Source organism: Carcharodon carcharias, chromosome 19, assembly GCF_017639515.1.
Source record: "Carcharodon carcharias isolate sCarCar2 chromosome 19, sCarCar2.pri, whole genome shotgun sequence".
NCBI classification, from domain to species: domain Eukaryota; kingdom Metazoa; phylum Chordata; class Chondrichthyes; order Lamniformes; family Lamnidae; genus Carcharodon; species Carcharodon carcharias.
The window spans coordinates 94,759,667-94,903,845 of record NC_054485.1 but is presented as its reverse complement, the minus strand read 5'-3'; the positions used below and the strand labels follow the sequence as shown (position 1 = coordinate 94,903,845).

Genomic DNA, 144,179 nt, shown 5'->3' with positions numbered 1-144,179 from the left:
ATAAAGGAATGTCCATAATATTATTGGAATTTATAGTAACATGGACTCTGTGTCTTTGTGTCGACATGGGCAGGGTTTTTAGCTCGGTGGGTGGGCGTGCGCCCGACCAGACTGAGCGTGAAATGACGTGTGATGATGTCGGCCAAGTGTGCCGACGTCAACACGCATAATAACTTATAAACAAATCCTCAAATTAATCACTCCCTGGTAAATCTTCACCAAGGCAACAATAACCCATAGGGCAGAATTTTCTGCCGGTCGGGCGGGCGGACTCGACCCAATCTCCGGCGGGCAGGTAGCCAATCCCTGCTGGAGAAGCGGGTCCTGCCGCCATTTTACGTGGGCGGGCCTTAATCGGCCCGCCCAGCGTGATGTCTGGTGGGAAGCGCTATGCGCTCCCTGTGCGGGTGGAGGGGGGGATTCCCCAAAAGCGAGAGTGTGCACTTTCGTGCATGCGCACAAGAGTGCCCATCTCCCTGAGGCGAAGTGCTGTTTCATTAGTTTTTTCTGTTCTTTAATAATTTTATCAATGTATTCTTCATCTCCCTGAGGCAGCAGTGCGCTGTCGATCGCGGGCAATGGTCAGCTTCCTGACCGCCTCCTCTTGCCCTCGCCAATCCCTCACGCCAAGGGCAAAATTCTTCCCTATGTGTCTGTGTATGTGTGTGTGTGAGAGAGAGAGAGAGAGAGAGAGAGAGAGAGACTTAATTGAATTAGAGGAAGCTAGCCTGGGTGCTGTGATATAAGTAAAGAAGTTCAGTTTGAAATGTTAATTAGGTAAACATGGGGAAGTTTTAGAATGCAAAGTGTAAAGGGGGCAATTAGCATTTTTAAATAAACCAAGCTAGATTGCTTTCAAAAGAGGGAGTGAAATGTGTCACCCATTCAGGTGAAGTTTAGAAAGAGTGTGTTTATTTTTCCCAAGGATAATTGGTAAAACTTAATGCTATGAGAGATTTTTATTATCACAAAGATAAAGTCCAAAGACAAATGGGAATTTGCATTCAAAGGGACAATTGTGTATAAAGGAGTGAAGGTTGTGTGTGAGGGGAGGCAGTCTAAGATTCAACAAGTATGAAATGCCTTCAGCCTGTATGTACCAAACTGCTGCCTTCAGGGACTGAAGTTAATAGAACTCACTGTGAAGTTGACTATTCAGGGTATTGTTTACTTTGCCTGGGTCTTTTAAAATTTGTACTTTTACTGCTGCCTTAACAAAGCTTTAAAATCTGATTAACTAGGGGATTTAAAAATTATTATCATAGTAATTTGTCAATCTATGTGTGTATTTAAAGTCATTTCTTCTGTTAATAAATGTTTAATCTAGTTTTGTAAAAACTTATAAGACTTGGTATGTTTGAAATGCATCTCTGAATTCAGGAATAAGACCACTGAGCCTCAAAAGGCTTTTTTTATATAAAACTAAATTAAATATTTATTAACTTAACATATTAAACACATTCCCATGTCTACAAATTAGTATCATAATAACTTTTAAACAAATCCCCAAACGAATCACTCCCAGGTAAATCTTCACCTAGGTAACAATAACCCATAGACTTTAAACAGACACCAGGCAAAGCACATTTGACCTTACAAATTCAAAATGAGGTTCCTTTGCAATTTGGTTCCTTTGCAGACACACTTGTAGGCTTACAGGCTGGTTAGATCGTAAATGCCTCTACCTCACACACAAACTCATTTCCCTCTTTATACCTAGCTTTTCCTTTGAATTATTAGGTTTTTTAATTGTACCTCTCCAAACAATAATCCTTTCATTCCACCAATTTTGTTAGTAATATTAACACATTGCTTGGCATCTCCCAGCTACTTGCAAGATTTTACCCATTCTACCCATTCTTTTGAATGGTTCATTCAACAAATGCAAATTGCACTTTACCTTTTAACTTCCTTACTTTATTCAATTAACATCTCAAAACTACTATACATCAAATCACCCAGATGAGCTGGCTTTAATCCAATTAAGATACACACACATTAACACAGACCCTGCTACAAATCCAATTTAAAAATAATTTCCAATAACATTACAGGCATTAATTTCTCTTCGTGACAATGTCAGCTTATGCATTGATGCAGATATGGGCAGGATTCTCAATGGGTACTTTGCCCCGGTGTAGAATCATCCCAGATGTGCAGTGAATGGTAACGGGCGTGAAAAGAGTTGTTTTAGCCGCCGGCCGCAATGGGGGTTTTTCTTGCCATATTGTCCCCTTTCTGGTGAGTCCTGCCTCATTAGCGTGTTCAAGAGAAACATTCCCGATTGCTGGTGGGGTGTCCTCTGATTCGCCCACCCTACTGTCACCTCAGGTCTTCAGTAATCCAGGCTCCATATTTAAAGGGCGCCCTTGCACAGAGCTAATACTCCCTAAGGGATTAAAAGCTGCTGGGAAGTCATGGCTGCCAAAGGATAGAAACACGCTGCCCCCCAGATTTTGTGATGCCTCCCTCGAGCATCTACTGGATGCAGTGGAGGCCTGCAGTGTGGTCCTCTACCTGCGCTCTGGGTGAAGACCAGCAAGCAAGGTCACTAACCCAGAATGGGAGATGGTGGCCATGGTGGTCAGTGCCAACTCCCTGCAAAAGAGGGCAGCCACCCAGTGCAGAAAGAGGATGAATGATCTCCTCCATTCCACCAGGGCAAGTCACTCTTATCACTCTTAACTCACGCACTCACAAACTCATTCACTGCAGTTCAAAGGGATATCACCATTCCCTCTCTCACACACACCTTTACCTGCCCAGGGGATTGTCTCCTCATTCCATCCATGGCACCACTCACCATCCTCACATGCCAGGCATCCTTCTCATCTGGCCTGCCAGGCATCCAGCTTACACTCGCTCCATCTCTATTCATGCAGGTCAAGCTGGCACACAACAAAAGGGGGAGGTCACAGACTGATGGAGGAATGCCCGACATCAAGGTCCTCACAGACTTTGAAAACAGAGCCATCCAGCTGGCTGACGATGATCTGGATCGCTCCTGTGCTAACGGTGAGGGCGGCGATGCTCTACCAAGTGAAGATCCATCAGTGTAACATCCATCAGACAACCATGCTGTGAGTGAGTTCCCCTGTTCCACAGTCCCCTGCCATGCACTAATTATTTCTCCTTGCTTTCGCAGGTACACCTGGGAAGTAGCCAAGGGGTCCACTACCCAGGTCCTCGAATCAAACCTCAAAGACACCCTCAGAAGAGTCTGATGACACCATCATTGAAGACCCATCAAGGCACTCACCCACACACTCCACCAGCGCAGACATACACACACACACACACACACACACACACACACACACACACACACACACCTCGGTAGGATCTAGTTCTCGAGTAGCCTCAGGATCACAATCTGGTGAGCACATCGCACTGTCTGATCCACAGCAGTTGGTGGCAGGTACTTTCCAAGTTTCCAGAACTACAAGGGCTGCTGGAGGTCAGAAATCTGCTGAGTCCAAGTCAGATGAGGAGCCTTTGGACTTGGTCATACCTCAGTTGCTGGAGCTGCAAAGGCAAGCTTGGGAACAACAGGAAGGTATGTCTGCTGCACTCTTCAGATTGCAAGGCATGATAGAGGCATCCATCTGCCTTCAGGTGATAGCGCTGGCATGCCAATGCACCAAGGTCAACATTGGTAGGGTGGTTGCTGCCATGAAGACCTCAGTCCAGGACATTGGTCTTGCACTGCTTCAAGGAGCTGCACTCCATCACTGATGCACTTGCATGCATCCATCAGTGTCAATGCGAGAGGGGCCGGGGCATCTCGAGCTCATTCTAGCTGCCCCTTCCTCTCAAATGGTCAGCCGGGGTCCCTAAGCACCAATTAGGAGGAGGATCAGCAGGTGCACACCCTGGGCCATCCATTCCGGGAGTGTCCAGCCCGTCCCCTCTTCCTGTGACCCCAGCATCTCCAGCTCGACAGGCTGAGGATGGTGCCACTGCCAATCAGCAGGATCCCAAAAGTAGGCCGGGGCCCTCCAGGTTTTGGCCCTCCAGAGAACACTCGCCAAGGTCATCACAGACAAGGTGTTGCAGTCAGCAGGCTGCCTCTGCCTCCACTGTCCAGGGAGAACCAACACGTAGTGGCAGGGTTAGCAATGTTAAGGAGAAGTAGTTATATAGCCTGGATGCAGGTGTTATTTCATTTGTACATACTGTTCACTATTGTCAATAAACTCCCAAGAATGCCTCCCTGCCTATGGCTCTTTACCCTGCTTATCCTTAGCAGTGTTTGTGTCAATCAGATGTGAAACCTTGGCTCCTGCACAAGATAAAGGCAGGTGTCTCAGTCCGGGGCCTCTTCCCTGTGTGGCGTGTAACCTTCAGACCAAAGTGATGGTCCAGCTTCACACTCACTGGACACTTTACTGATGCCTGCACCTCGATGGTGCTTGTCATTGCTGCCAGAATGTTGTGGGCAGGCGGCACAGAGTTCCATCATTCTCTCTGTGTGCTCTCAGCTGCTTTGAGGTGGGGCTGGCCCCGTCTCTTCAGCATCTGTGACCAGTGTCGCTGTGCTCCTGAAGGGCTCAGGTGCTGAAGGCTAACAAAGGATCAGGCGCATTTAAAGTTTCACAACTGCATATCCATGATACGACCCTGATCACCGAGCACAAGTGAGCTGCCCTCAGCTCAACAGGAGTCAGACATCCACAGAGGCTATGTGAAAATCAATGGAGTGTCCTCACTGCGTGTTGTCATCATCCTCCTGGAATCTAGCAACTATTAGGGCCTCCACTGTATCTCCATGACATGAGCCTGAGCACTGAGGGTATGTGCGCTGCCATCAGCCACACAGGAGTCAGACATTCACTGATGCAAGGTGAGGATGTCAGGACTGTCCTCACTGCATCTCGTCATCATCCTGCATGAACCTTGCAGCTATGAGGGCTTCCCGAGTGTGCCTGCCTTGGTTGACCTCAGATGGCCTCAGCACCAGCACCAGCACCCTCACCTTCAAGAAGCTCATCACCCTCAGCCTCTTCGACATGCTCCTCATTGGAGGAGATGTGCTGCTCTTCCATCTCTTCCTCAGCCAGGTCCTCCCCAGTTGCAGCGCTAGGATGTGTAGTGTGCAGCAAGTTATGATGATACGTGATGGCCTCAGTGACTGTATTGGAGGGCTCCACTGGACCTGTTGAGGCACCAGAGCCTCATTTTCAAAATGCCTATCGTTTGCTCCACCAAAGTCCAGGTCGCAGCATGCGCCTCCTTATACCATCACTCTGCTGCAGTCTGAGGCTGCCGCATGGGTGTCATCAGCTACGGCCTCTGTGGGTAGCCCTTGTCCCTGAGGAGCCAGCCCTGTAGACCTGTGACCTGCTGAAGATGTAGGAGTCATTGACACTCCCTGGGAATTGTGCGCAGACCCGTAGGATGCACTTATGGTGGTTTCACACCAAATGAACATTCATCGAATGCCTTGTGGTTGACCTAGTTGACTACTTGTTGCCATGGGGATCAAGGCGCCACGTGAGTGTGGTCAATGGCACCCTGCACCCTGAGGAAAAACAGAGATCTGCACAAATCCTAGCATTCTTGCTTCTTGGCTAGCCTGATCCCGGTCGGAATTCACAGAGTTCCCTGCCTTCACCAGGATGGCCTCCATGACCTCCTAGTGCACGGAGGCTTGCGAGATCCAACGCAGGTCACCTGTGGAGTCCTGGAAGGAGCCACTGGCAAAAAAATTGAGCGTCACGGTTACTGGCAATGGATGCCCTCCATGTCCCCTGCAGCAAGTGGCATATTTGACCGGCCAGTTCCCTCAACATGCGCAGTCTTCAGCAACACTGGTTCTCAGTCATCTGAAGGAATGACAGGCATCATCGATAGACCCTGGGTCCAGTAAGGTGTCTATCAGCAACAGCTCTCAGAGGATCTTCAGCTGCATGTGCAGCAGGCTCTGCCACCCCTTCATCTTAAGGGAGGTGTCTCTACCAGCTCCCCATTTGGATAAAGGAGTAAGCTCCAGGAGTTGAAAAGAGCCCAATTGTTAGAGTTCCTTGACTCGATGGATTTACGTGGCATCACATGACCTAGGTGCCAACAAATGTTGGAATAGTACACACACTATTAGACCAGATTGTAAATTATTGGACAGATTTATTGAAAAGTAAACTTAAATCGACAATACTCAGTACAAATAGCAGACTTTATGTAGTTATACCTATGTCAGGAAAATGTCAGACACTTATGTTACACTAACCCAATCCAGAAACTGATCCCATTTTACAGGCTCACCTAATTTACTCTCGATTCATTTTTATATTGAAACATTATCACAAGAACAAATTGGTTCTTTAACTATTTATATGTTTCATGTCAATTATACAAAAGGCACCGATGTAACTTTAAAGTGATTTCTAACAGTGTAAAAATGAACTTTTACATTATATGAGAAGTGATACCGATCGGGATGGATTGTCCTCAAAAGGAGCCACTTTTTCTGTTCCCTTTGCTCAGTTGAAAGGCACAGATTTATTCTAAAACCATATTATCATTTTTACATAATTTCTTAAAATATACCAAAATACTATCACTTCACATGTGGAAAAATCAATATTTTGAACAAATAAAACATATATTAATCTTTAGCTAAAGTAAGGAAAGCTTTTACATACACTGTAAATCACATAAGGAATTGCTAATACTACCTTATAATTGTTTTTTTACCATTTCTTTCACACCACTACCTGCAAGTTCCCCTCCAAGCCACACTCCATCCTGACATGGAACTACATCCCCACTCCTTCACTGTCACGGGGTCAAAATCCTGGAACTCCCTCCTTAACAGCATTGTGAGTATGCCTACAACACATGGACTGCAGCCTTTCAAGAAAGTGGCTCACTATTGCCCACTTGAGGGCAATTATAGGTGTGCAACAAATACTAGCCTTGCCAATAATGCTCACATCGAAAAACAACTAAAAAAACTAAAAATTAGCACTCATATAAAAGGTGAGAGACAATGTTACAGCTATTGATCATCTTTTAAAGTATTTCCCAGGTGAACCTTGACAGTGGTGCTGGTCAGACATTCTTTAATAGCCTGCATCACAATCAAGTGCAACCCTGAACAGGTCAGACAACTGAAAAGGGATTGAGCTCTGGGATCTTTCTAGTCATTTTGGCGAGATTATTCAGTGGATATATTAAATGAACTTTTACATTTTTATTTACAAATGTGAGAATGGACTTTTAAAAAATATATTGGGGAATATTGTGTTATTCTGTAAAGAAGGCTGTGTGAGTATGTGTGTGTGTGTGTGTGATTTCATTAAACTGGGTAGAGTTTGATAGGAGTCAGGTTGGCTAGGGGTTTGGAAACATGAAAAAGAATAGAGGTGTTAAGTTTAAGGTACAAGTAAATAGGTTAGTTCTGACACTTGCATTTTTAGACAATTTGAGAGTTTGCTTGAATATCAAAGGGGAGTCAGAGGTCAGAAGAAAATGTCTGCATATTGCAGGAGTCCATAGGTAAACAGTAGTGGGGATATTACACTGACATAACAAATTTTGGGGCTCTTTGCAGGATTATTAAAATTTCTTGATTGGGTTGGAATTTGTCAATCCAAAGGATATGAGTACAAGAAAAACATTGAACTCGGGAGTTTTGTGTTTTGAGGGGTTTTAAAGTGATTAGACTGCAACATGGCTTTGTCAATTGCTACGACTATTCTGGGAGTGGAAAATGTTAACTGTGGAGTATTTGACATCTCTGACTAAATCCCAGTTGAAAGAATTAGCAGAGAAAGGGCAGGTGAAGATAAAAGTGGAATTTCATAAGGTTGATATGGTTAAAATGCTTACCCAGCATTTAAAGTTGCAGGAAGGGGTACTGAAACTAGTAGGTCACAGCTGGAGGTAGTGAGACTTCAGCTGCAAATGAAGCAGCTTGAGAAAGAAAGAGATAAAGGCAAAAGCTTGAATTGGAAGAAAGAGAAATGAGAAAACTCAAATTACAAAGAAAGGAGAAAGAAAGGGAAATGACAAGACTGGAAAAATAGAAATAAAAAAGCTTCATTGGGAAAGAGGAACAGGAATAGGAAAAGAAAAGATTACAAGAGGTAGGAATGTGAAGGCTTGAACTTGAACTTCAGAGAGAGAAGTTAGCAATTGAGGGGCAATGAGAGACGGAAAGAGATAGGGAGCTTCAGGAAGATAAAGAAGCCAGACAGTATGAATTGTCTAAAGTAAAACTTAGAAAGAAGGGAGAAAGGAGAGATAGTGATTCAGATGGTGATTTTGATTCCTTTAAGGAATTTGATTTAAATAAAAATCTTCGGTTCGTGCCTAAATTTACAGAGGGTGGGGTTGAAAGATATTTTACCTTATTTGAAAAGATAGCTATGAAATTGAATTGGCCAAGTCATGCTTGAGTTATTATGTTACACAATGTTTTTTCAGGTATAGCAATGAATGTGTATGCAAGCTTATGAGAGCAGCAGTCTGCAGATTATGAAACAATAAAGAAGCAATATTAAATGCTTCTGAGCTTGTCCTTGAAGCTTATCAGTAGAAGTTTAGGGCTTTAAAGGAAAGGCTTAATCAGACATATGTAGAGTTTGCAAGAGAAAAATAAATGATCCAGGATCAATGGTTCAGGGCATTAAAGTTAGTTAAGACCTTTGAAAATGTAAGAGAATGTATGGCTATGGAATAGTTTAAAAATAGTATTCCAGTAAACATTAAGACATATTTAGATGAAAGACAAAGCAAAAAGATCAGGGAAGATGCTGTTTTAGCCGATACGTACGAAATCTCACACAAACAGTTAAGTGTAGGAAAAGGGTCATAGGGAAATTAGTGGGGAAGCTGGAAATTTAGAAAACCTAGTGATGGTAAAAATGTTAGTAATAAAGATCAAGCAGAAGGACGCCAGTCTATTAAAGATGTAACAGGATTGAAGGAAAAGAACTGATATTTTATCTTTGTAACAAGGCTGGTACACGAGATCAAGTTCTTGGGGGTTAAACAGGAAACTGATTGCAGTAATTGGAACTCAGAAAAGTTGTGGAAGTAAGAGTGCTGTGGGCTCTGAGATCCAGAGGCAAGAGAACCCAATGGTTTTTGTACCAGTGGAGCAGGAAGAATCAGTGGTAGCTAGAGAAGTGGTAATGTGTTCACAACTTACCCAAGGGAGTTCTGAAGGGCGGGTTGCAGAGATGTTTAAAGACTTTATATGCAAAGGAAAAATATATCCATGTGTACAGGGAAGAACAGGAAAGGATGTCAAAATTTTAAGAGACACTGAGGCTAGCCAGTCCTTAATGTTATGGGATAGTGTCATCTGTTGTCCAGAAGGGTTATTGCAGGCCAAACTATTAATTAAGAGGATCCATGGTGAAGTCAAACCAATTTCATTGCGTAAGATACATTTAAAAAGTGATTTCAAAACAGGAGAGATGATTGTTGGGGTAGTAGAGAAATTGCCCATTGCAGGGGTTCAATTTATTCTAGGGAATGGTATAGCTGGATCACAGATATTGACTGTGCCTTCTGTAGTTGAGCAGCCTGTTGAGACACAAGCAACAGAAGAGTTACAGAAAGAGCATCCTGGATTGTTTCCAGATTGTGCGGTAGCGAGATCACAAACACACAAGTTTAAACAGGAAGAGGGGGAATCTAAAGGACAGGGGGAGGATACTGAAGTTCAGTTGGCTGGAACAATCTTTGAAAGTTTGCTCAGGAGGTGAAGAGTAAAGAGGATGGGTTTCAGATTTTTTTAGTTCAGTGCAGTTAGTGGAATTGCAGCAGCAGGATTCCAGTTTGGATAAATTATATCAGACAGCTTATTCTGAAACAGAAGCAGAAAGGATTCCAGAGTGTTATTACATTGAGGACAATGTGTTAATGAGGAAATAGAGACCATCTCATATTCCGGCAGATGAAAAGTGGGCAGCAATGCACCAAGTAGTGATCCCATCTGAGTACTGGAACGAGGTTTTGAGAGTGCTTCATGAAATTCTAATGCTGTTTATTTGGGAATTAGGAAAACTCAAGCTAAGATATAAAAACATTTCTATAGCCTGGGCAACATAAAGATGTAGTCAAGTTCTTTCAAACATGTCACACGTCAGGTGATAGGAAAGCCTCAGGCAGTGATTACTTTCTCCCTAAGACTAAAAGTGGAATTCACTACTTACTGATGATCATGGATGTGTCCACAAGATAAGGGTAGCTACGTAGGGATGAAGCTGAGCTAGCTGAAGTGAACTTGGAAACTAGGCTAGAGGATAGATCAATAGAGAAGCAGTGGCAGACACTTAAAGGGACACTTCAGAGTATTCAGAATAAGCACATTCCCACTAAAAAGAAAATTTTCTGAAGGGGGGACCTGCTAACTGTGGTTAACTAAAGATGTTAAGCAAAGCATCAAACTTAAGGAAAAAGCATAAAACTCCGCAAAGATCAGTGGCAGGATAAATGATTGGACAGAATATAAATAACAGCAGAGAATGACTAAAAGGTTAATCAAGGGAAAGAAATTGGAGAATGAGAGGAAGCTACCTAGAAACGTAAAAACAGAAAGCAAGAGTTTCTACAGGTACTTAAAAAGGAAAAGAGAAAGTAAAGTGAATGTTGGTCCCCTAAAGAATGACAGTGGGTAGTTAATGGTTGATAATAAGGAAATAGCGGAAGAAATGAACAAATATTTTGCCTCTGTGTTCACTAAAGAGGATACAAAAAACATCCCAGTAATAGCTGCAAATCAGGAGGTGAACGGGAGAAAGGAACTTGGTGAAATTGAAATCACTGGGGAATTCACTGAGCAAACTGATCAAGCTGCAGGCTGGCAAGTCTCAGGGTCCTGCTGGTCTACAGCCTAGGGTTTTAAAAGAGGTGGCTAATGAGTTAGTTGATGCACTGGTGTTAATTTTCCAAAATTCGCTAGATTCTGGAAAGGTTCCATCAGACTGGAAAGTGGCAGATATAACCCCTCTATTCAAGAAGGGAGGGACACAGATAACAGGAAACTATAGACCAGTTAGCTTGACGACTGCCATGGGGAAGGTGTGAGAGTTGATCCTTAAGAAGATTATAGCTGGGCACTTAGAAGAGCTCGAGGCAATAGGGAAGAGTCAGCATGGTTTTGTGAAGGAAAATCATGTTTATTGGAGTTTTTTTGAAGGTGTAACATGCACAGTGGATAAAGGGGAGCCTGTAGATGTACTGTACTTGGATTTCCAGAAGGCATTTGGTAAGGTGCCACATCAAAGATTACTATGGAAAATAAAAGCGCATGGTGTAGTGGGGAACACATCAGCATGGATAGAAGATTGGCTGGCTGGCAGAAAGCAGAGAGTATGCATAAATGGGTCTTTTTCTGATTGGCAGGATGTGACAAATTGAGTCCCACAGGGGTCTGTACTGGCGCCTCAACTTTTTATGATTTATATCAGTGACTTAGATGAGGGGAATGAAGACATGGTAACTAAATTTGCTAATGACACAAAGATAGGTAGGAAAGTATAATGTGAAGAGGACCTGAGGTTGCAGACAGATATGGATAGGTCGAGTGAGTGGGCAAAGATCTGGCAAATGGAATTTAATGTGGGAAAATGTGAAGTTGTTCACTTTGACAGGAAGAACAAAAAAACAGAGTATTACTTAGGTGGAGAATAGCTGCAGAATTCTGAGGTGCAGAGGGATCTAGATGTTCTAGTACATGAGTCACAAAAAGTTACAGGTACAGCAAGTAATTAAGAAGGCTAATGGAATGTTATCCTTTATTCTGAGAGGAATTGAACATAAAAGTAAGGATGTTATGCTTCAGTTATACAGGACATTGGTGAGACCGCAAACTTACTGATATTCATGGATGTGTCCACTGATGAGGGTAACTATGTGGGGATGATAGCTGAGCTAGCTGAAATGAACTGGGAAACTAGGCTAGAGGATAGATCAATAGAGAAGCAGTGGCAGACATTTAAGGTTTTAAAGTTTTGGTCTCCTTATTTAAGGAAGGATGTAAATGCATTGGAAGTGGTTCAAAGGAGGTTTACAAGACTGATACCTGGAATGAATGGGTTGTCTTATAAGGAAAGGCTGGACAGGCTGGGCTTGTGTTTAGAAGAGTGAGGGGTGATTTGATTGAAGTATACAAGATCCTGAATGGCCTTGACAAGGTGGATGTTTCCTTTTGTAGGTGAGTCCAGGTCTAGGGGGCACTGTTTTAAAATTAGGGGACGCCCTTTTAGGACAGAGATGAGGAGAAATTTTTTTCTCTCAGAGGATTGTGTGACTTTGGAACTCTCTGCCTCAAAAGGCGGTGGAGGCGGGGTCATTGAATATTTTTAAGGCAGAGGTAGGTAGATTCTTGTTAGGCAAAGGGATCAAAGGTTATCAGGGTTAGATGGGAATGTGGAAATTGAAACACAAGATCAGCCATGATCTTATCGAATGGCAGAGCAGGCTTGAGAGACCGATTGGTCCACTCCTGTTCCTATTTCTTATGTAACTTCAGCAGTGTAGTTGCTCCGCTGCCTGGATTATTAAAAAGGAACAGAAAATTCCAATGGACACACAAATATCAGAACGCATTTGATAGCTTGAAAGCTGTACCAACAACTACAGCTCTTGTAGCAGCACCAGGTTATACAAAGCAGTTTAAGTTGGATATTGATGCCAGCGATGTTGGTATTGGTGCCATAATGCTACAAGAAGATGGCTTAGGATTGAGGAACTGGCAGGATATTTCTCACAGAAGTTAAATGTACACCAGAAGAAATATTCAACTATAGAGAAAGAGACTTTAAGTTAGGTGTTAGCTTTGTAGCATTTTGAAGTGTACGCTGCAAACAATTCTTCACAGGCAGTTATATATACTGACCACAATCCTTTGAAGATTCTCGAAAAGCTTTAGAACAGAAATGCAGAACTGTTTCAGTCGAGTTTATTATTCAATTTACAAATTATACGTGGCCGAATGAGAAAATTTGATTTCAGATGCATTGTCAAGAGTTTAAAATGTCGAAGAACTTGGATATTGGCAAATGGAGAACGGACTAGAGTTAACTCTATTTTTACAAAAGCTCATGGGGCAGAATTTTCCCCTCGTCCGGCGGGCACGGGGGCAGCCACGAGATGGAGCACAGCCCACGATTGGGCTCTAACCGCGATTTCACACTGGCCAGCCAATTAACAGCCGGCCAGTGCAAAACGCACACTAAGGGCCTCAGCGCTGTCAGGGTTGGGAGTGGGAGGAGCGCGAGCGCTGAAGTCTGCGCGTGCACTGGGGAGCACGCACTGAAAGCCCCCTGTATTTATTGTAAAGTAAAGCTTTTACAAATGATGTAAACACGTGCCCACATGCGACTCAGTCACATGAAGAGGGACATGTCAAAACTGATGTTAAAAAAATTATTTTTTTTTCACCCGCCCACCAACCAAACAGTTGAGCGGACCGCAAAAAATGCAACTTAATTAATTGCTTAAGGGCCTTAACAGGTCTCTCAATGGTCGGCGGGCACCTCTTGCGCACATCCAGTGACCGAAGGATCTGGAGAGTGCGCGATGAGGTTGAGACACTTACTCAATGTCATCGTGCGCTCTTTCACTCCTGTTCAGGTCTGGCACGTTCCCACCTGAGGGACGAAAGATTCTGCCCCAGAGGTAAATAGCAATGGGGATATTATATTTTTATTGACCCAAAAGCAAAGACAAAATGGAAAATTGAAAGATCTTGTATTTGGCAGAGTTTGAGTTTCAAAGGAGCATGAGAATGATGGAAATGAGGTGAGGGGTGCGGGAGGCTGTGGAGGTAGAGATGGCTGTCTCACTGTTAAGCTGGAGGTGGCTGGACCTGTTCAAGCTGTTGAGATAGCTGGAGCTCTGGGCTGAGTTTGAATCACCCATCCAATGAAGCCAGAAAAGTCTTGGGCTGCAGCAAGCAGTTTTATTCTGAAGTGGATTCCACCACAGAATGGAAGAGGATAACACTCATGTGGTAAACTTTTATTGAAGCTACAGCAGTTTACCTTGTGTAATATTACTGGATTTCATATTTAAACATCTATAAGGGAGTATTGCCTGGAAGCTGTTTGCTTGTGGGTTTGACCATGTAGAGAGTTTTTGGCACAATGTTTTGTAAGACTAACCTTAATTATGGGCAGAATCGTTGGCTCCGTGGGCGGGGGTGGGGGGCGGGGCCTGCTCGCCGAGGTGTAAAATGATGCCCAGTGACATTGGGCGTGCATCCTGACATCACCGCGCGTCACTCAGATTTTCAGTTCGGCAGACGCCAGTTAATTTTCAATTAAACCAATAAACTGAGCTGCCCGTCCAACCTAATCTCCCTAAGGCAGCTCTGTGTTGCCCTCAGGGGGGTTTCTACACTCTTTGGCACGCACACGTGAAAGAGCACAGGCCCTGACTCAGGCAACACATACCCCCTTCCGCCTCCTGCCCACACAGGGCGCTTCCGGGCCCACATCGCACCGGGCGGGCCTTAATCGTCCCACCCACATAAAATGGCGGCGCTCAGCCAATCACGGGCGGCGATCAGCTGCTCACATGGCCGCTCCCACACAACCCCCCACCCTCCCCCTATGTAACTGTAATCTTATATACTTATGCTCTCTTTTATATTTTTGTTAATAAAACTTTTGCTTTTAACTTTTACAAAACCAAAAGCATTACCGGACCTCTTACTCCTGAGATCGGTATGTTGTCTTCTCGTCATCAGAGTACTTCTTTGTTAAGGAGCTTTTCCCTCCACCACCTCCCCAACCACCCCCACCACCCCACAGCACAGCAGATCCTTTCTCCCATCGTCACAATTCTCATTCTACCTGAATGACTCTCAGAGGCCTCTTACCTTCTCTAGATTTTTTTCATTGGAAAATTGCATGTAGCCATTACAGGTTCTCCACTCCCTCACTCAGTCAAAACTACTGCCCTGAACTTGCAGAACTCAATTGTCTCATGTCCAACCCTGACATTATCATTAAACCTACTGACTTGGGCGGATGCTGCTGTTCATCCCACACGTCTGCTTTCACCCCCTTTCCAGATCATAACTCAGTTCCCATCGTCCTCACCTTCCTCTTCCTCTTTACACTAAACATTATTACAGCATGGCATTTTCACTGGATCGTCCCTGATGTATGAAAGTAGTTGAATGAAAAATTCTACAAACATAGCTATATGTTTTCGTGACTAAAATTCACAAGCTATTAGAGTACAGAATTTGGCACTATCTGGATCATCAAAATAAAAATTGTTACAGTTATTTCAAAGTGGGCAATTTAATATTTGGCTATTTTGTTGAAGCAGAGTGAGGGATTGAAAGGAATGAACCTGTTTGACTATAAAACTGCTGAAATGCATTCAGATATCCTTTGAAGCTGTGAATTTCCTCTCTGTTCCAGGCATTCTGGCCAATTGGATCATGTTTCTCAAAAACAAATATTGTATCACAGCACTTGCTTGTCGTTGGATGTTCTGCTTCAATTTCTTCCCTTGCTTCTTTATCATTTCCCTCATCATCAATAATAAAGATTGGGGACGGTTTTCCTGAGAATAAATCCATCATCAGAAATATTAAGGACAGAATTTCCTGAAACTCCATGGTCACCAACAAGATTTGACACAGAACTGACAGCTTATTGGAAAAGTGTGCCTAGTATCTATGCATTGATTTGAATGACTGAAGCAACGAAGAATTCTGTGCAATGCACCAGTGGTTTTCCAATGAACTATTTGTGTGACCTACTGGTGCTATGTGACCATAGCACATGCAGTTCAACACTCATACAGTAATTTCCACTTATATAGCATTTTGAACAAAACATTCCAATGTACTATGCAGAGAGATATCCGACACCAAGCCAAAGAAGGAGACATTGAGGACATTTGACCAAAAGCTTGGTCAAAGAGATGAGTTTTATGCCGTGTCCTTAAGTGATAGACAGGTAGAGAGGTTTACAATTTATATTAATGACTTTGATGAGGAGAAAGAGAGTGATGTATCTATCTACCTAGGTTTGCTGGTAGTGCAAAGCTATGTGGGAATGCAAGCTGTGAGGAAGGTACAAAGAAGCTGCAAAAAGATTGAGACAGGTTACATTTGTGAGCATCAAGGTGGCAGATCGAGGATAATGTGGAGACGTGTGAAGCTACTCACTTTGGTTATAAGAATAGAAAAGCAAAATATCTTTTAAAAGGTGAGAAACTTGTAAATGCTGATGTCTAGACGGTCCTGGGTTTACTTGTACAAGGAACTCAGAAAGTTAGCATACAGCTTCAGCAAGCAATGAGAAAGGCAAATGGTATGTTGGCTTTTATTGCAAGGGGATTAGAGTGCTTGAATAAAAAATTCTTGCTACAATTATACAGAGCTTTGATGAGACCACACCTGGAATATGCAGTTTTGGTATCCATATTTAAGGAATGATATACTTGCATTGGTGGCAGTACAGCGAAGGTTCACTAATTTGGTCCATGGGATGAGACGGTTATCCTAAAATGACAGGTTGTGAAAATTGGACCTATATTCTCTGTAGTTTAGAAGAATAAGATATGATCTCATTGAAACATAAAAGATTCTGAAGGGGCTGCACAGGGTAGGCACAGAGAGGTCTGGTGGGACTGGAAAATCCTGCTGGCGGGAAGGATCATAACATTTCACCTCCCGGTCTATCAGGGAATCAAGGGATATGGGAAGGAGGGGAAGCCAAAGATCAGCCATGATCCTTTTGAATGGCAAAGCAGGTTCAATGGGCCCTCTGGTCTACTCCTGCTCATTTCTTTTAATGATCTTATGGGAGGGAATTTCAGAACTCAGAACCAAGTTGGGTGAAGACAGGACAGACCAGATTGAAGGTTTGTAGTGGCATTCCACAGGGGTTGATATTGTTTTTCCTGATATATTAATGATCTAGATCTTGGTGTACAGGGGGCAATTTCACTGTTTGCAGATGGTATGAAGCTTGGGAGTGTTGTAAACTGCGAGGAGGACAGTCCAGAACTTCAAGAGGACATAGGCAAGTTGGTGGAGTGGGCAGATAGGTGGCAGATGAAGTTCAGTGTGGAGAAGTGTGAGGTGATGCATTTCAGTAGGAAGCACGTGGACAGACGATATAAAATAAGGGGTACAACTCTAAAGGGGGTGCAGAAGCAAAGGGACCTGGGTGTGTATGTGCATAGATCATTGAGGGTGGTAGGACAGGCGGAGAGAGCAGTTAATAAAGCATAGAGTATCCTGGCTTTTATTAATAGGGGCATAGAATACAAGAGCAGGAGGTATGCTGAATTTATGTAAGACACTCATTAAACTTCAACTGGAATATTCTGTACAGTTCTGGGCACCATATTACAGGAAAGATGTGAACACAGTGGAAAGAGTGCAGAAGAGGTTTACAACAATGGTTTCAGGGATGAGAAACTTCAGCTATTAGGATAGATTGGAGAGGTTGGGACTGTTCTCCTTGGAGAGAAGGCTGAGAGGAGATTTGATGGAAATGTTCAAAATCACGAGGGGGCTGGACAGAGTAGATAGAGAGGAGCCGCTCCTAAAAGGATCAAGAACGAGAGGGCACAGATTTAAAGTGATTTGCAAAAGAAGCAAGTGTGACTTGAGGAAGAAAACCTTTTCACACAGTGAGTGTTTCGGGTTTGGAATGCGCTGCCTGGAAGTGTGGTGGAAGCAGGTTCAATCGAGGCATTCAAAAGGACATTAGATGGTTATTTGAATAGAAACAACTTATGCAAGGCTCTGGGGGAAAAGGCAGGGCAATGGCACCAGATCCAAATGCTCATTGGGAGAGCTGGTGCAGACACGATGGGCCAAATGGCCTCCTTCTGTGCCCTTGGTGATTCTGTGATGTAGAGTTCTGGATCTGGATCTGGGAGCCAGGTGGGGGCTGGAAGCGGTCACAGGGATAAGCACCAGGGAATCGGTGAGGTTCACATTGAGGGCATTAAAGCTGAAGCTCCCCAATCATCACCACCACCACCGCCATGAAAAACAATCCTGTCACTTTATAACTTTCAGTGATGCAGCGCTTCAAAAAGTTGTCGTGCAAAGAATGGCGGGCGCGGCTGTAAAGGTTCCCTCTCCCCTAACGATTCGCGGGGGGAGACAACCGAGCAGATTCTGCCGCCCCGGAGACCGACCACATAGCGGGGGTGGGGGGGACACACACACGGTGTGTCCGGAAGAAGGGGCAGAGGCTACAGCACCCCAGGCAGGAATTGGCCATAGGGGTGGAGGAGTCAGGGGGAGAGGGGGAGGGGCCAGCAGGGAGGGCAGGGGCCAGAGGGGAGGGGAGGGGCCAGCTGGGAGGGGAGGGGCCAGCAGGGAGGGGAGGGGCCAGAGGGGAGGGGAGGGGCCAGAGGGGAGGGGAAGCTGCATGAGGAGCAGCAGAGGGTGCAGCAGGAGAGCTCAGTTCCCCCCTATCCTTCCTCCTTCCTCCCCCTCCCATTCGCCCTTCCCCACCCCTCCCTCCCCCTCCCCCACCCTCACCTCCTCACTCACCCATCCCACCCTCACCCCTCCCACCCTCACGCCTCCTACCCCCTCCCACCATCACCCCCTCCCGCACCCCTCCCACCCCCTCCCACCTTCACCCCCTCCCATTCTCCCGCCCCCTCCCATTTCCCCTCCCATTCCCCCTCCCCCCAGCCCCTCCCTCACCCCCACCTTCACCCTTCCTCAGCCCCTCCCTCACCCCCCACCCTCACCGCCTCCCATTCTCCCTCCCCTTCACCCCCTCCCATTCTCCCTCGCCCTCTCCCACCCTCGCCCTCTCCCATTCCCCCTTCCCACCCTCATATTCCCCCTCCACCCTCGCCCCATCCCATTCCATTCCCCCTCCCATTTCTTCTCCCATTCCCCTCCCCCTCCCATTCCCCCTCCCCCTCCCCCTCCCCCTCCCATTCCCATTCCCCCTCCCCCTCCCATCCTCACCCCCTCCCATTCCCCCTCACCTCCTCCCATTCCCCCTCACCTCCTCCTATTCCCCCCTCTCCTGTCCTCACCCCCTCCCATTCCCCCGCCCTCACCCCTTCGCATCCCCCCCTCTCCAAACTTCACCCTTTCCCATTCCCCCCTCTCCCAATTTCACCCCTTCCCATTCCCTCCTCTCCCAACTTCAGCCCCTCCCATTCCCCCTCCCCCTCCCATTCCTCCCTTTACCCCCTCCCATTCCTCCGTCTCTGCTTCCCATTCCCCCCTCCCATTCCCCTCCCACCCTCATCCCTCCCATTCCCCTCCCACTCTCACCTCCTCCCATTCCCCCCTCACCCTCACTCCCTCCCATTCCCCCTCCCCCTCTCCCAACCTCAACCCTGCCCATTCCCCTCTCCCAACCTCATACCCTCCCATTCCCCTCCCCCTCTCCCTTATTAGACCACCCCTCAAGCTTGCACACTCAAAGAACTATGAGCCAAGTTTCTGCAATTTGTCCTTAAAATTTATAATTGTGGTGAATCATGCGAGGGAAGAATGTCCTCTCTGGAGTACAGTGCCAAAATATAAATGCAGGTGGAGGGTCTCATCAAACACAAAGGTGTAAAATGGTGATATCAGATTGGCTGCCATTTTACACAGTACCTGAAATGTAATTCTACTGACTGCAATGGAAATGAATATGGGAAATAAAATAGAAAATGCTGGAAAACCTCAGCAGGTCAGGGGGAAAGAGAAACAGAGATAACATTTCGAGTTCGTATGACCTCTTCAGAATGAAACTGAATATTGGGTTGTGTGAATAATAGGGGACCACTGCAATACTGCCCATTTTTGCCATTGCCCAAGGTACATTTTTAACCCTATTTGACTACAACATTGCTTATTCTCTTTAATATTTTGCCCAATTTCAGGTAAAGGCCAAAATTCCATAAGCCCTTTTGGCTACTTTTTGTTCCTATGTGATTATCTGTGTACATTGAAACCCAAATCGTCCACAGGTTAGTCAATAATTTACCTCACCAGGTTTGGCTTTATGAGATTAAAAGTGAATGACCTCACATGCCCCAGGAGAGTTAAAGGGAAATATTCTGTAATTATGTAAACCCTGTGATAAGGAATGTCATTAGCAACAGTTCACCATGGAAAGGTGAACTTAAAGCATTCCATTTATCACTGCAGGAAAAAAGATATACTAGTAGGTGCTGTGTAGAACAAATAGCTGATTCGCTATTCCCTGATTTCAGTGACCACCCAAGTCGTATTTCTATTCCATTTCTTTGCCAACAATTCTATCATCCTCTGTAGTTATTGACAAAATTGTAAGAATCTCAGTATCCAATTAATCCTACCAATGGCAGTAAATGCATGGGAAAACCAGCACCTGCAAGTTCCCCTCCAAGACACACACCATCCTGACTTGGAACCACATTGCCATTCCTTCACTGTTGCTGGGCCAAAATTCTGTAACTTCCTCCCTAACAGCATCATGGGTTTAATGCGTGGACCGCAGTATATGTGTAAACCCACGATGCTGTTAAGGTGATTCACCGCCATCTTCTCAAGTTCGATTAGCAATGGCCAACAAATGCTGGTCTTGCCAGTGACACTCACGTCAGATGAAAGAACATACATTAAAAAGCTGAGCTTCAGATCCGTATCCTCTCCAGTAGCAGCAGCATCTAAGGTGACTCTGGCTGGTAAATTGTAGGTTTAGTGCTGTTACCAAAGCTGAACTTGTGATGGGAAGGCCATTGTGGTAAATCCATTTATCAGATAAAATTCTGCTTCTACATTCTTGGCATGTGCTTTGAGTATGTATCAGAAAATTAGCTCCCTCCAACTCTTGATTTTACTTCCAATAGTTTTAATGACCAGAAAATCAAGGGCTGTGGATATGCAATTTTGCAGTCAGCAATCCCAGCAGGTGCCAGGATGCTGGGAATGGCAATGCACAAGCTTTAATTACCAACAGGATTTTTAATATGTATTAATATTCATATAACTACCTAATAGTGTAGCATGTAGAGAAATCTTATCAATGACTAATAGTGCTATACTGTCAGACCTTAAGAAGCACTCACTTCTAATGGAGCCTGCATATGAGCCAATGGTCCTTCCTTTATCAAGTTTGAAATAAATCAGAGAAGCTCCCATAAATCTTCCTGTTACTGGGTGGCCTGGAATCATAACCTTTCCTTCCACTATATATCAATTTCCTTTAGCCTCCATATACCCAAGTGTCATTAAAGATCATTTTCATTGATTCTTACTGGACGGGAATGAAGTCATATTTCAGTCAAGTGTGAGTGCCAGAGCTTCAGTTAGACTGAATGTAGCGTAAGGAAAGGGCTCAAGCTAATTTAACCGTGAAAGGCATAGCAAAAATTCCTTAGCAGGAGTAAAAGAGGAATCATCAAGAAAATGAAGTGGCATAAAGATGCCCAGCTGTAACCACTCACAGACACTGTTTTAGCAAGAACCTGAGAAGCTAGGATGTAAGTGAGTGACCTAGGGCAGAATTTTAGGCCCTGTTTCAGCGGGGACAGGGCTGTAAAATGCGGCGAGTCATTATAAACCCCATTGGCTTCAGCGGGAATGTAAAATCCCGCTGCCATAAAATTCTGCCCCTAGTGTGTCCTGGTGCTCCATTGATTTGGAGGTCAGTGGGCTATCAGTGTAGTTATGCAAAGTGCTTGATGCTGGAGTTGGGTTGAACTCTTTTTGACTGGGGGCGGCCACTGTGGCAGAGAGGCCGAACAATCCACTGTTACATTTCCCTGCTAACTCGGACAGTGACTCGGCCTTACAAACAATGGCAATGGCAGTGCCAGTGCTCCTATCCTTGAAAAGGGAACGTTAGTAGTGGAGGAGGAGGAGAAGGACGAGGAAGAGGTCCAGGCCAGCGGCTGCTTTATTCAAACGAGACAAGCTGTTCCCAACTTCCTGGCCAACCCCTGAAAGGCCACCTTGACAGGGAGCCAGCAGCTGGTGCTGACTCCAAAGGAGCCACCAGAAGAGTTCAAAGCCTGAAAAATGACTGCTGTTTCCCTACTGTGTTGTATGCAGTGGGTGTCATCATGGCAGTTCATACAAACATATATACAAATTAGGAGCAGGAGTAGGCTATTCGGACCCTCAAGTCTCCTCTCCCATTTGATAAACTCATGGTTTATCTGATTGTGTCCTCAACTCTACTTTCCTGCCCGCCCCATATCCTTTGACCCCTTTGTCAATCAAGAATCTATCCAACTCGGCCTTAAAAATATTCAATGATCCTGCCTCCACTGCTCTCTGGGGAAGCGAATTCTACAGACTAATGACCCTGAGAAAAAAAAGTCTCATTTTTAAACTGTGTCCGCCTAGTTCTAGTCTCGCCCAGAAGGGGGAAGCATCCTCCCTGTCAAGTCCCCTCAGGATCTTGTGTTTCAATAAGATCACCTCACAGCTGTGCAAATACCAGTCTGATTGTTACACAAGCCAAACTGGAACACTGACACAGGTTTTATTTGACACTTCAGGCTATTTAGCAGTGGCTGCACCACATCAAAGTGAAAGCTTTGAGGCTCTCGGTTTTAAAAATAAACCAGCCCACACTCAAATCTCAGCACATTAAATAGATTCTCACTAGTTTATTTTGGTACACGGTGAAAGAAAGTCTCACTTGTGAACATTTGTAAAAAACCAGTAAGAATATGTACAACTAAATTCTCAAGAGCTTCCCTCCCACTGCATGTTCCACACAGCCATTCACAGGCAGCCTTATCCTTGTCTCTGTAACCAAGCGTGAGGTTTGAGCGTCCACAGCTGTGGGAAGCAAGTAACTCACATGCAGGATGAGTAGGTTAAACGTGGTTGGGCTTTTATCCAGTTTACAATTTCTTCAATCTTTCATTCAAAACTCCTGCCTGAGAATTTGCTTCTCTTCTTTAGTAAGACATTTCTCACTGTTGACTTGTTCTGTGACTTTTCTCATTCTGTCGTAATGTTTCAATCTTGTATTTTTTTTTGCAGAAGAGTCCTCTGTACCTTCTCCATCTGAGACTTCTGGCTCTTCTGGAAGTAAGGCAGCCCCATCTTCATCATCGTTCCTCTTTATGCTGGACTGATTCGCCGCTTATAAAAAAAAAAGCTACTGCAATAATCGTGGATGATTTTAATCTACATATAGATTCGGATGAATCAGATCATCAAAGGTAGCCCAGAAGATGAATTTATAGGCTGTTCTCAGGAAGATTTCTTTGAGCAGTACATTCTGGAGCCCACCAGGGAGCAGACTATTCTAGATCTGGTATTGTGCAATGTGGCAGGATTAATTAATGACCTCATAGTAAAGGAGCCTTTAGCTAGCAGTGATCATAACATGATTGAATTTCTCTTTCAGTTTGAGGGAGAGAAAGGTGGATCTTAGACTAGTGACTTAAACTTAAATAAAGGCAATTACAAGGTTATGAAGACAGAGCTGGCTAAAGTGAACTGAGAAATTTGGTTAGGGGACAGGTCAGTAGAAATGCAGTGGCAGACATTTAAAGAGATACTTTATAACACTCAGCAAAGATAAATTCCAGTGAGACAGAAAGACTCTAGGAAAAGATGCACAATCCATGGCTAGCTAAGGAAGTTAGAGACTGCATTAAATTGAACAGAAAAGCATACAATTCTGCGACGATTAGCGGTAGGTCAGAAAGCTGGACAGAATTTTAAAAACCAGCAAAAAATGACTAAAAATGTTAAAAGGATCAAGAAATTAGAGTGTGAGAAAAAGCTAGCTAGAAATATAAAAACTGTAAGAGTTCCTACAAGGATTTAAAAAGGAAAAGAGTAACTAAAGGGAGCGCGGGCTCTCCAAAGACAGTCTGGGGAATCAATAATGTGAAATAAGGAAACGGCGGATGAATTGGATAGATATTTTTTGTCTGTCTTCACTGTAGAAGACACAAATAACATCCCAGAAATAATTGTTGTTCAGGCCATATATTCTATGATTCAGTTGACTTCTTTTAATTGTTCCATCGAATTTGACACCGACAGTAACAAGATTACTATTGCATATAATTCTCATTCTAAATAAGATAATGTGGGAAACGTGTACAAAATGATCAAAAAATTTGTTAGAATGAATGTTGCTTGAGGGATAAACTTTGGCCAGGATTTTGTTGTACAGTGTTGTTAATGGGTGAATTGTAATACCATGTACATCATCACAGGTAGTGAAACAACAGCATGTGATCTAGTCCCTTGTAACCTCATGGAAGATGTAAGCCAGAGTACTAAGATGTGTTCCATAATGGTCCTGTTCATACATCTCTGCAGACTCATTAAGTATTTGTGTCAGTTTAATGATGCCAAGAATATTATAGATTTTAGGGTGCACTTCCCAGTTCCTACTTGAATAATATCAGGCAATCTTTTAAATTCAGCAAGAAGGAGCAGAATGGCCTCTATTTAACATCTCATCTGAAAGACTGTACCTTTGGACAGTGCGACATCGCCTCAGTATTGGCCTGAAGTAGTCAGCATGTCTTACGTGTGCAAGTCTCTGGAGTGAGCCTTCTGAAAAAATGGAAATTTCTACCAACTGACAGTAAATTTAGAATAATCTTTGAACTGCTGACCTTTGCCCTCTCAGTGAAACCAAATAGTCCGAATGGACCGGTGACTTCTCACCAAACTAGTGACAGTTCATAGCACTCCCCTGATACTCGTATTCTAATTTTCTGTAACACCTCATGGTGGTGCTCGAAGAACAGTGGAGCATATCTGAACTCTCCCAGGGGCATTGAGTGATTTCCAAAATACAATTAAACCACATTACTCATAAATTGGAAGGATGAGTGGGTGCAATTACTAACTCACGCAGATTTATCAGAAAACCACAGAGTTTAACTTTTACTCAGTGTCTATGCTGGCTTTAGATTTATGGTTTTCACCAATGGTCATTTTTTTTATCTCCTGTTTTCTAATACAAGTCAAGTATCCTTTATCCATATGTTCAAAAACCAAACACATCCAAAAGCTGCATTGTTTTGGAAGTGTGGGAAGTCTCTGACCTGAGCTGACATAACCTGAGCTAACATGAACCTTGCCAACCGCACCTGACCTTTAGCATGGGAAGTTTAGTTGTTTATCTGCACAGTTTACCTTGTGATATTTGTCTGCACAGTTTACCCTGGGAAACCTCTCCTACAAGCAGAATCACAGATAGTGTCACGGGTGGGAACATATTACAGGTACCCATATGTATATATAAATGTATACACATTTTTTTCACACACTGTAAAGCAAAACTGGACAGTGCACTTCCAAGGTTGAATTTTATGGCAACTGCAGCAGTGGGCTGATAGGTGAGGGAGGGAGCCTAAAAGTTGTGATGGGGGTCAGGGGGTGGGGGGAGTGGGAGAGGTGGAGTGTCTGTTGCCTTCCCACTGCCATGGCGTTATGTGAGTGGCGGGGAAGGTGGAGGACATCCTTCTGCCCCAGAGTCCAATTGTACCACTAAAGTGGCAAATTAGGGACCTCTTCTTGCCACTGCTGGCATTTCACCAGTCCCAGGTGGGCCTTCTACTAATTGGGGGGGCTGCCTGGTGATCTTCCAGTGGGCTTGGGAGCAGAAGAGGATCCTCTTAACGGAGCACTCTGTGGTCCACATCCCAATTGCAATGACTGTTAATTGTATAAATTAAGGAAGGATAAACCAGTGCAGTTAATTTATTATTAGAGCACATATAACGAGACACTGATTGACACTGGGGTGATGACTAGATTCAGGAGCTGCACACTTGTAATGCTTCATCTTGTGAACAAATCTAAACTGAGTAAGGATTGACATCTGGTTTCCTGCACCAAATGGTTGTTAGAAGTTTAACAATGGCCACCCCCATGACAACACAACCCATGCCCTCACCAAGCACCCCTCTGCCCTCTCCTCGCTGTGGCTTGCTTAACTGATCCTGGTGACCCCAACCCCACTTACCTTGCTGCCAGACCAGTGTTCATTGATAATTCTTGCATTTGGGTACAGTCCCAGCAGTGGTCACCACTCCTGGTGGACCTGTTGGGAATGAAAAGCTACCAGGCTTCCGATTGGCCAGCAGCTCTTGGAGGCGAGATTTCATCCCTTAAAGGGACAGGAGTGCCAATGGCAGCTCACTTTCTGCTGGATTTTCATGGAATCAGATCAGTGCTCCCTGAACCGACTAAGACATCTTAGCCCCCTCACTGAGGCTACCACTGTGGTGACAAAATCCAGCCATAGTGTCACAAACTATTCTGTATATTAGACTGGGCAATTCCATTCAGAGCCCCTACAACGTAAACGGAGCTGGGGCAGAGTCTATGACAATCCCTTCAGAAGTGAATGCCCCAGCTTTAGTGGGGGAGTGGGAATGGCCCAGCAAAACACCTGAAATATTAAGGCCCAGTCGATTTTAATGACTGTGCCACCCGGCCTGATCAGATCCAGTACCTGGCTGGTAGAATAGAAATTATGGTGGCTACAAATTTTCACCAGGGGTCTGTTGGAGGGACTCAGAGGAGTTCTCCTGTTTCTTCTAGCGATCAATAAAACTGAAAGTAAATCTCTGGTTGACGACGCTGCTCCCAGTAGTTTTGGTCTGAGGGGAAAATGACCACAGCTCCCAATGCGGGCTAATGTTGGGACTCGGCAGGGAAGTGGTAGGTAAGGGGTCACAAGGGGTAAGTCACTGTTCATATTCTAACTGCACCCTATGCCCGATTTTCACCAGTTGGACAGAGATAAAATCCGAACATGAGTCATTATGCTCTGGTCCGGGACATCATCCACGTTTCCTGGAGGATTGGTCTGTCGAGCACCTTCCTTTCCCTTGACCAGGAGAAGGCGTTCGACAGGGTGAATCACGAATATTTATCCGGGACTCTCAAGCATTCGGGTTTGGGACGCATTTTGTCACCCACATATGACTTCTGTACGCTGTCACAGAGTGTCTAGCTAAGGTTAACGGGCCCCTGATGGTGCCCCTTCGCTTTGGGAGGAGAGTGGGTCAGGGCTGCCCCCAGTCCGACCAACCATATTCTATCTGTGTGGAGCCTTTCCTGTGCCTCTTGCGGAGGAGGTTGTCGGGATTGGTTCTGTACGACCGGGCATCAAGGTGGTCCTCTCGCCTTACGCTGATGACGTGCTCCACATGTTCACTGACCTGTGGAGGATGTGCTAGTGCCAGGAGTTCTTCTCTGCCGCATCCTTTGCCAGGATCAGCTGGGACAAGTGTTCTGGACTCCTGGTCCGTCAATGGCAGATGGACCTCATGCCCAAGGAGCCAAGGCCTTTCACCTGGAGCACGACCAGCCTCCTCTACCTGGGGGTCCACCTCTGCCCTGTTGAGGAATCCTGGCCGGCGAACTGGCAGGAGCTGGCGGCCAAAGTCACCACTCGCCTGCGACGCTGGACAGGACTGCTCCGAGTGCTGTCTTACTGGGGTCGAGTTCTGGTCATAAACCAGCTGATCGCCGCCATGTTGTGGTACCAGCTGGTCATTTTGACCCCTCCCCCAGATTTTGTCAGAAAAATCCAGAGAATGCTCGTCGAATTCTTCTGGGACAGAAGGCTGCACTGGGTCATTGCTGAGGTTCTGAGTCTCCCACTTGGGGAAGGTGGTCAGGTGCTAGTGTGCCTACGCACCCCGGTGGAGACTTCCTACCTTCAGGCCCTGCAGCAATACCTTTACATCAAACCCCCTTTGAGATGAGGTGCCCTGATGTTGTATTTCTTCTGCAAGGAGCACGCCCTGAATTATGACGTGCAGCTCCTGTTTGTAGACCGGAGGAGCCTTTGTGGCTCCTTGCAGGCATTGCCAGTCTTTTACCAGGACCTGATGAAAGTCTGGAACATGGTCGCCTCGCGACGCAGCTCTCCACCATGAGAAGTAATGGCTATCGTCAGAGAGCAGCTGCTCAGGAGTCCGCACCTCCGCCACTTTCAGTGGCTGGCAGAGAGGAGGCCTGTGGCTGCCGGGGTGACCAAGATCGGCGGAGGAGTGGGCTGGAAGCTTCCACAGGAGTTGGCCCATCGCGTGTCGGTGGACGTCCGGTTCACAGCCAATGCCGTTCAGGACGTTAGGATGGTCGTGCTCGGCCCCAACGTCATACCGGGACTTGAGTTGGTGCAGGTGTGTGGTGGTCTTCTGTCCGAGCGTAGCCCTGTTTGGATGGAATTCCACATTGGCCTGAAGCCCTGAACTCTCCTTCGGGAGCTGGTGCCCCGCAACCTGAGTCGCCTCGTGCAAATTCCCTCTGTGCCTTTTAACACGGAGCGGAGGGGTTTGCTCTGTGGGCTGCTGCTGCACATCCTTCACTTCCTTGCCCTTGCCCGCCACCCAGACATGCCCTGGCTGCCTTGTTGCCGTCTGTTGGTGGAGGGCCCCCAGTGGGGGGATCTCTACACGGGAGTCCTCCCCCTTTCCATCGGGGTGGAGGGTGTTGCACACAGCTGACCCATACAACCGTAGATTGTGTCAGTTCACGGACTCCCAAGTTACCAGCATCATTTGTGGCCTTGTGGAGTCCGTGGACCATGTATGTATAGGGTGTCATAGACTGGGCTCCCTTTTCAGTTATTTGAAAACCCTTTTACCATTGTTTTGTTTGCACTTCAGTCCCACGCTCCTGATCTACGGGCACCCAGTGCGGAAGCGGGAGGAGAGGGAGGAAGACCTCCTCGTGATCCTGCTCCTGGACCTGGCCAAGTTGGCCATTACAAGGTCCAGGCAGTGGGTGATCAAGGGGGTCATCTGACCCAACTGTCTGACCCTCTTCTGCGGCTATGTTCATGACCGGGTGTCCCTGGAAAGGGAGCACGCGATGTCCACTGGTCTTCTGTGTTCAATGGGCAACACGGGGACTGGGGTGCTTTATAGACCCCTTTGATCGCATTTTGATTTACTGTTGGTAAGTTTCCTTTAATTTTGTCTTTGTTTTTGCAGTTTCCCCTTAAGGGGCTGCTTTTTACTTTATCCCTGTTTTTGTTAATTTAGATTATTTTGTTTGACTTGAGTTACATTTCATTGCACTGAGCTCGTGGCTGCTTTAAGGATGTAAGATGCACTGCAGAAATTACCCAAGCCTCCTTAGACAGTGCCTTCCAAATCCATGACCATGACCTTTAGAAGGACAAGGGCAGCAGATAGATGGGAACACCACCACCTGGACCGTCCCCTCCAAGCCACTCACCATCCTGATTTGGAAATACATCGGCGGTCCTTCACTGTTGCTGGGTCAAAATCTGAAACACCCTTCCTAACAGCATTGTGGCTGTACCTACACCACATGGACTGCAGCGGCTCAAGAAGGCAGTTCACCACCATCTTCTCAAGGGCAATTAGGGATACTGGTCTAAAATAAATGCTGGCCTAGCCAGTGATGCCCACGTCCTATCAATGAATAAAAAAATTGCATGCCAAGTCTGCTCAGGCAAGACCAGTGGGAATGGTGTGGAAGGTGCTGGAGGGCAAAGTGTTGACTGGTGGGGGTGCTGGTGGTAAGACAAGACACAAGCGAGGGATGGACGGAAAGGCAAAAGCTTGAAGTGGATGGGGGTGGGGAGCCCAGGGGAAGGGATACACAGAGACACATGACTGGAGGAATGCCTGGGGAAGTGAGCATAGACATATGACTGGAGGAATGCCTGGGGAAGTGAGCATAGACATATGACTGGAGGAATGCCTGGGGAAGTGAGCACAGACATATGACTAATTGGAATGACTGGGAAAGAGAGCACAGACACATGACTTGGGGGACAGGGGTGGGGCAGGATGGAGGAAATTAACCAGGGCCAGAAAGCAGAGTCAGTCCCATGGATCTGCATTACAATTTAGAGAGTTGTGCTTGGCACGCCTGTCCTGGTCCCAATCCAGGGAGAGGGAGGGCCTGTCAGTCCCATGTCAGTCGTGCTCTGCATGGTGCGCAGGGCATGGTCAGTCCTTCAAACATGTCGGTGCCGGGGGGTGGTGGCTTGATACCAGGCTGCAGATGGCACAGTCACGATCAGGGGAGGTATCTGCAGCCTGTGTATGCAGAATAGGTAATATAGGTGGGGGCACTTGATGGTCTCATTGGGGTATGTTGGTAAGTCATAGTACAATGGGCCTCAAGATGGGGAGGGGTCAGGTCTACATGGGGCATTGGGACATCAACGTCAAACAGTTCAGGGAGGAGGACAGAGATATCAACAACGATAACAATGGGATCAAGGATGAGAGTTGGGGTATGGAGGTGAAGGAGAATGATTGGAGAGAGGGAAACCTGAACATGATGCTCTTCCAGCACACTGGGAAGCATTTTGACGGTCATGGGTGGACTGGAAGCTTGCCTGGCAGTAATACCTCAGCACCACCATTTTTCAAGCTGATCCAATGACACAAATTGACAAACAAGTGATGAAGAAAATTGCCAGGGGAGGGCTTTTGGGACTTTGTGGGAGGAGTTGACAGCACATGTGGGCTGACACCAGCACTACTGTGTGCAGTTTTGGTCTCCTTACTTACGAAAGGATATAATTGCTTTAGAAGCAGTCAGAGGTGTTTCACTCATCTGATTCTTGGGCGAAAGGGACTATCTTATGAGGAAAGTTGAGTGGTTAGGCCTATGACCATTGGGGTTAGAAGAATGATAGGTGATCTTATTGAAACATATAAGATCCTAAGGGGACTTGACCGGGTGGATGCAGAAAGGATGGTTCCCTTGTGGGGGAGACTAGGGGCACAGTGTAAAAATAAGAGAACTCCCATTTATGACTAAAATAAGGAGAATTTCTTTCTCCTCGAGGGTCATTAGTCTGTGGCAGTGGAGGCTGGTTCATTGAATATATTCAAGGCCGAGTTAGACAGATTTTTGGTTGACAAGGGAATCAAAAGTTATGGGGCACAGACAGGAAAGTGAATTTGAGGCCACAATCAGATCAGTCATGATCTTATTGGATGGCGGAGCAGGCTCGAGGGGCCGAATGGCCTACTCCCACTTCTAGTTATTATGTTCTTTATGTCCGCAACAAATTTTACAGTTTCTTTTCTTTTTCATTTCTCCTTTGCCTCTGACCTGGATGTGCTTATTATTGTTGCTTTGTGCCGGGAATAGGAAAGCTTTCCATTTCCAAGCAATGGCAACCCCCACCTCAACGTAGCAAAAAGTGAAAAATGGTCATTTCTATCACAAGCAGTGAGTTTGTGAAACCTACATCATCCCATCAGGAAGAAGAATTATGGACCTTGCAACTTGGAGCAGTCCATGGGCCAGACCAACTTACTGGGTTATATATGGATAGGAGCGAAACCAAGTGATTTGAATGCAAAGAGATGAATACATTTCATATTCATAAGACCATAAGACATAGGAGCAGAAATTAGGCCATTCGGCCCGTCGAGTCTGCTCTACCATTCAATCATGGCTGATAAGTTTCTCAACCCCATTCTCCCGCCTTGTCCCCGTAACCTTTGATCCCTTTACCAATCAAGAACCTATCCATCTCAGTCTTAAATACACTCAATGACTTGGCCTCCACAGTCTTCTGTGGCAATGAATTCCATAGATTCACCACTCTCTGGCTAAAGAAGTTTCTCCTCATCTCTGTTCTGAAAGGTCTTCCCTTTACTCTGAGGCTGTGCCCTCGGGTCCTAGTCTCTCCTACTAATGGAGACACCTTCCCCACATCCACTCTATCCAGGCCTTTCAGTATTTTGAAAGTTTCAATCAGATCCCCCCTCATCCTTCTAACCTCCATCGAGTATAGACCCAGAGTCCTCAAACGTTCCTCAGATGTTAAGCCTTTCATTCCTGGGATCATTCGCGTGAACCTCCTCTGGACCCTCTCCAGGGCCAGAACATCCTTCCTGAGATACAGGGCCCACAATTGCTCACAATATTCTAAATGTGGTCTGACCAGAGCTTTATAAAGCCTCAGCAGCACATCCCTGCTTTTATATTATAGTCCTCTTGAAATAAATGCCAACATTGCATTTACCTTCCTAACTACTGACTCAACCTGCAAGTTAACATTAAGAGCATCCTGGACTAGGACTCCCAAGTCCCTTTGCACTCCAGATTTTTGAATTGTCTCCCCATTTAGAAAATAGTCCATGCCTCTATTCTTCTGACCAAAGTGCATGATCTCACACTTCCCCACCTTGTATTCCATCTGCCATTTCTTTGCCCATTCTCCTAACCTGTCCAAATTCTTCTGCAGCCTCCTTGCCTCCTCAGTACTACCTGTCCCTCCACCTATCTTTGTATCATCTGCAAACTTAGCCAGGATGCCCTCAGTTCCTTCATCTAGATCATTAATGTATAAAGTGAAAAGTTGTGGTCCCAACACTGACCCCTGCGGAATCCACTAGTCACCAGCTGCCATCCTGAGAAGGACCCCCTTATCCCTAGTCTCTGCCTCCTGCCAGACAGCCAATCTTCTATCCATGCTAGTACCTTGCCTCTAACACCATGGGCTCTTATCTTACTGAGCAGCCTCCTGTGTGGCACCTTGTCAAAGGCCTTCTGGAAGTCCAAGTAGATAACATCCATTGGCTCTCCTTTACCTAACCTACTCGTTACCTCCTCAAAGAATTCTAACAGATTTGTCAGGCATGACCTCCCCTTGATGAAACCATGCTGACTTTGCCCTATTTTACCATGCACTTCCAAGTATTCTGAAATCTTATCCTTAATAATGGACTCTAAAATCTTACCAAAGACTGAGGTCAGGCTTAATCAGCCTGTAATTTCCTGCCTTTTGCCTCACTCCCTTCTTAAACGGGGGGGTTACATTAGCGATTTTCCAGTCCTCTGGGACCCTCCCTGACTCCAGTGATTCCTGAAAGATCATCACTAACGCCTCCACTATCTCTTCAGCGATCTCCTTCAGAACTCTGGGATGTAATCCATCTGGTCCAGGCAATTTATCCACCTTCAGACCTTTCAGTTTTCCTAGCACCTTCTCCTTGGTAATGGCCACCATACTCACCTCTGCCCCCTGACTCTCTTGAACTTTGGAGATGTCACTTATGTCTTCCACTGTGAAGACTGATGCAAAGTACCTGTTCATTTCCTCTGCCACTTCTTTGTTCCCCACTACTACTTCTCCAGCATCATTTTCCAGTGGCCCAATGTCCACTTTTGCCTCTCTCTTAGCCTTTATATATCTAAAAAAAACTCTTGCCATCTTCTTTTATATTACTGGCTAGTTTACCCTCATATTTAATCTTCTCCCTCCTTATTTCTTTTTTAGTTGTCCTCTGATGGTCTTTGTAGGCTTCCCAATCCCCTGGTTTCCTACTGCTTTCACCACATTGTATGCTTTCTCTTCAGCTTTTATGCTATCCCTGACTTGCCTTGTCAGCCATGGTTGCCTCGTCCTCCCTTTAGTATGCTTCTTCTTCCTAGGGATGAATTTTTGCTGTGTCTCCCAAATTACTCCCAGAAACTCCTGCCATTGCTGTTCCACTGTCTTTCCTGCTAGGCTCATCTCCCAGTCAATTCTGGCCAGCTCCTCCCTCATGCCTCTGTAGTTGCCTTTATTCAACTGTAATACCGTTACATCTGATTCCAGCTTTTTCCTCTCAAATTGCAGGGTAAATTCTATCATATTATGTTCACTTCCTCACAAGGGTTCCTTCACCTTAAGCTCTCTTATCAAATCTGCCTCATTACACATCAGTAAATCTAGAATTGCCTGTTCCCTAGTGGGCTCCACCACAAGCTGCTCCAAAAAGCCATCTCGTAGACATTCCACAAATTCTTTTTCTTGGGATCCACTACCAACCTGATTTTCCCAGTCTACCTGCATATTGAAATCCCCATGATCACTATAACCTTGCCTTTCTTTCATGCCTTTTCTATCTCTTGGCGTATCTTGTGCCCACATCCTGACTACTGTTCGGAGGCCTGTACATAACTCACATTATGTTTTTTTTTAACCTTTGCGATTCCTCAACTCTACCCACGCAGGTTCTACATCATCTGACTCTATGTCGTTTCTTGCTATCGATTTAATTTCATTTCTTACTAACAAAGCAACCCCACCCCCTCTGCCTATCTTTTCAATAGGATGTATATCCTTGGATATTCAGCTCCCAGTCCTGATCCCCTTGCAGCCATGTCTCCGTGATGCCCACCACATCATACCTGCCAATTTCAATCTGCGCCGCAAGCTCATTTACCTTATTTCGTATACTGCGTGCATTCAGATACAAAACATTCAGTCCTTTATTTCCCATTCCCTTTCTCATTGTTGTCCCTTTATCTGATGTGCTTGAAGTTAGATTCCTTGCCTTTTCCAAACACTCTGTCTTATTTTGTGTTCTGGGGAATTTAATAACCTCTCCTGGGCTCTCCTTTCTTTTCAGTTTTTTCATAATTTTCCATGAAGTTGAATCCACACCCCCACACACTAACCTGCTGCTTTGTTTCCCATTAATCATACTTCTTGGAGTTTTACCCTTCCCTCCCCCTCCACTTTCAAGTTCAAAGTCCTGTTGACCACCCTATTTACCCTTTTCGCTAGAACATTGGTCCCAGATCGGTTCAGATGGAGACCGTCCCAATGGTACAGATCCCTCCTGTTCCAATACTGATGCCAGTGCCAACGAAATGGAACCCCTCTTTCCCACATCACTCCTTTAGCCATGTGTTTACTTCCCTTATTCTCGCATCCCAATGCCAATTTGCATGTGGCTCGGGTAGTAATCCAGAGATTATAACCTTTGAGGACTGTTCTTTAATTTAGTTCCTAGTTCCTGATAATCCCCAAACAGGTCCTCTTTCCTAGTCTTACCTATGTTATTTGTCCCAATGTAGATCACAACAACTGGATCCTCCCCCTTCCTCTCCATTATTCTTTCAAGCCGGTCAGAGATCTCCCTCACCCTGGCACAGGGCAGGCAACATACCATGTGGGACTCTCGATCCTGTTTACAAAGGATGCTATCAATTCCCCTAATTATAGAATCCCCTACAACTACCACTTGTCTTTTTGCTTCCCCTTCTTGAATGGCGTCCTGTGCCACGGTGCTGTGGTCAGCTGGCTCATCCTCCCTACAGCCCTGTTCCTCACCCACACAGTACTTTTTTTTTGCAAAAATAGACTTTATTCATAAAATATCTTCAACAACATTCCAAACCATTTCAAAATCACCATCACAAAAGTACAATCAGGTTCAACTTTTACAACGTGTATCATGAAATGCATCAATACAATAAATGAATATTACAATCATTTGCAGACAATCATTTTGAGTTGTACAGCCTGAGGGGTTCTAAACAGTTCCCAGTCCCTCGGTGCACTATGGCAGAAAGGTCTTAGACAGCGACCTTTCCCCATTGCGCCTTTGTGGCGGCTGCCCCAAGCTTTAGTGCGTCCCTCAGCACGTAGTCCTGGACTTAGGAATGTGCCAGCCTGCAACACTCAGTCAGGGACAACACTTTACACTGGAAGACCAACAAAGAGCGTCTTTCACCAAGTTGATGATCCTCCAGCTGCAGTTGATGCTTGTCTCGGTGTGTGTCCCTGGGAACAGCCTGTAGAGCACAGAGCCCTGTGTACCAGAACTGCTCGGGATGAACCTCAACAGAAACCACTGCATCTCTCTCCAGACCTTCTTTGCAAAGGCACAATCTACAAGGAGGTGAGCAATGGTCTCTTCCCCATCACAGCCACCTCGAGGGCAATGTGCAGAGGGGGGTGAGACTCCTGGCATGTAGGAAGGATCTGACGGGGAGGGCCTTTCTCACCAACAGCCAAGCTACGTCTTGGTGCTTGTTGGAAAGTTCTGGCGATGAGGCATTCTGCCAAATGACTTTGACAGTCTGCAAGGGGAACCATCCCACAGGATCCACCCTCTCCTTTTCCCGCAGGGCCTCTGAAACATTACGTGCCGACCACTGCCTGATGGACTTGTGATCAAAGGTGTTTCTCTGCATAAATTTTTCCACGAGGGACAGGTGGTACAGCACGGTCCAACTACTTGTAGCGTTCCGCGGCAGCGTGGCCAGACCCATCCTTCGCAATACCGGGGACAGGTAGAACCTCAGCATGTAGTGACACTTGGTGTTTGCGTACTGAGGGTCTACGCACCGCTTGATGCAGCCACACACAAAGGTGGCCCTCAGGATGAGGGCGATGTTGGGCACGTTTTTTCCCCTCTTATCTAGAGGCTTGTACATCACGTCCCTGAGGACACGATCCATTTTCAACCTCCAGATAAAGCGAAAGTTGGCTCGGGTGATCGCCACCACACAGGAGTGTGGAATGGGCCAGACCTGCGCCACGTACAGCAACAGCGAGAGTGCCTCACACCTGATGACCAGGTTCTTACCCGCAATGGAGAGGGAGCGTCGCTCCCACATGCCCAGTTTCCTTTTCACCATAGACACTCGCTCCTTCCAGTTTCTAACGCGTGCCCTGGTCCCTCCGAACCATATCCCCAGCAACTTCAGGCTGTCAGCCCTGACAGTGAAGGGGACAAAGGATTGGTTAGCCCAGTTCCCAAAGAACATGGCCTTGCTCTTCCCACGATTTACCTTGGCTCCCAAGGCCAGTTCGAACTGGTCGCAGATGTGGATCAGTCTGTGCACCAACAGCGGATCCGAGCAGAAAACGGTGACATCATCCATGTACAGGGAGGCTTTGATCTGAGTGCCTCCACTGCCTGGGATCGTCACTCCTTTTATGCCCGGATCCTTCCTGATGGACTCAGTAAAGGGTTCTATGCAACACACAAACAGAACAGGGGAGAGAGGGCAGCCCTGCCTGACTCCAAATTTAATTGGAAATCTTTGTGATTCCCACCCGTTGATTTGAGACTGCGCTACTGATGTTAGTGTAGAGCAGTTGAATCCAGTTGCAGATTCCCTCCCCAAACCCGATTTTGGAGAGCACATCCACCATGTAGGTGTGTGATATTCCGTCAAAGGCCTTCTCCTGATCCGGGCTGATGAGGCAGGTATCCACACCCCTGTCCTGTACATAGGCAATCGTATCCCTGAGTAGCGTGAGGCTGTCAGAGATCTTCCTGCTCGGCACAGTGCAGGTCTGGTCTGGGTAGATCACCAATTCCAGAGTGGATTTGACCTCGTACCTGTTGGACAAGGTCAAGAGCTGAGGCTCCTCTGTTCCTGAACACAGTATCCCTCTACCTGCCTCACTTGCAGTCACACTCTGCTGACCCTGACCACAGACCGGACTTGAGGTACTTAATCTACCAGGTGTGACCGTCTTTTGAAACAAAGCGTCCAGGTAACTCTCCCCCTCCCGGATGTGCCGCAGTGTCCGGAGCTCAGACTCCAGCTCATCAATTCTGAGCCGGAGCTCCTCCAGCAACCAACACTTGCTGCAGATGTGGTCACTGCAGTCGCAATGGGATCTGCCAGCTCCCACATCATACAGCTACAGCACATCACCTGCCCAGCCATCTTGACTTAGTTAATTAATTTATTAATTAGCTTTGCAGTACTTTTTTTTAAATTTGGTGCAGATTTTCTGTCAACCAATTAGGTCACAGCTTTCCTGTGATGTCACTTTTTCAGTTTTGGCTTCAGTCACTCTGTGCCCCGAGGTCACCGCTCCGGTGCTCCTCCCTCCAAGTCTGCTCCCTGGAGACAAGGCTGTGAATCCCCGAGGTAAGCTAGATTTATACTCACCGCTCCGGTGCTCCTCCTTCTGAGTCTGCTCCCAGGATTTACTCACCAATCAGCTGTTTTTTCTTTAAAATCCACTTTCAGAAGAGTGCCCCTCACAGGTCTGGTGCACTCCTGAAGGCACTGCCTCTTTCTCTCTTTTTTTTAGGTTTGAGGAGGATGGAGGGATGGAAATACTACAGCAATGTAATGTTTGGGGCTATTCCATTCTTTGACAGTAGGTCCTCCTCGATTCCCTCCTGAGTCGCGGTGTCTGCTGCGACTTCTCCCAGAATGCTTCAGTCACTTCTCACCAGCGCCCTCTGTTGGATCACGACAGTCAAACTGAGTAAGGTGAAGCAGATATGTTCCTATGCTTTTCCGGTATTTTCCCGTATTTTTCTTGCCAATTTTTCCTCGTTGCCTTGTACATCCCACTGTCTTTTGCTTCACCATGGGCAGCCACACCTTCAGTTGTCTCCTCCTGCAGCTCTGGAATTCCTTCCCAAAAGGAATGTCTCTGCCTCATCCTCACCCTTTTAGATTCTCCTTAAAATGTGCAAACATTTGGTCAAATTTTTCCCAATAGTTCTTTAAGTGATTTGATGTCATATTTTGCACAATAATGTCCTGTGAGCTGCATTGAGCTATTTTTAAATGGAACATCAATGTCTTCTGTGTAATTGTGGCTTGCAAAGGGAAAGTCTGATTGTGTGAATAAAAGATGACTTTCACCCAGTTGTTAATAATAATGTTTTTGCATTTGATTTGCATTTTTCCATTTATATTTAATGAGCCAACAATTTGACATTGAAAAAACCCTACCGATTAAACTGTGAAATACAAGACGAAATGCAGCTGATGGCCCACAAAATGGATGCACTGACTAAGGCACTTAAGTACTGTATGTTTCACTCAGTTGTTAGCGAAGCAAAAATAGTGTTTGCTGCGGATTGGGCCAAGAAATCTATTGCTTGAATATGTCTCAAATTTCACTTGCTGCATTAAATATCACTTCCCTCTTTGGAGTGACCATAAGACATAGGAGCAGAAATTAGGCCAATAAGCCCATCAAGTCTGCTCCGCCATTCAATCATGGCTGATAAGTTTCTTAACCCCATTCTCCCGCCTTGTCCCCGTAATCTTTGATCCCCTTACCAATCAAGAGCCTATCTATCTTGGTCTTATATACACTCAATGGCCTGGCCTCCACAGCCTTCTGTGGCAATGAATTCCATAGATTCACCACTCTCTGGCTAAAGAAGTTTCTCCTCATCTCTGTTCTAAAAGGTCTTCCCTTTACTCTGAGGCTGGGCCCTCGGGTCCTAGTCTCTCCTACTAATGGAAACATCTTCCCCTCGTCCACTCTATCCAGGTCTTTCAGTATTCTGTAAGTTTCAATCAGATCCCCCCTCATCCTTCTAAACTCCATCGAGTATAGACCCAGAGTCCTCAAACGTTCCTCAGATGTTAAGCTTTTCATTCCTGGGATCATTCTCATGAACCTCCTCTGGACACTCTCCAGGGCCAGAACATCCTTCCTGAGATACGGGGCCCAAAATTGCTCATAATATTCTAAATGTGGCCTGACCAGAGCCTTATAAAACCTCAGCAGCACATCCCTGCTTTTATATTCTAGTCCTCTCGAAATAAATGCCAACGTTGCATTTGCCTTCCTAAATACTGACTCAACCTGCAAGTTAACCTTAAGAGAATCCTGGACAAGGACTCCCAAGTCCCTTTGATCCCAAATTTTTGAATTCTCTCCCCATTTAGAAAATAGTCCATGCCTCTATTCTTCTGACCAAAGTGCATGACCTCACAATTCTCCACGTTGTATTCCATCTGCCATTTCTTTGCCCATTCTCCTAACCTGTCCAAATCCTTCTGTAGCCTCCCCACCTCCTCAATACTATCTGTCCCTCCACCTATCTTTGTATCATCTGCAAACTTAGCCAGGATGCCCTCAGTTCCTTCATCTAGATCATTAATGTATAAAGTGAAAAGTTGTGGTCCCAACACTGACCCCTGCGGAGCTCCACTAGTCACTGGCCGCCATCCTGAGAAGGACCCCCTTTATCCCCACTCTCTGCCTCCTGCCAGACAGCCAATCTTCTATCCATGCTAGTACCTTGCCTCTAACACCATGGGCTCTTATCTTACCGAGCAGCCTCCTGTGCGGCACCTTGTCAAAGGCCTTCTGGAAGTCCAAGTAGATAAAATCCATTGGCTTTCCTTTGTCTAACTTACTCGTTAGCTCCTCAAAGAATTCTAACAGATTTGTCAGGCATGACCTCCCCTTGATGAAACCCTGCTGACTTTGCGCGATTTTACCATGCACTTCCAAGTATTCTGAAATCTCATCCTTAATAATGGACTCTAAAATCTTACCAATGACTGAGGTCAGGCTAATCGGCCTGAAATTTCCCATCTTTTGCCTCACTCCCTTCTTAAACAGGGGGGTTACATTGGTGAAGAAAGCAATAAATTACTTGCTTTGTTTCTTTGGTGGTCTGATCTACTGGCTTTTCATGTTACTTTTCTTTCTAAACTGCTTACAACTGCAGAAATTTACTGGCTGCATTATATATTTCAGCTTCTGGCCCCAAAGGCGACAGCTTGTAGCCGACAGCAGACTGTCCCAAGCATTGTTTTGTTTCTTTTTGTTCATTGTGTTTGGTTGCTGTATCATTGTTGTATTGGGATGGGTTATTACAATATAAGATGGACTACTTGTATTTGAGTGTATTATTACAGTATTGGTGTGTATTATTACAATTTGTGTGGATCATAATTCTATGGGTATTTATTACTGTATAAGGTGGTGAATCATAGTGCATCATGGGATCACCCAGGTTTGGCCAAGTTGCAGACACAACTTTTAAAAGTTTGCAGCATAATAAAACTAGAGTGTATGTAGTAAACTGAAGCAGTCATCGATGTACCGGAGAAAGAGTTGTGGGATGGGGCCGATGTAGGACTGGAAAAAGGAATGTTCCACATACCCCATACTCTCCACATACTGTTCCACATACCCTGTTACAATCCCCAATCCTCTGATGAAAAGTCTGCATTTTAAAAGCCTACAGGGGTGATTTTTGTCAGTGTGTTCAGGAGCTAACAACCCTCCAAGATGGCAAAGAGAGACTGTTGTGCTGAAATATTGGCTCAGTCTATGTTTAGCACTGGATCCATTTTGCTAAAGGAGTTGAAGTTTGTGCTTGGACCGGCTGCCAGAGGATCATTAAGCAGCAGATTGCAGCTTAAAATATCTGTTAGCTCTCTTTCAAGAGGTTGCTGAGCACTTTGGTGGGAGGAGTTTGTCCTCTCACAGTTTCTTAACAGCAATGAGCTGTTTGGGAATGATGCAGTTGATATGGATTACAAACAACACTTAAAGGGATATATGCTATTTCATGTCCACTTGCTGTGGAGCTGTGAAGAGACATCTTAACACACATAGGGAGATTTTCTGGGGCACTTAGTCAAATTTTCCCCAACACCCTAGCAACACTGATGCTAGAAATTCTCAGGATTTCACCTAAAATTTGAAGTGTTGTGCTAGTCTACCTTAGAGGAGTCATGATAAGAAAGGGGGATCCAAAGACAGGTCATTTGCCTGAAATGTTAACTATTTCCCTCTCCATATATGCTGCCAGATCTGCTGAATATCTACTTGTCTTATCTTTCATCTGTCATTGTTCTGATGGTTGGCCACACTATGAACAATCTCTCTCCACTGATTTCTGTTCTCCCCTGCTTTCACTGCCTGTCCCATAGAGAGACCAGTCCAAGTTCTGATATTATCCAGTTCAGTTTGATTGACAGCTCAAAGAGCTTATTAAAGGATCAGCTGTCTTTAATGTGAGGTCATGAAACCATGTTTTTATAAGTGGTTAAAAACTTATATAGACTACTCACTCTCCATTGCATATAACTAAGCTCTATTTTTTCTACATTACCTGAATTCCCACTGTGTACAATTGTTTGGACATTTTGGATGCTGATCAGGGACTAAGCGCCCCTTCATTCTCTCTCCTTTTGTCAATCTTGAGTCCATCCCCAACCTCCAGATGTGACTATACCAATAATTCCCTGATAGGTCTTTGTATGGGATCAGTTTAAGATAACGTAAGTGATCAGCCCCTGAAGGAAGGTGTCATATTGTCATTTTTAAAAATTCATTCATGGGATGTGGGTGTCACTGGCTAGGCTAGCATTTCTTGCCCATTCCTAATTGCCCTTGTTCAAAGGGCATTTAATAGTCAGCCACATTTCTGTGGGTCTGGAGTAGACCAAGCCAGGTAAGGATGGCAGATTTCTTCCCTAAACGGGAATTAGTGAACCAAATGGGTTTTTTACAACAATCGACAATGGACTTATGGTCATCTTTAGGCTTTTAATTGCAGGTTTTTTTATTGAATTCATATCTCACCATTTACACTGGAGGGATTCGAACCCCAATTCCAAGAGAATTACCCTGGAACTCTGGATTACCAGTCCAGTGACAATACCACCATGCCACCACCTCACAATGTTATGATCCAGTTAGGGACCAGGAACTTTTTGTTCAAAGAAGACCAGGTTTGAAATCCCAGTTACCCACAAGGAGAATAAAGCTACAAGATTCCACAGTTTAAAACAAACAAAAGAAACTTTACGATACGAAGTCAGAAAAGTAAAACAATCTCCAAATCTATCTTATACCCTTAACATTCAGAATTAACATAAGATAAATATAAATTAACAGACAAACAGTGGTCAAACATACCTCACTTCCCATTACATGGCAGATACAACTGAGGCAGTTTCCACAGGTTTGGCACAATCCACCCAGTCCTCAGTGACCACTGTGAGCCACAAAATCTTATTAACACTCTGTCTCCCTCATGAGGAATATCGACCCTTCACTTTGGAAGAGCTAGCCTCTGAATTCTCTCATGAGCTGCTCCAACACGAACTGCCTGAATGACTGCTCACCTGCCAGTGGTGTAATTTTTTCTCCTGAGACTGCATTCCATGGGATTCAGAAGGGTTGCTCTCCCACCTCTAATTACCAGCACAACTCCAAATCTCTGGCAGATTGCTAGCTTCAGTAAGTTGACAGTGCACCCAGCCCCCGCCAGCCCTTTAGGGATTAATTATCCCTTATTTAGAATTCCTTCTGCAATCTCATGAAGTAAATGGGTTCACTGAAAGAATTGAATTACTTTAAAAGCAAACTCCCAAAACAAAACATCTCTTTGGACTAGATTTTTCCTCAAACAGTGTAGAGATCATATCTCCAGCTAAACCCATCTGCTATTTTAGGATTTTACTTTTCTAGCTGTTAGCCCCTTAAATCAACATGGCCCCAACCTTTTAGGTGTAATAGACTCCAAGCTGCTTTTGTTGCATTTATCCTATTTTCTACAGTTAAAATGTAATTCCTAAAACTAAAAGTTATATTCTAAAACACAGGAACCATGAGCTGGATACTTTCAACACCAGTTAGCTGTGGGTGTAGTCTAACAGACTAAGATGTGTCCAGAACATGCTCCTGTATTGGCTAAAATAAATAATCTACTGAATCTTCTTGTAAATTGGTGACTCCCACCCTCAGAGCTCTGAAGAAGTTATACGGACTTGAAATGTTAACTCTGTTTCTCTCTCTCCACGGATGCTGCTAGGTTTGCTGAGTTTTTCCAGCATTTTCTGTTTATATTTACAATGGAACATAGTGACAGCCCTGGAGTAACGCAACAGCCTCCATAGACTTCAGCTCATCCTAAACTCTGTTGCTTATATCCTATCCCGCACAATTGCAGTGAACCCATCTCCCCAGTCCTTATATTAGCTCATGGATCACCAGCACCTCAAATTTAAAATTGTCACCTGACCCTGCATTTCCACACCCTTCCCTTTCCATATAACGGACTCCAGCTCACCCATTCCCAAAGCCGCAATTCCTCTTCAGTCTTTTCCTTCTCTCTTTCTTCCGGTTACTTAATTCCTCTGCTTCCCGTTATTTAATGGCCGAGGGGACGAGATCTCCAGCCAGATGACGATCCTTATCCTCCCTGTTCTTCATCTTCTGCAGCTTCTCACCGACCCGGCTTCAGGTAAAACCGTCTCTAAAAGTCTCTTTAAATCGACAGTGACGGAGATTTGGGGCGGGGAATGAAAATAAAAATTCGCTGTGTTGTCAAACAGAAGATCTTACAAGGGAACAAACCGCTGGTGATCCGCCATTTGGGTGAATTGGCTTCGTTTCTGCAGTGTTTGTTTATAACATCGATTGGAGTCGCTCAGTAACAGAGGCAGGAGTCTGGGGTCTTCAAGGTGTTGAGGATGGGGCTGTGGGAGGTGAAACTTTTCTTGAGCAAAATGGAATCGGCTTCATTTTCCGATTCACTAGCTTGTCTGGATGATATTCTCATTTTATACTGCCTACCCTCCGGGACACCCTCTACTCCCTGTGTCTGTACTGGAAAGGCTGTTGGACTGTGTGTAGAACAAAGCAGCCGCTTGGTACCGTGTGACTTGTGTACATTCTGCCCTAAATTGGATTTTGCACCTCCCCTCACCCATATCCCAGTGACAGGATTGACCGTGGGGTGTTTCCCAGGAAGGAGCATTTGGACAGAGTGAGGTTAATGATCAAAACACACAAAATCTGATTCAGCTCAAGCATAAGGAGCTTTGAGTCACAGTTATTTCCAAGAAAATAAGTCCTGTCGCCAAATGTCTGGAGGAACAGGAGAAAGTGGGGATCAATGCGCCACTATCATTTTTCCTCGTCGCAAGCCCACCCCGATTGCCTTGAGAAGGTGGTGATGAGCTGTTTCTTTAAGCCACTGCAGTCCATTTGATGCAGGTGCACCCACAGTACTATTTGGAAGCGAGTTGCAGGATTTTAACACTTTGATAGGGAAGAACTGAGATATATAGGCTGTGAAAATCATGCAACTCTTGTGAAATGCGAAAACTGGTGTGCAGAATCTGATTCCGCCAATTCTTGCTCCCCTGAACCCCCCCCCCGCCCCGTGTCTTAATATACAAATTGCAAAATTGATTATGACAGATGTTTCAAGTTTCCCTATGGGATTTGAACAGCTCAGCATTTATCATCGGCTGTGTCATAATAGGGGGGAGCTGCGGATGGAGCCAGTGGACCCTTGATCCAAATACCCTCAAATTGCTACTGAGTTAGATTAAAATTACCCTCTTAAGTTTTAGTTTATTTTTTGGATGAATGAGCTAAAATAGGCTAACTGGACTCGTGCTCCTGTTCCTACGTTTAAGTGTTTCACTGTGAACGGAGTGCGGAACCTCCAGTGTGTAACTTCCTGACAATCAATGTGACCTCTCCCATATCCTCATTCCCCTTCTGCTCTCCTGCTTCACCCCCCCTTTCCTCCCATAAACCTATCTTTGGTCCGTGAGTCCACCAACTCACCCTGCCATTGCTCACCGTGCTTTCAGGTATTTAGACCCTTAACGCTTGAATTCCCTCCCTAAACCTCTACACCACAACACATCACGAACTGGCACATGGAGACTGACCTTCCAAATCTGAATTAAACAATCAGTATAAAAAAAACTTTTATTAATTTATCATAACAGCCATGGCTCTCATTTATTTTGTGTCTTTACCTCCGGAGAAAACCCAAATTAGTTCAGAGAGGAGAAAGAAATGGCTAATAGTGAAGAAAGAGCTTGCATTTATCAACTAAAACTCACTCATAAAACAAAGGGGAGGAAGGGGATGGGGAGGAGGGGGATGAGGAGGGGAGGGGGATATAGAGCACCCTGACTTATCAGAAGTGTATATCCTGCTGGATGTCAACCCAGTATTCAGAGTCAGTTACAACAACTACCTAGAGCTGGGGACTCAACACTGTACTTCTAACACAAAAACAAAAATACTTGAAAAAACTCGGCAGGTCCGACAGCATCTGCGGAGAGGAACACAGTTAACATTTCGAGTCCGTATGACTTCAACAGAACTAAGGAAAAATAGAAAAGGGGTGAAATATAAACTGGTTTAAGGGGGTGGGGGTGGGCAGGTAGAGCTGGTTAGAGGGCCAGTGATAGGTGGAGATAACCAAAAGATGTCATACACAAAAGGACAAAGAGGTGTTGAAGGTGTTGATATTATCTAAGCAATGCGATAATAAAGGTACAGATAGCCCTGGTGGGGGTGAGGTGGGGTAAGGGATCGAAATAGGCTAAAAGGTAGAGATTAAACAATAGATGGAAATACATTTAAAAACAAGGGAAGTAGGTGGGAAAAAAAAATCTATATGAATTATTGGAAAAAAAGGGGGGGATCGGAAAGAGGGTGGGGATGGAGGAGAGAGTTCATGATCTAAAATTGTTGAACTCAATATTCAGTCTGGAAGGCTGTAAAGTGCCTAGTCGGAAGATGAGGTGCTGTTCCTCCAGTTTGCGTTGAGCTTCACTGGAACAATGCAGCAGGCCATGGACAGTCAAGTGGGCATGAGAGCAGGGTGGAGTGTTGAAATGGCAAGTGACAGGGAGGTCTGGGTCATGCTTGCGGACAGACCGAAGGTGTCCTGCACAGCGGTCACCCAGTCTGCGTTTGGTCTCTCCAGTGTAGAGGAAACTGCACTGGGAGCAGCGAATGCAATAGACTAAATTGAGGGAAGTGCCTGTGAAATGCTGCTTCACTTGAAAGGAGTGTTTGGGCCCTTGGACGGGAAGTAAAGGGGCAGGTGTTGCATTTTCGGTTGAAAGTGGCATCATCAGAACAGATATGACAGAGGCGAAGAAACTGAGAGAATGGGATGGAGTCCTTACAGGAAGTGAGGTGTGAGGAGCTGTAGTAGCTGTGGGAGTCGGTAGGCTTGTAATGAATATTGGTGGACAGTTTATCACCAGAAATTGAGACAGAGAGGTCAAGGAAGGGAAGGGAAGTGTCAGAGATGGACCATGTGAAAATGATGGAGGGGTGGAAATTGGAAGCAAAATTAATAAATTTTTCCAGGTCCAGATGAGAGCATGAAGCAGCACCGAAGGAATCATTGATGTACCGGAGAAAGAGTTGTGGGAGGGGGCCGGAGTAGGACTGGAACAAGGAATGTTCCATATACCCCATAAAGAGACAGGCAGAAAGAGACTCCTCTCACTTCCTCCAAATAAAAGGTGTGGCTATAGGTACCTGCATGGGCCCCAGTTACACCCCAGAGTTCTGAAGGAGATAGCTGAGGATATAGTGGAGGTGTTAGTGGTGATCTTTCAGGAATCACAGGAGTCAGGGAGGGTCCCAGAGAACTGGCAAATCGCTAATGTAACCCCCCTGTTTAAGAAGGGGGTGAGGCAATAGACAGGAAATTACAGGCTCATTAGCCTGACCTCGGTTGTTGGTAAGATTTTAGAGTCCATTATTAAGGATGTGATTTCAGAATACTTGGAAGGGCATGGTAAAATCGGGCAAAGTCAGCATGGTTTCATCAAGGGGAGGTCATGCCTGACAAATCTGTTAGAATTCTTTGAGGAGGTAACAAGTAAGTTAGACAAAGGAGAGCCAATGGATGTTATCTACTTGGACTTCCAGAAGGCCTTTGACAAGGTGGCGCACAGGAGGCTGCTCAGTAAGATAAGAGCCCATGGTGTTAGAGGCAAGGTACTAGCATGGATAGAAGATTGGCTGTCTGGCAGGAGGCAGAGAGTGGGGATAAGGGGGTCCTTCTCAGGATGGTGGCCGATGACCAGTGGTGTTCTGCAGGGGTCAGTGTTGGGACCACAACTTTTCTCTTTACACATTAATGAACTAGATGAAGGAACTGAGGTCATCTTGGCTAAGTTTTCAGATGATACAAAGATAGGTGGAGAGACAGGTAGTATTGAGGAGGTGGGGAGGCTGCAGAAGGATTTGGACAGGTTAGGAGAATGGGCAAAGAAGTGGCAGATGGAATACAATGTGGGAAGTGTGAGGTCATGCACTTTGGTCAGAAGAATAGAGGCATAGACTATTTTCTAAATGGGGAGAGAATTCAGAAATCTGGAGTGCAAAGGGATTTGGGAGTCCTCGTCCAGGATTCTCTTAAGGTTAACTTGCAGGTTGAGTCGGTAGTTAGGAAGGCAAATGCAATGTTGGTATTTATTTTGAGAGGACTAGAATATAAAAGCAGGGATGAGCTGCTGAGGCTTTATAAGGCTCTGGTCAGGCCACATTTAGAATATTGTGATCAATTTTGGGCCCTGTATCTCAGGAAGGATGTGCTGGCCCTGGAGAAGGTCCAGAGGAGGTTCACGAGAACGATCCCAGGAATGAAAGGCTTAACGTCTGAGGAACGTTTGAGGACTCTGGGTCTATACTCGATGCAGTTTAGAAGGATGAGGGGGGATCTGATTGAAACTTACAGAATACTGAAAGACCTGGATAGAGTGGACGTGGGGAAGATGTTTCCATTAGTAGGAGAGACTAGGACCTGAGGGCCCAGCCTCAGAATATAGGGATAACCTTTTAGAACAGAGATGAGGAGAAACTTCTTTAGCCAGAGAGTGGTGAGTCTCTGGAATTCATTGCCACAGAAGGCTGTGGAGGCCAGATCATTGAGTGTATTTAAGACCGAGATACATAGGTTCTTGATTGGTAAGGAGATCAAAGGTTATGGGGAGAAGGCGGGAGAATGGGGTTAAGAAACTTATCAGCCATGATTGAATGGCGGAGCAGACTTGATGGGATGAATGGCCTCATTTCTGCTCCTATGTCTTATGGTGATCTGGAACGCTAAGGGTGGTGGCAGCAGACTTGGTAGTAACTTTCATAAGGGGATTGCATATATACTTTGAAAGGAAATATATATAGGGTTGTGGGGCAGTTCATGGAATTGAATGGGGCTACTTTGGATGGCTCAAAGAGAGAGCACAGGCGCAATGGGCTGAATGGCTTCCTTTTGCATTGTACATTTAAATGAAACTAGGCTCCTTACCTTAAAGACGTTTCACACTGCATCTCCACACCCAGCCTCTACAGTGCAAACCGTCTCCTTCGTGAGCTGATCGACATCCTTTAAATTAGTTTGCTGTTTGTATTTTGGATACTCAGTCGTACAACTCTGGATCCTGATGGTGCTCTTCCCCTTTGGAAGCCCTGTGTTTCCACTGGTATTACCTAAAGGTATATCATTTTAACTTTAAATTGGGTCTACATGGACTGGGCAACAGTTGGAGAATAACTAAAATCTCTCAAGGAGACTGGCACAGTTTAAATAGTGACAGTGAGATGGGGAAGGGGAGGAGAATGTTAGTGTCTGTTGCTAAGGGGAGAAGTTGAATTCATTGACCACATCTCCTCCTTCCTGATAAAAACAAAAAATAAAAACAAAAAACTGCGGATGCTGGAAATCCAAAACAAAAACAGAAATATCTGGAAAAACTCAGCAGGTCTGGCAACATCGGCGGAGAAGAGCAAAGCTGATGTTTTGAGTCCTCATGACCTTTTAACAGAACTGTTCTGTTGAAGGGTCATGAGGACTCAAAATGTCAGCTTTGCTCTTCTCCGCTGATGTTGCCAGACCTGCTGAGTTTTTCCAGGTATTTCTGTTTTTGTTTTGTTCTCCTCCTTCCTGTTTGTGTGATGATTAAATCTCTCTGGTAGTATTTTACAAACTGTTCTGATTTACTCATTTATATTTTAGCACAGGTGACGAAAGACATGGTGGCTGCTACAGGTTCCTCCGTTCTATTCCCTGGAACTGATAGAGAATTCCATAATCTCCATTGGGAATTCTCTAATCCAAGCAGGACTCTTCCCATTTTAGATTACGGTGTGGACTATGAACAAATATATGATCAGTACAAGAATCGAATTGAATTTAGAAAATCAAATGGATTCTTATTGCTGAAAGATTTACACAAAGAGGATACTGGCAAATACAAAATGACTGCGGACTTGGACCCGACCAGGACTAGAATTCTAACTCTTACAGTGTATGGTAAGTACCTACAGATATTCCAATGCACGCTGTTTGAACAAAGTGTATATTTAATGTTGTTTGGATGTATTAGTTGCCATGGTGGTCTGACTGTAGTGATTATGAGTGAAACCAATGTTTAACAGCAATTGAGTGATTCCTTCTTTCCTGTCCCTTCAATTGTATGGATGAGGATTCTCTTTCCTCACCCCCATCCCACAATAAAATTGTCCGTTCTGTCACATGGTTTCTACCCCGAGCCCTGAAAACCTCCCTTCTCCCAGCACATTCACTATCGCTGGTGTTTGATGCTCCTCCAATCAGACACCGTTTCTTTCCCACGTTTACTGCTGTGGGAGAGGAACGGCCTGTGATTGGAGGAACAGCTCTTTGCACAATCTTCCAGTCCACTTACCCATTTGACCATCATTTTGAACAGTGGCTCCGGAAGGCCACAATAGAGGGGCTTCACGGGCCGTATCTGGTCCACGGGCTGGACAATCCTGACACAGTGCATCAGATCACACACCTGGATCATGAGCCTCAAACCAGCTGGCCCATAAAGAGTTCTGAATGACATACATTTGCTTGTAAAACTATTTGAAACTCGGAAGAAAAGAGCATAGGAACACAAGGTCATTCAGCCCCTCCAGCCCATTCTTCCATTGAATTACATCACGGTTGGCCTGTGTTTGAACCATTTACCTGTCTCGGTTCTGTAACAGATCATACCCCTGCCTAACATCAATCTATTATTCTCCTTTTGAAGTTTTCAATTGACTGCCAGCTTCAGCAGCTTTTCACAGGGATAGTGTGAAATGTAACCCTTTGTGGTATCAGCTCACTTTCACAGTGCATCTGCTTCCCAGAACATGAAATGTACTTGGTGCATCTCCAGCCATTGTTACTGTTGTTATAACCAGGTGCAGTTTCCCACCCACTGCTGGTAAGAGGCAACCGCACCAAAAGCAGTTCGCCTGCTATAAGTGTTCTCAACTGTTGTGTCACTGCTCTTACAGCTATCCTCTTTGGCCAACAATGGCTAATCTTAATACCACTGAAGGCCCCAATTTTTGGCCTCTTGTTTACACATGAAAGCTGTAATCAAACCCATTTTCCTGTCCCACCAAGTACTGAAATGCAGTTATTGGTACAAACAGCAACAGAGAGCGAAACAAAGCACTAACATTAATACAGGACATTTTGCTTCCTTAGGATGGAAGTCTTGTGGTTCAGTCAGGCACCAGGGAGGAGGAGGGGGGGGTGGGGGTGGTGGGGGGGTGTGAGGGAGGAGGTTGGGATGCGGAGTGGGAGGAGGGTGGGAGGGAGGAGTGGGTGGGGGGGAGGGGGATGGGGAGAGCGAGGGTGGGGGGGAGGGGGATGGGGAGAGCGAGGGTGGGGGGAGTGGGTGGGTGGGGGGGAGGGGGATGGGGAGAGCGAGGGTGGGGGAAGTGGGTGGGTGGGGGGGAGGGGGATGGGGAGAGCGAGGGTGGGGGGAGTGGGAGGGTGGGGGGGAGTGGGAGGGTGGGGGGGAGGGGGATGGGGAGAGCGAGGGTGGGGGGGAGTGGGAGGGTGGGGGGGAGGGGGATGGGGAGAGCGAGGGTTGGGGGGAGAGCGAGGGTTGGGGGGAGTGGGAGGGTTGGGGGGAGGGGGTTGGGGGGAGTGGGAGGGTTGGGGGGAGGGGGATGGGGAGAGCGAGGGTTGGGGGGAGGGGGATGGGGAGAGCGAGGGTTGGGGGGAGTGGGAGGGTGGGGGGGAGGGGGAGAGCGAGGGTTGGGGGGAGTGGGAGGGGGGGGAGGGGGATGGGGAGAGCGAGGGTTGGGGGAGGGGGGAGTGGGAGGCTTTGGGGGGGAGGGGGGAGTGGGAGGCTTTGGGGGGAGGGGGGAGTGGGAGGCTTGGGGGGGAGGGGGGAGTGGGAGGCTTGGTGGGAGGGGGGAGAGGGAGGCTTGGGGGGAGAGGGAGGCTTGGGGGGAGGGGTAGGGTGGGAGAGGGAGGGGAGAGGGGGAGATGGGAGAGGGTGGAGGGGAGGGTGGGGATGGAGAGGGGGGAGTGGGAGGGTGGGGGGGAGAAGGAGGGTGGGGAGTAGAGGGAGGGAGGGTGTAGAGGGGAGACGAGTGAGAGAGAGGGAGGAGGGGGAGAGGGAGGAGATGGAGGGTCGGGGGAGTGGGAGTGGGCGGGGATGGGATGGACGGGGAAGGGGGATGGGGGAGGGGGTGGGGGGAGGGGAGGGGTAATGGGGGGAGGGGGCATGGGAGGATGGAGCGGGAGTGGGGAGGGTGGGTGTGGGTAGGGTGGGTGGGGAGGAGGGGGGAGGTGTGGAGGGAGGGGAGGTGTTGAGTGGGAGTGGGAGGGTGGAGGAGGGGAAGAGTTGGGAGGTAGGGAGGAGGAGTGGGTGAGGGAGGAGGTGGGTGAGAGGGAGGGTGACGGAGGACGAGGTGGGGATGAGGCAGAGGGGGAAGAGATGAGGAGGGGATGAGGGTGGAGGGGGGGAGGGGGCGGAGGGGGTGTGGGGAGAGGGGGAGGTGTGGGTTGGGCGGGAGGTGGGGAGGGTGGATGAGGGTTTTTTTGGGCAGAGGGGGTGGTGTATTAGCAAAGAAAGAACTTCCATTTATCTACTAAAACAAAGGCAAAATACTGCGGGTGCTGAAAAGCATCATAAAAACATAATGCTGGAAATACTCAGCATGCCTGGCAGCATCTTGGGAGAGAGCGACCCAGTTAATGTTTCAAACCACACTCTGGTTCTGCCTTTATCTTCTTGGGGGAAAACTATGGGACTAAGTTTTTAGCTTCATATACTCTGCTAAAGATTAAATAGGCCATGAATATACCCTGCTAAAGATTAAATAGTCTATGAATATACCCTGCTAAAGATTGAAAAGGTTACGAATAATGTTTAAACCATCTGTCAATCTATATTGATTGATGTTTGATGGGGGACAGGGGCGAGAAAAGCAACTTGTGCCTTTTGCATCAGAGATCTTGATTCTTAAGAGTTTGGTCTCTTTATTTATGTCATGGTGGGGTTGGAGTTATTGTGACACAACTTAACACCCATTAGTGAGTATTTAGACTGGGCAAGACCTTCTAAAGTGGTAGAGCGGTTTGTTTAAAACAAAGTGATGAGATTGTGTCGGTGCAGACTCGATGGGCCGAAGGGCCTCTTCTGCATTGTGTGAGTCTGTGAATATGGAAATAGTTCCAGCTATTTTTTTTAAAGAGCAAGTAAATTGCAGAACATGCAGGGGTTCAAGAGAGGCAAAGCGCTCTGCACAGATAACCTTACACTGCTAGCTTGAATTTGTAGTTTGTGCACCCAATACCTGGAGTAGGTGGTCTTTAGCAGAGCAAATCGTTGGGTGGGATTTAATGAAGACTCTGGGAGGGGAAATGTGGTGGGTGCACTGAGTTAATCAGGCAGTGGGCAAAATGTCAATCACAACAGCAGATTCGGAATAAAAAATCTTGTCGGCATGGCAGTGGCAGATCAAGCCTCATGCAGCCCTGGCATGGGTTCCGACTTGTACTACATTTGCAGACCATGAATACTTATGACCTTAAAACAAAATTAAGTGCGGCCTTCAAGACGAAGTCAGCAGTGCACAGGAAACCAGCGGCGCACAGGAACCTCATTGCAACCAGTTCACGTTCGTTTAAAGGTGGCGCACAACAGTCAGCTTTGTGCAGTTGCGACAATAAACAATCACATTCTCTTAGCAAGTAACTAGGAAAGCTAATAGAATGTTACTGCTTATTGCCAGTGGAATTGAATACAAAAGTAGGGAGGTTATGCTTCACTTGTACAGGGCACTGGTGAGAGCACACCTGGAGTACTGTTCACAGTTCTGGTCTCATTTAAGGCAGGATGTAAATGCATTAGAGGCAGTTCAGAGAAGGTTCACTAGACTAATACTAGGAATGGGCAGGTTGACCTGTGAGGAAAGGGTTGGACAAGTTCAGTTTGTATCCACTGGGATGTAGAAGAGCAAGAGGCAACTTGATTGAAACCTTTAAGATCAGGATGGTGTGTGGCTTGCATGTGGTGTTCCCATGCGTTTGCTACCCTTTTGCTACTGGGCAGTTGAGGTATTGGGTTTAGAAGGCCCTGTAGAAGGAGGCTTGGCCAGTTACTGCAGTACATTTGTGTGTATCCTGACTTGAGTCTTGCAGATGGTGGACAGGCTTTAGGGAGTCAGGAGGTGAGTTACTTGCCACAGAATTCCCAGCCTCTAACCTGCTCTTGTAGCCACAGTATTTTTATGGCTAGTCCAGTTTAGTTTCTGGTGAATGGTAACCCCTAGGATGTTGGTTTCCCAGGTGGGGATTCACTGGTGGAAATGCTGCTCAGTGCCAAGGGACGAAGGTTTGATTCCCTTGGTCATTACCGGCTGCATATCAGCCCAAGCTTGAATGCTGTCCTGTTGCATGTAGAGCCTCCTCCTTTGATTAGTTGTTTCATTGTTCATCATTCACAACTGGATGTGGCAGGACTGCAGGCTTTGTTTTGATCCGCTGGTTTTGGGGTTGTTTAGTTCTGCCTATTGCATGTTGCTACCACTGCTTAACATTGTAAGATTTCTGGTTCGGGAGCCACAGATACATAAGTCGAGTACTCATAAGTAATTTTAAGGGATCTTATGAAGTAACAGTTCAGCAAATGCATCATATCTTAATAGACAAAAAGAATACATAACTCGTACCAGAGGAGAATGTTTTATTGATCCCAGAAGATGAACAGATGATTGGCACAAAGTGTGTTGATCTCAGTAACTTGTTTTAGTAACATTCTCTAGCAAAGCTGTTAGGAAACTCCTTCTCCCAGTTTTCCTCCATCTTCCCTAGTTCATCTTCCATCTGAAGAAGGCAGCCACCAGATGGGGACTGGCCTCCTGACTGGGACTCATTAACATTCTTTGGGGGCCATAGATTCCATTTAAGAAGTATTTAGATGAACACTTGAAACTCCATCGCCTGCAAGGCTGTGGGCCTGGAAAATGTGATTTGAGTAGGCAGGGTCTTGATGACCAGCATGAGCACGATGGGCTGAAGGGCCTCTTTTTCCGTGCTGTAAAATTCTATGACTGTATTCCGTGGAATGGCAATCCCAGTCAGATTGCCGCTTCATCCCCGTATACACTGAAATGAAGCCGCACCTTTCCCACCCAACCATTCCGACATGGGCTGAGTGAGAAAGCTACAGTGCAGCGGGTTCCTATGGCCTTCCGTTGAGTGCAAGGGAGCTGAGGGAAAAGAAAACATGCCTCCTCTTTTTTTAATGGCACTAGCTGCTGTAAGCAGTTAAGGCTAAAGGTCCAGACACTTTGAGTAAGCGGGCAGGTTGGAGGATGTTCAGTTGGGAGGGTCTTCACACTGAGGTCAGGTGGAGTGGGCTGGTGGTGGGCAGTTGGGGGGGGGGGTGGGGGTGGGTTTTGGGTGATCAGTGAGGGACGTGGGGTGGTTTGGAGGGTCAGTAGGACAGGGTGCTTGTGTGATCAGTAGTCAGAGGACCGGTGGAGGGAAATGTGGGGTTTGGGTGAGCAGTGGGGTGTTGGTTGAATAGCCAGGTGTAATGGCAATCAGTTGGAATGGGGAAGAGGGAGAAGCGAGGGAGGGAGGAGGAGGGTCCCATGAGGTTTTAGTGGATGGGGCCTGGGTGATCAGTGAGAGGGGAAGTGCGCAGCAGCGGGAGTGACCTTGGTGATGGGTCAGGAGGGTAGTTGTGGGTGCTTGATACTATAGTTACCCAGGGGTTAGAAGTGGTTTTAATTCTAGCCTTGAGTGGGTACCTATTCCTATAAGACAGTCGGAACCACCCAAAGACCGATTTGATTAAATAGGAGTATCAGATATATAGAAACATACATAGAAAATAGGAACAGGAGTAGGCCATTCAGCCCTTAGAGCCTGCTCTTCCATTCATTATGATCATGGCTGATCATCCAACTCAATAGCCTGCTCCCACTTTCTCCCTATATCCTTTGATCCCTTTCACCCGAAGAGCTATATCCAACTTCTTCTTGAAAACATACAATGTTTTGGCCTCAACTACTTTCTGTGGTAGCAAATTCCACAGGTTCACCACTCTCTGGCTAAAGAAATTTCTCCTCATCTCAGCCCTAAATGGTCTACCCCATATCCTCAGACTGTGACCCCTGGTCCTGGACTCCCCCACCATTGGGAACGTCCTTCCTACATCTACTCTGTCTAGTCCTGTTAGAATTTTATAGGTTTCTATGAGATCCCCCTATGGGGGGATGGTTCCTAGTTCAGGGTAATTGCATAACGGAAGCTTGAAGTTTCGAGGCAACTGCTCTGCAATCCTGATGTAGGCACTTTCTGTGGGCAAGGGGAATGTTTGTGGAGAGCAGTTGCCCACTGTGACCACACCACCCCTCCCAAAACCCCTGGGTATGACGCCCTGGGGATTAAGTTATGGGCCTTTATTTCTAGAGGCTGGTAGCCTACCTAGGGTCAATCAAACCCTTCTGACTAATGGATAGAGGACAAGTATTCAAGATATCAGCATGAGTACTACCCTTCTGACCGGTACCACCCTCCTGTCTGTCACCCTGGCTTGCAGGTGCTGGGGATATGCAGGGTGCCAGAAGGGTTTCTGCTATTGGTTCACAAATACCTGTGGGGTCTAGCGACCTCAATGTGGGTGGTGTAAATTTTGTGATCCACACCTCTAACTTGTCTTGGTCTCTGGGTCCCTTAGAATTGTTCAAATTCTTTTTTCAGAAAGGGAGAAAGAGTATTAATGCTGTGCCAGCTAGTTCCATAAAAGGGTTCCATACAAAGCTAAAAAACATCGTTCTTAAATGTTCCTATTTCTTTCAGCATGCGTGTAGGCCTTGTTTTGTACTTTCAGGTTAGCATCTCATTTTTTGGTATGCCTGGTACTGCCCTGGCACACTGTCCTGCGATCTTGTTTAGCGTGGTGGTAGGACCATACAGCATGATTGAGTGTGTCCTCAGTGAAGATGGGACTTTTTCTCCACAAGAACTGTGTGTGGTGGTCACGTCTACCAATCCTGTAATGGACAGCTATATCGCTGACAGGTAGATTAGTGAAAGCCAAGTCAAGTAGGCTTTTCGCTCTTGTTGGTTCTCTCATCATCTGAGCCCTTTCTACCCCCAATGCTTCTTCCAAGTGATGGTCAATATGGCAGAGCACTGATTCATTAGCTGAGGGGAGGGTGATGGCTGGTAATCCTCACCCTTAATTTAACTCTGCTGAGTCTCACAACATCAGGTCAACATTGAGGGCTCTATCCCAACTATATTCCATTGTCTTGCCCCCTCGCTTCTGCTCTGTTCTTCTGCTGGGATGGAACAGACCCAGGGACAGTGATGGAGGAGTCTGGGACAATTAGCTGTATGGTATGACTGTGTCAGGCCAGTGCTTGGTTTAGTCTGTGCTCTGCTCTCCCAATTTGACACCAGTCCTCAGTTGTTAGTAAGGAGGGTTTTGCAGGGTTGATGAGGTGAGGTGTGCCATTGTTGTTTCTGGTGCCGAGGTATGTCAAGTGATCTGTTTGGGTTTATTCTCGTTTGACTTTTCTGTAGCAGCTGGTATAATTAGCTTACTAGCCCATTTCAGGGGGCATTTAAGAGGCAATCGTGTTGCTGTGGGCCTGGAGTCACGTGTACGCCAGAGCAGGTAAGAGGGCAGATTTTGTCCCCTAAAGGACATCAGTGAATCAGAATGGTTTTTATGACAATCTGGTAGTTTCATGGTCACCATTGTTGAGACAGGTGCTGCCATGGTGATGTTTGAGCTCATCAGTCTGGGCCTTTGGTTTACTGCTGTAGTAATGTTATCCCTGTGCCACAGTTCCCTCGACTCGAGTGTATTTCATTGGGGTTAACACACTTTGGCACTTCCTGAGTTTGTGAAAGATGCTGTATAACTGCAAATTGATGAATTTGTTAATTAAGTGACATACCCTCTATTTGTGTCTTTCTCCAGATCCCCTCTCCACACCCCAAATCACCAGAAATGACAGCCTTGAGAAGAACATGATTATTCTGAGCTGTACAGTGCAGAGCGGGACAGCCAGTTCCATTTGGTGGACCAGAGGAGGGCTCGCACTCCCAGATGACGAGCGTTATTTTCTCTCCGCAGACAACAGTACTTTAACCATTAGGAATGTAGAGGAATCAGACTCTGGTTATTATAACTGCACTATCGAAAACCCAGTCAGTCGAGAGAGCAACAGCTATCAGCTGTCCATCAAGGGTAAGTCAGGGTAGCATCTAATTTCATATTCTAGAATTACATAGAAACAGGCTATTTGGCTCAGTATGTCCATGCTGGGGTTTATGTTCCACACTAACTCCACACCAACCTCACCACTGTATATTCTATTCCATTCTCCCTCATGTGTTTAGATGCATTTAAGGGGAGGATAAATATAACATTCCAGGGGTTGTATATTTCACAATCAAACCTTTCTCTGGGTAGAGACCTTTTTCCTGAATTTTCTACTTAATTTATGACTATATTTATGGCGTTGAGATCTGATCTCACTTCCAAGTGGAAACATCTCTACATCTACCCTGTTTAACCTTTTCATAATCTTAAAAGACCTCCAGGTCACTTCTCAGTCTATTTTTATAGAGAACAGAGTCCCAACATGTATAATCTTTCCTGATACATTATGGCCTTCCATCCCGATAAATATATTTTATATATTCTGAAGAACATGTGTTCTAACTCTAGTCAAATCAAGGTTCTGTACCTTGTTTACATTCAGGAACAAGATGTGAACCTTGTCTTGGTGGCCTGTTCTTCCCTTTTTTAATATGTTTTCAAACCCAGTTTCTCCCTCACAATTTCATTAGTCGACATGTGATTTGAGGAATTGTCTATTTTCTCCCTTGCCTAATCGATGCTATTATAGCATTTCATAGACAACACAAACCCTCAGGTACTTCCACAACTGTGATGCCTTTCATAACGTCAGGATGCCCCGAAAGTCTTTACAGCCAGTGAATTAATCTTCGATGTGTATTCACTGTTGTAATGTAGGAAACACCCCCAGCAAATTTACAAATTGTAAGGTCCCACAAACTGCAATGACCAGAAAATCTTTATTGATATTGGCTGAGACATAAATATTGACCAAGAGAACTCCCCTGCTCTTCATCAAATTGATGTTGTAAGATAATTGCCTTTGTGGAGGCAGGGTGTTAAACACACTCATGCAGTGTAAGGGAGTGCTACATCATTGGAGATGCTATCTTTAAGATGCTAATATGTTGACCTAGATTTTGTGTTTGACTCCGGATTGGGAAGTGAACCGGCACTGATGAGGGTCAGTCAAAGACCATTCATTTCATTTTTTCTTTTAGATCGTGATCCCAGAGGGCGACATGGATTAATTCTGGCTGTTGGTCTGAATGTGCCAATGCTCTTTGTTCTCGTGTATGGTGAGTATTCAGTGATACCCACTTGCCAACTACTCTATCTCAAACCAAGTGGCAAAGATAATAAATGGCAAACCTTTAAAAATCCAAGAGTTTTGATGGAAAAGTCAAATGTTTTTTTTTCCAACAAAATAATACAGGTTGAAGGTAGCTTATAAACCAGTAATGAAGTTTATTTAATCCCAAACAGGTCTGATCACTTCGCAGAAGTATTTCTGCATCTGAAAATGCTTTTTTAAAAAACCCTGCCTCTTATCCCAGCTCGTATGAAGGATCCACACTTCCATCACAGTGGAATGATATGGCACAATGCCGAAGGAGACGATTCAGTCCATCGTGTCTATACTGGTTCTTTGGTGTGGTGATGTATTACAGTTCACTCAGTGAAATCTGAGCTGCTGTGGAAACATGCACTTTTACATGCAGGTTGTAGTCTGGAGCTCTGTAATAGTGACGGTAGAGGCTCCAACTTCCTTTCCATCGCCTAGCTGATCAGGAATCTCTCCCACTCTTGCTGTTAGCCATTGGTGTGTGTTGGATATCAACCTGCAAATCCTTCCAATCTGTTTGGCCGCATTATGAACATACCTTCCTTGGCCAACAAGTCCTGGGGTGGGACTCGCTCAACCCTAGGGCTTCTGTCTCAGAGGCCGGAATGCTACACACTGTGCCACAAGACCTCCCTGGCTATTGAGTAGAACTATTCTGATTAATCACGTTCCCCTGCTCTTTCCATATGGCCTTGTTACTTTCAAATATTTGTCCAACTCCCTTCTGGTTGTTGCTATTGCCTCTTTTCTCACCATTCTTGCATGCAGTGCATTCCAGATCACAGTTATAATTCATGATGGAGAAATAAAGTGAAGTTATGCTAACAGAGTTAGATGAAGTAGTTGAGGATCCTCATGAGATTTCAGTAAAATTGCAACTGGAGGCAGTGGAATCCACTTCATGCTTCCAATTATAGCTTCTGAAGATCACTGGAGGGATTATTTTCCATAATTACTGTGTTTTGAACAGCACATAAGAGGGCCAACTTAAAAGAATCTATAACTCAGCCAGCCAAATTACATGGTTCTGCACCATAATATTATAATTCTGCAAATAAAAATCTCTGGCATTTACAAACACCGTTCTGTTTTTAATTATTACCTTTGGATCATGATCACAAAAATGGAAGGATGTCACAAAAGTCTAGAAAAATAACTGACAACACAAGACTTGACCCAGCTCCTTAACTGTTGCTGTAACATGGATTGTGCACCCTGTTAATGAGGAAGCAGCTTTAATGTGTTCCATAGGCCAATTATGTCTTAGACAGTAATTACCGAGAGAGACAGTTAACGTATGGTACTTGGGGCTATGGCTGTTACACTTACCCTGTGCCACATTAAACTACAGCAGTCAACAACCATGGGAGCTGGCATTAAGCACCCTGGGCCTGATTTTCGCTACTGAGAGGGATGGTTGGAGTTGGGAAAATTTCCTGGCTCGGTGGATTCACTTCAGTGTAAAGGACTCTGGGAAGGTGGGGGTGATATAGTAGAGTGGACCATGGGGGCAGATGACTGCCAAGGTGTTTTTTTAAATTATTCATTCATGGGATGTGGGCATCACTGGCTAGGCCAGCATTTATTGTCCATCCCTAATTGCCCTTGTCCAGAGGGCATTTAAGAGTCAACCACATTATTGTGGAGCTGAAGTCTCATGTAGGCTAAATAAGGACAGCAGATTTCCTTCCCTAAAGGACATTAGTTTTTACCACAATCAACAATGGTTTCAAGGTTCCTGGAATAAGCTCCATTGCTTACCCCTGCAACGGAGCTGGCCTGTTCAGGAGTGCATGATGCAGGCTTGCTACTTGCCTTCCACCATTTCAGAATGCAAGGGAACTTGGGTCCCAGAATCCTGTCCTGCCCAGCATTTTTAAACCCCCTCCGCCCTCCAAATCTCTGTTCTGACATGATAGGCAACATAAAAACCCAAGCCCTCTGTGTATTACAGAGGCTGGGCGCAGTGCACCCAGTCTATTCTTGCAACCTGGCTACAGCTTCAAAGTAAACTTGCCTGAGTTCGGCTTGTACTGTAAAACCTGATCTTAAAAGCTGAAATGAATCTCAGATAAATGACTCCCAGTATCTGTTCAATGCATCATGCTTTCATGGTGTATCCAAGCAACGTCATCTGTAAACATCAGACTCTTTGTTCCTGTTTCATGAAGGCCAGCAAATTTCCTTCCATTAGTGAACCAGATGGCCTTTTATAACAAAGCAATGGTTTCATGGTCATTATCAGACTTATAATTCCACATTTTCATTGAACTCAAATTCCACTATTTGCTATGGTGGGATTTGAACCTGGGTTTCTGGATTACTAGGCCAGTGACAATACCACTACACCATCACCTCTCTTTATTTTGTTTACCATGATCTATCTGGGGAGGAGCAGAGCCCAGCAATTGACAAAATGCTATGATTCTGAATAGCTTTAATAAGTCTGGATATTTTGGAGCCCTCTTGCGAGACCGTTCATGAGGCTTAATTTTATGCAGCAATTGGATCGTTTGAAGTATATTCGCGAGGGTTACTATGGGCGGAATTTTAGCCAGTATGATTTTACAGCCCTGCCGAAGTCAATGGACTTTTAATAGCTCACCGCGTTTTACAGCACCGTCCATGCCAAAACGGCCCTAAAATTCCGCGCAATGTCTGTAATTAAAGCTTGTTCTCATATTTGATGATCCCGTTATGCACTGTCTGGTGTGGTATTGATGATCCAGTTAAACTCTCTCCTTGTGTGTGCTGAGTATTTGGTTATGTAGTTAAGCTCTGTCCTCATGTTTGGCGAATCAGTTAAACTCTTGAATCATTTTTGGTGAGTTAGTGGTTAATTTGCACACAAGATCCCTCAAACCTGAGTGAGATGATGATGAATTGATCTGGTTTGTGTGTTGGATGAGGAATAAGTATTGACCAGGACACCAGAGAGGTACGCCACTGCTCTTCTTTGAAAAAATTAAGCTGCATCTCTTAATCCAGCTAATAGGGCAGCCAGGGCCTTGGTTTAACACCTCTTCTGTAAGAGAAATTCTGCAGATCAGAGAGATTCGACATCAGCGACCTGACTTCCCTTTGTCTTTCTCCCTACCCCAGTGTGCTCATCTCCACTGCTTCAGACCACATGCTTCTCATATTGGGCACATTGTGACTCAATCTATAAGTTTAAGCTACAGGTGTAAGGGCACCTGTGCATAGCGCACTGCTCCTCCCTCAACTCTGCTCATTCCATGTTTTACCTGTCTTAGCAGCTGGGAGTGTTTCCACATTTAGAGGATGCACTGCAGAAACCTGCCACGGCTTCTTAACAAACCCATGATCATCACCACCCAGAACATCAAGAGCAGCAAGTGCATCAGAAAACCAAAACCTCCTAATTCCCCTTCAAGTCATACAATGTCCTGGCTTGGAAATGTATTGCCATTCCTTCATCATGCATTCAAAAACCTGGAACTGCCTAGCTAATCGCACAGTATTAGTTACTTCTATCTAGCGCTTCACCCTATGGACTGCAGCAGTTCAATAAGCAGACCTGCCACCCACCTTGTCAAGGGCATCTCGGAATGGGTAATAAATGCTGGCCTTGTTCTCACTGCCCACATCCTCAGTGCTGTGCGCAGAGCCAAGACTGACACCTAATTGCACATAGAGGCCTGGTGTCAGATACAGGAGCACTTCCTTAATTTTGTTCAAAGTACTGCTGTGTGGGATCATCTACGTTCATCAGCATAATGTGCAATATTCATTTAAATTTAAAATAATAACAGAGGTTTCCTTCTATTGGGGATTCATCAAAGATTTTTGGCCATTAGATGCAACATTGGAAGTTCAAGGGTGAGGTCTGAAAGTGCAGCACTCTCTCAGAACTGCCCTGGGAGTGTCAGAACTGCACTGGGAATGTCAGCCTGGATTATATGCTCAAATCTCTGGAATGGGATTGAAGCCACAACCTCTTAACTTGGACAAGAGGACAATTCCACATTAATATAACTGAAGTAATTGAAAAGTCTAGAACACTCCTTCAGATGATGTTGAGCTGGCACACACTGTAGATACTTAGTCAACCAGTTTAAAAAGCAGAAGAGAGGGGCTCTCATGAGCTGTAAAATTCTATTCTGAAGGGAGGCAGCCTTTCCATTGATGGGGAGGTTTCTGATGGCCTCCATTCTGATCTAAATTTATGTCCATTGATTAATTTTATCAGCGTTGAATTCCCCATACAGCCAGCAGTTGGATAAGAGTAACTATTATCAGTGTGATTTTCACTATCACACTCCATTCAAGGAAAACCTGTTTGTCTCAATATAATTTTTTTAGTGCCTTCAATCAACTGAATATTGTTGCAGAGTTAATTTATGTCACATTTATTACATTTCTGGTTCCCTTATGAAAGAGGTGAATCTCTTCACAGAGCTCACCGTAGTGAGGATTGTCTGTTTAATCACAATAATACTATCATCTATGTCTAATGATCTAAACTAGGTGGTCCCTTTAATCTATCCTTAGACTTTTCCCATTCCAAATGTCATACGTATTTGGTATGTAAACAGATATTTCAAAAGCAATGCATTTACTTTAAACAGCTGCCTGCACAGCTAATGTAAAGAATACAAGAAATAAGGATAGGAGTAAACCATATGGTCATTGGGCCTGCTCCAGTATAACAAAAACTAGAATAATTTTCACAGAAATGTAAAATCTTCAGGAGCCAGGTTTGGCTTAATGTTGGAAAACATGGAGGCCCTGGTACAAAATCGAGCACAAGCGGCACCCCATTTCCCAGCAGCCCGGCTCTTGCAATGAACACCAAAGAGGAAAAGGTGCCTTCTAGATAATGCTCAGTTCAAGCCCCACTACAGCGCGTTAGCATGTATTCCAGGGTGAAACTTGATTTCAGTACTGAGAGTGTGCAGCATTGTGAGAAGATTTTCTCTTTGAACAAAATGTTAAACTGAGGCTCCAAGTACCTGTTTAGGCGGATAGAAAAGATCCCGTGGAGATTAATCAAAATGAAAGCTCTCCTCATGTGGTTCTCCTTATGCCCTGGCCAATCAGTGCCATGAGAACCATCAATTTTCTCATTTCCGGTTTGTGGGATCCTGCTGTGTGCAGATCTATGCAGTTCCCTCTGACAGTGATTGCACTTCAGAAGTACTTCAGTGGCTTATGCCATGCTTGAGGATGTGAAATTACCTGTATAAAAGTAAGTTCTTTATTTCTGTCGCTGTTTTTTTGCTAAGTGCCAACTATTAGGCATTGTATTGTAGGGTTTTAACAGTGCAGGGTCATTGGTTTGATTTCACTTTTCATATTTCCTCAGGCTGTAAATTGAAGCCTTCAACAGTATTGGTGTGTTCTCTACCACTGGCCAAAGGAGACAGCTGTTTGGGCAAAGATATTACAATCCTCAGCACTTGTAGCAGGCATCCTGGTGTTAACACAATTTGCCTGCTCTAAGCAGCTGACAGTAAGGTGACCTCTAATTATAACAATCTCAACACTCTGGTAGCTATAGAGAAGCGCTAAGTCCAGTACGCATTCTGAAAATCAGGGAGGCTACCTGTACTTGAATTAAACGCAGCTTTCAAGAATAGAGGCTCCTTGCGAACCTGGGTAGGGTATCAGTTAGGAGACGGAGAATAATGATGGATATGTACTCAAATTGGTAGGATGTAGTTACTGGTTGCCATGTCCTGCCCCTCCCCACTCAGGGGTCTCTACTGTGACCTCGGCTTTCCCCTTCATTCATTCAGTAAGGCCATCTACTGAGAGCGTTAGGTCCAATGGGGGCTTTAGATTTCGTGCCCACATGTCCGTCCTTGGCCTGCTGCAAAGTTGCAGTGAAGCCCAACGCAAACTGGAGGAACAGCACCTCAGCTTCCGATTAGGCACTTCACAGGCTTCTGGACTGAACGTTGAGTTCAACAACTTCAGACTGTGAACTTTCTCCTCTACCTTTACTCCTTTTAAATCTCTTTTTTAAAATTTATTTTTATTTTTCATCGCTTTTTATTCATTTCATTTTATCTTTTTTCCTCAACACCACCCGACCCCCCCACAGGGTCATCTATCACTTGTTTCTATGTTGTTCTTTCACAGAGCGACTCATGTTTTATGAACACCTTCTGCTATATTACCTTTATGCCACTATTAGCACGACCTTTAGTCTTCACCACTACCATTAACACTCACTTTGCCTTGTGCCTACAACATCTTTGTCAATCTCTCCTTAGTCCCATCTATCCTTGTCCTTCTGTCTTAGATCACCTGCTCCACCCCATCTTAAACAGTATAAATTCCATCACATCTCTACTTCTCTTTAGCTCTGAAGAAGAGTCATATGGACTCAAATGTTAACTCTGTTTTTCTCTAAACAGATACTGAATGTGGTCCCACAGCAATGTAGTTGACTTTTACCTGCCCTTTGAAATGGTCTAGCAAGCTACTCAGTTCAAGGGCAGTTAGGGATGGGCAACAAATGCTGGCTTTGCCAGCGATGCCCACATCCTGTAAATGAAAGTTTTCTTTTACATGTCCAGTGTCTATGACGCTATCTCGCCATCACATGGAAAGGGAAAGTCACCAAGTCCGTTCAAATATATAGAGCTATTCAAGCAAGGACATTGTTGGCTTGGGCAGAGGATAGAACATGGCCACATTACCAAGGATATGTTGTACAGGGAGCTAACCCATTGCAAGAGACTAGCTAGGTGTCCAGAACTCCCATTCAAGGATGCTGTCAAAAGAGACAGGAAAGCCCTCCACATCCGTCATTTATGGTAAGTGGGAAAATGTAGCTGACTATCAGTGCAAATGACAAAGTGGGAAACTCTAGCTGACTATCAGTGCAAATGAGAACAGCAGCTGTGGGTAGGGATTTGCCACCATGATGACATGTAGTTTCAGAAGTTGCAAAGCAGAAGACGGCCCTGAAACAAAGCAACAGCAGACATCACCCCGCACCGCACCATCAACAAAATGCAGCTTCATGAGTGGCCCTCGAGGCAGACTTTACCTTGGCTTGTTCAGACCTCAAAAGAAGAACAGCAGAAGATCTCATCTGGCCCCACCAAAGTCCTGCTTTCCCATCATTTATCACAGATGGAGCCAAATGAAAACAATCATTTAACTGTTTGCCCTTTCCTCATGTCTTGGTGTTAAATTCTATTTGCAGATGATCCTGTGAAGTGCCTTGGGATATTTTTCCACATTAAAGATGCCCATTAGATAGAAATAACTACTGTTGCTTGCATGATGTAACTTTCTGTGATGTAAGATTAAATATATGAACCTCACACCCAAATGCACCCTCTGAATCCGATTTCTCTCTTTCAAGCAGTTCAAAACTGCCGCTTCCAAACATTTGTCTTTGTCCTCTGGGATGTGATAGCTTGTCGATGTTGGGTTGTCTCTTTGGGCTGTGTTACAGACCCTGGTGCAGATTACCTGTGAAACGACAGAGTCATGCAACAACCTTGGCTTTGGAGGTTGTGCTCGTTTTTGGGACAATGTGGAGGAATCTTTAATCTTGTGTTCAATGAATGCTGGGAGGATTTAATAGGAGCAAAAACAGAAATGCTGGAAACAGATCTAGCAGCATCTGTGAAGAGAGAGAGACAGAGTTAGTGTTTCAGGCCTGTGATGTTTCCTTAGAACTCCGACAGGGAGGAGACAGTGGTGGGTGGGCACTGACTGGGAAATTTTAGGGGAGAATCTCCCCCCCCCCCCCCCCCCAGTTGATCATTATTTGCTTCATCTTTCTCCCTGTTCTACAGTAATCACTGATCCTCATTGAGGTCCAGTCACATACAGAGCAGCTGCCCACAGTAGTTTGTCCAAGTCGTACGTGAGATTGGGCCTTCAGTCCTGATACAACATTTGACCATGAGAGCCTCGCACCCTGCCTGAGTCTGCATCCCCCGTGTTGTCAGTCGTCACTGGATTGCAAACAGTGTACATGCACCCTGGTTAAATAGTCAACTATTAAACACACACATTCATTCTTTTGCAGCCACAAATGTTGGCAGCTGTTTACAACACACAGGGAGTCCACCGGAGATTTCCTTGACCTGTGTGACTCAGTCCCATACCTCACTCTCAGCTGCGACTCATTGGGTAACACTGGGGCCTCAGAGGTAGAAGGTCCTGAGCACAACCTAGGCTGATGCTCCCAGTTCAGTACTGAAGGATGGCTGCACTGTCAGCTGTGGGCTATTAGGTGAGACTATAAACTGAGGGGGTGAATTTTACAGCCCTCTGCTGGTTTATTTGATGTGAGTTGAGGGTGGGGGGGAATGCAGATAAAATAAAGCAGCTGACCAACCCAGCATCTCAGCCTCGCCCCCACACCCACCAATCCCTTCCCCATATTACAGGGAAGGCATCAGGCAGCACTTCTGCCCTCAGGCAGGTCAAGGCACTTTAGTGGTCATTGAAGGACCTCATTCTGCTTCTGCCACTATAATGGCTGAGAGGCAGGAAGCAGAGGGTGATGGTAGAGGGATGTTTCTGTGACTGGAAGTCTGTTTCCAATGGGGTTCCACAGGGCTCGGTGCTGGGGCCCTTGATGCTTGTGGTGTAAATGATTCAGACTTAAATGTAGGAGGTATGATCAGGAAGTTCACGGATGACACAAAAACTGGTAGGATGGTAAATAGTGAGGAGAATAGCCATAAACTGCAGGAGGATATCAGTGGACTGGTCAGGTGGGCAGAGCAGGGGCAAATGGAATTCAACCCAGAAAAATGTGAGGCAATGTACCTGGGGAGGGCTAACAAGGCAAGCGATTACACCATGAGGGGTAGGACCCTGGAAAGTGTGGAAGATCAGTGGGACCTTGGTGTGCATATCCACAGATACCTGAAGGCAGCAGGGCAAGTAGATAAGGTGGTTAAGAAGGCAAATGGGATACCTGCCTTTATTAGCTGAGGCATAGAATACAATAGGAGGGAGGTCATGTTGGAACTGTATAAAACACTGGTAAGGCCACTACTGGAGTACTGTGTGCCACATTATAGGAAGGATGTGATTACACTGGTGTGGGTGCAGAGGAGATTCACCAGGATGTTGCCTGGGCTGGAGGGCCTGAGCTATGAGGAAAGATTGGATAGACTGGGGTTGTTTTCCTTGGAGCAGCGAAGGCTGAGAGGGGAACTCATAGAGCTGAGGTGGACTGGACAGCACTGCTGGAGGATAAAACAGTGGAAAACCAGTGGGAAGCACTAGAAAGCGAGACCCTAATTGTACAAAGTAGACATGTCCCCTACAAAAATAAGAGTGGTACTGCCAAATCTAGACCACCCCCCCCCCCGCCCCCCGCCCCGGTTGTCTAGAGGAATACAGGACAGATCCAAGAGAAAAAGAAAGAGTACTATCAGCACAACTAAGAACTGAAGATAGCCTAGAAGCATATTGGAAGTGCAGACGAAGTGAAAAAGGAAATAAGGAAATCAAAGAGAGGGCATGAAAAAAGGTTAGCAAGTAAAGTTAAAGATAACCCAAAGATATTTTACCAATACATTAATGTTAAAAGGTTAGTTACGGAAAAAGTGGGACATATCAGAGATGAAGATGGAAGCTTGTGTGTAGATGCAGAGGCTGTGGGAAGGGTTTTGAATGAATATTTTCCGTGTTTACAATGGAAAGGGAGGATGTAGATATAATAGTCCAGGAGGAACACTGTGAGATATTGGACAGGATAATCGTAAAGAGAGAGGAAGTACTCGAAGGGTTGAAATCCTTGGAAGTTGATAAGTCACCAGGGCCAGATGTTTTGTTTCCGAGGCTGCTGAAGGAAGTCAGGGAGGAGATAGCAGATGATCTGAGGATGATTTTCCAATCTTCACTAGATACAGGGGAGGTACTGGAGGACTGGAGAAATGCAAACGTAGTTCCGTTGTTTAAAAAGGGATCAAAGGAAATGCCAACAATTGTAGGCCAGTTAGTCTTACATTGGTAGTGAGCAAATGAGTAGAATCAATCCTGAGAGATAGGATTAACTGTCATGTGGAAAGGGATGGACTAGTCAGGGATGGTCAGCATGGATTTGTTAAAGGAAGGTCTTGCCTCACAAATTTGATTGAATTCTTTGTGGAAGTGACAAGAAGGGTTGATGAAGGTAGTGCAGTGGATGTTGTGTACATGGATTTTAGCAAGGCATTTGACAAGGTCCCACATGGCAGATTGGTCAGGAAAGCAAAAGCCCATGGGATTCAGGGTAATGTGGCAAACTGGGATAAAAGGTTAGCTTTGTAACAGGAAACAAAGGGTAATGGTCGATGGATGCCCTTGCGAATGGAAAGTCGTCTCAGGTGGTGTTCCACAGGGCTCGGTGTTGGGACCCTTGCTGTTTGTGTTATATATTAATGATTTGGACTTGATAGTAGGGGGCACGATTGCGAAATTTGCAGATGACACAAAGGTTGGCCGAGTAGTGGATAGTGTAGAGGATAGGCATAATCTCCAAAACAATATAGATGGGTTGGTGGAGTGGGCGGTAAAATGGCAGATGGATTTTAACATAGAGAAGTGTGAGGTCATACATTTAGGGAGGTCAAACAGTTACAGGGATTACAAAATAAGTGGGAATATACTAAGAGGGGTAGATGAAGTGAGAGATCTTGGCGTACAAATACACAGGTCCCTGAAGGCAGCAGTTCAAGTAGACAAGGTTGTAAAGAAGGCATATGGAATGCTCTCCTTCATTAGCAGAGGTATAGAATATAAGAGTAAGGATATAATGTTGGAATTGTATAAAACACTGGTGTGGCCACAACTGGAGTATTGTGTGCAGTTCTGCTCACCATATTGCAGGAAGGACGTAATAGCTCTGGAGAGATTGCAGAGGAGGTTTACAAGAATGTTGCCAGGGTTAGGAAAGAGTAGCTACGAGGAGAAATAGATAGGTTGGGGTTATTTTCCTTAGAACAAAGAAGGCTGAGAGGTGACTTGATTGAGGTGTACAAAATTATGAGGGGGATAGATAGAGTGGACAGGATAAAATTGTTTCCCTTGATGGAGAATTCTAGAACCAGGGGACATAGATTCAATATAAGTGGCAGAAGGTGTAGGGGGAACATGAGGAAGAACTTTTTTACACAGAGGGCAGTGGGTGTCTGGAATTTGCTGCCCAAGTTGGTGGTAGAGGCAAAAACTTTAAACTATTTTTAAGAAGTACCTGGATCTGCACCTGAAGTGCTGGAAGCTGCAGGGCTATGGGCAGGAAGGTGGGATTAGAAAGGGCAACTGGGTGTCCTTGGGCTGGCAAGGACAAGATGGGCCGAATGGCCTCTTTCTGTGCTGTAACTTTTCTATTGTTCTAAGATTATGAGGGGCATAGATAGGGTGGATAGGAAGGCACATTTTCCATCAATAGATGGGGCAATAACCTGGGGGCATAGATTTAAAGTAAGAGGTAGAAGGCTAAGAGGAGAGTTGAGGAGAATTTTTTTCACCCAGAGGTTGGTGGGAGTCTGGAGCTCACTGCCTGAAAGAGTGATTGAGTCAAAAACTCTCGTAACATTTAAGAAGTATTTAGATATTCACTTGCATTGCCGTAGCCTCCAGGGCTATGGGTGAAGCGCTGGAAAATGGGATTAGTGTAGTCAGATCTTTGTTGACTGGCGTGGTTACAATGGGCTGAATGGCCTCCTGTGCTGTAGACATCGATGAGTCTATAATACATGAAGCTGGCAAAAATGGAATGAAGTTGACCAGCCCGGCAGGTCTTGCTTCACAGGCCAAAGGTGGGCAGGGGGTGGTCCCTGTGCCCATCGGGGCACTCCCTTCCTTCTATGTTTACCCCCTAGCTGCTAAACACCAAACCCAACCCCCTCCCCCTTACACCACTCCTCCCCTTCCATAGAGTCTCCAATCCCTGCATATCCAAAATGCCTGGACTTACCTTAAGTCTGGGAAACATGGGACTCCTGGCAGTCCCAGCAGCGCCAACTATTGTGTTCTGATGTTACTGGGACTGTCAATCAGATCAAGCAGCTCTCAGGACCTCAGGTGGTGACCTACTGTCCCTGAGGGGGCGGTAATCCCCCTCTCAAATATTAAGGCTGTCCCCAGCATATTAACGTCACAGGGCAGCTGGATTTCAGGTTGGTGTGGTGCTGACCCAATTTTAAACTGTTGGGTAAGTGGCGAGGAATACGACTATCCACCCCTGCATAAAAGTTCACCTGAATCTCCACCTGCCCAGCTAATAAACATATGAAATTTTGTGGCATCATTTCAATGAAGAGCTGAGAGAGGTTCTCTGCCCAGGTAAACATTTATCACTTTGTTGCTATTGGTGAGACTTTGCTGCATGTTAATTGGCTGTGCCAACTCCTGCATTACAATGCATGACTGCATTTCAAAGATTCTTTTTGTCTGTAAAGTGCTTTTGGTTTGGTTTAAGGTGGTGAAAGGTGCTATATAAATGCAAGTCCTTCTAACCTTTGACATGATGTAAATCAGTGGGAAATGGGGCAGAGCGATGGATAAATCACATTGAAATTATTAAATGATCATTTAAGAAAAGCAGAAGTAGAGCGGAAGTCTATAATTAATCTTATATTTCAGCAGGAAGACCAGCTTGAAGCCTTGAAGGATGGAGAAGTTAGTGAGTCGCATGAAGGATGGTAAGTAACTGTTAACTCTTTCAATGCTGGCTCAAGCAAACTCAGCCTCATTCAGCCTGATTCGATTGGTGAAATAGTATGTTGCTAATAGCCTGGAAAATGGGTGATGTAATGAGTTAGTACAATGCCCATTCATCCTTTTGGGAGCCGGTCTACCTAGTGAAGGTAAGAGCCAAGACCTACAAGTTAGGCTTTATAAAAGGTATTTTTATATATCTGTTGTCTTTAAATTTGTAGTTGTAGAATTAAGCCTTTTTTCCTTCAGTGTAGGTATTTTAGGATATTATCATATACTCTTTACATTGCTTAATTTTGAGGACGAGGCGATTATGAAACATCTGGTTAATAAAATCAAATAAATTATATAACGACCCGAATCTTGCTGGTGGGCTGCATCTTGCAGCTTAAGACTCTAGTTAGATTTTTGTTCCGCTGCACCTTTCAGCTTGAGGAGAATTTGCAGAGTGATGGAAGTGTGAGGTGTTAGCAGTGCAGCAAGAACAGCATAAACATTAGTGAACGGTGGGATGTACAGGCAAAGTGATTTAAGGATTGAGGAACATTGGAAAAGCAGGGATAAATTAGACACAAACCAGACAATGAAATGGAAATGAAGAGAGGAAAAGAAAGGATCAAGAAAGAGAGAGAGAAAAAAAATCTTAAATTTTAAATTTAAGAAAATTAATAAGAATAATTGACTAAATGCAGGATTGAGGCTGAACAATTTAAATGATTCCTTTTCTGAGCCAGAGCATTTGCCTGACATTGCAGTAACAATTATCATGTTTGTTACAGGAACTGTCGAGAACAGAGAGCAGCAGATGTGGGAATTTCAATGCCATTTGACGGAAGTAGAGCTAAAATAAACTTTTTAAAAAATGAGCTAAACTTAATAAATCTTGATTTGATGTTGCTGCAATTGAGCGGGTGTGCTGTGAGGCAGTGTGACACTGATACAGTCCCCCTGGGCTTGGCTCGTCCCCCTGACCACCGGGCCACCGGCTCGAGAAGGAAGAGGAGGCCCTTACCTCAGAGGGAGGTGTCATCGGGAGACCAAATTTGCCCTCGTTCAAACGCTAAATAATTGTAATGCTCTACCCCACTCCCGAGTGGCGGAGCCTTGGGAATTAGGCCCGATTTTATAAAGCAGGTTAAACTGGGGCAATGGTAGTAACTCAGATTGCTGTTTTTTTTACCAACAGATTGCCAAAGATTCCGGAGTAGTGGGTTGTGACTGTTTTGGCTGTTTTGGGAACACTAAACTCTCTTCAGCATGATGGGACTGAAAGAATCTGCACCTTTCCAGAAACCACAGAACCCTGTTAAAGTATTTCATAGCTTAGAACTGTTACGCTTAATGAGTGGCTCAAAATAATATGTAAATTTATTATCAAATCAGCACCGCGGAGTCATACCTTTATAACAAATTGACCGCTAAAACCTGCTACCCTATTTCATAGCTTAGAATGGCTCACAGTATTATGTCAATTTATTCTCAAGCTAGCACTGCGGAGTCAGTCATACCTTTATAACAAATTGAAAAAGAGGCACTCAACAGGTCCAACAGCATCTGTGCGAAGAAATAAATTGCATTAACAATTCATTGGATCAACCCTGCCAGCTGTTGGGGGTAGAACACGTTTTCTGTTCCTAAAGGCTGCCTGACCTGTTGAGCGTTTCTGACATTGTCTTTTAATTTACATCTGGATTTTCAGCATCCACAGTATTTGGCTTTCACATGGGGAGAAGGCTGCTCAAACGCACCATTCAGTTAGATTTGCACATTAACTCCATCTAGCCTAAAATCCGTTTCCCTTTGGTAAGCTAACAAAAATTTATCAATCTCCTTATCTGAACACAAGAGCACCTTAGGGACAGAAGCAGGAATAGACCGTACACTCCATCGAACCTGATCCTTCATTCAGTGCGACCATCGCTGATCTTGGGCTTCAAATCCACTTTCCCACCTGCTCCCCATATCCCTTGATTCCCTGAGAGACCAAAGACCTGTCTATCCCAGCCTTAAATGTGTTCACTGACAAAGCATCCACAACCCTCTAAGGTAGAGAATTCCAAAGATTTCCAACCCTTCGAGTGAAGTAATTTCCCCTTATCTCAGTCCTAAATAGATGACCCTTTACCCTGTGCCCTGTATTTTAGATTCCCCAACCAGCAGAAACGATAGTGTCTACCATATCAAGCTCCTTCAGTATCTTGTATGTTTAATTCTCCCATTCTTCGAAACTCAATTGAAAACTCTTAATTGTTCCCCACCATCCACATCCTTTCCCCCTGTGGGGGCTGGGGGTTGGTGATGGGATGGGTGGGAGTGGGAGGCATTCCAGATTTCTACTCACCTTTGTATGTAAATATAAAACAAAAACAGAATTACCTGGAAAAACTCAGCAGGTCTGGCAGCATCGGCGGAGAAGAAAAGAGTTGACGTTTCGAGTCCTCATGACCCTTCGACAGAACTAGGTGAATCCCAGGAAGGGTTGAAATATAAGCTGGTTTAAGGTGGTGGTGGTGAGGTGGGGTGGGGGGCGGGGGGTGTGGTTGGGAGCGGGGAGAAGGGAGGGAGAGAAGTGGAGGGGGGTGGTGTGGTTGTAGGCAAAAGCAGTGATAGAAGCAGATCATCAAAAGATGTCACAGATGGCAGAACAAAAGAACACGTAGGTGTCGAAGTTGGTGACATTATATAAACGAATGTGCTAATTAAGAATGGATGGTAGGGCACTCAAGGTATAGCTCTAGTGGGGGTGGGGGGAGCGTAAAAGATTTAAAAATATTTAAAAATAATGGAAATAGGAGGGAAAAAGAAAAATCTATATAATTTATTGGAAAAAAAACAAAAGGAAGGGGGAAGAAACAGAAGGGGAGTGGGGATGGAGGAGGGAGGTCAAGACCTAAAGTTGTTGAATTCAATATTCCCCTTCCTTTTGTTTTTTTCCAATAAATTATATAGATTTTTCTTTTTCCCTCCTATTTCCATTATTTTTAAATATTTTTCAATCTTTTATGCTCCCCCCACCCCCACTAGAGCTATACCTTGAGTGCCCTACCATCCATTTTTAATTAGCACATTCGTTTAGATAATATTACCAACTTCGACACCTGTGTTCTTTTGTTCTGCTGTCTGTGACATCTTTTGATGATCTGCTTCTATCACTGCTTTTGCCTACAACCACACCACCCCCCTCCACTTCTCTCCCCCCCACAACCCCCACCCCCACCACCACCAACACCACCACAACCGCCAATACCACCACCACCACCACCTTAAACCAGCTTATATTTCAACCCTCCCTGGGATTCACCTAGTTCTGCTGAAGGGTCATGAGGCCTTGAAACGTCAACTCTTTTCTTCTCCGCCAATGCTGCCAGACCTGCTGAGTTTTTCCAGGTAATTCTGTTTTTGTTTTGGATTTCCAGCATCCACAGTTTTTTGTTTTTATCTTTTTGTTTTTATCTCTGTTTTTATCTATGTAAATATATATCCTGATTTCCCTTCCCATTGGTCAAGCTATATCCCCTCATTCATGATTTGCCTAACAGACACTGTGGAATCTTTTTAGCTGCAGCATAACACAATCAACATTAACAATTAATGGAGCAAAGTGCAGTGACATTATCAGTTACGGAATGTGTCAGTTGATCTTCTCCTGCTGTAGCCTGGCAGTGTCAGGTCTCTAACCAACGACGTTCATCCAGTGGGAGATGTGTAATTTGACTCAGGAGTACCACTCCATTCAGATACCACTCAGGGATAACACTCCACAGTTGAGATGATGTAAAGCACTGACACTCACAAATTGAAGCTGGGATGGCTCAGTGGGTAGATCTTCTGCCTCGGAACTTGAGGCCTTCCCGTTGCAAGCCCCACTCCAGGCCTTGCTGACCACAGAAGCATCCAGCCACTGGTGCACACAAGCCAGTGTGTATCACTGCCGGTTCCCACCCCAGTTAAATGGGAATGGTTAGTGGCAGGAAGTGCCTCTGGCTGCTAAGCCTGTCAGAAAAGATGGCTGACATGAAGGTGATCAACCAGCATTGCACAAGCCGACACAACATAGGAATAAACAAAAATAGGAAGGACAAATTCTCCCGATTTCAGACACGACACAACACTAACACTTCTCAACTCCAGTAGCATTCTGGTGAATCTGTGTTTCCTAGCAGTGAATGCAGTTTTTCAAAGCTCCTTGAAACAACCTTGTACAGCTCAGGATTAAGATAATCTGTTAATATTTGCATTATATTTGTATTTATTTATTCTGTTTTATTGTAGCTGCATTGTTTTATTTTATGCTGCGTTTTATTTTAGCTTATTTTAGCTCCCCATCTAGTGACACCAGGTTTGACATTTTCATCCTTCTTCTGAAATCCCTCCATCTTGCCTCTCCCTATCTCCTCCAGCTTTGCCATTGATGTCTCTGTGCCCCTCCAAACCTGGTTTCTTGCACGTACCCAAGTGATGGCTGTGCCTTTAGCTGCTGAAATCCTAAGCTTTGAAATCCCCTCCACCTAGATCTGTTTTCCTGTTTATTCTCTTGCTCCTTTTTTCCTTCTCTCATGGAATGTGTGTGTTGCTGGCAAGGCCAGCAATAGTTGCTCATCCCTAATTAGCCATTTCAGAGGGCAGTTAAGGGTCTGCCCCAGTGGTTGTGTCAGCATCACAGATTAACATCTGTATTTCACCAAAAGTTTTATTATGAACGTGGTTAATGATGCACTAATGACCCAATAATCTGTTGATTGCATCATGTTGATTGAAGGACAGGGATTGACCAGGACACAGAATATCTCCTCTGCTCTTCTTCAAAATAGTGTCACAGGATCTTTTACATCTACCTGAACAGGCAGATGGTGCCTTGGGTTAATGTCATATCTGAAACACTGCACCTCTATCAGTGCAATTCTCACTCAGTGCTCCACTAGAGCCCTGGAGTGGGACTGGAACCCAGGACCTTGTGGTTTAGAGGTGAGATTACTACCAGCTGACACAACCTGCTATGGATCTGGCATCACATGAAGGCCAGGATTGCAGATTTCCTTATATTAGTAAATTAGATGAGTTTTACAACAGTCATCTCATGGTCTCCATGACTGAGACTAGCTTTCAATATCATTCATTGAATTTAAATTCCACCAGCTGCCATGGTGGGATTTGAACCCACGTCCCCAGAGTATTAGCCTGGGCCTCTGGATTACTCATCCACTGACGTTGTCACAATGCTACTATCTCCCCACCTGCTTTGGCCAAGTTTGATGGTTTAGTTACAAAAGAATTTTTTTTCATTCATGAAAAATCAGCATTCCTGGCAGAGCTAGCATTTATTACCAATCCCTAATTGTCCTTCAGAAAGTGCTGGTGAGCCACTGCCTTGAGCTGTTGCGGTGATGTTAGGGAGTTCCAAGGTTTGGATCCAGTGATGATGAAAACAAAGCAATGTATTTACCAGTCCAACACATACATGTATGAATATGCACACACACATACAAATACATACACACACGTATGCAAATACACACACACATACGGTGCAGACTCGATGGGCCGAAGGGCCTCTTCTGCACTGTGTGATTCTGTGAACCTGGGTCCCCAGAGCATTACCCTGGGTCTCTGGAATTCTAGCCCAGTGACATCTGCCTATCTGGCAGGTTTCTGGCCTACATATGACTCCAGACCCACAGCAATATGGCCGACCCTTAACTGCCCTCTGGAATGGCCTCGAAATCCATTCAGTTCAAGGGCAATTCGGATTCAGCAACAAAACACCCACATCCCGATGACGAAATAAGAAAATAAGATGCAAAATATCTCAATGAATTTGTTGATTATTGACTGTCTTGACTTCTGCCAGGAAATTAACAATTAAACATTGAAGTTTGAAAGATCAGAAGCTTTTTGTACGCTTAATAATAAACTATTCTTCTGATGTGATGCAAAATAGCTAAAATCTCAATTAATTCACATCTGTTAACTAACATGTAGGCAGATTGCCAACTTTATGCTCATTTGAATTTTTGTCTGCAGTACTGTTGATGAACTGTGAGGCGGTGAGGAGTGGAGCAGAGTTGATAATTATGGGGGAAGGGATTAGATGGCTGGGGGAGCTGAGAAAAGGGCTGTGAGGAGGGAGAAGTGGTGGTGAGGATTTGGGGTTGAGATGAGGTATGGGCAGGGGAGGTAAGGAGTTGGGGGAAGGTGGGGTGGAAGATGGGGGGTGGTGCGGTGAGGTGAACAGTTGAGGGACAGTTGGAGGATATGAGGAAAGAGGGGAGGAGGTGGAGAGAGAGCCATGATGAGTTGAGAGGAAGATGCAGAGAGAGCAGTGAGAGGTGAGGAATGGAGAGGAAGAATGAGGTGGGAGGAGACAAGGAGAGGGAGGAGTGTGTACAAGAGTAGCTCAGTAGCACCACTACTGTCCGAGCTGGCCAAGTCCTAAAGGACATAGCTGCTAGACTGGGCCTGCGGCAGGTGGTGAGAGAAAAACATACTTGACCTCATCATCACCAACCTGCCTGCCGCAGATGCATCTGCCCATGACAGTATCGGTAGAAGCCAACTGCACAGCCATTGGAGGATACCCTCCATCGTGTTGTGTGGCAAAACCACCGTGTTAAATGGGATAGATTTCAAACAGATCTAGCAACTCAAGACTCGGCATCCATGAGGTGCTGTGGGCCATCAGCAGCAGCAGAATTGTACTCGAACACAATCTGTAACCTCATTGGCCGGCATATCCCCCACTCCATCATTACCATTAAGCCAGGGGTTCAATCGTGGTTCAATGAAGATTGCAGGAGGGCATGCCAGGAGCAACACCAGGCATAGCTAAAAATGAGGTGTCAACTTGGTGAAGCTATAGCACAGGACTACTTGAGTGCCAAACAGCATAAGCAGCAAGTGATAGGCACGGTTAAGCGACCCCACAACCAATGGATCAGATCTAAGCTCTCTGCAGTCCTGCTCCATCAAGACATGAATGGAGGTGGATAATTAAACAACTCACTGGAGGAGACGCTCCACAAATATCCCCATCCTCAATGACAGAGGAGCCCAGCACATCAGTGCAAAAGACAAGGCTGAAGCATTTGAAACAACCTTCAGCCAGATATGCCGAGTGGATGGTCCATTTTGGCCTCCTCAGGAGGTCCCCAGCATCATAGGTGCCAGTCTTCAGCCAATTCAATTCACTCCACATGATAGCAAGAAACAGCTGAAGACACAGGATACTGCAAAGCTATGGGCCCTGACAACATTCTGGCAATAGTATTGAAGACATGTGCTCCAGAACTTGTGGCATCAAGGAGTCCTAGCAACACTGGAGTCAGTGGGAATCAGGGGAATGCTTTCCACTGGTTGGAGTCATACCTAGCACAAAGGAAGATGGTTGTGATTGTTGGAGGTCAGCCATCTCAGTTCCAGGACATCACTGCAGGAGTTCCTCAGGGTAGTGTCCTCAGCCCAACCATCTTCAGCTGCTTCATCAATGACCTTCCTTCCATCATAAAGTCAGAAGTGGGGATGATCACTGATGATTGGCACCCCATCCATAAACTTTACTACCTCAACCACCGATGCACAGTAGCAGCAGTATGTACCATCTACAAGATGCACTGCAGGAATTCACCAAGGCTCCTTTGACAGCATCTTCCAAACCCACGACCACTACCATCTAGAAGGGCAAGGGCAACAGATAGATGGGAACACCACCACCTGGAAGTTCTCTTCCAAGTAACTCACCATCCTGACTTGGAAATATATCGCCGTTCCTTCACTGTAGCTGGGTCAAAGTCCTGGAACTCCCTTCCTAACAGCACTGTGGGTGTACATACACCACATGGACTGCAACAGTTCAAGAAGTCAGCTCATTTGCACCTTTTCAAGGGCAATTAGGGATGGGCAATAAATGCTGGCCTAGCCAGTGACACACACATCCCATGTATGAATAAAAAAAATTGGACCATGGAAATGGACACAAATTAGGCAGAAACGTATGGGTTGATTGTTTTAAAAATTGAATTTACAAGACAGAAACAGGCTGTTTGTGGGGCCCAATGGGTCTCTGCTGGTCTTTATGTTCCACATGAGCCTCGTTCCAGACTGTGAGTTCTGTATTATAATCATGTACAGCCCACCCTAACTTCAGTTCTGTTCATTTCAATGGATGTTCACTTTCACTCCCAGCTAATGCTGATCCATTCCATGAATTTCACTTCCTGCAGTGCTGTTTTAACTGACAGAGTCCTATCTCTCTCTGGCAGTATGCGGGGAGGGGGTTGTGGTTAAATTGAGATTATATGCAGCTCGAGAGTGTCTGGAATTGGTGAGTTAACCATTTGTGAAAGGCACAACTGGTGCAAATTTTTTGAACTGCATTCAAGAGAACTTTCTTAGCCAGCACGTAACAAGCACAATTAGAGAGGGCGCAATTCTAGATTTAGTCTTAGGAAATGAAGCTGGGCAAGTGGATGAAGTAGCAGTGGGTGACCATTTTGGAGATACTGACCATAAGACAGTTAGATTTAACACCACTATGGAAAAAGACAAATAGAAAGCAGGGGTAAAATTTCTAAATTGGGGGAAGAAAAATTTTACAAAACTGAGAGGTGAACTGGTGAGAGTGGACTAGATACTGTTGTTAGAAAGAAGAACTGTGTCGAATCAGTGGGAGGCAAAGGTGAGATTCTATGGGCACAGTGTAGTCATGTCCCCACAAATAAAAAAGGTGGTACTGCCAAATCTAGAGCCCCCTGTTTATCCAGAGCATACAGCTCAAGATGAAGCAAAAACAGAAAGCTTATGACAGTCACAAGAGACTTAATACTGTAGAAAGCATAGTGGGGCATGGAGAGTCCAGGGGTGAAGTTAAAATGGAAATTAGGAAAGCAAAGAGAGGATATGAAGAAATATTGGCAGGTAAAATCATGTCTTACCAGTACATTAAGAGCAAGAGAATAACTAAGGAAAAGGCAGAGATGTACATGGTAACTTGTGGGTGGATGCAGCAGGTGTGGGTAGTGTTCTCAATGAGTACTTTGTCTCTGTCTTCACTAAGGAGAGGGATGATGCAGACATCCTAGTTAAAGAGTAGGAGTGTGTAACATTAGATACAAGAAGCATAGTGATTTAGGAAGTACTGGAGGGACTGGCACCTTTGAAGATGGATAAATCGCCAGGGCTGGGTGGATTGTATATCAGCTGTTGAAGCCATGGGGAGGAAATAGCGGATGCTCCGAGGATCATTTTCCAATCCTCACTAGATACAGGTGAGATCCCAGAGGTCTGCGAATGTTGTACCATTATTTTAAAAAGGTGCGAGGGATAAGCCAGAAAATTAAGGGCCGGTCATTCTGACTTCAGTGGTGGGCAAATTATTGGAAATAATTCTGAGAGACAGGGTAAACTGTCACTTAGTAAGGCACAGATTGATCAGGGATAGTCAGCATGGCTTTGTTAGGGAAGATCGTGCCTTACTAAATTAATGGCATTTTTTGAGGAAGTAACAAGGAGGGTTAATGAGGGTAGTGCAGTGGATGTTCTCTACATGGATTTTAGTAAGGCACTTGATAAGGTCCAGCATGGCAGACTAGTCAGCAAAATAGAATCCCATGGGATACAGGAGAAGGTGGCGAGTTGGATCCAAAATTAGCTCAGTGACAAGAAACAAAGGCTAATGATCGATGGATGTTTTTTCAAACGGAAACTGGTTTCCAGTGGTGTTCTGCAGGGGCCAGTGTTGGGGCCCTTGGTGTTCATCATGTATATTAATGATTTGGACTTAACTGTGGGAGGCATGATTGGGAAATTTGCAGATGACACAAAAATTGGCCGTGTAGTTGATAGTGAAGATGATAACTGCCAACTCCAGAATGAATCAATGGTTTGGTTGAGTGTGTGGAAAATTGGCGACTGGAATTCAATCTGGAAAAGTGTGAGGTAATGTGTTTGGGGAGGGCAAACAAATCAATGGAATACTCAATAAACGGGAAGTTGGTTGAGAGAGGTTGAGGAAGTCAGAGACCTTGGAGTGCATGGTCACAGGTCCTTGAAGGTGGCAGGACAGATGGACAAGGTGGTCAATAAAGCATATGGAATGCTTTCCTTTATTGAGTGAGGTATGAATACAAAAGCAGGGATGTAATGACGGAACTGTATAAAACACTGGTTAGGCCAGAGCTGGAATTTTGGTCACCACATTACAAGAAGGACATATTGCTCTGAAGAGAGTGTAGAGGAGATTTACAAGAATGTTTCCAAGGCTTGAAAATTGTAGCTATGAGGAGAAATTGGCCAGGCTAGGGTTGTTTTCCTTAGAACAGAGGAACCTAAGGGGTGACCTAATTGAGGTGTACAAAATTATGGGGGGACCAAGATACAGTAGACAGGAAAGACTTGTTTCCCCTAGCTTGGGGGTCAATTACTAGGGGACACAGGTTTAAGGTGATTGGTAGGAGGATTGAAGAGGACATGACGAAAGTCTTTTTCACCCAGAGGGTGGTGGGTGTCTGGAATTCACTGCCTGAGTTGCGGGTTAAGGCTGAAATGCTCAACTCATTTAAAAAGGTACCTGGATATGCATCTGAAGTGCTGTAACCTGCAAGGCTGCAGACCAGGTGCTGGAATGTGAGATTACAATGACCAGCTAGTTTCTTTTTTCTCTTCTTGGCCAGTGCAGACACGATGGGCTGAATGGTTTCTTTCTGCACCATAACTCTGGTCCTATGGTTGTATACCCCTGTGTTTTGAGCAGATCTGTGTTCCTGCGTCTCCACTGCTGTACAGTTCTCAGAGGAGGGAGCGACATTTAAATTAAATTTGTTTCTTCAATAAAGATTCTAACAAAGCTCTGTTAAATAGTATAGGCCAGAAGTAGATGCCCACGATACTGGATTTAAATCATAGGTTGCTGACAGGAAATCCTCTTCCTGCAATAAAGAAGCTAAACTATTGAACACTCATTCAAATTTATCCTTGGCGTTTCCTATCATGTGATGTTTATATTAAGCTGCTGTTTCAGCCAAAAACCAACCTTTAACAATGGCTGCACAGCAACAATTATTGTTCCCCATCGAAAACTCCCTAAATGACTTATTTTAAAAGTGTTTCCTCTCCTGCTCTTTCGTCCTCTTCTTGGGCCATGAATCAGCCCTGGGGGACAGAATTTACAATACAGGAACAGGCCATTCGGCCTAAACGATACAGTTTTCATGCTCCAAACGATTGACCTCAAACCTTACATCCCAGGGCACATTTCCATAAGCCCCACCACCCACCCCCCCCCCCCACCCCGCCCCCCAACTCCCAGTGTGTCACCAAGTAGCCACAGGGAAGGGCAGCACAGCTAATTCTGTCATTGCTGTGCAATATATGCCCATCCATGTACATTCCTCAATCAACGGCACTGAGGCCTACTCTACAAACTCAGCAGTGATGTACGATAAAATATTATATGTCCAAGGAACCAGTACTGTCCACTCCAAAGCAACGCCAAACAAGGCTGCGGGCAGGTCAGCTGTATCCCATCGATCTTATCTTCCTACACATCCAGTTATGTAATCAATAACCTCACAGGAACAAACATTCAACAGCAGCTGGCTTTGTAAGCTGCTGAGGCACAGTCAGTGCCAGTCAGTTGGTTCTGTTTTTAAAGAGGCCACTCTAACAGGATCTGTTGGAACAAAGGCTGCACTTAGAGCAGAAATAGGCAAATTCGGCTAATAGTAGTGCCTCCCAAACTATCCTCTCCCCTTCCCCCCTACGTATTATAGTCATCCCCTCCCCCACTTCTCACCACACAGACTGTAATCAGTCCCTCTCCCCTTCTCACCACACAGACTGTGACCAGCCCCCTGTCTTCTCCTACAAACACTATAATCAGCCCCTCTTTGACCCCCATTCACATAGTATTGTGATCAGACCCCTCCACCTCTCCACAAACACAGTAATCAGCTTCTCTCCTCTCCCCCTTCCCCATACACACAGTACGGTAATCTACTCTCTCCCCCTTTCCCCTGCCATACAGCACTGTACCTTCTCCCGCCACTCACAGTATTAAGACCCCATCAACCTCTCCTGCACCACCCCACCACCCCCACACATACACGTAACAGCCCCTCTTGCATCCTGCTTCGTATTTGAGGACTGAAGTGCTTCTCAGTGTTTTCTCAGTGAGAGGTCTTTATTGAACTGTCAGATGGCTGCTTACAGGGATTACCTCATGACAGAGGTCACCTGACCAAGGCAAGCCAGATCGGGCATGTTGTAAACAGGATAAACATCCCCCTTTTCGTAACAAACAAAATCTGTTGTAACAAAGGCTGCACTTAGAGCAGAAACAGGCAAATTTGGCTAAAAGCAGCACCTCCCAAACTATCCTCTCCCCTTCCCCCCCTATACATTGTAGTCATCCCCTCCCTCCCTTCCCACCACACATGCCGTAATCAGCCCCTCTCTCCTTCCCCCACACACATTGTAATCAGTCGCTCCCCTCTTCCCTCCATACACGCTGTAATCATGCGAGTACAGGAACAGGGATGTCTTGCTGCAGTTGTACAGGGCCTTTGTGAGACGACCCCTGGAATATTGTGTGCAGTTTTGGCCTCCTTAACTGAGGAAGGATGTACTTGCTATAGAGGGAGTGCAGCGAAGGTTTACCCGGCTGATTCCTGGGATGGCGGGACTGACATTTGAGGAGAGGTTGAGTCGCTTAGGATTATATTCACTGGAGTTCAGAAGAACGAAGGGGGGAGCTCATAGAAACCTATAAAATTCTAACTGGACTAGACAGGGTAGATGCAGGAAGGATGTTCCCGATGGTGGAGGAATCCAGAACCAGGGGTCACAGTCTGAGGATATGGGGTAGACCATTTAGGACTGAGATGAGGAGAAATTTCTTCACTCAGAGAGTGGTGAGCCTGTGGAATTCGTTACCACAGAAAGTAGTTGAGACTAAAACATTGTATGCTTTCAAGAAGGAGTTAGATATAGCTTTTGAGGTGAAAGGGATCAAAGGGTATGGAGAGAAAGCAGGAGCAGGCTTTTGAGTTTGATGATCAGCCACGATCATAATGAATGGGGGAGCAGGCTCGAAGGGCCGAATGGCCTACTCCTGCTCCTAGTTTCTATGTTTCTATGTTTCTACATAAAAGATCCAAATGTCCCCCTTTTGTTGTAATGAACAGAAGATACATTTGCATGCACGATCATGTGTAACTGTGAGTTACCCAAGCTACCCCCTATACACCCACTGTTCTCACGCATTAACAACAGGCTCTGCATTTGTATTGCATACAGTCTTTAAATTGTGCAGTTTTCTTAATAGTACACATGCTCATTGACATTGGCTGTTCGTCTGGGTGATGTTCCCTCTCTGGTCGGTCTTGTTCCTAAGGCACTTGTTGTCGTGGTAACTGTTGTTCCATTACGGTTGTTGGGGACACATGGACCTCTGGGGTTGATGGTAGTTCTGTACTCAATACAGCTGGTGAGACCCCTTCTTCCTGTCCGGCTGATTGCTGTGAAAGAACAGTTTCGCTAGTTCTGCTGATATATTTGGTCGTTCATTTCCACTGTGTCCAAACAAGATGACAATTTCTCAATGCATACCCCAAGCTTCCACATGGGCTGAATCCTGTTTAGAACATTGAAGGATTGTACCCTGACTGGCTCTCCAATGCTCAGCTCTGGTAATGTTTTGGCAGTCTTGTCAAACTGGAATTTGGCCTTCTGTCATTCCACTTTGATTTTTTTCACTCATGCCTGTAAATACTTCATGTTTTAGTAGCTTTTTTGCTATCACAGAATCACATAATCTTTACAGTGCAGAAGGAGGCCATTTGGCCCATCGAGTCTGCACTTGCTCTCTGAAAGAGCATTCCACCGAGTCCCACTCCCCTGCCCTATCTCCATAACCTTGCACATTCTTTCTTTTCAAACAGTAATCCAATTCCCCTTTGAATGCCTCAAGCAAACTTGCCTCCACCACCCTCTCAGGAAGTTTGTTCCAAATCCCAACCACACTCTGGGTGAAACAATTTTTCCTTCTGCTACTGAAAGATTAGCTTGCATGTGTTGTGGCATTCGTCTTTGGACTGGACAACTTTCCATGCCTTCAGTCGGTGTGTTTCGCCATTCATGTATTGCTTTGTATGTGTCTGCGCTAGATTTATTTGATTTCTTGACCATTCCTTTGGTGATTTTCACTGCCGCCTCAGCATTTCCATTCGACTGGGTAGCTGATGTGTTGTGTTGCATTTTGCAATCCTTTCTGAATCTGTTGAATTCTTCATGCATGAACTGAGGACCATTGTCACTAATCACAATGTCTGGGATGCCTTTAACAACTGAAGTGTGCTTTCAGGCGTTCTATAATTTCTCCTGTTGTCATTGAAATCAACTGATTCAACTCCCAGTAGTCAGCATAGTAGTCTGCAGTGACCAGATAATCATTTCCTGCCAAAATGGAGAGGTCTACTCGCAGTTTCATCCTTGGTCTGTCTGGGATGTCATGCATCATCAATCTCTCTCTAGCTTGTTTAGCTAAGTACTCATTGCATGCACCGCACAGACCAATGAGGTCTTTAATTTTCATTGCTCATGTTTGGCCAGTACAGCACTTCTCTTGCCTTTCTCAATTCAATTCCTTGATGGCTTGCTTAGACGCTCTTCAACATCTCTCCTCTCATCTCCTTGGGTATGCTGACTCTGTTTCCTTTGTACAAGATGCCACCTTGGGCTGACAGTTCATCTTGGTATGACCAATAGGCTCTTGTGCCCATGGGTGTGTCCTTGATGCCCTCAGGCCATCCTTTCATCACTACTTCTTGTACCGTTTGTAGCGTTGCATCACGGTGAGTAGTTCACTTGATTTGAGCAAGACGCTTGTCTGTCAGATTCAAATTTTCCTGCTGGGTTGCTGACTTTCAGATCACATTGAGCTGCTGCTTCATTTTGAATCTGGAAGATTTCACATTCTGTTGTAACATCCTAAACTTTCTTCATGCACAGTGTTGCTCTTGATAGCATGTCAGTGATGAACATTTGTTTCCTTGCCTGAATGTCACGTCTGGATGATATCTTCTTTAAGTAAAGTAACATTCTTTGCAGATGCTTTGGGGCAGATAGTAGTGGTTGGCGAAAAATGCTCTGAAGGGTCTCGTGCTCGGACTCCATTGTTACTGTGTCTCTTCCAAGCAGGTACTGATGAAAATGCTCACAGGCAAAAACAGTAGCCAGGCACTCTTTCTCAATCTGAGTGTAGTGTCGTTTCATCTGCTGGATGCAAATGTGACTGGTTGTCCTTCTTGCATTAGGGTTGCTCCAAGACCTGTCTCGCTGTCATGACACTGCAAGATGACTTCATCATTGATGTCACAGTACTTCAGCACTGGCATTGTTGTCACTAGTTGTTTGATTTTAGTGAACGCTGCTTCTATCCTGTTCCCCAGTACCACAGCACATCCTTGGCTACTATCTGCCCCAAAGCATCTGCAAAGAATGTTACTTTACTTAAAGAAGATATCATCCAGACGTGACATTCTGGCAAGGAAACAGATGTTCATCGCTGACATGCTATCAAGAGCAACACTGTGCATGAAGAAAGTTTAGGATGTTGCAACAGAAGGAGCAAGTTTACACTCTGCCGACAAACTAGGCAAAAAGTTTTGTTAAATAGTTCACAAACCCAACAGATTATTGAACTGCTTTCACATCTGTTGGTAGCTGCATCGCTGCTACAGCTTTCTCCTCATCAGGATCTGGATGAGGATCTTTTGCTGTCAGTGCGTGACCCATGTGCTTGACTTCAGGCACCTGCAGTTGTAATTTTTTCTTGTTCAGTTTCAGGTTCATCTGGCAAGCTCTCTCCAGCAGTCCTGTTAAATTCTGATCATGCTCAGCTATGGCTCCTTCCACTGTGTCTCCACATCCATAAACTAGCAGGTCATCCACTAAGGCTTCCACCCCGGGAAGATCACTGACTATCTCAAGCTGTCTGCGCTGATACTCTTCCAGCGCCGTGGAAATGCCAAGCGGCCATGGGTAACAATCTGTATCCCCTCCAGTGGCGTCCAGAATGTAGTTAGGAAGCTGCTGCTTTCATTCAGCTTTAGTTGCCAATAACCATCCTTCACATCCAGGGTAGTGAATATCTTTGCCCTGGCAAGCTGCGGCAAAATTCCTTCGATGGTCGGCATGGAGAAGCGAGGTCTGTTCGGCGCTTTATTTAGATCCTTTGGGTCTAAGCATACTCACAGCTTTCCAGGCTGTTTCACTGCTCCCATGCTGCTAGCCCAGTCTGGAAGATTTGTCAGTTTTTTTGATCACTCTGCTCTTTTCCAGCTCTTCGATTGTTTAGGCTTGACTTGAGGGCAGCTGTATTGGTCTTACACTCTCATCTACTTTGAGATGATATTCTCCAGGTAGACATCCCAGCCCTGTAAACACACCTTTGTACCCCTCCAGGATCTGTGCTGCTGTCTCTGCTTTTGTTTGCTCTGATACACTGTAAATCCCTATTGGCACGTTTAGGGTTACCAGTCCAAGCAATAGACTTGCTTCAGCTGGGATGAGTGGCCATTGTGTCCCATATATGAGCTCGAACTGTAGATCTTCCTTCTTGTCATTGCATTGAGCTCTCATATCATTTGCGCTCTCAGTATGAGTATCATGCCATCGCATAGCCTCAATCTTACTTTTGAGGGCTTCATTTTAGTGTCGCCTTGTTGAGCAGCTTCGCACAGCTCTGTGAAGGTAATTTTGTTTCAATTGACTTTTTACGGAATGTGGGCATCACTGGCTAGGCCAGCATTTATTGCCCATCCCTAATTGCCCTTGAGAAGGTGCTGGTGAGCTGCCTTCTTGAACCATTGCAGTCCATGTGGTGTGGGTACACCCCCAGTGCTGTTAGGGAGGGAGTTCCAGGATTTTGACCCAGAGACAGTGAAGGAATGACGATATATTTCCAAGTCAGGATGGTGAGTGGTTTGGAGGGGAACTTCCAGGTGATGGTGTTCCCATCTATCTGCTGCCCTTGTCCTTCTAGATGGTAGTGGTCGTGGTTTCGAATGTGCTGCCTAAGGAAACTTGGTGAGTTCCTGCATTGTATCTTGTAGATGGTACACACTGCTGCTACTGTGCGTCAGTGGTGGAGGGAATGAATGTTTGTGGAAGGGGTGCCAATCAAGTGGGCTGATTTATCCTGGAGGGTGTCAAGCTTCTTGAGTATCATGGGAGTTTCACTCATCCAAGCAAGTGGGGATTATGCCATCACACTACTGACTGGTGCCTTGTAGATGATGGACAGGCTTTGGAGAGTCAGGAGATGAGTTACTCACTGCAGGATATCTAGTCTCTGACCTGCTCTTGTAACCTCAGTTTTTATATGGCCAGTCCAGTTCAGTTTCTGGTCAACAGTAACCCCCAGATGTTGATAATGCAGGATTCAGCACTATTGGTGATGCTATTGAACATCAAGGGGTGATGGTTAGATTCTCTAATCTAGGGAATAGTCATTGCCTGATACTTGTGTGGCATGACTGTTACTTTCCACTTGTCAGCCCAAGCCTGGATGTTGTTCAGATCTTGCTGCATTTGGACATGGACTACTTCGGTATCTGAGGAGTTGTGAATGGTACTGAACATTGTGCAATCATCAGTGAACATTCCCACTTCTGACCTTATGATGGAAGGAAGGTCATTGATGAAGCAGCTGAAGATGGTTGGGCCGAGAACACTACCCTGAGGAACTCCTGCAGTGATGTCCTAGAGCTGAGATGACTGACCTCCAACAACTACAACTATCTTCCTTTCTGCTAGGTATGACTCCGATCAGCAGAATTTTCCCCCTGATTCCCAGTGGCTCCAGTTTTGCTGGGGCTCCTTGATGCCACACTCGGTCAAATGCTGCCTTGATGCCAAGGGCAGTCATTCCCACCTCACCTCTGGAGTTGAGATGTTTTGTCCATATTTGAACCAAGGCTGTGAGGTCAGGAGCTGAGTGGCCCTGGCAGAACCCAAATTGGGTGTCAATGAGCAGATTTTTGCTAAGCAAGCTACTTGATAGCTCTGTTGATGACCCCTTCCATTACTTTACTGATGATCAAGAGTAGATTGATGGGGAGGTAATTGCCAGGTTGGATTTGTCCTGCTTTTGTGTACAGGACATACCTGGGCAATTTTCTACATAGCTAGGTAGGTGCCAGTGCAGCACAAGTCTTCAGTGCTATGGCTGGAATATTTGTAAAGGCCCATAGCCTTTGCAATATCCAGTGCCTTCAGCCATTTCTTGATATCATGTGAAGTGACTCAAATTGGCTGAAGATTGGCATCTGTGATGCTGGGGACCTCCAGAGGAGGCCGAGAGGATCATCCACTCGGCACTTCTGGCTAAAGATTGTAGCAAATGCTTCAGCCTTATTTTTTGAACTGATATGCTGGGCTCCTCCATCATTGAGGATGGGGATATTTGTAGAGCCTCCTCTTCTAGTGAGTTGTTTAATTATTCACCACCATTCATGACTAGATGTGGCAGGACTGCAGAAGTTAGATCTAATCCGTTGGTTGTGGAATTGCTTAGCTCTGTCTATCATTTGCTGCTTATGCTGTTTGGCACGCAACTAGTCCTGTGTTATAGCTTCATCAGGTTGACACCAGATTTTTAGGTATGCCTGGTGCAGCTCTTGGCATGCCCTCCTGCACTCTTCATTGAACCAGGGTTGATCCCCTGGCTTGATGGTAATGCTGGAGTGGAGGATGTGCCAGGCCATGAGGTTACAGATTGTGTTTGAAGCTGCTTGACTAGTCTGTGAGACAGCTGTCCCAATTTTGGCACTAGCGCCCCCCCATACCCACCACCCCGCCCCACCCCCCACCCCTCCACCCACCCACCACCGCCCACCCCCACCACCTCAGATGTTGGTAAGGAAGACTTTGCAGAATCACAGAATAACAGAATCACACAGTGCAGAAGAGGCCTTTCAGCCCATCGAGTCTGCACTGACACGTGAGAAACACCTGACCTACCTACCTAATCCCATTTACCAGCACTTGGCCCATAGCCTTGAATGTTATGATGTGCCAAGTGCTCATCCAGGTACTTTTTAAAGGATGTGAGGCAACCCGCCTCCACCACCCTCCCAGGCAGCGCATTCCAGACCGTCACCACCCTCTGGGTAAAAAAGTTTTTCCTCATATCCCCCCTAAACCTCCTGCCCCTCACCTTGAACTTATGTCCCCTTGTGACTGACCCTTCAGCTAAGGGGAACAGCTGCCCCCTGTCCACCCTGTCCATGCCCCTCATAATCTTGTATACCTCGATCAGGTCGTCCCTCAGTCTGCTCTGCTCCAACAAAAACAACCCAAGTCTATTCAACCTCTCTTCATAACTTAAATGTTTCATACTTCCCCTTCTGTAATAAAAACAAAAATATTATGTAAATAACAGGTGAGGCAGTGTTACAATCCCAGCTGACGTTAATACTGGACAAGTCAGATCCCAGAGTGAGACCTGGTTTGATAGATCCTAGCTCTTTTTTTTAACAAACCAGGGAGGAAAGTAACTGAACAAATTCACAGGAGTCTACTGATGAACTTTTAACACAAAGAATAAAGCATTTATTAAACAAGGAAAATGAACTTTATTACACCAGACAAAAAGATTGGAAAGATCTCAATGCAAACACAAGAAAATGATTCAAACATTCACTATTCCTCCACCCCAGCAAATCTTTACAGACACATATAACTGCAGTAAGATAAAACAATTTACCATATCCGTCTGATACTCTAATATTCAGGGTTAGTGTGTCTCAAATGTGAACTAATAGGTGAACTGTGGTCAGACACACCACACTCCAAAGTAAATGACAGATGCAACCCGAGCAGATTTCATGGATCCCTCAACAATCCACTCAGACATTCGTCACACAGTGAAACAACTTGTCTCACTAAAATTCTGTCTTCCTCACAAGGATTTCCAATCTCCACATTTGAAGAACCTGCCTTGGAATTCTCTCCAAACACTGCCCCAAGTCAAATGCCTTCAACAAGGACCCACCTCCAGGGTTATGATCTCACCTACTGAGATTCCTTTCCTCTGGACCTCCGAGTACACTCAAGCTTCACCTTCCAAGCACACAGCAGAACTTTGTCCATGCCAAGCAAAACACTACGGCTCCAAAGGCCCATATTACAGAGTGTCCAGCTTTCAGATGCCTCCTCAGATCTTCAGGGCTTCTCTCAAGCCCACTTCACTTCAAGTCTGCTCTCTGCAGCTTTGCCTTTAATTTGGAGCCTATTTTTATGCTCCTGTCTCTCACCATTACTAACATGATATGTCCTTGCCCCTTATATGGGACCTTCTGGGATACCTTTCTTGGTTTGGGACCCTCTCCTTGCCCCTTGTCAATGTCCTGCTCCTTGGGAAACAATCTCTGGAGCAATGCTCCAGTCCTGGTCACCTGACCTGCAGTTTTGCACCACTTCACTTCTTTGCTTCCTTTTCCTTCTGTGCATGTGCGCAGGGCCGGTTTCCCGCCTAAAGACGTGAAAATCAACAAACTGCACATGTGCGGCCATTTCCCAGCCAGCCCATGCGGAGAAACCGCAAGGCCTGCCTGGAACCGTGACTCCTGGCCTCCGAACTCCCGATCTCCGACTGCCAATGAAGATAAATATAGGGGCTCATAACAGGAGCCTGTGTGGAGTGAGAAACAGAGTTAACTTTTCAGGTCGATGACCTTTCATCAGAACTGGGAAAAGTTAGAAATGTGATGGGTTTTACACCATTGCAAGGGGGAAGGGTGGGAAAAGTACGAAAGGGAAGGTCTGTGAGAGCAAAGCTAAAAATCTGCAAAGTAAAAAGGAACCAAAATGGAGGAAGTGATCATGTTCTGAAATTGTTGAAATCAAGGTCAAGTCTGGAAGGCTGTAAAGTGCCTAATCAAAAGATGAAGTGTTGTTCCTTGCTTACGTTAACCTTCATTAAAACACTGCAGAGCAATGGTGAGGTAATTGCAAGGGTTGGATTTATCCTGCTTTTTGTACACAGGACATACCTGGGCAATTTTCCACATTGCTGGTAGATGCCAGTGTTGTAGCTGTACTGGAACAGCTTGGCTAGGGGTGTGGCAAGTTCTGGAGAACAAATCTTCAGGGAATATTGTCAGGGCTCATAGGCTTTGCAGAACTCAGTGCTTTTAGCCATTTCTTGCTATCATGTGGAGTGAATTGAATTGGCAGAAGATTGGCATTTATGATGCTGGGGACTTCCAGAGGAGGCTGAGATGGATCATCCACTTGGCACTTCTGACTGAAGATTATAGCAAATGCTTCAGCCTTATCTTTTGCACAGATGTGCTGGGCTCCTCCATCATTGAGGATGGGGATATTTGTGCAGTCTTCTCCTCCATTGAGTTGTTTAATTGTCCACCACCATTCATGATTGGTTGTGGCAGGACTACAGGACTGATCTGTTGGTTGTAGAATCACTTAGCTCTATCTATCACTTGCTGCTTACATTGGCATGTGAATAGTCCTGTGTTGTATCTTCACCAGGTTGACACCTCATTTTTAGGTATGCCTGGTGCTGCTCCTGGCATGCCCTCCTGCACTCTTCATTGAACCAGAGCTGATCCTCTGGCTTGATAGTAATGGTAGAGTGGGAGATATGCTGGGCCATGAGGTTACAGATTGCGTTTGAGTATAGTTCTGCTGCTGCTGATGGCCCACAGCGCCTCATAGATGCCCAATTTTGAGTTGCCAGATCTGTTTGGACTCTAACCCATTTAGCACGCTGGTAGTGCCACACAACATGATGAAGTTGGGACTTTGTCAAGGTAGTCACTCCTCCCGATACTGTCATGGAAAGATGCATCTGTGGCAGGCAGTTGGCGAGGATGAGGTCGAGTATACTTTTCCCTCTTGTTGGTTCTCTCATCACCTGCAATAGACCCAGTCTAGCAGATATGTCATTTGGGACTTGGCCAGCTTAGTCAGTGGTGGTGCTACTGAGCCACTCTTGGTGATGGACATTGAAGCCCCCACCCAGAGTACAATCTGCGCCCTTGCCACTCTCAGTGCTTCCTCCAAGTGATGTTCGACATGGAGGAGCACTGATTCATCAGCTGAGGGAGAGCGGTACATGATAATCAGCAGGAGGTTTCCCTGCCCTGATTTGACCTGACGCCATGAGACTTCATGGGATCTGGAGTCAATGTTGAGGACTCCCAGGGCAATGTCTACCCAGCTATATACTGCTGCGCCACCACCGCTGCTGGGTCTGTTCTGCCACTGGGATAGGGATGGTGATGGTAATGACTGGGACATTGTCAGTTATTGTATGATTGCGCAGGTATGACTGTGTCAGGCTGTTGCTTAACTAACTTGTGAGACAGCTCTCCCAATTTTGGCACTAGCCCCCACCTGGAGGACTTTGCAGGGTCAACAGGGCTGAGTTGTCATTTCTGGTGCCCAGGCCGATGCCAGGAGGTCCGTCCGGTTTCATTCGTTTTAGCCTTTTTCGCAGATCGATACAGTTGAATAGCTTCCTTGGCCATTTCAGTGGGGCAGTAAACAGTCATCCACATTGCTGTGGGCCTGCAGTGACATGTGGGCCAGACCAGGTGAGGACAGCAGATTTCCTCTGTGAACCAGATGGGGATTTTTTTTTTGGACAATTGGCAATGGTTTCATGGTCACTATTAGAAACTTAATTCCAGATTTTTTTTTAATTAAATTCAAATTCCACCATCTGCTGTGGTGGGTGATTAGCCTGGGTACTCTCTGGGGTAGTGCCCCAGTGACAATACCACGATGCCATGACTCCCCCTGGTGGTTATATTTAATTTTGTCTGTTGATTGTTTTTACTGACAAATTATCACTGCAGACAATTGGACACTGGGGCAATTTTGAGCTGAGTGTGTGGGATTTTCCGATATCTGTGTGTGCCAGGAGAACGAAAACGGAAAATCCCAGGCAAGCTTTTAGAAGCATGGCTTCTGCTTCACAACATATTCATTAAGGCATGAAACAAAGGCTCAGCCAAATTGTCAGCTCATGGCTTAGTGCTTCCCTCTGCCACCCTTTCACTCTGTTGCAAATACAGACAGAAGGTCAATAAACAGGATCCTAGGGAGGGATTTTTTGTGTTCTCCAGCGTCGGGCATGAGCAGACACTATGGCGAGTTCGGTTTCACGACAGCGTGAAACCAGTTCACAATCGCCAGCTCAGCCCGCTGATGGCTTGCTGCGTTTCCCGCTATCGGATATCGGGAATCTCATTGTAATACATGTCAGGCCAGCCCACCAGAATTGTACCTGCCTCCCGCCCACAGGCTGGATCGTCCATCCACGCCGGTGGGAAAGCGCCTCGGAGGTGAGTACACAGTAACGTTGTGTAGCACTCACCAGGGTCACCTGTTGGACTTCAACCTTAGGGAGTGTTGGGGAAAAGGGGTCGGGGCATCGCTGTCATTGAGGTGACTTGTTGGGGGAGGGGTAGGGGCAAGGGCCTGCCGTTGAATATAGCACACAAGTATTCTGGGTGGTGGGCAAGGGAAGTGGCCATGCATTAGGGAAACCTGTATAAAGTGACCATTTCTCTGCAGCTGAGACAGTTCAGGTGCAGTCACATTGATATGACTGGAGTCGGGCCTCTAGCTTATCTGCCCACTCAAGCAATGCAAGTGTTCCAGAGCCTTTCACACCCCCTTCCCCCCACCCCTGGCACAGACGGCAAAGTCATGAAAGTGCTAGTGGACTGCAGAACAGCACCCTCCAGCATTTTCACTTTTGTGTCACCCAGAGTTGGAGCACCCAAACTCAACCACCTCTACCTTTCCAAGATGTTCGTGTCCTGCATTCCAGTGGTTTCCATGCGGCAGGTCATTACCCTGCTGCCTAAGAGAGGGGGTCCCGCCTCCTTAAGAACTGGTGATCATAAGAAAAATTTTTAAAAGTTCACCCTCCTGGTCTGTCGAGCGCCTTCCTGTCTCTTGACCAGGAGAAGGTGTTCAACAGGGTGGATCACGAATATTTATTCGGGACTCTGCGAGCATTTGGGTTCGGGACACGTTTCATTGCTCGGTTCAGATTTCTTTACTCTGCTGCAGAGTGTCTAGTTAAGGTTAACGGGTCCCTGACGGTGCCCCTTCGCTTTGGGAGAAGAGTGGGTCAGGGCTGCCCCCTGTCTGACCAACTGTATTCTATCTGCGTGGAGCCTTTCCTGTGCCTCATGCGGAGGAGGTTGTCGGGATTGGTTCTGCACAGCCGGGCATCAGGGTGGTCCTCTCGACCTCTGCTGATCATTTGCTCCTCATGTCCATAAACCCAGCTGACCTGCGGAGAATGCACGAGTGACAGGAAGTGTACTCCGCTGCGTCCTCTGCTAGGATCAACTGGGACAGGTGTTCTGGACTCCTGGTTGGTCAGTGGCTTACCCAAGGAGCTCAGGCCTTTCACCTGGAGCAGGACCAGCCTGCCCTACCTGGGGGTCCATCTCTGCCCTGCTGAGGAATCCTGGCCGGCGAACTGGCAGGAACTGGAGACGAAAGTCACCGCTCGCCTGCGACGCTGGACAGGACTGCTCCGAGTGCTGTCTTACCGGGGTCGAGCTCTGGTCATAAACCAGCTGATCGCCGCCATGTTGTGGTACCAGCTGGTCACTTTGACCCCTCCCCCAGATTTTGTCAGAAAAATCCAGAGAATGCTCGTCGAATTCTTCTGGGACAGAAGACTGCACTGGGTCATTGCTGAGGTTCTGAGTCTCCCACTTGGGGAAGGTGGTCAGGTGCTAGTGTGCCTACGCACCCCGGTGGCGACCTTCCACCTTCAGGCCCTGCAGCATTACCATTATGTTGAGCCTCCTCCTAGATGATGTTCCCTGACGACGTATTTCTTCCACCAGGTACACAGCTTGAATCATGACATGCAGCTCCTGTCTGTAGACCTGGGAGGCCTTCATGGCTCCTTTCAGGCATTGCCTACCTTTTACCAGGATCTGATGAAAGTCTGAAACATGGTCGCCTCGTGCTGCAGCTCTCCATTGTCAGGGGTAGCAGCTATCGTCAGAGAGCCGCTGCTCAGGAGTCCGCACCTCCACCGGTTCAGGTGGCTGGCAAAGGGGAGCCCTGTGGCCACTGGGGTGACCAGAATCAGGGACATGCTGGGTGGTGGAGTAGTGGGCTAGATAGCACCCTGATGCAGTAACCTGAGGAGTCTCAGGTACAGGTCACGATCGTTTATTCGAGCGATTGCAAGGAGAGAGCCATCTCAATGCAGCTTGAGATAGCACTCTGCTAAATTACAAGTGTTCAGCATATTTATACATTATTGGTCATGTACAAGAACAGTTTCCAAATTCCGATCTCATCGACATATAGGTTTACATTAAACAGACATCTCTGGGTACAGGCACATGAGTCATATGTCCCTATTTTTCACACAGGCAGAGACCTTCCCTCCTACCTAAACTAGGACCATCTGTTCTTTCCCTATCTGCTGTAAACAGGCTCAATCTTAGTTGTGTTTTTCACAACCTAAGTCTCCAGTCTGACTCCTAGGACACCTAATCTATCGTATTTGCCTTCCTCTATGTCCAGCCTGGTTTCCAGGACCATGCTGATGATCACAGGTCCTGAGGGTGTACAAGGTTCATGTGGTGCTTTTTAACTGTTTATATACTTGCAGGCACTGGCTGCTTGGAGATTCCAACAGTATCATTCCCTTACAATAAATTCTTACTGTACCCCTATATTCCCCCTAACAGTCCCACATTTTTGCCCTTGGCCTAGCCCAAGGTAGCCAACTACAGTCGTGCTGTCCGCCCCTTTAAGTACCGCCACCCATTGATACTGGCCAGGTATCCAGCTTTGGGGTACGTAAAAAGTACTGGTCAGACCATCTGTATCATCTGGTTCTTCAATTCAAATCTCTGACTTGCCAACTTCCTTCTCCACCTGTTAAAGGTCCCCCAGCGCCACCTTTTTTGTGACTTCTGGGTGCGATGAATCAAGTATGTTAGATAGATAATCAATATCAGTTGAAGTATAACTAGGGCATGGGAGATAATCCGAATCCAGGGGTGTAACTGTACATTTGAGCCCCAATTCCACAGGTCCTCCCACCATGAGGAAGAATCTGTTTGCTCAACATCCTCCTTTACGCCTCTAACCAATTGCTGCAGTATATAGTAAGTTTTGTATATCTGCTGAGCCTGTCTCCGAATCGGGGTTAGGTGCTCGGTTAATAAGGGAATTTCATAGGAGAACTGGTGCAAATACTGTGTCAGGTTATCCCTAAGGCCTTTCATGACTTGAATAGTAGTCAACCCTCTCTTGTATATTTCGACCAGTTCCAACCTTCCCCATCCTTGCTGGCACCTGTGGGTGTAGGCACACTGAATGATTGTGGATGGGGCATATCCGGTTGGTCCTGTTCTGGATCTTCTGCTGCCACATGGTGTTACAATATCTCCCATTCCTTGTATATGCAACATGGATCAGTTCTTTTGCAGCCCATATAGTTTCCATTGTACAATTTGCTGCTGCTTTAAATCCGCACTTCGCTTCTTCCGTCTCATATATTGGGTGTGCATACTACTGTGGTGGTATCTAAACTACACCCTTATAATGTGGTGCTAACTATATTTCCTTCTATGTCTACTGCATATGGCAGAATATCATGGTACTTAATATAGTAATCCCCCTGGATCACCGCAATATTTTCTACTCTATATAAGGTCCTGCCAGGTGTTGACATGGGTTTGACAGGTATCACTAAGACAATGCCAACTAGCATATTATTATTTGCTATACATTCAACATTCATTCTATATACAAAACAAAAACAGAATTACCTGGAAAAACTCAGCAGGTCTGGCAGCATCGGCGGAGAAGAAAAGAGTTGACGTTTCGAGTCCTCATGACCCTTCCACAGAGCTGAGCAAATATAAGGAGAAGGGTGAAATATAAGCTGGTTTAAGCTGTGGCGGGGGTAGGGGGTGGGGGGTGGTGGGGGGGTGGGGGGTGGTGGGGGGGTGGGGGGGGTTGGGGGGGGTGGTGGTGGAGGGGTGTTGGTTGGGGAGAGAAGTTGGGGGGGGTGGTGTGGTTGTAGGGACAAGGAAGCCGTGATAGGAGCAGATAATCAAAAGATGTCACAGACAAAAGAACAAAAGAACAAAGAGGTGTTGAAGGTGGTGATATTATCTAAATGAATGTGCTAATTAAGAATGGATGGTAGGGCACTCAAGGTACAGCTGTAGTAGGGGTGGGGTGAAAAGACTAGCGGGGCATAAAAGATTTAAAAATAATGGAAATAGGTGGGAAAAGAGAAATCTATATAAATTCTTGGAAAAAACAAAAGGAAGGGGGAAGAAACAGAAAGGGGGTGGGGATGGAGGAGGGAGTTCAAGATCTAAAGTTGTTGAATTCAATATTCAGTCCGGAAGTCTGTAAAGTGCCTAATCAGAAGATGAGGTGCTGTTCCTCCAGTTTGCTTTGGGCTTCACTGGAACAATGCAGCAGGCCAAGAACAGACATGTGGGCAAGAGAGCAGGGTGGAGTGTTAAAATGGCAAGTGACAGGGAGGTTTGGGTCATTCTTGAGGACAGACCGCAGGTGTTCTGCAAAGGGGTCGCCCAGTTTATGTTTGGTCTCTCCAATGTAGAGGAGACCACATTGGGAGCAACGAATGCAGTAGACTAAGTTGTGGGAAATGCAAGTGAAATGCTGCTTCACTTGAAAGGAGTGTTTGGGCCCTTGGACGATGAGGAGAGAGGAAGTGAAGGGACAGGTGTTGCATCTTTTGCGTGGGCATGGGGAGGTGCCATTGGTGGGGGTCGAGGACTAGGGGGTGATGGAGGAGTGGACCAGGGTTTCCCGGAGAGAACGATCCCTACGGAATGTTGCCGGGGGGGGGGTGAAGGGAAGATATGTTTGGTGGTGGCATCAAGCTGGAGTTGGCGGAAATGGCGGAGGATGATCCTTTGAATGCGGAGGCCGGTGGGGTGATAAGTGAGGACAAGGGGGACCCTATCATGTTTCTGGGAGGGAGGAGAAGGCATGAGGGCGGATGCGCGGGAGATGGGCCGGACACGGTTGAGGGCCCTGTCAACGACCGTGGGTGCAAAACCTCAGTTAAGGAAGAAGGAGGACATGTCAGAGGAACTGTTTTTGAAGGTAGCATCATCAGAACAAATGTGATGGAGGCGAAGGAACTGAGAGAATGGGATGGAGTCCTTACAGGAAGCGGGGTGTGAGGAGCTGTAGTTGAGGTAGCTGTGGGAGTTGATAGGCTTGTAATGGATAATTGGAGATTGAGACAGAGACTTCAAGGAAGGGAAGGGAAGTGTCAGAGATGGACCATGTGAAAATGGAGATTTTCCATTTATCTTCCCCGTTGTGTGTCACATTCAGCCCTGTCCGTGCTGTACCAAAGTCCCTCCGGCAGTGCAGGATGAGCAATGATCACTCCTGACCTTGTTGCCAGTATCGCCATGCCCACGAGTGTTGACATTAAAATAAACATTCTGTGAACTTAAGCAAATAACTGTCCCAGTCGTCACCGGTCGTTTGTTGAGGTTAATTCTGTGGATAAAAGTCAGTTAATAAAATGTTTCAATTGTGACCAGTGTTTCCAGCGCCCCTTTCCCCTCAAGTCCATGCATGCACAAGTATTACTGGTCATGATTATCTCATATGGTCCCAACCACTTGGATGCAAACCCAGGTTTCTCGGGGGTGATATTGACTATAACTTTCTCTCCTATACCAGGCACTTCAGCTTGATCTGACCTGACTTCCCCTTCCAAGTCCTGGAAAATACTGCTGAGCCCTGGCCTCCTGCCTTAGTCTGTGAAGCTGTCTACAAAGCTCCCGGACAAATTGCTTCATTCACTCCCTCATCGGACCCACTTCCTCACTGCCACATCATGATGTCTCCTGGCAACCTCATCGTTCTCCCCGTCATCAACTCTTATGGAGTTAACCCCGTCGTTCTGTCAGGTGTTGCCCGAAGTCCCATAAGGATGCTGGGCAATAAGTCTGCCCACCCTAGCCCTGTATCTTGGATGGCCTTTTCCAATGCCCGCTTTAGGGTCCTATTCATTCGTTGAACCATGCCTGAGCTGTGTGGATGGTAAGGGGCGTGGAACTTCTGTTTAATTCCTGGCCACCTACATATTTCTTTGAGTACACGCCCCGTTAAATGTGTACCCGGGTCCGAATCCATCTGCAAGGGTATTCCCCAGCGTGGAATCACTTCTTCTAACATCCGGGCCACAGTCGTGGCTAAGCAACCTAATGTGGGGAAAGCCTCTACCCATCTTGTGAATTGATTGATAATAAGCAGGCATTGGTTTTTCCCTCAGCTCAACGGGAGGGGTCCTGTAAAATCTATTTGTATCTGTTCCCAGAGACCCCTCGCTCGGGGTTGGTGTGACGTGCAAATTTTGATGGCCCTACCTGAATTATGTTGGGCAAATTAGAATACCTTTAATGACTCTTCCTGTGAAATGAGTTCCCTGATCTGAATCCATCTGGGTAGGCCCGCTCCACTCCTTCCTGTCTTCTGTCTCCTGCTGCTGTCCCACATCGGACCTCAATTCCTTAAGCTGCCTACACAACTCTACAGCTTCTTATTCTATCTTTCAATGGTTCAGTATCATCACTTCCAGTGGCAGTTCTCTCTGGGAGCCACGTAACTCTGCATGTGATCATAGTGTTAATCCTGTGGTCTTACTTTTTGTAGCTCGCAGGCGCATTAATATAGTCAGTAATATATCTATTTCACCTTTTTCCAGTTTTCCCTTTACCTGTATCCATCTTGCGGTAAATTGTTGTTAAGCATTATTTCTCCTTACATTTCAATTGCCTGAACTGTAGATTCCACATAGTTTTATCTCTAAGTTTTTTTTCCCCCGACCATGGTCATCCTAAGATACTCTTGAGGTCAGTTTCTCTATTGTCTTAATCGTTTATAATGTTTCTTTGCTCTTTAGGCCGTATTAACTATTCCATGTCAATGAGAAGCTCTGTCTCTAGATCTTTGCTTATCTCCCCCTGTGCATTTCCAATGTCTCAGTTGATGGCCAGATTATCAAATTCATTTCCCTTAAAACAGTTTGTATATTGTGTTCTCTTTCCCCAACTCTTTCTTCTACTTGCCTCATACCATTTTACACATACAACAGACTACAATCTTTATCTTGTTCAGGTTGCCTGGAGAGATTTTAAAATCCAATGAAGTATTCTCATAACAGTTTTAAAAACAGAAATCAGGCATTGACATGTTCCTTATCTTCTTCTCAAACAACATTTTATTGTCTCAAAAATAACCCACTAAATTGTGTCTGACCCTTTTCTTTTAGAATTACCCCAGATTCATTAACTCGGCCAAAAATTGGATTTCTGCCAAACTTTGTCAAGGTCTTGAGCTTAGCTTCATATTTTGGGAACAGACTTACAAACACAAAAGCTTGCAGCATTTGAATTAGTGCCAATTGTTGTCAAAACTTTTAAAATGAAAATTCCCTTTTGAGAACTTTATCACGAACCAAACCTCAAAATTTTAAACTTTGTTAGAAATGTAATTTACGCTATCAAAATTAAAACAATCTCTTCTTTCATGTGTAATGATTTGTATCCAGATTAGAAGTCCCATATGTTTATCAACACATTCTTTATCTTTATATAGCATCCTCATTATTCAAAGTAACCTGTTAAATTACACTGCACTTTACACCTCAAGATTGTCCCAAATTCAAATTCCAGTGCTGTTGGAATGCAGATTTCCTTTAACATTTAATTCATCTCTTCAAAAGAAACCTCTTTGTATCCATTGGAACCACCTAGACCGTGTGTTTATGTCTTTTGGTTTTCCTAGAATCCTTTGAACTTCAGGTAATTTTTCCCTTCAGAATTTTAGAATATCAACTCATATGAGTTAATGTAACACATATGTATCAATCCCAAACAACTTGGAAGCTGGTGATACAAGTCTGCAAGGGGGTGGTACAAAGGTTGGTTCATCTAACCCTGTTTTAGCTTTATGATACCTTATACTCAAAACTTTGAAATGTTTTAGTATACTTTTCCTTTAATCTAACATGGGGCTTTCAACCCTAAAGTGCTGAACTACACACACAAATGACAATTTACGGAAGGAAACATATTAGATCTCATATATAAATGCTTCCTTGCACACAAACAAACATATATTTAGAGATATGTATTTATATTCTTGTATCCTTAACTTAACAACTGAAACGAAACTTCAAATAGCAGTGGGGGGAAATAAAGGGATCTTGAAGGCTCCACCTATAGGGACAATCAAACTGATGAAAGCTCACATTTCCCCAGCTCCTGCCTGTCAGTGTTTATTATCTCCCCTAGGGGGTACCCCCCTTTTCGCCCTTTCTCTCTCTCTCTCTTCAGCTCAAGCAGCTCTTGTAACTTAGATCAATTGATTTTTTTTAAGTTACAGAAAATTCAGTAGTGGACCTTTCGAGTCCCAACCATCCTTCCACATTTTCAGGAAAATCTCGTCATCCCGCATGGGATGCGGTTGTCCTGAAAACTGTACATACGCCTCCTACTTCTGCTCTGCACAGTCCATTACGGACTCACCCGTCTTCTGTACTATGGACGTTATACACTCCCAATTCGTCTCTCCCTCCCCCAGGGCTTCCTTAACTGGCTCCTCAAAGTCCCTGTGCAGGGCTGTCACCTTCTCCCGATCTGGGACGTCCCCAGGTTTCACCCAGTCTCCACTTCTAGACTGCAGGGGTAATCTTCCCCAGATATCCCCTGGGCATTTAGCCTTCACCAGTATGTGGGTATCAAGGGGGTGCATTGTATGGAAATCTTGCATTTCCCCCAGTTTGGTCCAAACATCTGGGTTGCTATGCCGAGTTTTAAGTCTTGGCAGTTCTTTAAGCAAAAGCTGCTCCTCCCCTGGGCTGAATGGTACTTGCTTAACTTTCTCCATAACCCTCTCAATCTCTTCATCCTCTTCCCATTCCTCAACCCCCCTACCTTTCCCTTCGGCTTTGTCGCCTCCTATCTCCTGTCCTGAGTCCTCTTCCTGATTCGTTTGATACTCGACTGGACTATTCTTGGGTAGGCTTACTGCACCAACTACAGGTGGTAAGTAAAATATACTCACCCACTTTGCAGAGCTGTCCCGAGGATCTGATCTGAGTATCCTGGTGACTACGCCAAACTGATGTGGTAACTTTGACAAACAGGAGTCTCAGGAACAGGTCACGAATGTCTATTCGAGCAATTGCAAGGCAAGAGCCATCTCAATGCAGCTTGAGACAGTACTCTGCTAAATTACAAGTGTTCAGCATATTGGGTCACGTACAAGAACAGTTTCCAGATTCTGATCTCATCAACATATAGGTTTACATTAAAAACACATCTCTGGTAATCACTTGACTTTATGTTTACCCAGGCAGAGACTTTCCCTTCTATCTGAACTGGGACCATCTGTTCTTTCCCTATCTGCTGTAAACAGGCTCAATCTTAGTTGTTTTTTTCACAACCTAAGTCTCCAGTCTGACTCGTAGGACACCTAATCTATGCCTTCCTCTATGTCCAGCCTGGTTCCCAGGACCTTGCTGATGATCACAGGCCCTGAGGGTGTACAAGGTTAATGTGGTGCTTTTTAACTGTTTATATACTTGCAGGCACTAGCTGCTTGGAGATTCCAACAGTATCATTCCCTTACAATAAATTTTTACTGTACCCCTATATTCCCCCCTAACACACCCCATGAATTGGCACGTCATGCATCGTTGGATGTCCAGCTCATGGCCAATGCCTTCCACAACTTTAAAACAGCTGTGCTCAGTTCCAAAGGCACATGAGGCCTGGAGGAGGCGCTGGTGTGCTGTGGACTCCCATCTGAGCGAACCACTGCTCAGATGGAATTGGCCCTAAGCCCCGAACCCATCTCAGGAGCAGGAGCCCCGCAAGCTAAGCCATGGAAATGCCCTCTGTGCCTTTTAGCTCGGTGCAGAGGGGGTTCCTGTACAGGCTGCTGTTGCACACTCTTCGCCTCCTTGTCCTAGCCCATCATCCGGACACGCCTTGGTGTGCCCTGTTGCTGTCAGGAGGGCAGAGGTCCCCAGTGGAGGGCTCTCTACATGGGAGTCCTCCCTCTTACCATCAGGGACTTGGGGTGGAGGGTGTCGCATGCAACAGTCCCATACAACCGTAGGATGTGTCAGTTCACGGACTCCCAAGATGCCTATGCGTTTTTCAGCCTTGTGGAGTTTGCGGACCATGCATATGTAAGTTGTTGTAGGCATAAATAAAATTTAAAAGTTATGACTTAATTTTTGTTTGTGCTTCAGTCCCACTCTCCTAATCTTCGGGCCACCCGGTGTGGAGGAGGGCCGGGGAGGTAGGAGGACCTCCTTGTGAACCTGCTCCTGGGCCTGGCCAAGTCGGCCATTAATAGGTCCAGGCAGCAGGTGGTCGAAGGGTTTGTCTGCCTCTCTTCCACGGCTAAGTTCATGACCGAGTGTCCATGGAGAGGGACCATGCAGTGTTTGCTGGTACTATTGATGCCTTCTGTGACCGGTGGGCACCGCGATGACTGGGGTGCATTACTGACTCGCACAATCACACTTTGGTTTTACCTTTGTAAGCTTCCTTCGTGTTTTGTCTTTTATTGCAGTTCACCTTCAGGCTCTGTCCCTTTAATTTGTTCATTTGCTCTTTTGTTAATTTGTTTTTTATTGGTTTAGTCAAAAAGAGCATAACCCTTGGCTCTATTATAGATCAGAGTTCTGTCTAACTCAGCCTTGAATATATTCAAAGACCCAGCCTCCCCTGCTCTGTGGGTAAGAGAATTCCAAAGATTAACAACCATCTTATTTTTATTTATTCTTTCTCATGATATGGGCCAGTGCCTGTTGCGCATCCCTAATTGCCCTTGAGGAGGTGGTGGTGAGCTGCCTTCTTGAGCCACTGCAGTCCACATGGTGTAGGTACATCCACTGTGCTGTTAGGAGGGAGTTGAAGGATTTTGACCCAGTGACAGTGAAGGAACAGCGATACAATTCCAAGTCAGGATAGTGGCTGGCTTAGAGGGGAGTTTGCAGGCCGTGCTTGTAAGACGGGGAATTCCTCATCTCTATTTAAATGGGAGACGCCTTATTTTGAAACTGTGCCCCCAGTTCTAGATTCCAACATAAGAGTAACATTCTCTCAGCCTCTACCTCATCAATTCACCTCAGAGTCTTAATTGTTTCAATAAGATGGTCTCCCTAACAATTATCATGGTGCCTTAAGAGTACTTACACTATTGATCATTGGCCTTAACTTTCTGTTGTGAGTTCAATTTTTCTTTTATTCATTCACGGTATGTGGGCTTCACTAGCTGGGCCAGCATTTATTGCCCATCCCTAATTGCCCTTGAGAAGGTGGTGGTGAGCTGCCTTCTTGAACTGCTGTAGTCCATGTGACATAGGTGCACCCACAGTGCTGTTAGGGACGGAGTTCCAGGAATTTGATCCAGCGTTAGTGAAGGAACGGCGATGTGTTTCCAAGTCAGGATGTGAGTAACTTGGAGGGGAACTTCCTGGTAGTGATGTTCCCATCTATATGCTGCCCTTTTCCTTCTAGATGGTAATGGTCATGGGTTTGGAAGTTTCTGTCTAAGGAGCCTTGGTGAATTCCTGCAGTGCATCTTGTAGATGGTACACACTGCTGCTACTCTATGTTCATGGTGGAGGGAATGAATGTTTGTGGATGGGATGCCAATCAAGTGGGCTGCTTTGTACTGGACGGTGTCAAGCTTCTTGAATGTTGTGGGAGCTGCACTCATCCAGTCGAGTGGAGAGTATTCCATCACATTAATGGCTTGTACCTTGTCGATAATGGACAGGTTTTGGGGAGTCAGAAGGTGGGTTACTCATCGCAGGATTCCTCGTCTCTGACCTGCTGTTAGACCCACAGTTTATATGGCTAGGCCAGTTCAATTTCTGTTCAATGGTAACCTCCAGGATGTTAATAGTGGGGGATTCAGTGATGGTAATGCCATTGAACATCAAGCGGCAAGGGTTGATTTCTCTCTTGTTGGAGATGGTCAGTGCCTGACACTTGTGTGGCACGAATGTAACTTGCAACTTGTCACCACAAGCCTGGATATTATCCAGGTCTTGCTGCATTTGGATATGGACTCCTTCAGTAACTGTCGTGTCACGAATGTTGCTAAACATTGTGCAATTATCAGTGAACATCCCGACTTCTGACCTTATGATGGAAGGAAGGTTATTGATGAAGCAGCTGAAGATGGTTGGGCCGAGAACACTACCCTGAGGAACTCCTGCAATGATGTCCTGGAGCTGAGATGATTGATTAATTAATGTGCAAAAGCAGCAATTTCATGAAGCTCATGGTGAAGTTAAATGTGCGGTGCTGTTTTCACAAGGAATGGACATAATCAACACAATAAAAATGCTGTGCATTATGCACACACCTTTACTTTTCCAGCATAATATGGGCTATCAACTGTTCCATTTCCCCCTCAGATGCAGACCTACTGCTGAGCATTTACTGCTTTTGTTTCAGATTTCCAGCATTTGCTTCTTGTTTCTTTCCCAATTGTTTATTAACTCTTTTAGAGTCAACCAAATGAAGTAAAGCAACAAAATGAGGGATAAAGTAAACACAGCCCCTAAATTCAGATAGCTGTAAAACCAAAAGCAAGGTTTGAAGAAAACTTACAATCATTTATTCCCCTGACATTGTTTGGTATGGTGTCAATAAGTGTTCTTCCCTTTTGTGACTTGGGCCTATTTGTCCTCAGGAGCTGCAGCAGGGAGCTTTTTGGGCCACACATAGGACAGAATGTTATGGTCCTCTGCTGGCCATTCTGCATGGGAGGGGTGTCCTTAAAAATCCCCAGCTGGCCTTCCCCATCCCCGCTCCCAATCTGCCTGAAGTTTTAGGGGGAGGCAGGAGAGGCCTAGGTCGACCTGTCTGCCTTCACCCTAATTGAAGCCCTTAAGTGGCCAATTAAGGCCTGCTTCCGCAATTTTGAGGCTGACAGGAAGAGTCAGGGACATTCTCCTCCCCAGGACCTCTCCTCCTTTCCCCAGTTTCTGCAGTGGCCACTGCTCCCGGTGGCGCTGCTGGGATGACAGAGGTAGTTGCGAGTGTGAGGGGCGGAAGTCCCACCCAGAAGGAAAAAAACTGTAAAAGAGTGGGAAATAAGAATACTGGTCCCAACTGTTTTTTTACTTCTGGGCCTCTCGAGCAAGGCTGCTGACATCAGCGGAGATGTGCTCCCCAGTAACTTTCTCGGTGGTGGGGCCCTGCTACCTGAAAATTCCTGCCTCTAGAATTTAGATCCATTGACAGATTCAAACACATTCAAAGCAAACAGATCTTGTCCTTTTGCCTTCCACTGAAGGGAGAATTGTTTTTTCTGAACCTCCAAGCCCACAATCATTACATGAAAAGTGGCAAATGGCACTTCAGGTGGCATCCAAGTGGCAGGATGGACTGGGTGTACAGGGGGAAGATGAGGCATAGAATGGACAGAATGAACAAACAGGAGGTTCCAGGACAGAGTGGGTGTGCAGAGGTGGTTCCCGGGTTGTGAGATGGCCTAAATATATAGAATCATGGAAAGGTCACAGCACAGGAGGAGGTCATTCAGCCCAATGTCACTCAGCAGGGACAACTCAGTCAGTCCCACTCCCCCACACTTTCCCCAAGAGCCCTGCAGATTTTACTTTCTACGCAGGTGCTTATCCACAATTTTGAAAGCCACATACCAGAATCCTACGTTACACTCCGGCATAAATTGCCTATGATTTTCTGAAACATTAATCTGCAGGCTCCACGTTTTACAGGCATCCAGCAATCTTCTTCCAGCCTCACGCTGAACCTTACATAGGCGGCTTGTGGTGCAGTGTGGGTGGGGGGGGGGGGGGGCAGGTGGAGAGAGGGATGGAGCTGGCCCTGCTATCTTTCACATAGAATTACATTGCATACAACCTTACAGTGCAGAAACAGGCTTTTCCACCACACTGTTTATGGTCTAAGCGAGCTTCCTCCTATCTCTACTCTGCCTTAGTCTATCAGCATATCCTTCTATTCCCTTCTGTTTCATTTGTTTATCTAGCTTTCCCAGAAGTACATCTCTCCTATCTGCCTCAACCAATCCATATGGTAGCAACTTCTGCATTCTCACTGCCATCTGATAAGGAAGTTTCTCTGTATCCCTTATTGGGTTTTATTTATTATTATAAGAACATAAGAAATAGGAGCAGGAGTAGGCCATTCGGCCCCTCAAGCCTGCTCCGCCATTCAATAAGGTCATGGCTGATCTGCCCCAGGCCTCAACTCCTCTTTCGTGCCAGCCTCCTCCTCATAGCCCTCAACTCCCTGATATTTCAAAACTCTAAATACCTCCTCTTTAAATACTTTCATTGATCTAGCCTCCACAACTCTGTGGGGTGGAGAATTCCAGACATTCACTGCCCGCTGAGAGGAGAAATTCCTTCGCATCTCAGTTTTAAATGAGTGTCCCCGTATTCTGTAACTATTTCCCCTAATGGGATTCCCCCCACTAGTAGAAACATCTTCTCCACACCTCCCCTGTCAAGCCCCCTCACTATTACATAGAAACTAGGAGCAAGAGTAGACCATTCAGCCCTTCGAGCCTGCTCCGCCATTCATTATGATCATGGCTGATCATCCAACTCAATAGCCTGCTCCCGATTTCTCCCCATATCTTTGGATCCCTTTCGCCCCCAAGAGTCATATCTAACTCCTTCTTGAAAACATACAATGTTTTGGTCTCAACTACTTTCTGTGGTAGCGAATTCCACAGGCTCACCACTCTCTGGGTGAAGAAATTTCTCCTCATCTCAGTTTAGTATACAGTTATATTGTTATATTCAACTCTGGGTCAATTCATAAAAATAAGAAATCCTGAGGGGGTATAAGGGTAGCAGATGTAATATCGCCCATTTCATACTGTATCCAAAAGGTACATTCCCCCCACCCCCCCCCCCGCCATTGAAATTGAATATTACTAAAATTTGCTACAATTTTCCACATCAAAAGGGAATACAGTAGTAGTGGGATTTGTTACAATTTTAGAAAATAAAATGACTGCATGAATGACTGAGCCGCCGTGACTGTAAACTTTGGTACACTGAATGTATCTGTTGATTTAACCTGTTTGAAAACCAGAGACGGCCTCGCATCACTTTAAGTGCAGCTACTGGGAGCTCAGGAACAGTGAGCATCAGAAACTCCTGCTCTTTCTGCCAACTGAACTGCGATCAAGTCTGCAGACAGTGTACAATGAAAGCCGACAGTCCATGTTACATCGCTCCGGATTTTTATTCCCACTGGTGTCAATGGGGAGGGAGGCAGCTGACTTGCTGTCACCTGATCATCGTGCAAAGCAGAGGCCTACCCCCAGTATTGGCAGCATCATGGCCAAAGAGGTCCCAACACGGTGGGGCCTTTCTGATGTGCCTCAAGGCTCAGTGCTATTAACACATGAATGTGCTCCATGGGCAGCAGGGATCCTTTCACTGGATCTTCTAAGGATCCCTGATTGCATTCGGTACTTTATTGCACATCAGTGTGTCCCAAAAAAGGCCTTTCACTGGATCTGCATAAGGCCCTGTAAAGCTGCATTGGCTTCATGGCCATTAATGTCACCCCATAGCCCACTGTCCATCTCTTCCTGTCGAGCATGGATGTCGATCCAGTTCCCTTTCAAACCCTGAAGCTCAGGCTCTTCAGCTGCAGTCCGCTTTCTGTGCAAAAGCATATATGGTCTCTTGAGGTTGCTCTTGTGTGAGAGGTCCTGGAGCCAGTGGGTTTCTTGGCTCAGTCCAATGTAGAAGGGAGTATACAAGCTCACTGTTCGATGTTGGTTCCTCATTCTGCACAGAACAGAAAAGACTAGTTTTCAACAAATGTGAAAAATTTTAAAAAGCTGAGAAAGAAAACCATTGAAAATACACAACGGGCCAGTCAGCATCTACAGGAAGAAAGAGAGCTCCCTATTTAAGTTAATGTTTTCTCTTTCAGAAACTCTAATGTGGAAACCTTTATGATGAGCATGTGCGAAATGGCACAGCCTTTGGCTGCCTCTGCCTGTAAGGAACATTTGGGACAGCACAAGGCCATTCAGCCCCATGGTCTGCTCTCCCATTCAGTGAGATGGCTAATCTGTACTTCAACTCCATTTACCTGCCTTTGCTCCATATTCCTCCATAACCTTACACAACAAAGATCCCTCCATCTCAGTCTTGAAAACCCCAATTGACCTCAGCACCCTGTTTTACAAAGACTTTGGCTGAGATAAATATTGGCCAGGTCACTGGGTAGAACTGCCCTGCTCTTTTTCAAAGTAGTGCTATTGTAAAACAGGTTACTTGCTCATTATCATGTTGAAGCTTGCTTTGCATCAACTGGTTGCTGCGTTTCCTACATTACAACAGTGAACATACTGTAACTCCTGACACTGCTTGAAAGTCTTATTTGCACCTGCGCAAAGAAGGTGGTGATATCATCAAATAGTATCAGAGTTACACGCTCGTTCTCAATAGGGATCAGTTAACAGAAACATTTGCTATTCAAAGCTTTCCGTCAGAACAAAGACCATTAGGCAGCTTCCATGATGAGACTGTGCGGGGGAAGCTCACGTCACACCTCCAAACCTAACACAGGAGATTCTTCAAGCAACTGCAATAGCCTGCTGAAAGCAGATATGTAGGGAGTCGGAATAAGGATCTGCAATTGGAGATGGAGCGAGATTTTTTTTTAGTTAGAGAAATTGAAAGTCTAAGAGGGAGTTGATGTCTGTCCTTGCCGGCACCAGTTTCAAGATTAATTTGGTTTCATTCCAAAATTTGTTTGCTATTGGTTTTTAAATAGCTTCCTTACTTCATTATTTATTTTTAAATGTAATTCCAGTGCACTTTTATGTCTTCCAGTAGTGCCATTCAGAATCACTGAATTAGAAATCCAGAGACAAAAACACCTGGAAAAACTCAGCGATAAAAACAAAAAAACTGTGGATGCTGGAAATCCAAAACAAAAACAAAAACAGAATTACCTGGAAAAACTCAGCAGGTCTGGCAGCATCGGTTTTTGTTTTGGAAAAACTCAGCACCTGCTGAGTTTTTCCAGGTATTTTTGTTTTTGTTTCTGATTTCCATCATCCACAGTATTTTGCTTTTATTTTAGTAATCCAGAGACTCTGGCTAATAATCTCAGGGCACTGGTTAAATTCCCGCCACATTAGCTGGTGAAATTTAAATTCAGTTTATTAATAAATTATTCAGGCAGCCTTTGTTCCCTCTCTGAGAGATAGATGGATGTAATATTAAGAAACCAATACCTTCAAGAGAAAATTGTATAAAATTGACAAGCAAAACAAATTTTGCAAAAAGTAAATATTCGTGATGCATCAGATCTAATACTGTGTTACAAAAGTATAATAATTTTCATAATATTATGCTGGTTTATTATAAAGTAGGTTATGGGTGTGAGTGTAGATGGTTCTGTCTGTGTGAGTTAATTACTTTGGAATCTGGTAGATTGCAAGCTTGAAATTATCTAAAGAAGTTAGGTGTAGAAGTGCACTTGAAATGCTGATGAGTAAACATGGATGCTGTCTTAGCAAATAAGGTGTGGTGGAAGTTTCCATCTTTAGACAAGTGAAGGAGTTGTTTGGATTTCAAAAGGATATTAGGATGTTTACAACTTGCCAGATAAGCAAGGCCAAGCTGTGTGTTTATTTTTCCCAAAGGTTACCGACAATATTGGCAACATGAAAGTTTTTATACTATGGGAACAGTGTATTTCCAAAGACATATGGAACAAAGGAATTTACAGATTTGAGAGAGAGAAATATATGTAAAAGAGGGTGAAAGGCTATGTTGCGGGGGGTGGCATGTAAGATCTATCAGGAATATGTGAAACAGCCTTTGGGAAGCCTCCTGCCATTTATGCCAGTAAAGTTGGAGAAAAGCCTTTAGGAATTCCACTGTCAAGTGGATACTGTGGTAACTTGCTGGCTTGCTCTTTAAATTTAAAATCTATTTTTGACTGTTGCCTTAAAGAGGGTGTGTAATTGGGAGTCAGGTTAGTTAGGAACTTTAGGATGTGTTATAGTATTAACTAATTGTAGTCTTATGCATGTGCTTAAAATCTTTTCTTTTGTTAATAAATACTTTAATTTTTAAATCTCTGAAGGTGGACTCAGTACTTCTGAATTCAGTGCACACATCTCATAATAAGTGCAAATTGCAAAACTGTTGTGACAACGGGCCAAGTTTCCTTGTGGATTTGGTCCACCTGGCACACAGCACCTGCCACGTCATAACATCTGTGAAGACAATCGGCAAAATTTATGTTACCTATTTTTTTTTTTGGTAAGAATCTCGACTCATGATAACCCATTCCCTTCTTACCTCAGCCAAGTCCTGCATCCTTCCTGCAATAGCCTGAACAGATGTTTCCATGAGAACTGAATCCTGTTGTGGCTGACGACCTGAAGTAAAACATTCACACAGGAACAGAATTGCTTGTATCATGTGTGAATAATTAAATGTAGTGTTATTTAAAACATGATAAAAACACCTCTACCTAAAGAGACAGCAGAAAGAACTTATTAATGCTTTTTCATTGGTCACCACAAGCTCCAATTTTGCATTTAGTAATTCGACTTATTCTAATTTCGTCACCATGGAGATCAATAGTTAGCATCCGCTGGTAATGGCACAAATAAATGTTCCATGTCCAGTAGTCATTCAAATCAATGGTTTGCATTCTATTTGTCATTTCAAAGAGTAGTTCACATCCAATAATTGTGCAAATCAATCATTTACGTCCAGTAGTCATGTAAATCAATGGTTCATATCTATTTTGCTAGAAGGTTAAAGTCTCCCCTGGACTAACAGATAGAAAACTATCTTACCATAAAAGTGTTCATTCCCCAATATCGGAAACAATCATTTCAAGGCTTATTTCTTTACAACTCACTCCCACTACTGATAAACCTGAGCTACAACCCATCAGCCTATCACTGAATGTCATCTCACACCAAAGTATATCAGATGGTAAAATGACATAGACTGCAAACTACAATGGTAGCGAACGTGTAATAGATCTGCGTACACGTATCTGGTCCCTGCATTCACCATTCAACATCAATCTACTCTCGGGCCATCATCCGAACCCTTCCTCCTTTCCCTATAGGTGCCATTTTGGAAAGAGAGGCCTCAATCCTGCCTCGAGACACTCAGAGTTAAATGGGGTAGGGAGAAGTGTATACAGAGGAACACATATCAGGTAATCATCTGAAGTTGGAGTGGAAGATAGGGGGATGATGTGGGCAGTACAAAAATTGAGTGTCCCTCATTACCCACCCAATGAGCTGAGTACCTTTTCCAGAATGGTAGTTTAGCAGTTGGCTCATTCAGTGACCTGACTAAAGGTCGTACTTTAAACTGATTTGAGACTAACTGCCCAGTATAAACCCGGTCCGATTTTCCTTAACATTGAACTCAATAAAAGTGAGGATTGGGCAGCTGGTCATTTCAAAATGACACATCTTAGTCTTTCATCCATAGTTAAAATTTACCACCTATTAAACTAACTGGAGCCATGATCAGGCCTTTTCACCTTTCCTGTTTGCTAATAGTCATACACTGTTGTAAATTCTGATCAGCAAGAGCAGCCACATACCTCTGTATTGCTTGATCATTAACAAGTACAAGCAGGTGAGAATGATGAGAATAATGGGACACACAACAGAGGCACTGATATATATATATATCTCCGGACTCTTCTGCGTAGTGTTTGTCTGCGTTGACTCTGGAGTACTTGGGGCAGGAGTCTCACTCTCTGTAACAAAACATTTAGGTTATTGGAATAATGGGGGCCAAAAAAGCCAGACTTTAAGTAGAAATTGCTATTGGTCTAATAATTGGCAATGGCATTATTTACAGTTAAAGCTAATTAACATTGGAAAATTGGAGTTAGTCTGCTTAAATAAATACGAAATAAATAAATATCATATTAAATAAATAAATAAACTGAACATGGGCAGTGATGCAAAATGGGCAGAATCTCATTAGGCACTCATTATATGGCCTTTCCCCGTATTCAGTACTATTGCCTTCAATTGCACCCCCTCCAGTGCCTTGATATCCTATTTTACGAAGAGTTTGCAATTCTGCAAGTCAAGATTCTATACAAGTTTAACATAAATTCTCTGCTTTTCAATTATATCCGCCACCCCACCCCAGGGCTGTATTTGCTTTTTTAAAACCTTATTAAACTGTGCCATGAGCCCAAGTAACCTATGTATCTGTACCCAAAGCCCCCCTATTCCTTCACCCCATTTGGACAATTATTTTCCAAGCAGCAGGTGTTTTCCTTAATATTAATAACACTCCCACAAGGTGGCATCTGTTACCTATGCTGAAGTTTATTTGCGCATTATACACTCATTCTGCAAGTGTTCATTAGTGTCTTCCTGTATTTACTTAGTGTTCCCTGCATTAACAGGAGAACAGCAGGTGGTCCAAAAGCACAACAGAAATACAGAAGTGACAGATGGACAGAGACAGACAGGCCTGTCAGAGCAGCACAAGTTCCGACAAGACAGTGGAGATAAAACGGTGGCAGAGAGAAAGCGAGCACTAAGGGAACAGTGAAACATCTGAAACACAGTGGGGATAAAACAGTGGCAAAGAGAGGGAGGGGGAGAGAGAGAGAGAAAAAAAAGCACTGTGTAAACAGTCGGAAGTCTGAGAGCAGGGATAAAGCAGCAGCAGTGGAGAGCGAGAACATTGCGAGAATAGCAGGACGTGCAAGACAACAGCAGGGATAAAACAGTGCCAGAGAAAGAGAGCACTGTGAGAACAGTGGGAGGCCACAGGACAGCAAGTGAGACCGATCGTCTCAGCTTGCTCCTGCCCCACAGAACTCATTTCTCGTTATCTTGACTCCATTCTCTCTCCCCTTGTCCAGTCCCTTCCCACCTACATCCGTGATTCCTCTGACACCTTACGTCACATCAACAATTTCCAGTTCCCTGGCCCCTACCGCTTCCTCTTCACCATGGACGTCCAATCCCTCTACACCTCCATCCCCCACCAGGATGGTCTGAGGGCCCTTAGCTTCTTCCTCGAACAGAGGCCCGAACAATCCCCATCTACCACTACTCTCCTCCGTCTGGCTGAACTTGTTCTCACGCTGAACAATTTCTCCTTCAACTCCTCTCACTTCCTCCAAATAAAAGGTGTGGCTATGGGTACCCGCATGGGCCCCAGCTATGCCTGTCTCTTTATGGGGTATGTGGAACATTCCTTGTTGCAGTCCTACTCCGGCCCCCTTCCACAACTCTTTCTCCGGTAGATCGATGATTACTTCGGTGCCGCTTCATGCTCTCGTCAGGACTTGGAAAAATTTATTAATTTTGCTTCCAATCTCCACCCCTCCATCATTTTCACGTGGTCCATCTCTGATACTTCCCTTCCCTTCCTTGACCTCTCTGTCTCAATCTCTGGTGATAGACTGTCCACCAATATCCATTACAAACCCACCAACTCCCACAGCTATCTCGACTACAGCTCCTCACACCCCACTTCCTGTAAGGACTCCATCCCATTCTCTCAGTTCCTTCGCCTCCGTCGCATCTGTTCCGATGATGCTACATTCAAAAACAGTTCCTCTGACATGTCCTCCTTCTTCCTTAACCGAGGTTTTCCACCCACGGTCGTTGACAGGGCCCTCAACCGTGTCCGGCCCATCTCCCGCGCATCCGCCCTCACGCCTTCTCCTCCCTCCCAGAAACATGATAGGGTCCCCCTTGTCCTCACTTATCACCCCACCAGCCTCCGCATTCAAAGGATCATCCTCCGCCATTTCCGCCAACTCCAGCATGATGCCACCACCAAACACATCTTCCCTTCACCCCCCTTATCGGCATTCCGTAGGGATCGCTCCCTCCGGGACACCCTGGTCCACTCCTCCATCACCCCCTACTCCTCAACCCCCTCCTATGGCACAACCCCATGCCCACGCAAAAGATGCAACACCTGCCCCTTCACTTCCTCTCTCCTCACCGTCCAAGGACCCAAACACTCCTTTCAAGTGAAGCAGCATTTCACTTGCATTTCCCCCAACTTAGTCTACTGCATTCGTTGCTCCCAATGTGGTCTCCTCTACATTGGAGAGACCAAACGTAAACTGGGCGACCGCTTTGCAGAACACCTGCGGTCTGTCCGCAAGAATGACCCAAACCTCCCTGTCGCTTGCCATTTCAACACTCCACCCTGCTCTCTTGCCCACATGTCTGTCCTTGGCTTGCTGCATTGTTCCAGTGAAGCCCAACGCAAACTGGAGGAACAACACCTCATCTTCCGACTAGGGACTTTACAGCCTTCCGGACTGAATATTGAATTCAACAATTTTAGGTCGTGAGCTCCCTCCCCCATCCCCACCCCCTTTCTGTTTCCCCCTTCCTTTTTTTTCCAATAAATTATAAAGATTTTCCTTTTCCCACCTATTTCCATTATACAAAAAAACCCCACTAGAGCTATACCTTGAGTGCCCTACCAACCATTCTTAATTAACACATTCGTTTAGATAATATCACCAACTTTAACTTTAACACCTATGTGTTCTATTGTACTATTGTCGTTGACATCTTTTGATGATCTGCTTCTTTCACTGCTTGTTTGTCCCTACAACCACACCCCCCCCCCCCCCCCACCTCTCTGTCTCTCTATCTCTCCGACCCCCACACACACACCTTAAACCAGCTTATATTTCAGCTCTTTCCTGGACTCGAACTCAAGTTCTGTCGAAGGGTCATGAGGACTCGAAACGTCAACTCTTTTCTTCTCCGCCGATGCTGCCAGACCTGCTGAGTTTTTCCAGGTAATTCTGTTTTTGTAGTGGGTAATTGGTTGGTGAACTCTTAAGTCCTTTTTCTGTAACTGAGCAGTGGCTTAAACGAGGACAGGAAAACTACAAAGTGCTGTATTAAATTTAAACACTGTATTAAATACTGGTGTTTAACAGGTATGACACATTCACTACCCGTGAGGACAAGGAGAAAGACGGCAGCGAACACAACCACAGTGCTGTCCAGTGGGGGAGAATGCAAGAGCAGAATAGGAATGTGGCAGTAAGAGGGAACGCTACAATTTTGCGAATATATAGCGACCTCTGCAGCCAAGAATGTGAATCCCAGAGGAAATGTAAGCACAAAGAAAAAATATAGTAAAAGCAATTCTGTACAATGGTTGACAATACTGCCCATCACACTTTGCAATGAAATGATGTGGAAAAAGGAATCAGCTCTTTTGCAGTTTTTTTTTCTAAAATAACGAGATCCCAAAACAACCAACAAAATGAAACTAAAAAACTGCTGGAAGTACTGGGCATGTCAAGGCAGCATCTGTGGAGAAAAATAGAGTTAACTGGGTGAATTTTACAGTTGGAAATTGGGATCACTCCCCCCACCTCCCTCCACCCCCACCCCAACAAACCCCTGCCCTGATGTTGCCGCTTGCACACTAACCCAGTGTCATCATGCCGGTCTCCGATAATACAGAAGTTCACCGGGCGCCGAGATTGGCAGCCCGCCTGCCGTTTTAAAAAGTGAACTAAAGGCCATTTCACCTCCTTAACAAGCCAAAAAAACTCATATTTTACATTGCCCACCCCTATTTTTGGATGGGAAAAACATTCGAAAGGAGTCAAACCCGGTATGAGGAGGCAATGCCGAGGAGGATAAAAGGGCTGCAAAACTGGGACTAAGGCTGACTTTAGCGGCAGAGTCTGCTCGAGAAGGTGCTTGGATTTGCTGGTGTTGCGAGTTACTTTATTCATCACTTTGAGCCTTCGCTGGGAGAGATTTGTCAGGTTGCCCAGAGATAGGCGGAAAGTGAGTTTCCTGCAGCCCAGTATTGGACCCAGAGATCGGGCATTGTACATTCTGGGAGGAGGCTCCTCCTCCAGTGAGGAGGAGAGAAGGAGAAGATGAAGGAAAGCTTTCTTCAAGGACAGGTGCACCATGCGGTCCAGGAAGCTGTGGAACCTGCTGCTGGGAAAGGACCTGCAGAGAGAAGACAACAGCAGCAGGCAGGCAGAGATAACTGAAGGCACTAGACTGCCAACATAGGTATACGGGCAAAGGATGACATAATTCCAAATGCCAGAGCACCAGTGCCTGAGGCTGTCTCTCTCCGGGGAGCAGGGGGGATAATCACATCACCAAGTGAAATGCTGTCTGAGGAAATTGACTCAAATTGTGTTATTGGGCACCCCATGCCTCAGGCATTGAAAGTCACAATGGCCCTGATGGTTTTTGCCTCAGGGTCTTTCTGAAGGCCATTGTGGGATACCACAGCCAGTGACCCATCAGGTTTCCCACATGCCATGAGTTCACTTCACTTAGAAATGACGACCTCAGTCAGGCGCACAGAGCCTGAGACTTTGGTAACACTGCAGGGTTTCCAAAGGTGCAAGGGCTAATAGATTGCACGTGTGGCATTTGAAGCACCATCAAGACAGCTGAGGGCATTAATAAACAGAAAAGGCTTCCATTCCATCAACGTGCAGCTTTTATGTGACCAGAGGGAATGGATGGTGAGGGTGTGCACGCTATCCTGGAAGCAGACATGATGCCCACTTGGTGAGACACTCCCAGGTGCCAGGGATGTTCTGTGGACCAGAACATTTGGGTGGCTGGCTCCGTGGTTACAAAGGATACTCCCTGAAGAGGAGTCTAATGACCCCAGTCCGAAGTCCATGCATTGTGCAGGAGAGGAGGTACAATGAGAGCCTAGCTTCCACCAGGGGCATCACTGAGCAGACCATTACACTGCTCAAACCAAGCTTTTGATGTTAGGACCGGTCAGGTGGCGCTCTTCAATACTCTCCTACTCAACTCTCACTCATGGTTGTGGCCTGCTGTGCCTTGCACAATCTGGAACTCCAGAGGGGGGAAGCCCTTGTAGAAGAGGATTTAATGGAGCAAGCCCTGTCCTCTGGCGAGGAGTCTGAGGATGAATCTGAAGATAAGGAAGATGAGTAACGTCAGCCAGCTGAGCAAGCCGGTGCGCAGGACTCTTTAGATGCCGGGGTGACGTGAAATTTGCTAAAAATGCAGATTTAATGAGCGTTCTGTAATTTGATCTTTGCCACCACAGTGGGGCCGCCTGTGCATGTGCCAATGCAGGGGTGCCCAATGAGGCCGATCAGAGAGGCCCACATGAGCACAAACTCCCTTAGCAGCATGTAGCCAATCCAAGTCAAAACTAGTACATCACAAACATGAAACATTAATGAAGCCGGAGACACAAGTACAAAGAACAATTATTTATTCACAAAAGGAATCAAGAACTATCAGACCAAACAAAACCAAGCAATCACCTTGTGGACCCCATGTGTGACTAATGTGGTGTTTTTCTGGGTGCTACCTCATGGTGCTCCACCCTTGACGCCAGCTCTCCTGGAGTCAGGCTGCTGACCCTCATGCCCCTTTGCTTGGGATGACCTTTGGCAAGCGGCCTCTGGTCGCCTGAGGCTGTGAGGGCCCCCGGTGTGGTGGGAGCCTCCTGCACAGAGGCTGGGGTCTCAGATGCTGCCACGGCACTCTGAGGCATTGAGTCAATGGGCAGAGGGACAGGGAAGAGGCTGACCCCATCAGAAGTGCCCCGAGAGGTGACTCCCAATGGCAGCAGCAACTACTCATCCTCTGCCGTGAGGCTGCTTCGGTCCTCCCTGCCTTAGCGGGAGGAACCAGGGCCTGGATGTGACTCCAGGGCTCCTCGTCCTCTCCGGCTCTGGTCGCAGGAGCTCAGGGACAAGGCAATGCAGTGTAGGTCACAATGCATATCCCATCAGTAAGCTGCTGGGGTTGGGCCTCCATGACAGTTGCCAGTCTTTCGGTGCAGGAAGCCATGCATTATGAAGGGCGGGCGATCGCAGCGCAATTGGTCTGGATGGACTCCTCCATGCCAGCGTGCACCACACCCTCTGGAAAAGCTGCCACATCCCCACAGACCTCATGCTGTAGGTCCAGCACTTGCTACCTGACGGCTCACTCCAGAGGCTTGTCATCAGCTCTTTGAGTCGCCTCCAGCGCTCCCGAGTGCCAGTGGCCAGCTTTACCTCAGTCCCCGACAGCTGGTCTTGTGACTGTGATGTGTCCTCACCTGTGCGTGAATCCCTCAGAGCCAGCCCACTGGGGCGCAGGTATCTGCACTGGTGCTAGGTCGGAGCAAGAATATGAGGCTGTGCCCTCTGAGGCTTCTCATCCTCAGAGGTTAACTTTGGCCCATTGAGGCTGTGGGTCACAGCTGCCAACATTTCACCTGTGGGGGAAACAAGCAAGGAGCGTGAAGGGCACCATCGTTGTTTGAGATGACTTCAGAGAGAGGCACGCTTCCTAAAGACACACACTGGAAACACTGGGAGACGGTAACCAAGATCTCAAGCTCAGCCCCTTCAACACTGAGACAGGACACATTCCTTCCCAAATTCTGCAAGCCTCTAAAGTCCAAACCCATCAATGCCAATGCCACACCACATTCCCCAGCTCGCTCTGCAGTCCCCTATCCCACATCCCAGCCCCTTCAGCCCTGTCCTTGCAGGAGAGCAGTAGATGTATTTGAACATCACCACCCCTTGGCCTCCAACCCGGCCTTGCCCAGCACTGAGACTCTGCTGGTTCACTGCCAGCTCCAGCTCCAGAGGGGCGAAAACTGCCAGGGTGGGTTTACCACCTCCAGTCCTCTGCCTCTCTCAGGCCTTTGAGTCACCTCCAGCACTCCTGAGTGCCAGAGTACAGCTCTATCTCAGTCCCCGACAGCTGGTCTTGTGACTGTGATGTGCTCTCACCAGTGTCCTTTCCTCCTGTAAATAAAAAGGGACATTGTAATGAGTCTGCTGTGGGGGAATCATGCTTTCAATTGTGGGGCCAACATGTCGACAGCCAACAATTCCTCAACTAACTAAATGTGCTGCAGTTCATACATCCCACAAACCCACAGCCCCACTCCCGCTTCACACCCCGTTTTGTACTTGGCTAAGACAATAGGCAATCCCACACTTGCCTCACATCACACCCTCACGCCCTTCCATATCGGTCCATCTGTAAAATGCTTACACACTCATGCTGGCAGATAATAGGCCATTAAGGTTTTTATGGCACAGCAGCCATGCCCTGTGGACAACCCCATAGCCACTCACTAGCTCTGCCAACTCTGTCCAGCTGCTTTGGTCTGACCGGGAGGTCTCCTCTGCTCATCAGCAAGCATGAGGATCTCCCACTGATCACTCACGGCCTGGAGGAGGACTCACTGGGAATCATCAAACCATGGGGTCATCCTTGGTCTGGGCCCCTCAACAGTTGCTCTCTCCATTCTCGCTGTCATATGGTAGCCTTACCACCCCCTGAAGAGGCAAAGAGAGTTAAAGGGTTAAATTTGAGTATTTTCCTAAACACTTACTATTCTTAAGGGGAACGTGACAGGTATCTAAAATGTTCTTTCCTCCCTGGCAAGGGTCCCGAGTCGTAGACAGTTGACACAATAATTATTAAATTTAAAAACAAATTCTTACCTGCTGCTGATCCAATAATTCAATGGAACTGCAAGTCTTCTTGGTCCATATTTCTGCCTCCAGGCCATTAACCAACCCGTGCAAAAGTGCCTTTAAATGGGTGACTCTGACCGACATTCGGTTCACAGCCTGACCCCTCTCTGCCCAGACATCCTGCCCTGGATCCCTGATTGGGCGCACTGCCCACCCTTCCCTTACCTAGCTGGCCAGCTTCCTGCCCGGCAGCCATTAATCGGCCGCAAGACGCTTTACTTGGTGTCTTAAATAGGGGGGAGAGGCCAAACTGTGCACATCAGGGTCAGGCTCCCACCAAAAGCTTAAAATTCACCCCAACACTTCAGGTCGAGATGACCTTTCATCACGCAAATCATGGTTTAAATGCAGGATATCATTCAGTATTGTATTTTTAAAAGAAGCTTCATAGGGCAGTTTGGTTCTTCAATATAATAGACTATATTGACCATCCCCTGAAAAAGGGCATAAAGGGTTGACCGCATTGGAGGTCTGCATTGCAGTTGAAGGAAGGAGACGACATTAATTGCCAGAGGGAGATCTCAAAGAGGAAAACAGACAGATCATCAGGAAAATAATCTATAATCACAGGAGTTGACCACTTCTTTCTTTTTTATTCATTCATGGGATGTGGGCATCACTGGCTAGGCCAGCATTTATTACCCATCCCTAATTGCCCTTGAGAAGGTGGTGGTGAGCTACTTTCTTGTACACCTATAGCGCTGTTAGGAAGGGAGTTCCAGAATTTTGACCCAATCTGGTGATTGTACAAGCACAGTTAATAGCATATTTGAGCTAGATATTGGCAAAGTGTTTATTTGTTGGGAGTAAAATAACATAGATATGAGTGAAGCATCTACTTTCTAGAAGTAAAGCAGCTGCTCTTTTATAATTATTTTATTTTCTCTTCTTTTCTCAAGCTGTTAAATCTCTAACTATTTTCAATGTAGAACAATGAATGGAAACATTTAAAATGGCATCCAACTGAGAGTGGGAAAATATATTCTGCTAAAAGAACAAATGGTGTCCTTGTGGATGATTAAAGACATAGGGGAACATTTGAAGGTCAGGAAAGAGGTATTAAGTACATAGTCAGCAGAGGCATGCAGAGGAAGACAGAATATGACTGGATTAGGTGGGAAGTGAAAAACACAATTGGAAGGCAAAGAGGAACTATGAAGTTAAATTATCAAAGAACATAAAGCAAAGGAGTAAAATATTTCCAGGCACAGCACTAAATAATGGATGTGATGGGAATAGGACCAATAAAAGATAGGCAAGATAATATCACAGATAATGATAGAAAGATGGTAGAAATATGAAATATAGAATTATATAGAAACATAGAAACTAGGAGCAGGAGTAGGCCAATTGGCTCTTCGCCAATTCATTATGATCATGGCTGATCCTCCAACTCAATAGCCTGCTCCCGCTTTCTCCCCATATCCTTGGATCCCTATTGCCCCAAGTGCTATATCTAACTCCTTCTTGAAAGCATACAGTATGAAATATAAAAAGAATTATTTTGCTTTGATATTTACCAAGGAGATAGAACAGATAGACACGACATTGAACGATGAAATGAACAATGGATAGGTGCAGCTAAACTAAAAAAAGGAAGGTATAAACTCAAGGCGGATAAAGCCCCTGCTCTGGATGGATTGAAACCATGGTCAGGATTTATAGGATGGTGGGGTTTTCCTTCCTGCCATCCAAAAAGTCAGCGAAGAACACATCCCCGCTGATACTGCCTGCCTTCCAGCTGCTTAATGCTCCAATATGTGTTAATTGGCTGGAGACACGACTTCCGTCCCCCACTCAGGTGGAAGTCCCGCTTCGGGGAGCTGCTGGCCAATTTGATGGGCTGGCAGCTCTCTAGTCCCTACAGAGTCAGAAGCTGCAGTGGACAGGGCCGGGTCTGCAAGCAGTCCCCAGAGCCTAAGTCCCTGGAGTCCAGGACCAAACAAGTGCGCGGTTCTCAGAGCTGGGTGGGTCGGTGGGGCCCAGGGGGATGGGCAGAGGCGTGTTGGTAGAGATGCTGGGGTGGTGGGGGGAAGGAGCCCCCACAGGGACAAGACCATTTGAGGGGAACCATCCAATGTCAAAAGGGGGACTGCTGATGGTGGCGGCCCAGGCCTCCAACCATCCCCCACCCCACAACACTATCCCGCCGCGGCCTGACCCCAATTTATTTCCCACTGCCCCTGAACTCCTCCCGCCAGCCCGAAAATTGAGACTGGGCAGGAAACGACCCTTTACAGGCCTCAATTGATGCAAGGATAGGTGAGCTAGTCTAGACCTTGCCCATCCAAGTGTAAAATTACGGAGAGGCTGGGAGCCCAGCGAGAAGGCCTTTGTAGAAATTTTACAATCACCGCCCACTCCCCTGCCCTGTCCACCTAGAAACCTGCTGGCAGGGAACGTAAAATTCTGCCCCAGGTATTTTAAAAGAATCTAGGACTGAGAGAGCAAAGGTATTATTACACATATTTCATAAGTCATTAGAAAAAAGTGTAGTGCTAGAGGACTGGCAGCTGGTAATGTAATTCCAATATTCATGAAGGGACAGAACGTGTCCAGGGAATTATAGACCAGTCATCTTACTGGTTACAGGAAAAATAATAGAATCCCTACTAAAGGAGAGAATGAAAGAAATCTAGAAATGAGCAATATAATTATGAATAATGAATAATTATGAAATGGATTTCAAAAGGGAAAATCTTGCTCGACCAACCTTATTGAATGTTTGCAGAGGTGACAGAGAGAGTAAACAATGTTAATGCAGTATATGTAATTTATCTGGATTTTCAAAAGCGCTTCAATAAGGACCCCCTTAATAGGCTAATGGATAAGGTCAGAGAATGTGGAGTCAGGGGACAAGCGACAGATTGGGTTGCTAGCTGGCTCCAAAAGGAAAGCAGAGATTGGGAGTACAAAGTAATTATTCAGAGTGGCAGAAGGTGGGAAGTAGTGTTCCACAAGGATCAGTCTGAGACCTCAGCTGTTCACGATTTATATGAATGATTTGGACTTGGAATGAAAAACACAATTTCTAAATTCACAGATGACGGCAAGTGAGGGTGGGGGGAGGGTTGTGGCACAATCAACACTGAGGAGGATTACCACAATTTACAGGACATAAATAAACTTGCAGAATGGGCAAATAATTCACAAGTAAAGTTTAACACAGCAAAGTGCAAGGTAATACATTTTGATAGGAAGAATAGGAAAATCACTTCCTACTTGGAAGGTACATGTCCAGGGGGAGTAGAGGAACAGAGGAATCTTGGAGTGCATATACATCAGTAGCTAAAGGTTATTCGACAGAACAAGGCCAGCAAAAGGAGCAGTAGGCTTTGTTTCTAGGACAGAATTTGAAAAGTTATGCTAAATCTGTATCGACTCTTGAAAAAACCACATTTAGAGTACAGTGTGCAGTTCTGATCAGCATATTATTAAAAAGGGTACAGTGCCACTGGAGAGTGTGCAGAGAAGATTGATGAGGATGGTACCAGAAATGTCAGTGTGTACACATCAGAAAAGGATTGGCAGGCAGGGGGCAGAATTTCACACTCCCCTGCCGGCAGCTTGGTTGATGGGGATGGGGGTGGGGGTTGTGGGAAAATTTCTCAGATGGTCTTCCCACCGGATTCCCCGCCCGCTCTGACCCCCTCACAATTTATACTTGGATGGGAAAGGCCTAGGCTGGCCCGCCCGCCTGTCCTTGTCCCAGTTAAAACCCTTAAGTGGCAAATTATTGACCATGTAAGGGCCATTTCCCGGCCAATTTTCAGGAGAAGTTCAGGGGCAGGGGCAAAACCTGAGAGTGAACTGTGTTCAGGTCTCAGGTGGGAAGGTTGTGGGTGGTGGGAAGTGGGGTGGGGGCAGGACCCCCTTTTTAACATCGGGCACCCCTCCCCAGAAGGTGTGGCTCTTCACTCCCTAACAGCCTCTCCACCAACACCTCCAACCTCTCTGCCCACCACCACCACACCACCCTCACCCCCGGGACACAGAAGATGGGGACAGCTTGCAGTCCCGGTCCTATCCACTGCTTCTTCTGGCGCCACTGAGACAGGAGAGCTACCGGCCAATCTGATTGGCCAGCAGTTCTCTGAGGCGGAACTTTCTCCTGAATGAATGGCAGAAGTCCCACCTCCAGCAAATTAACATTTCTTGGAGCGTGAAATGGCTGTGGGCCAGGCAGTATCAATGGGGATGTATTTTCCCCTGACTCCTCTGACAGCGGGAAGGGAAACCCCACCATCCAAAAAACCCTGGAAAGGGTCTCTTTCTCTTGAAAAGTGAAGGCTTGATGGGTGACCTAATAAGAGGCACTTAAACTTACGAAAGGTTAAAGTGGGCACAGTGAGGAGGTTTCCTCTTGTGGGAAAACAGCATATCTAGAGGCCATCCATGTAAGATAGCCACCAAGAAACCCGACAGGGAATTCAGAAGAAACACCTTTACCAAAAGAGCAGTGAGAACATGATACTTGCTACTACAGGGTGTGGTTGAAGCAAAGATGCGTTTAAGAGGAAGTCAGGAAAACATATGAGGGAGAAGGGAATAGATGGTTACGAAGATAGATTTAAGTAAAGAAAAAGGGGAGGAGGTTCAAGTGGAGCATAAATACCAGCATAGACAGGTTGGGCTGAATTATCATCCACGTATTTTGAACTTGTACTTCAAATCATTTATGCAAATTGAGAATCGCAGTGGTCCCAGCATAGGTCCTTGTCGAACATCACTTCCCACCTTTTGCCAGTTCAGGTAACTAATTTTAGCTCCCTACTCTTGATTTCCTGTTCGGTAGCCAACTTGCTGAAAATTTGGTGACTTGTCCACTGGCTTCATGGATCTCCCTCCCTACTGTTGAAAGAGTCATTGTAAACCTTGTCCTCACTTGAGACGGGCCTTCCCCACCCCAAGCTGAGTTTTACAGGCGGTTGGGGGTGCCATGTACTGCTTGCCCACCCCCAGAGGGAAAGCCAGTCAGAATCAACTGACGTCACCCCGCAACCACAACGCGTTCCGGATGGCCTGAATGACCTGAGGGGCGGATTCCTGCCCCTCAGTGAGAGGAAGTCCGGTCTTCGAGAGCTGCCAGCCAATCAGATCTGGCCGGAAACGAGTAGTGGGTGGTGCTGGGACTGCAAGATGCTTCACAAAGAAGAGGACATGGATCCCAGTGACAGGTAAATACTGGGTTTTGGGTGGGGAAGGATCGGGGAGTGTAGGGAGGGATGCAAGGGGTGTGGGAGTTGGGTTTTGAAGGCCAGGCGGGGAGGCACAAAGAAGAGTACAATCATAGTGGGAGGGATGCCAATCCCCCCCCCCACTCATGGGCAAAGGGTACCCCCAAAGAAGGTCACCCACTTTCACCAAAACTGGTGATGAAATGGCATTCCCACCATAGTTAATCTTCCGCTGGCCAGCCTATTATGGTGGTGGAGCTGGGCTTTGACCCTTAAGGACCCTATAATTGGGCAGTTGAGGGCCTCAGTAGTCCTCAGGGCAGGCAGCCTAGCAGGTGCCCTTACCCACCACCTGTATTATGGGGAGCAGGTTGGGGGTCAGTGGGAAGGTGGTGGGCTAGCCAGCCGACCTATTTTACATGACCGACCCCCAACGCCCTCACTCTGCCTAAAACACACCACAGAATCACAGGATTGTGATGGTATAGAAGGAGGCCATTCGGCCCATCATGTCTGCCCCAGCTTTCTCAGCATTTTAACTAAGTGCCAATCTCCTGCCATTTCCCTGTAATCCTGCATGTTGTTTCTATTTAAATAGTCATCCAATGCTCTCTTGAATGCCACAATTGGACCTGCCTCCACTACACTTCCGGGCAGTGCATTCCAAAGCCTAACTACTCACTGTGTGAAAAAGGTTTTTCTCACCTCGCATTAGCTTTTTTTGCAAAACACTTGAAAACTGTGCCCTCTGGTTCTTGATCCGTTTACGAGCGGGAACAGTTGCTGCCTGTCTACTCTGTCCAGACCCCTTATGATTTTGCCAACTTCTATCAATTCTCCTCTTAGTCTTCTCCTCTCCAAGGAAAACAGTCCCAACTTCTCCAATCTTTCCTCATAACTGAAGTGTGTCATCCCTGAGACCATTCTCATAAACCTATTCTGCACTCTCTCCAAAGCGTTCACACCCTTCCTATAGCGTGGCACCCAGAACTGTACACAGTATCCCAGTTGAGGTCTAAGGAGTGTCTTATATAAGTTCATCAAAACATCCCTGTTCTTGCATTCTATGCCCCTATTAATGAAGCCTAGAATACTGTATGCTTTAGAAACAGCTCTCTCCACCTGTCCTGCCACCTTTAATGACTTATGTACATATACATCAGATCTCTCTGCTCCTGCGCACCCTTTACAATAGTATCCTTTATTTTATACAGTCTCTCCATGTTCTTTGTGCCAGTGTATCACCTCACATTTCTCCGCATTTGAACTTCATCTGCCACCTATCTACCCACTCCACCAATGTGTCAATATTCTTTTGAAGTTCTACACTGTCCTCCTCACAGTTTACAATTCTCCCAAGATTTGAGTCGTCCGCAAGCTTTGAAATTGTCCCCTGCACACAAAGATCTAAATCATTTATATATATATATATATATATATATATCAGGAAAAGCAAGGGTCCCAATACTGACCCATGGGAAACTCCACTACAAACCTTCCTCCAGCCCGAAAAATACCCATTAACCATTACTCTATGTTTCATCTCCCTCAGCCAATTTTGTATCCATGTTGTTACTGTCCCTTTTATTACATGACTTCCAAGCCTGTTGTGTGGCACTGTATCGAAGGCCTTTTGGAAGTCCATATACACCACATCAAGGTCTTGCCCTCATCAACCATCTCTGTTACCTCTTCGAAAAACTCCAGGAAGCTACTTAGACATGATTTTCCTTTAACAAATACATGCTGACTGTTCTGAATCAATCCATTTTTCCATGTGGCTATTAATTCTATCCCGAATAATTGTTTCCAGGCGTTTCCCCACCACCGAGGTTAAACTGACTCGTCTCTAATTTCAGGGCAGATCTTTATCATCTTTTTTGAACAAGGGTGTAATGTTCGCAATCCTCCAGTCCTCTGGCATCTCCCCCAGATCCAGGGAACATTGAAAGATTGTCAGTGCCTCTACAATTTCCACTCTCACTTCCTTCACATTCTTGGATGCATCTCATCCTTTCCCGGTGCCTTGTCAATTTTAAGCACTGACAGACTCATTGACGTTTACAGCACAGAAGGAGGCCATTCGGCCCATCAGGTCCACACCAGTCAACAAAGATCTGACTACACAAATCCCATTTTCCAGTGCTTGGCCCATAGCCCTGGAGGCTATGGAGCCCCCTCTGAGGGGCTGGAGGCTATGGTAATGCAAGTGAATATCTAAATACTTCTTAAATGTTATGAGAGCTTCTGATTCAACCACCCTTTCAGGCAATGAGTTCCAGCTCCCACCACCCTCTGGGTGAAAAAGTTTCTCCTCAACTCCCCTCTTAGCCTTCTACCTCTTACCTTAAATCTATGCTCCCTGGTTATTGAAAAAGTGCCTTCCTATCCTAATTATGCCCCTCATAATCTTATGAACCTCTGTCAGATCCCCCCTCAACCTTCGCTGCTCCAAGAAAATAACCCCAGCCTATCCAATCTTTCCTCATAGCTCGGAGGGCGTAATGTTTGCAATTCTCCTGTCCTCCAGCACCTCCTCCAAATCCAGGGAACATTAAAAGATGTCCCTCTGCAATTTCCACTCTCACTTCCTTCAATATTCTTGGATGCACCTCATCCAGTCTGATGTCTTATTAACTTTCAGTACCGACAGCTTATCCAATAACTTATCAATTTTAAATCCTCTAGGGACTGTGTTTCCTCTGTCACCATGGCCTGGGCAGCATCTACCTCATAGGTAAAGACAGATGCAAAGTATCTACTTAACACCTCAGTCATGCCTCTTGCCTCTATCTGTAAATCCCCTTTATGGTCTCTAATCGACCCAATTCCTCCTTTTACCACCCTTTTACTATTGATATGCTTGTAGAATACGTTGGGATTTCCTGTTATGTTAGCTGCCAGTCTTCTTTCTTAATCTCTCTTCACTTCTGGTATTTGCTTTTTCACATCCCTTCTGAACCTTCTGTCTTCAGCTTGGTTCTTGATTGTATTTGCTACCTGATGCCTGTTGTAAGCACACTTTTTCTTCTTTAACTTAATTTCTATCTCCTTAACTGTGCCTGAACCATCTCCTCTTTTGTCTCGTCAGCCTTTGGTTCCAGTCTATCTGGCCCTGCTCCGTCCTTGCCCCATTGAAGTCCGCTCTCCGCCAGTTGATTATTCTTACTGTGGATTGACCAATGTCATTTTCCACCATCATCCTAAACCTTATGGTACAATGATCACTCTCCCCTAAATGTCCCCCCACTGTCACTTGATCTACTTGGCCCACCTCATTCCCAAGAAGCAGGTCTAGCAGTGCCTCCATTCTTGTTGGAGTGGACAAATACTGCTGTAGGAAATTCTCCTGAACACAATCTAGGAACGCTTGTCTCTCACTGCCCCTTACACTAACACTATCCCAGTCTATATCTGGGTTATTAAAGTCCCCCATTATAATTGCTCTAAGATGTTTACACCTCTCTGTAATTGCCTTGAAGATTTGTTCCTCTATATCCTTCCCACTAGCTGGTGGTCTATACATTACACCAAGCAATGGAATTGCACGCTTCCTACTCCCTAGCTCTATCCAAATCGATTCTGTCCTTGAATCCTCTGACATATCCTCTTTCTCCAGTACTGCAATAATCTCCTTGGCCAAAAACACCACCCCTCCCCCTTTTTTCCCTTTCTCTTCTTTTCTGAACACCTTGTAACCAGGAATATTTAACACCCAGATCTGCCCTTCCTTAAGCCTCTGTTATCGCCACAACATTATAATCCCAAAAGGCAAGCTGTGCCTGTAACTCCCCAATGTTATTAACTATACTCCATGCATTCACATACATGCAGTGTAACCCTGATTTAGGCTCCATTACTTACTCCCTTACTCCGACTCCATCTATCAACTTACTATTCTCTATTTTGGTGCTATCTGCCTCTCCCAACATTCCGTGCACATTGGTATTACTTTTTAATGTTCTCTCCTGGTTCCCACACCCCTGCTGAGTTAGTTTAAACCCTCCCCAACAGCACTCGCACAACGCCCCGCAAGGAACTCAGTTCCGGCTCTGTTCAGGTACAACCTGTCTGGCTTGTACAGGTACCATCTCCCCCAGAGCCAGTCCCAGTGTCCCAGGAATCTAAAGCCCTCCCTCCTGCACCATCTTTCCAACCACCTTTCATTTGTCTTATTTCCGCACCCCCCCCCCCCAACTATTTCATCCGGCAGGGTGGAGGGGGGGATGGGTGGGGGATTAAAACCCTCTGAGGGGCTGATCTGTGGTCTAAGCTACGGAAAGGAAGTGGTGACCAGTGTCCAGACTGCATCCGGTCACCAAGGAGAGGGGCCAGGGGGTGGAGGACAGGATTGGGGGGTGTGGGAAAGGGGGAGAATAGGAGAGGGTGGATGGGGGATGGGGGAGGGGGAGGGTGGGAAGTCAGGAGGCGGGAAAGACACCATCGGAATTTGACCCCAATCCCTCTCCCCATCCCCCACCCACAAACCCGGCCACAGGAGAACGTCATTTCTACCCCACATCTTCTGACCTTCCTCATAAGGTACCCGGCACCTTATTGAAAGCCTTTAGGAAATTTAAATCGTTTGAGATGCTTAAATTAATTCTCCCGTATCCCACTCATTAAAGGGGTTTAATGGACAGATTGTAAACTCTTACCTGTCTGGTTATAGATGGTTAAAGTCACATTGTCTTCCCTGGCTGCATTCTCACCATTAGCATAAACAGTTATCACATAGACGCCGCTGTCACTGGGCTGTAAATCCCGCAGCAACAAGGATCCATTCCCCGGGTAGAGGTGAACTCGGTGCCGGTAGGAAGGACCGGTCTCCGTGCGATCTGAACAGTTATAACCGGGTCTGTCAGGGTGTCGGGAGCAGCTTGATCGGATCAGACTCACAAATGGGGTTTGTCCGGGGAATAGAAGCCACTGTATATTTAAAGCGGAGTAGGGTGTGAGTGTGGAGTAGGAGACAGGGAGAAGGACAGAATGGGTCACGGTCCCGTTCAATTCTCTCTGCTGGACCCTCACAGTAACACCGCTTCCAGAGGCTGCAACAAAATCAAAAACAACAATAAAATGAGTTTCCATTTACATGGAGACACGGTTGACCCGTCAGTAAGTTAAATTCTCCGCCGAAGAGAAATAGAGGCGCGACCTGAGACAATCGGAAATTCAGGCAGCGGCTGCGGAGAGTTCGCGAGTCAGTCGCCCTTTCAGCTGTTGCTCCTGAGATATGACAGAAAGTCCAGCATTGGAACAGGAAGGCAAGAGAGAATTCACAATAAGCCACCCACCCCTCCCACCACCCCCCGCCACCACCCCCCGCCTCCACACACACACACACACACACACAGGAATAATATTGCAATCACTTGTAAAATCTGAGCTGTGGGAACAGGAGATGAGTTGATGGTAGAACCGAAAAAGGCAGGAGGCAGAATGACTGAAGTCAATGGCATTTTCAGGACATTGGGATGGATCTTGACTTTGTGTAATTCTGTTACAGTGATCTAAAACCGGTGCCAGCCAGCGAGAGGGCGGTCCGTTCACAGCTCTCCCGATCCGAAATCCCCTTGAAATCCAGTCAGTTAAGCGAGCTGCCAACTCGCCATACCATGCACAAAACCAAGATCTGTGTATTTGTGAATGTCTCAATTCTCTACTTATACATCATGCGCCTGCTGCACCTACCATTTCTGACATTTAACAATCTCCTGTACTTCGCCTCGTAGTTTTTTAGAACCATAGAAAAGTTACGGGTTCAAAAAGGCGGCCATTCAGCCCATCGTGTCTGTGCCGGCCAAAAAGAGAAAAAAGAAACTAGCCGCTCGTTTTAATCTCATTTTCAGCACTTGCTCCGTAGCCTTGCGGGTTACAGCACTTTAGATGCAGATCCAGATACCTTTTAAAATGAGTTGAGCGTTTCAGCCTCAACGACCAACTTAGGCAGTGAATTCCAGATGCCAACCGCCTTCTGGGTGAAAAAGATTTTCCTCATGTCCCTTTTAATCCTTCTATCAATCACCTTATATCTATGCCTCCTGGTAGACCCATCAGCTAAGAGAAACAAGTTTTTCCTGTCGAGCAGCTCTAGACCCCCCAATTTTGTACACCTCAATTAAGTAACCCCTTAGCCTCCTCTGTTCTAAGGAGAACAACCCTAGCCTATCCAATCTCTCCACATAGCTGCAATTTTCAAGCCCTAGCATAATTCTTGGAAATCTCCTCTGCACTCTGTCCAGACCAATGATGTCCTTCTCGTAATGTGGTGCCCAGAACTGTACACAAATTTCCAGCTGTGGCCTAATCAGTGTTTTATAGAGTTCCATCATTACATCCCTGCATTTGTATTCAATACCTCAACCAATAAAGGAAAGCTTTCCATATGCTTTCTTGACCACCTTTTCCATCTGTCCTGTCACCTTCAAGGACCTGTGTCCATGCATTCCAAGGTCTCTGACTTCCTCAATTCCTCTCAATAACTTCCTGTTTATTGAGTATTCCCTTGCTTTGTTGGCCCTCCCCAAGGGCATTACCTCATACTTTTCCTAACTGAATTCCATTTCACTTCTCCACCCACTCAACCAAACCATTGATACATTGTGGATTGACAGCTCTCCTATTCACTATCAGCTACATGGCTAATTGTTGTGTCACTCCAAATTTCCAATAATGCCTCCCACATTTAAGTCTAAATCATTAATACAAACAAAAAACACCAAGGGCCCCAGCACTGAGCCCTGTGGAACACCACTGGAAACTGTTTTCCATTCGCTAAAACATCCATCGACCATTATCCTTTGTTTCCTGTCACTGAGCCAATTTTGGATCCAACCTGACACCTTCTCCTGTATCCCATGAGATACCATCAGATGCTTCTGGATAACCAGGTGGCTCTAGATTTGGCAGTCCCACCCTTTTCCTTTGTGCAGACATGTCTACACTGTGCTCTTAGAATCTTGCCTTTGAATGCCTCACACTGATTTCTTTTGACAAAGTTTTCCCTTCTAATCGCTGTATCCAGTCCACTCTCGCCAGCTCACCTCTCAGCTTTGTAAAATTTGCCATCCACCAATTTAGAACTTTTACTCCTGTTTTATCTTTGTCCTTTTCCATAACAAAGCTAAACCTAATTATATTATGGTCACTATGTCCAAAAAGGTCACCCACTGCTACTTCATCCACTTGTCCAGCTTCATTTCCTAAGACTAAATCTAGAATTGCGCTCCCTCTTGTTGGGCTTGTTACTTGCTGGGTAAAAAATTTGTCTTGAATGTAGTTCAAGAATTTTGCACCCCCTGTGCCCTTCACACTGGTCGTATCCCAATTAATATTAGGGTAGTTGAAGTCCCCAACAATTACTGCCCTATTGCTTTTGTTCCTCTGAGTCCCTTCCACAATTTGGGGGTCGATAGCACACTTCTCACTGTGTGGCTGCTCCTTATTTATTTTTGAGCTCAACCCTTAAGGCCTCTTGTTTTCCCCTGTATGTGGTTATTGTGCATTTTTCCACTTTTCTCTTGTTCTATCCCTTTTTAAGTTGCTTTATCACCTTGAATATATTTCTGTTTTGAGGCAGAGTCCTTTCTTCCATTCTTGGGATCTGAGTATTTATTGCTAACCTCCAGTTGTCTGAAGATTTTTTTCATAATCATTCACGGGATGTGGGCTTCACTGGCTGGGCCAGCATTTATTGCCCATCCCTAGTTGTCCTTGAGAAGGTGGTGGTGAGCTGCCTTCTTGAACTGCTGCAGTCCCTGTGGTGTAGGTACATCCACAGGGCTGTTAGGGAGGAAGCTCCAGGATTTTGACCCAGCGACAGTGAAGCAATGGTGATATTTTTCCAAGTCAGGGTGCTGAGTGACTTGGGAAGGGAACTTGCAGTTGGTGGTGTTCCCATATATCTGCTGCTCTTGTCCTTCTAGATGGTAGTGATCGTGGGTTGGAATGTGCTGTCTAAGGAGCCTTGGTGAATTCCTGCAGTGCATTTTTTAGATGGTACACACTGGTGCTACAGTGCATCGGTGGTGGAGGGAGTGAATGTTTGTGGATATGGCACTAATCAAGTGGGTTGCTTTGTCCTGAATGATGTCAAGTTTCTTGAGTGTTGTTAGAGCTGCACTCATCCAGGCAAGTGGGGAGTATTCCATCACACTCCTGACTTGTGCCTTGAGTACTAGTGGTTTGAGATTTGATACAATTGAGTGGCTTCAGGGGAAAGTTAAGGATAAAGCCTGTTATTGGACTGATGTATAACCCAGACAGGAATTCGTGAACCAGTCAGGTTTCTAATGACAACCTGGCAACTTCGTGGTGACTAGTACTGGTACCCACTTTTGATTTCCACCTTTTGAAATTAAATTCAAACTCTCAAAATGCCATGGTGAGATTTAAACTCACATCCTCTGACTTGTTAACCCACACCTTTAGAAGCAGCAAACCAGTAACACAACCACTCGCTACGCTACCTATTCCTCTGCACGCACAGGTCCAACTGGCTTGTGTTCTCTCCGCAGAAGTTTGGAACTGTCTTCCATTAAAAAAAAAAGCAATTGATGCTTGATCAATTGTAGATTTTAAATCTGAAATTATGTTTCTGTTATCCGAAGGTTTTAAGGGCATGGGGCAATGTTGCAAATCAGCTATGATCTCATTGAATGTCAAAACAGGCGTGAGAGTCCAAAGGGCCTCTTCCTGTCATAATGTTCCAGTGTTTTCTGCTCTTGTGTCTGATTTTCTGTGCCTGCTTCCTTTTTCCTTTTTGTCCACTTTTGTGGGAAGAGTAGAAAAGCAGTACGCTATTTAAATGGAGAGAGATTGCAGAGCTCGGTGGTACAGCAGGATTCTGGTACAGCAAGCGATCAGGAGAGCAAATGGAATGTTAGCATTTATTGCAAAGGGAATGGAATATAAAGGTAGGGAAGTTTTACTGTAGTTGTTAATGTTATGGTTATGGGGGGAGGTGGGTGCGGGCAGGCAGGGAAGTGGAGTTGAGACCACAGTGAGATCAGCCACAATCTTATCGAATTCCTATGTTCATCCGAAATTTCAGTTTCAGCTAACAGTCATGACTCACTAAATTTTGCAGACTGAGCTCCCCAATCATTGTGATCATGACACTGGAAAGAGAGACTGAAGGAAATCTTCCCACTTGTGTGTTAGTAATATTATAAATACAGTGGGGACATTCCCTCCAATCTTTGTTCATTAGACCTTTAAATTCATTAAAGACATGAATCTTTCTGGAGATGATATACATTAATAACAATTATAAATCTGAATTACAGTTGATAGTATAACATGGAAACCCTTAATATATCCCTATGCCATTTTGTATATTCCAGTGGAAACATTAATGCATTTAAAAATAGAAGGATTAATGGTTATGATAAAAGCAGCCTGAGTACATGGGAAGATCCCAATATTGAAGGAGTTAGCTGTCTAGTCATTCAAGCCATATGATTTAGATCATTGATGGCTGTACCTCAACTCCATTTACCTGCTCTTGATTCACATTCCTTAATGCCCTTTAATGAATAAAAGTCAGCCCATTTCATTCTTGAAAAGTTCAATTGACTGAACATCCCATAGCATCTTAAGGGAGAGTGTTACAGGTTTTCACTACTCTTTGCATGAAAATGTACTTCATGATTTCACTTCTAAATAGCCTAATTTTAAGCTTATGTTCTGTATTTCCCCATTAGAGGAAATATTTACTCATTTCTATCTGACCTGTCTAATCCAGTTGTCAAGTTAAACATTCCATTAGATCACCCCTCAGCTGTCTAAGCTGAAGGGAATACAACTCAAATTTCTGCATTTTTTTCTAATGATTTTTTGTACCTTGCACTAATCTTTAGTGATTTACTTATAATGGACACCAGGAGCTCTTTTCTGAAGGTAATGCATGACTTAACTCAAGGAAGGTAGAACTTGAATTTGTATAGCTCCTTTCACAAATTTGGGACAACCCAAAGTGCACTAGTTTGAAATCACAAAACACTGCAACTATCAGAAAGAATAAGGTAGTAAAAATGTACAATTTATTCCCTCCACACATTCTGAAATATTTTGTTGACAGAACAGCCATCATTACACTTCTGCAAAAGCAAAAAACAGTGGATGCTGGAAATCCAAAACAGAAACAAAAGTACCTGGAAAAACTCAGCAGGTCTGGCAGCAACTATGGAGAGGAGCACAGTTAATGTTTCAAGTCCGAATGACCCTTCAACAGAATTCTCTGTTGAAGGGTCATTCGGACTCGAAACGTTAACTGTGCTCCTCTCCGGAGATGCTGCCAGACCTGCTGAGTTTTTCCAGGTATTTTTGTTTTTGTTACACTTCTGTGGTGAGTTTAATTAGCATTTAATATGAAAATTCACCAAATTCTTAAAAATAACGGGGAAGCCAAGGAAAAAATGCTGTTGTGAGAACACCAATCTTTCATTCAAATGTATCAATGCGGCAGTGAGTCCCACAATCTCATCACACTGTATAAAAAAATTACTCCAAAATTCTTTATTTGATCTGTTAGTGGATATCTTAAATTTATGGCCCATTGTCACTGGAGGTACCAACAAGTTAGGAATGGTTTCTCCACACCCATGCTTTTGAAACCTCTTCATAATTCTTTTGAAAGAAACGAGGTCCACGAACACAATGTTTTCTTGCAGTTCTAAATCTTGTTCACCATGGTCATTGCTACTAAACAGCAGCAAACCACTATGTATTACATTGTATCATGATATTGCTAAATAGTTTTGAAAACAAGCGATTACTTATTCCATTTTAAACAATTAAGATGGGGAGCGGATGTTTTGATTGTGATGTGCATCAAGGAGCTTTCTGGCTGATTAGCACATTAATAATGTGTCTGTTGTTTGCACATTAATTTTTTTCTGTAATTCTGGCTTGTGTTACCCTTTGCCTTTTTTTCTATTTTTTGTTATATCTACCCAAACCCCTTTTATTCCTCCAATAGAGGTTGAATATAGAGTGTTCCAGATCTCCTCTAACCTCTGCGTACAAACATATTTCCTGATTTCACTCCTGAAAAGCCTATCTCTATTTTTAAGCTCATACTACTTGTTCTGCAGTCCTGGGGTGAGTGGGGGGTGGAAAATGTGCATGCCTGACATTATAAATATCAAGAGTACTGAAATTGTATTAAGGGACCCTGACGAGGAACATGCTGTGTGGAGAAGAGTTGAATTCAATTGCAGCTCCTGTAATTTTTCAATTTGAAATGTTTTTGCCCTCAGGCTGCATGCCTGACATGAAATGTGCACTGTGAATATCAAGAGTAATACAATCATATAGAGGCACATAGGAGTGGAGCATGCTGTGCGGAGACAAATTGAATTTGATTGCACTTATCTGCAATTTTCAAGTGGAAATGCTTTGTAAATGTACTTCTATAAATGTTATGAAGAAAGTACATCTTTGGGAAAAGAATCCACAGTCTTCCTAGGTAGAGCCAATTCTTCCAACTGATCCAAGTTGACATTTTATACAACACAAGAACATCTGACACATCATTAAAAGTCAGTTAAATCATTGTTACATCCCAGCCACAGTTAGAGATTTAGGTGAGACACAGTGTCGAACGCTAACTTGAAGGCAGATAGTGACGGGGAATCTCCCTTGATCACGGACTGAATGAGAATGAAGATGTGAAGAATCAGTTGAGTTTCATTCGCTGAAAATCAGTCAGCGATGGAACCCCAGCATCAGGTCAACACAGTTACACAGGCTGGCAACCCAGAAATAGCACATTTACAGTAATTGTTGTGAAAGAAACTTAACTTACCGGAGAGGGAAATGAAGTAGCTGGAGAGGAGGAAAATATTGGTGAATTGAAAGCGATGTATAGCCCTGCACATAGTGAGCTCCGGGTACCCACTGCCCCGATATCACAGCGAAGCGACCCCGAATGAGACAGGAGGGAAGCGTTTCTCATGTGATTCTCTGTTTTCAGCGGAAGTGACCAGATCAGTCACTGCATTATGCCGAAAATCACAGGTTTAAACTGGAGAGAGAGAGTGAGAAATACAATCAGCGCGGGCTTTTGAAACAGAAATTGAGGGCGAGGTGGCATTATTGATCGGTACCGCCTGATTTCCGTGCGGGGTTTATCTTTCAGTTCCTATACGCGTGACATAGCAACTTCCCGTCACAGCTAGCCGGTTAATACACACACTCGAAGCCACTTGCGTGGGTGCAGTTATACATAGTCTCCAATCCAGGCAAAGACTTAAGGGGGAGGAAAAAAACCTGGCAAGTAAATTTTTGCTTACACGTATGACTTAAAACTTTGTGCCACTGATTTTCGACTCCTGCTCGCTGCTATAAAGTTAAACCTCAGCTCAGAACAGCTGATAAGAGAAAGACAGGGTAAGTTTTGAAAGGGTTTCCCACCACTCCTGCAGTTGGAAACTGTCCTAATATCCTTGGTGCCCACTTAGGAGGCAAACCAGGCTTCAGTTTCAAGTCTCACCCGAAAGAGTGCATCCTTGACAGTGCTGCACTCTGTCAGCCTCTCTCCCTTACACGTAACCTTCTCGCTGTCCGAGGGCTGATAATCGTGGCTCTTGACATGGTTATTATGTAGGGTAAGATGAGGGGGCCAGGCCCTTAGAGCTATCCAAACCAGTGTGAGGATTGAAGCTGGGCTAGAAGCAAAATACTGCGCATACTGGAAATCTGAAACAAAAACAGAAAATGCTTGACAAAAACACTCAGCAGGTCTGACAGCATCTGTGGAGAGAGCTCTGAAGAAAAAGTTGTACAGACTCAAAACGTTAACTCTGTTTCTCTCTCCACAGACGACGCTGTCAGACCTGCTGAGTTTTTGAAGCTGGACTATTGCCTTCATTTCTACACCACGACCTGGCCATTCAGCCAACTGAGCTGCATTGAATTGCAGGCTGGCTGAGGGGCCCAGTTTCCTTTTGAATCGACCAGGAATATCAATGCAGTCCGGTGGGATTGATTGAACCAGCGCAAGAGAATCAGCAATTTCAAACGCGGGTTATCCTCAAAGCCACATACGCTGGTGATTTCTAAAAAAAATGTCACTTCAAGGCGCAAGTTGAACTACTGAACTAGCAACACCCACTGGTCAATAGAGCAAGATTCTGCCGTTTGTTCTCTTTGTTCCCTGGTACGGAGGCACGCTTTAGTAGTCTTTTCTTACATTCTAAAGTATTTAATATACTAAGAAACTGACAGATATACACCAATAAAACTAGTTTAAATAGACTTTTAAAGCCATTTTCAGCAATTTTAAAATCAGGTGGAGCACTGACAGACTTATTAAAAAGGCTTATTTTTACTGATTAAATCCGTTCTCAACTCAACTAATTGAACTGCACCGGGCCACCACTCTTGAATACATCAAGGAACACTTTCCGTAACAGAAAGGAATAAAACTAAACAATTACATGCTATTGCACTGCCTAAATGCACTGGTTCATAGTAGAAGTATGTTGGTGATTATGTAAACAATTTTTAACTGGAATTTAAACTGTTAACCAACAGAATTTCTCGGGCATATTGGCACAAATTCCCAGTTATGCTCAAAATGGAAAGCCTGCCCATTGTGTTCAAGTCCCTGGAGTGCGAAGCATTTTGGGGAGTCCAGGGATGACGAAAAGTGATTTAGAAATGCAAAATTTTGTTTAGCTCTGAATCTGATGTTTGGCCTTTTAAAGCAGGTTGTCAATCATGTTTTAGCGCTTTTAGTAAGACGTGTTAGAATATGAAAGGCGCTGATCTCCATGAAGAAACTAAACATGATATGGTGGTTTGGAAGCACAATTATGTGGTTGTTGTTTCTTTTAGCAAAACAGTTCAGCTTTCAAAGACAGCAAATGAGGTTCGGGAACAGATGCAGCAAAATACACAATACGTTAAAGCCAAAATTAGCTTATAGAAGTGTGCAACTGGCAGATACTATTGTTAATGTGCTAATCATTCAGACAATACCTTAACATGCATCACAACCAAAACTTTCACCCACACCCCAGCCTCAATGCCTAATATTTAATAAGTAATCAGTTATTTTCAAAACCATTTAGTGATATGCAACACAGGTGGTGGTTTCCCACTTTTTAATAGCAATTATCATGTAAATGAAATTTAAAACTGCCAGAAATTATTTTGTCAGGGTCCTTTATAAAAACTATGAAGGAATTCAACAGGATGCAAGTGGAAAAACTGTTCCCATTTGTTGATAACTCCAGAATCAAGAGGCATAAATACAAGGCAGCCACTAACAAATCAAATAAAGAATTTTGTGCAAAGAAATTATTCCTGAGTGATGTGGTTGTGAAACTCGTTGCCACATGAACTGGTTGAAGTAGATTGAATTGGTGCACTTAAAAGGAGGCTTGATGCTTGCATTTTCACATTAAATACCCATTAAAATCCCCACAGAAAGTTAAGTCTACCAAATTTCATCTCCTAAATATGCTTTTAACAACAGGATAATTGTTTTCTGCCTTCTGTAAACTTGAAGTCATCCAAAACACTCCATTACACCATTTTGTAACTTGCATCAAGTCTCATTTATCCATTACTCTCATACTCCTGGTTAAGCAATGCCTCAATTTTAAAATTGTCTTCCTAATTTTCATATCCATCTGTGGCCCCACCACTCCCTCATTCAACAAACTCTTCCTGCCCTCCAGGCCTCCGAGGCACTTGCTATTCTCGATTCTGACCTCTTGAACATCCCTGATTTTAATTGCTCCACCATTGGTGGTCATGCCTTCAGCTGCCAAGACCCTAAGTTCTGGAATTGCTTCCCTGAACAGCTCTGCCTCTCTTTCTCCCTTTCCTCCTTAAACTCTTGCTAACATCTACCTTCTTTGATCAAACTGTGTGTGTAGCTTGGTGACAATTTTCTTTTTGATCCTCACTCTCATGAAACACCTTGGGTCATTTTGCTAAATTAATGGTGCTATTTAAATGCAATTTAGTTGTTAATATCTTGATCAGAAAGTGAACAGTTTAAACTGTGGAGTCATTTTCCTGAAATTCGTGAGTTGTTGAAGATTTTAAAACTTCAAATTTTAAATTTTCAGTTTTGTTCTCATTTTTCCATTCAGTCTCTTATTTTCTTTCTATGATCCAATTTTACCTTCTCTCTCATTATTTCTCTTCCAGTACCTGATTTGGCTCTAATTCATTGTCCTTCTCCATCCCTCCTCAGTTTACATCTTAATCCTAAAATCTTAATGATTAAGACTGCAACATAAGAATCTATCTGGACTGCTGCAACCAATTAGCTCTATTATTTTCTTAACATCCAGAATTAGAATTGTGCTTTCTCTCTAAAGCATGATACTTTTCTGCATTTTAGCATATTTTATTTGACTGTTGGGCCCATTGTACATTCAACCCCAAACATCCTATTACCCTCACCGCATCATTATCAGCTTAAATTTCCAGGAAGTTGCAAAAAGCTTTCAACTTAATGGTGCAGGATACCTATCATTTGATATTACATGAACTAGGAGGTACAAAAATAACTGCTGGAAGGGGAAGTATTGATGAGTTAAAAATAGGTTTATTTCCGTAACATAGCTCAATGACTCAGACATTGCATTTAAAAACGATCAGAATCCAATACTTGGATTTCTGCATTAACAGAGTGACTGAGTGCAGTGTCAAAAGGGTTAACATTGTAGCTAAATCAGTTACAGCACACTTTTGGGTGATGGTGTAAAACACACCATAATGAATTTGCCTCCTACGATACACCCGCACGACTTTACTTTAAAGTCAATAGAAGCAAAAATTAAGTGGTGTATAATGGGCGGTCGACTCAATATTGTCCATCTTACACTCTCTGCCAAAGTTAAAATTGCCACAAAGATTTTCTGAGGAGGTAAGTCTGATGAGTTCCTGTTATTTTTTTCTATGTTTAGTGTCGTGGTCTGGGTGTCACTAGCAAGGCTGAACCTTATTGCCCGTTTCTAGGCCAGTCCTGAAAGCAGTTAGGAGGTAACAACCTGCTCTCGTGGTGTTTGAACTCGTGTTCCCTGAATTAAAGAAAGAAAGATTTGCATTTATGTAGCTCCGTTCATGAAGTCCAGACAGCACAAGGCACCTTACAGCTAATTTAAACACTTGTGAAGCTGTTGTAACATAGGAAACACAGCAGCCAATTTACGCACGCAAGGTTCAACAAACAGATAATGAGCGGAGAATCCCTTTTAGTGCTGGTGCTTGAGGGATAACAGATAGGTAATCACGTTGGAACTGGGGTCACGTACAGGTCATACATGTGAGGAGGACAGCTTTCCCTTTCTAGTTAGACCAGTTGCATTCCCCATTTTACAGGCTATTTTATTTCTTGGTTGCTATGAGTTTTCTCCAGTTTCCTTTGTTCTGTTCTTTTTAACAGTGGTACCGTCTGTCATATCAGTTCTGAGGAATGGTCTTATTCATTGTTGGAATCCTTATTTGTCCTAGATGGTTTGATACAAGTAAATCAATCCTTGTTGGTGTTGGACTGATGTCACTTAGGCCAGACTGAGTAAAGGAAATTAGTGCACTGCTTGGCTTTTTATGATAATCTAATTGATCTTATGTACTATTGCTGACTTTTGATTCTGAGCATACTAAGACGAATTCAAATTCTCAACCTGCTCTCGTGGTGTTTGAACTCGTGTTCCCTGGATTAAAGAAAGAAAGATTTGCATTTATGTAGC

The 144,179-nt window shown here is 45.3% G+C and overlaps 2 protein-coding genes and 1 long non-coding RNA gene across 8 annotated transcripts; 1 reads left to right on the top strand and 2 right to left on the bottom strand.

Moving 5' to 3' along the window:
- The first annotated feature begins 43,300 nt into the window (after window positions 1-43,300).
- Window positions 43,301-73,995, top strand: LOC121291068 (carcinoembryonic antigen-related cell adhesion molecule 1-like). Of its 6 annotated transcripts, none has more exons than XM_041212099.1 (6): window positions 43,304-43,665; window positions 49,213-49,509; window positions 57,461-57,730; window positions 58,846-58,923; window positions 71,550-71,605; window positions 72,808-73,995. In XM_041212099.1, exons 1-5 carry the CDS (start codon window positions 43,605-43,607, stop codon window positions 71,561-71,563), a joined length of 720 nt encoding a protein of 239 aa, XP_041068033.1. In that variant the 5' UTR covers window positions 43,304-43,604; the 3' UTR covers window positions 71,564-71,605; window positions 72,808-73,995. The 6 variants fall into 6 exon arrangements, with proteins under 6 accessions (XP_041068027.1, XP_041068033.1, XP_041068029.1 ...); XM_041212096.1 differs by having other exon boundaries at window positions 43,306-43,665; window positions 71,547-71,605; XM_041212098.1 differs by lacking the exon at window positions 72,808-73,995 and adding an exon at window positions 72,401-72,456 and having other exon boundaries at window positions 43,306-43,665; window positions 71,547-71,605.
- Window positions 60,041-106,064, bottom strand: LOC121291069. Its single transcript, XR_005945952.1, has 2 exons — window positions 103,773-106,064; window positions 60,041-66,576 (listed from the first exon to the last, which is right to left on the bottom strand). It is a non-coding gene; the product is annotated as an uncharacterized LOC121291069 (long non-coding RNA).
- Window positions 106,065-109,962: 3,898 nt separating this feature from the next.
- LOC121291131 lies at window positions 109,963-139,377 on the bottom strand. Its single transcript, XM_041212208.1, has 5 exons — window positions 139,271-139,377; window positions 132,117-132,509; window positions 114,350-114,508; window positions 113,074-113,153; window positions 109,963-110,535 (listed from the first exon to the last, which is right to left on the bottom strand). The coding sequence occupies exons 1-5, from the start codon at window positions 139,341-139,343 to the stop codon at window positions 110,389-110,391; spliced, it is 852 nt and encodes a 283-aa protein (XP_041068142.1). The 5' UTR covers window positions 139,344-139,377; the 3' UTR covers window positions 109,963-110,388.
- Between the last annotated feature and the right edge of the window lie 4,802 nt (window positions 139,378-144,179).

Excerpts from the sequence above, each read along its gene's own strand:
- LOC121291068 (XM_041212093.1), top strand. The coding sequence starts at position 43,605 with ATGACGATCCTTATCCTCCCTGTTCTTCATCTTCTGCAGCTTCTCACC. Across the intron at positions 43,666-49,212 it reads TCTCACCGACCCGGCTTCAG|CACAGGTGACGAAAGACATG; the intron begins GTAAAACCGTCT and ends TTTATATTTTAG. Across the intron at positions 58,924-64,296 it reads GCTCTTTGTTCTCGTGTATG|GCTGTAAATTGAAGCCTTCA; the intron begins GTGAGTATTCAG and ends ATATTTCCTCAG.
- LOC121291131 (XM_041212208.1), bottom strand. The coding sequence starts at position 139,343 with ATGTGCAGGGCTATACATCGCTTTCAATTCACCAATATTTTCCTCCTC. Across the intron at positions 132,510-139,270 it reads CTACTTCATTTCCCTCTCCG|CCTCTGGAAGCGGTGTTACT; the intron begins GTAAGTTAAGTT and ends ATTTTGTTGCAG. Across the intron at positions 113,154-114,349 it reads AATGATCAAGCAATACAGAG|GTCGTCAGCCACAACAGGAT; the intron begins GTATGTGGCTGC and ends GTTTTACTTCAG.